Below are 135,678 nucleotides of genomic sequence, written 5' to 3'. Positions count from 1 at the left end.
ATCATGAAAAATCCACCTTGGAGATGGACCCAGATTAACACTACTACTTATTTTGAGTATTCAAAGTTATTTTGGAATTAGTTTTAAATTCCAATGGTGCTTACAAATACGTAGATATTTACTGTAGAATCTGATGTGCAAGAAAAATCTGTATCAGCTTGAAATCTTTTATACTGAATGAGAATAGCAATAAGTCTGATCTAGCGAGACATGGTCCTCCTCTACCGATGGCAGAGTCAAGGGCTTCTGGGAAGCTAGACGAAGTAGTAGACCGTGCAGTCCCATCCATGCCTTCGAGTTGGCATGCCTGGACATACATGGCACTCATCTGTTCAGCGCAAGCATACACAGCTCCTTTTCTTTCACTGTTACGGAGAATGCCTTGTCGTCTACAGACAACACAGGCAATATCAGATATTCAGAGCAGCACTGGGGAGTGGGGATCTTCAACCATATTGAGTGGGAACTACTGTGACTAATCTCGCCTCACCCGCTTGACTGCTGTGGTCCCGCTAGTGTGTGCCCGGCTGCCCACCAGTGCCGCAGTTCTCAGTAACCGGCAGTCCGCTGGCATTATGATTTCAGCACCGTTCAGGCATCCCAAAACAGTAGGAATCAGACCAGAAATCTTCAGGCAAAACACAGGCGCTGCTATGGAGACGCTGTCAAGTATGTTTCTGGCAAGCCAGAAATCTTCACTAGAGAGAGATTCAATTATTCAAACAAAAGAAAGGAGCATGTGTAACCTGTGAAGAAGAAAATGTAACATCTTATTTTGAAAAAAGAAAATGTGAAATCAACAGTCACAGGCTTCACTTTCACCCATCAATACTGCTAGGCAACTAGGAATCCAGGGCCGAGCAGCAGCACCCAGAAAACGGCAGAAACCGCTTACCAGTTACCTCCGGGCCCGCAGCACAGCACAGTGCACAGCGACGCCGGCCTTAGCAGGGAAGCAGAAGCACGGCGCGCGGTGTCCCGGTCCGGTGCACGCACGCCATGGCACAGCTCCGCACACAAAAAACGACGCGCCAGCGACTCCATCCCCCTGCGATTTCCGCCAACCCCAGTGCCCGATGCCCGGGGCCGCGGCTATATATTGCCCACCCCGTCCCCGCCTAGCTCCGCACCCACACACAAACAACTCGAACTCGATCGCAAGCGAGCGATCGAAGCGCCATTTCTCGAGAGCAAACCGCTGCTCGCTCGCCCGTTCCATCCCCATCGCGGCTCCTTCGATCCGATTCGGGCGCCTCAACCATGTGCAAGGTCGCGATCACGATCCCGTCGCTCGTCTGCCTGCGCCGCGCCGTGCGGCGGTGGCGGTCCCGCGCCGCCACCGCCTCCTCGCGCTCCGGCAAGGGGGCGGGCGCCGCCGCGGTGCCGGCGGGGCACGTGGCGGTGCGCGTGGAGGGCAGCGGCGACGGGTGCGGCGCGAGGCGGTTCGTGGTGCGGCTGGCGCACCTCAGCCACCCGGCGTTCCGGGACCTGCTGCGCCAGGCGGAGGAGGAGTACGGCTTCCCGGCCGCGCCCGGCCCCATCGCTCTCCCCTGCGACGAGGACCACTTCCTCGACGTCCTCCGCCGCGTGTCCTCGTCCTCCTCCTCCTGCTGCGGGCCGGCCCTGCGCCGCGGGCGCGGCGACTCGCGGCCGCTGCTGCAGGGGATGGCCGTGGAGAAGCTCGTGTGCTGATGATCGAGCGATCCGTCATCGCCCTGCCGGCTGAATCGAGACTAAGTACATAGGCTATTGGCCTGCTCCATCCGTCCATTGGTGAGAGATGGCCACCTGCTGATTCATTCGTCTGCCTGCGAGGCTGCAAGAGCGAGCACGCATGCAGCTCGCCGGCAGCGGCCGCCAGCGCAAGGGGAAAAAGCGAAAGCGGCTGGCGCGGCCGGGAAGGCCGTGCGCGCGCGCGCAAGGGAACAGGCGGCAAGCGCCGGGGAACATCCGAGGAAAGGTCGTCATCCCGTGCTCTGCGAACCTAAAGGCGGCGCCCCAACGGCGACGGCCGCGGGGACAACTGGGGAAGACGCGGACATTGTTAACAACAGCTGTATATGGATTTAGCTAGAATTGTACTAGAAATTTATGGATCCTGATAATTATGGGGGCATCTGTTCTCTGTAAGAACTCGGTGGATTCTACAACTCAGCTCTATGTGCCAGAATAAAGAAAGAACTTGTTCCCTGATACAACTGTTTTGTCGTGACCATGCTCATGCATGTGTTCGTGATGAATTACTGGTGTGGCACCTGTCATCGTCAATGGATCATGGATGTGATTAACCATTAAATTAAGTTACATTAGTTACAGTACTACTACTACTACGACGACGAATAAAATAGAGAAAGACTGAAGTCGTACAATGTTATTATAAAATATATATGATGTATAATATATATTTTTTATGCTAATCAATATATTTATATAGCTTGCCGTAACAACGCACGGGCATATTTGCTAGTTAGGCTAAAGATCATAAATATTTGAGAAAGTCATAATAACAAATAATATCATCTGAAAAGGCACTTGAGAAATCATGAAAATTACGGTGATAGCTTAGGATATAAAGGCTGCAGTAAAAGCTGCAAACTTTCAAATGAAATGGTGATGCACATGAATATTTCTCAGCATACGGGTGAGCTGGAGGAAGGAAAGATGGATTGGGTCCGTGACTAGGATGGCCGGCACAGTGGGACAGATGGTTTGTATAGTACAGAAGTGTTTTCAATGTGTATTTCATTTATACATACAAAAAAAATAAACAAGGTACTGGATTTAAAACTTTGGTCCAAAATGTCAAAGGATTGGTTAAGTGTCAATTCCTTCTATTATTCAAAAATATTTTTGAGACTTGTGGTTTAGACCTTGGGTGATTGGTTCCCGCGTTTAACTCTGCATTTGACAGTCATGTTAGTTCAGAAACTACTACCAGACCCCTGCTGTCCTGGACGGCTTCGCCTTGGCTAGCCTATCGAGCCTGAGATGACTATGCTTGTATCTAGCAGCACTAGGCCAGTAGCTCATGTGGCCGGCCGACAAATCTCCAGTGATGTCTCACAGATGTAGTATCAGCTATGAGCTATCGTGAAGCGGTGAAGCCACAACACACACACGACCTGCACGCCACTGCCATTCTAAAATCCACATGGTCCAGGTACTGCCCCAAAAACTCATAGCATCAGATGCACGCAGGTGAAACAGAACAAACGGCATGTGGGGGCAGGTTCTGAACCTCCAGCTCCAGGCCGTAGCAACAAAAAAAAAGAGAGGCAACACTTAGCCCGGCCGGCCTTCACGGCTTCAACGACGGCCAGGCGCACCTGCCGATTCGCCGCACGCGTGGAGACGATCTAGCCATCGCCACGTCGCGGTACAGCCAGGAGGAGCGAGATCGTCAGCGCGGCCAGGGCGATTCCGGCCACCTACACTGCACAGTCTCTGCAGCACTCTGTCCTCTGGGTTCCTAGTCCCGGCTAAATATTTCGCTGGACCGCCGCGGCCTGCAGCATCTCCGCTCGTGCACGACGCCGGCGACGACTTGCTGCCAGCCGGAGTAGCCGTGGGCCGTGGCGCGGCGAAGCTCGCATGGCGATCGATATGGCGCGAGTCCCGACGGCATGCAATTGAGGTCGTAGATGACAAGCTGGCTGTCAGGCTGCTGCGATAGCATTGTTTCCAATCCAACTTGGGAACTCCGGGAGAGTGGGCGATCATGCCTGCGCCCCCCGGAAACCGCGAGCGCTGAACGACCTGGCTCACGCTGGTTTCTTGCAATCTGCTGGCTCCGGGTCGATGGCGAAAGGCGGCAGTACATTACATGTATAGTTCGAGCTCTTTAACCACAGCATGTGTTGATGATGTTGATGGCGTGGCCCCAACGGTCTCAGTCTCTCAGATGTGACAGCCGCCGTAGGCTTCAACTCCAGCTACGAAGGATCACATGCACCTGAGCCGGCTAGTCGGCATCACCTGGCCTGGCGCTTTGAAGCAACAGCATATGCACGGAACCCATGATGCATGCCTGGATTCGCATTCTATCATGCGTTGCCACGAGACCCAACTTCATCGTGACGGAGATCGCCTGGATTTGGGAGCGCTCTTGGCGTTCGGTGCACTACAGGGGACAGGCGCGCAGGACTCATGGCCGGTTGGAGCAGAGATCGAAGGCCCCTCGGCTGGAGACGCACCACGTATGCTGACGGTGTTCCGGGATCCGGTGCACGCACGGCACGACTGCACACACCCAGAACTACGCACCCGATGCCATCCCTGCAATTTCCGCCAACTCCAGTGGCCGATGCCCAGCTCGAGCTCTATATATTGCCACCCCATCCCCGCCCAACTCCACAACCCAACCCGGTTGCATTGCAAGCAAGTCTCAAGGCCACAGGCCACAGCAAAGCAGCAAAACCACTGGTCGAACACGCGCACGCAGTCAAGCAACCATGTGCAGGGTCGCGATCACCATCCCGTCGCTCGTCTGCCTGCGCCGCGCCGTGCGGCGGTGGCGGTCCCGCACTGCCGCAGCGCGGGCCGCCTCCCCGCGCTCCGGAAAGAATGGAGACGCCACGGTGCCGGCGGGGCACGTGGCGGTGTGCGTCGGGGGCACCGGCAGCGGCGAAGGCTCGACGGGGCCGAGGCGGTTCGTGGTGCGGCTGGCGCACCTCACCCACCCGGCGTTCCTGGAGCTGCTCCAGCAAGCGGAGGAGGAGTACGGCTTCCCGGCCGCGTCCGGCCCCATCGCGCTCCCCTGCGACGAGGACCACTTCCTCGACGTCCTCCACCGCGTGTCCTCGGCCTCCTCGTGCTGCTGCGGCCCGGCCGTCACGCGGCGCGGGCGCGGCGACGCGCGGCCGCTGCTGCAGGGGATGGCCGTCGAGAAGCTCGTCTGGTGATGCACCGTCCAACGGCGAGCTGGCGATTCGTTTGAATCGTGCAAGACTGCGAGCACACGTGGAAACAAGCCGGCAGCGGCAGCTAGCGCGCGGGAGAAAGGCGAAAGCGACTCGCCCGGCTGGCGCTGCCGGGAAGACCGTGCTAGCGGTGGGGCATCGGAGTAGAGGGGGCGTCCTCTCCTCCCGTGCTCTGCGTAAAGGCGATGGCCGTGAGGGCAAATGGGGAAGGCACGGACATTGTAATTTGTAAACAACAGCAGTTCTTGTATGGATTGTTTAGGAGCAAGTAGATGAGTAGGAATTGGTTGAAGGGGGTAATTTTTTTGGTATTCTTCTCTCTGTGATAACTCTGTCGATTGGGAGTTAAAAAAAACACCGATCGATTGCGCAACTCTTTGCCGGGAATAAACAAAAAATTGTTTCTTTAAGAACCATGCTGGCATCGCTTGTTGTCGTGCATGTATTGCTGATACTGATGTGCCAAACCCGTCCTTAATGGATCATGTATGTGATTATTACCATAGAACTATCACCTCTAATTGTTTCCTCTAGCAGCTGCATCTGTCGCGATTTACATGCTCAATTACCACCGCATAGTTCCTTCTGCAGTGGCAGTGGCAAACATAATTGGCGATTAATATCAGATATACTATTGACATATTCAGAAAGAAAATTCCAGTTCATCAAGTATTGAGGTTTTCGAAACGAAGCACGAGAGACAAAGGTCGACCTTTTTGAGGTCTTGGAGTGTGCTCAGAAAGGGGAAGACGATTTCTACAGTAGACAAGTGTTTCCAATGCGTTTTTCGTCTATACAGGGGCAGAATACGAGGCCAGATCATCCTAGCTTGGAGACTGGTGTTTCCAATGTCCAGAGACCAGAATGTCAAAACGTTAGTTCATAATCATATACTAGAGCACAAGCCTGCTGTTCTGGGATCAAATTCTAAGCCTGACGTGGCTACAAGTATGATCAAGCTAAACCAATCCAACCTCGACCTGACATGACTGGGCAGCAGATCCTGACGTGCTCATATCTTGCAGCAGAGCATGTCCCAGACAAAATCTCGAGCAATGTCTGACAAATGTAGCGAAGCCATTGGACTAGTAAAATCCATATGGTTGCCATGCCAGGTTCTGTCTCCAACATTCACGCCATCAGACAGAACATACAGAGCATGTGCGCCAAGCTCTGAAGTTCTGAATCCTATCAAGGCAACACTTGGCGTTCCTGCTGGCATTCAAACTCAAACATGGACGTTCAAACGCACCGTATCTTTTCGCCGATTCGCCGCACGAGCGGGGCCGATCCGCCCGTCGCCACGTAGCGATGCAGCCAACCATGGAGCAGCGAGATCGTCAGCGGGGCCCGGCCAGGGGCGCGCTCCGGCGAGCGGATTCCGGCCAGTTACACTGCACTCCTTAAGGTCACGCATGGGTTCGTTATCGCGGCGGTTACCCTGTCCAGCCACTAAAAATTCCCCGCGGAATCCGCCGCTCGCCGCGGCATCTCCGCTCGTGCGAGGGGGCGTTCGCCCCGCGCGACCGGCGGCCGGGTGGTACGTGTCCGCGCGGCGGGGCGCCGAACATGCGAGCGCCCCCCGAATCTTTGTGAGGGAGGGGGAGGAGGGAGCGAGCGATGACGATGATGATGGCCCGTGGATTGAGCGGGCTGTTCCAACCGAATTCGCGTGCCCTTTTGGTTGCGGGATCACATCATCTGGCTGCCCCCGCTCGGCGAGTATTTTAGCATGGGGGTCTTATTTTTTTTAGGGGAAATATAATATGTCCTCGAGCTCACTCATGCACAATAAAGCCAGAAACATGGATGCGTGGCAGGATGCATGCATCTGTCCGGCCTTCTGGTGCTTCGTTGTACTAATTGTGACTGCCAAGTAGTACTCCACTAGCTAACTTGATTTGCTTGGAGTCTAACAACGCTCTTTTTTTTTAAAAAAAAAAGATACAATAAGAGGAGCCCTAAGCTTCTGCTCGCTTACTTGCTACTATTTTCAAAGGGAACTGTATCTGTTTCCATCCAACTAAGCTGAAGGAGAAATGTTTATGGCTAGGAGGCATGTTTTCTATGATGTAAATGGTTTGAAAATGGCTAGAGGTCAAGAGAATCTAGTGTAGAATATGGCCATGCAGACTCAGCAGCCACATGCTCCCCTCCCACACCACCACATGTGTTACCATTTGGGCGATCATTGCAAGCTCCAGGGCATCTACACCACTATAAAAAGAAAAAAAAAAGCAGCGATGACCTCTCAATTAAGTGTGTCCTTAGCATGGGCGGATGACACGTAGAGCATCTAGGAGAGGCACAGAACAAAGCTTGATTTGGTGCAATATGATTGGCAAATTAGCCCTCTTGTTTGGACATATAAATCTCCTCCCTGTGTTTCCTTCCCACCTTTTCTAGTGGAAGATCGGGAGAGAGAATATCTGTTGGGTGAAGCATTACGGGATGCGCAAAGACTAAAGGGATAAATATAGCATTAGGTTAGGTCTGGTTAATCATTTTGAGCAATCATTTATCGTCAACACAAGGTGCATGCTAGTTAAAGACATGACTCATTTTAAATGTGCACCTCTCGGTAAGTATCTATAAATTAAGATAAAGGAGACTAGTCAGGAGGAGTGTTAGCTTGTTTGTACCAAGAAAGAGTTGAATTTGGTGTCGCTTCAACTAATTCTTTTTCGGAGGGAATCGACCCCATTCTGAACCATTTACTATTTTTACTTGCCAACCTGAACAAGCGAGCATTGGCACAACATAACATACCATTCTTTCTAGATATATCTAATAAAATTACCTAAAAGTGTTTCTCATGGAAATTAAATATACTAGTTTCATTTTTTTATGTGACAAACATGATCTTTTTCTTTTCCAATAATGGCCGGTGTTTTTGGAGCTTTACCATACACATCATAAAACAAGGTCAATTTGTTGACAACAAGAGTGGAGTTTATGGAAATAGAATAAAATTGTAACTGCCAATAACCGGAAGAAGAATTAGCATTGAAACTAATATCATTATATTCAAACATTTTTTTTAACACAGGGGAAAGAAAGAACCTCGTGGTAGTTACCTTGGGAACAGGACAAAGAAGTTCATTAGCAACGAGACATATCCGGATGTTTGCACACGAGCAGGAGCTCGTACGTGTTAGCCGTTTGGATATTGTGGAGTAAGCAAGCAACAACCCCTAATGGGATACAGCACGAATGCATCTAGACAAAATGACACTCTGTCTGATCAGCTAAAGCAATAAGAACCCTAGCTCCTTTCAGATTAGACGTTTACAAATTCGAGTACTATAACGAAATCAGTGTACGGTGCACTTAATCTGACGAGTGTACTGGTGTTTCATATTTGTTTCCGTTCTATCAGCTTTTCCCAGCTTCGCTGGCAGAACAAAACAGAAACGATGCAAAAGGCCTCAGCGTCGGCTGCTTTCGTTGCACGCTCACCCGATTCTTTCTTTTTTGGAGCTGTCTGACAAGTCCTTAGATAATGTTAACATAAAAGGTTGGAAGCATGTACTGATGATGCCGTAAACCACGTACGCTAATCCATTCACTGAATTAAATTACACCATTTCGTTTGTTTTGGTCTGCAGAGGCAATCTTCGCCGAAGGCTCGGTTGCGATGGAAGAGAGAAAAATGTAGGAGCAGATAGAGCTCCTGCAGTGCTGAAGCTGACAATGCAAGTATCCCGATCCGTATGGAGGGGAGTACTGTCTGCCTTGTTGTACATACGTTTGAAATTTTGATTCTTTCTGTTTTGGCGTTCTGCGAGAGGTGTCATTTTCAGAGGAGAAACAAAGCTTAGAACATGCTGGCAAATAAAAATTTTCAGAACGGTATCCTAATGTTACGAGGATTCCCCGTTACTATGGCTCTGTCTGTTCCCCTGAAATTAAATTTTGAGACTGAAAGTAGACAAAAATTAGCAGATAAAGCTCCAGCAGAGCTCAAACTGATAAGTATGCATGGCAGCTGATCCTTATGCAGGTGGTACTGTCTGCTTTGTTGTACAAAAGTCTGAAAAAATTGATTCCTTATGTTTTGGCCTTCTACGATATGTTCCATGTTAGAGGCAAAACAAGCCTAGTGGTTAGCAATTAAACATTTCAGCATGGAACAGTGACTCCTCTACTTGTTTCCCTGAAAATTGAGAACCGGCGAGGGAGACCAAACAGCAGGGATGTTAATGGTGAAAGCTGAAGCTCTTATGATCCCCTAAACCGTGGTCCTTGGTCTGTTGGCCGTTCCGTGCCTGCGCACACGACCGTGCATGATTACTTGGTTGACGACACTTAGCACAGGCATTAAAAACAATCAAGAGAAGTTAGGGTGTGTGAGGCAGTTGGTTAGGGCGCAAAGGCGAAGGAGAGGATAGGAAAGTAAGCCGTCGTCATCATCGCCGTCGTTCTCGACGGCGGCAACAACCGGTGTAGACAGCGGCCGAGGGCTAAACAACTGGGAAAGAAGAGAGCCATTCAGTTGGTTCAGTTAGTTTCAGCTTTTGTTGATACTTCTTCAGAAAAAAAACTTGCTGTCCAGCCTGAAAAGGCAAATGCTGATGGCATTTTTTAGAGCCCCTTCTCAAACTTTCACCGACCCGGATGCATGGGCGACGATCATGTATGTAGGTTTGGGGCTTTGCGGTGGTTAGTTACTACTAATCCCACTTAGTTTTCTGACCTCTGAATTGATTATGCAGAGTCGCGGGAGCAATCTGTGGGTGCTAAACTGCTAAAGGACACTGTTCGTGTCCTTCCGGCTACGACTTCTGCCTTAGCTTGCCTCGGTGGTTACGCGCCCTAAACTCAGGCTTGGACTCTTACACCAACTAACCTGGCGTTCACATTACACCAACGATGCCTTCTGACTTGTGGGGTTATAAAATTCCCTGTAGGCGAAACTTAGCACTAATTCAGTGCTCCTGTTTAAGTGACATTTACCCCCAAAAGGGGAGAGAATCCTTATCTGCACTGCTAGCCAGCACACAGCTCAGAGAACTAAAAATCAATTCCGAATTCAACCATTTTTCTTTCATGGATCATGATGCTCTTATGCACCGACAAGTCTCTGTACTGAAGGCGGCAGGCATGCATAAATCACTTTAATTTTTCTGTTTGGCTATGTAAAGAATGTCAGCCGATCGAAGAGGTGCGGCGAAAATGTTATGGTTGCACGTTTGGAAATTGGGAACTGAGTGCCGCCGGAGGCAGCGCATAGCCATGTGGCTGAGAAGCGTGACACTGACGTGTTAGTAGAACTGAATTCAGTCCAGGCGCTGCTGCGCTACGTCTGAAGAACGGAAGTCCTTTATCTGAAGATTCTGAACTGTGAATCATGATTCTAGAGTGCAGATAGATAGAAATTCGAATACGATCTACTGGGCCTTTGTTTTTTTGGTCTTTCACGAATCACGATCTTCTCATGCACCGACAGGTACGTACGTCTCATGAAATTCAAATGAAGTAGTTCATCAATTTAAACACAGGGGCATCCACTAAAACGTTTATTGCAGCAGGCAGTAGATCCTTTATTTGCAGCAAGCATTTGATACAGTTGTACCAAACAATGTCAGCGCCGAGCCGTAGTCAAATATTGCTGCGCTCGCACGCTGGCAGCTCCTCAGCTGACTGCCGCCGGCGCCGGCACCGCCGCATAGGCATAGGCATGTGCCCGGCCGCATGCCCCGACGTCGACGTCTACGACGAGCTGCTCGCACGGACTCTGAGGAGAGGCGGCCGGAAACGACCGCTCCACTGTGCTCCGTCCCTCGATCGCCACCATTCTCTTCTCCAATCGGTGCGCTTCGGCTTGGTCGTCCACGCCAACTACTATTCGCTATTCTCCTCCTCCCTCTGCACTGAATCAGAGGAGATCGTGGCTGTCGCAGCAGCAGACGCGCCGCAACTTGCGAGGGCGCTAGCTGTCCGTGACACCGCACCGCCGGCGTGCGTCCCTTCGCTTTCGTTGGCCGACGACGCAGCGCACGCGCACGCGACGTACCGCAAGGACCGCAGCTAACGCGTAGAGAGCGTACCAACTTGTAGTAGCTAGAGAGCGAGTTGTTTATCCTTATTCCCGGAATCCGTGGCGAAAATGTACTGGTAGCACGGCGGTGCGGCGAGGCACCGCCGGCGTCGAGAGGCACGGGCGAGCGAGCTTGATCTTGATCGATCACGCGTCAAATCCATGGCGGCCGATCGACCGGGACAGGGGAGATGCTGCATCCTGATCGATGTCCACTCGTGCGCGCGCGCGCGCACGGCAACGTGCCAAGATGCAGTGTCAATGGACGGTACGTGGTTGCTGGTGGTATTCTCTGCCTTCTGGTGGGTCGACAGAGAGCATGGCGGCATTGGAGGCTTGGAGCAGAGAAAGGTGAAGCTAGCATTTTCCTCTGCTGGTGATGAAGAAGGCAATGATCCGTGCGTGAGATCGAGGGGCGTACGATCGTGTACGACGAGAAAGCAACCGTGAATTGGCTCGTAGTATGATGGAATATCAATCCGATCCCGATCAACGTCCGATCCACAAACCTGTTGTTTTCCTCTTTTGGTGCCACAAGGGGAGACGCTGGAGGTCGAGGGTTTGTTTGTAGCAACGTCCGGTCGTGATGGGAGCTGATGCCGACCTCGCAACCTTGACAAAAGGAGAACTCCAGCCAGCCGGTGACGAACAACCACGGTTCGTTCATCGTTCTTGGTCAGTACCAGATTCCTGATCTAGTTAGTACATAGTACTCCATATTAGCGTCGCGTCGACGACCTGTGTGATCTCCCGGTGGTAATGCGAGACGTGGACTTGGCAACCAGATCAAAATGCTCCTGTGCAAACCATCGTGGATGGAAGACACCTGGATATCCTACGGCACACAGAAACAGCTCAGCGCCTCTGCGTACTTCGTCCATCGTGGCTTGCATTCCGGCTCCTTACACTGTATGCACACATGCATGCACCGGTACACTGTAGCCAGATAGGCACAGTGCCTGAAAGCTGGACCGGTGCACAAACCGAGCGAGGAACGCGCACGCCACGGCGCCCACGTCGTGCACGCGCATGTGGTGGCACACCGCGACGCAATGTGGCGCACGGCAAGGTCGAGTGGGCCGCGCTTGCGCGGTGAACGTACCGCGGACAGTCTCACCGTGGCCCGGCCGAGATGCGGCGGAGATCTGCCGTATCGCTCGCCCCGCCGCCTGCGCATTAATTAATTTAGGGCCCGGCGCGGATAGAATACGGCAGCCGGAGCCGGAGGCGGGCGGCGGCACATGGGTGGTCCGGTGGAGGCCGCTCGCCTGTCGCGCGGGCCTTGCCGCCGTGCCTCCTGCCTGCCCAGAGAAGCACGAGCAGGCAGGGCCGCGCGGGCGGGCATATTCCTGTTCCAAACCGCCCGCGGCGCTTGGCCCGGAGCGCCAGCGGCGACGGCTCAACGGCGCCACGTACACGCCCCCCGTCCCGTCCCGTCCCGTCCCGTCGCCGCGGCGGCACGTGCGCGGCGCCGCGGCCGCGGGTCCTGCTCTGTGCTCTGCTCGCCCGCCCTGTCGCGCTCCACCGCACTTGGCCCCTGATTCGTATCGATGTTTTGTACGCACCCCCCCGCCGAGCGAATCCTGGAGTCCGCGGACGGTCGGCGCGGTTCTCGCGGCCGTTTGACCGGCGGTGCTCGCCCGGCTCCGCCATTGGTTGCCCCGGAGCTCTGGTCAGCGATCCGTCGTCCGGTCCACGCCGCGAGCTGTGCTCCGATTCTGCTCCGGTGCTCGCTAATTTCGCATCGTCCTCGTCGTTCAGAAGAGGAGCTTGTAGCGTCGTTCTGCGTGCCGAAGCGGCGAACAGGTCGCGTTTTGGATGGATTGTGTGGCGGCACGTGCAGCAGTAGCCGCTGCTTTTGCGACTCTGTTTTCCTTCGCTTAGGCTGAAGGAGAAGGGCTAGGGGAGGCAAATGGGGGACTGTAGTTGCTTCGTTTGGAAGCATCAGGCATGTGTGTGCAAGGACAGACAGTTAACTGGTATCATGGCATTGACAGCAGATGCATGAACCAGTAACAGTACTGCACTGTATCCCCTCCCGGCGGATCAACGGTCTGCCGCGACTTCGCCATTTTCAAAAGTTACGCGGTATTAGGAAAGATCGGCCGATTGGACCGAGTGTTCGGAGGGCAAGAACATGATGCCTCAATGTTGCAAGGACCCCTCAGTCCACCCCTCCACCTCCATCTCTGCCTTGGCAGAACGCTGCCTCAGACAAGGGTGCCATACCAACCATACGGCCAATTACCGGAACGAGATGCTTTGGTTTTGACCGAGACGGATGGAATGCTACCTTTCGGCAAAATTTACTCCATGAGATAGTACCTAACAGAGGCCAGGACTGACATGCAATAGCAGAGTCTGGAAGGGGCTGGGGTGTGAGACTGCCCAGCACCAGCAGCAGCAGGCGTGCGCGGAGATCGTCATGGTGACCCTTGAAAGCTACGGACTCCGGCAAGGATTCGCGCGGCGCGGGCGCGCAAAATCCGACGAGAAATCGCCCAAGATCAGACAGACCAAATTCGGGCACATGCGCAGCCGGGCGGACTGCCCGCCCTGCTGCGGACAGCGCCCGGTCACATGCACGAGCAGACCACTTCGATCGACCGCCACCTGATCGTGAGCGATCGATCTGAATTCTGATGGATCCAGCCGCAGGGACAGGGAGCCACCACGCCTGCCCTGGCCGCCTCATCTCATCTCATCACAGCTTGCCAGGCCAAGCCAAAGGATGCCATTGCCATCTCTCTTTCTCCCATCCCAGGCCTCCACACCGCCGATGACGCGACGTGACCATGTCATCATGCGATGCTAGTGCCACTGTTGCAAACAGCGACTCATGAAGTCATGATGCATGGAGCCATGGAGCAAGCGTGGTTTTTTTTCTCATCGCATCGCCGCCCCCCCCCCCCCCCCCCCCCCCCCGCCATCTCTCTTGGACAGGAAGAACAGCGAGTGTCGTCTGGTTTTGTGGTGGCCATTAGAGCGAGCTATGCAGCAGCACACGTTTTGCAAGGCGCCAAAACTGGTTGGACAGTGTGACGAGCCACGCTGTGGTATCCCTGTTTGAGAAAGATCACGAGCAGTGCGGTGTATCTGCACGATTTGTTTTTGCGTAGCGGGCGAGCAGCAGCATTTCAATCCCAGTGTCTGTCTAGTATTAGTGTATTGCGCATTTATTAGAAGATATGTAGTACAGTAGCCAGATAGATAGATTATTGGCCGCCGATCCCAAATGGCTCGTGACTAAAATTTTTGATAAAATAAACTGTGATGGCATTGTCGTAATTAATTTAGAAGAAATGAATTAGGATGGTATGCCATCGTAATTATTTAGTTGATCCATAAAATACTATTAGGTACCTGGCATGCCATCTTTAATTATTTAGTTGATCCATAAATCACCATTGGATATTCGCTTGCATCCCTACTCATAACATACACGCGGAAAAAAAGGAACTGTTGGTACATGGGTACCTTCTATTAGGGTGACCAGACCCTTGGCGTCTCGCTATCCGTAATCTCCCCCCTGCCTTCTGGGGGACGTGGCGTACGGTCCGGGCCTGACAGCTGGAGACCGTGGTCTCCGGACCCTCCCCGTGTTATTCCGGGACCGGGGCCCCCACGTCCCCAGGAAAGTTGGAGAGCTCTCGGGTAGCCCCCGCGGACCCGGTCTCCCCGGGGAGATCCGGGGCCGCCACATGTGATGGCCGGACCATCACAGGCCAGACCGCTCCGACCGGCCTCGGGGGCCCGGACCCCCTCCCCCCGGATAGGGGTCCGGCGCCGCCACGCGCCGTCCTGCGGTGGGAACGGGGCTGGCCCTGCCACGTGCCTGCGGCTGGAGGCCCTTCGCGGGTCTCCAGCCCACTTAACAGCATTTAAAGCGGTAGCTGGGCTGTGTGTGCCCAAGTCAAAAAGAACGGCCTGCCACTGACACACGGGGTAGGTAGGCTGACACCACGGTAAGCCCGCCTGTTTCGAAGACGGCGCGTCGTATCACCGTGCACAGTGCGCGGACTGTGTACAGTCCCGTCACGGCGCCGCGCGCGTGCGTGATGATGGCCTGCAACAGGTGAGCCGAGGCGTACACTGTTACAGTGCGTGCGGAGGTAACGGCGCGGCGGGTCAGCGTTGCTCCTTAGCCTGACAGGTTCTGGCCCAACAGTGGCAACACGGCTTCACTGTTGGGCAACACTGACAGCGGTCACTGTGCTTGCAAGGCGGCACACGACCATATCGAGGCTGTGGATACGCACGCTAACTTCCCAACCGAGGAGACTACAGTGAGGAGCTGGAGGTGAAGATCTCCGTATATCTCGTAGAACAGGCTCCTGTTGGCCGGGTCCACCTGTCAGGGCCCCGCACAGTGTAAGCATTCCCCCTGGACTATAAAAGGGAGAGTGCACCCGTTAGAATCCAGGCCAAGTTCCATCCAGGCTTACACAGTCAATACAACTTCCAAGTGGACGTACGGTGTTACGCTCCGGCGGCCCGAACCACTCTAAAATCCTCGCGTCCTTCCTGTGTTCATCCGCACATCGATCAAGCGCTCCTAAGTCTCCTCCAAACCCATCCTTAACTAGGATTAGGCGGGTGCATTCCGCCACCCGGCTGGAGATTTCCTCCGACAGGAACGCTTTGAGAAAAAAATTGGTGAGGATTTTGTGCACTCCATTTCTCGTTTCCACAAGGCTGCAGGCTAATGTATGCACCTGGCATTTGACGGTGGGATTAGAACAATATATAAGCATGTGCTCTTACCGTGAACTCACGAAGATATATGCCTAGAGCGCAGAGTTATACATGTAGGATCTGTCAGATCCGGGGCCACGGGGCTGTGTACATCAAGAAGTCCGTATTAGGCTAGGGGATAGTACGTGTCCTGTACCTAGTTTATGTTGTATTCTACCCGTATGCGGAGTAGGACTAGTCGATATAGAAGGAAACAACTCGAGTTGTACTTGAGTACGATTCCTAAGCTAGTATCAGGCTAGGATTCATGTAACCCTGTCCCCCCGGATATATAAGGGCGGGCAGGGACCCCCTCAAAACAGAAGATCATCAGATCAACATCAAGGCAATACAAACCATCATACAGGACGTAGGGCATTACGCATATTGTGGCCTGAACCTGTCTAAATCTTGTGTTGTCTGCACCTTCGAGTTCCTGATCTCGGCGCATCCTAACCCAAAACCTACCACCTTGGGTATACCCCTCGGTGGGCAGCCGGATAAAACCCGATAGCTGGCGCGCCAGGTAGGGGTGCGCATCAGAGATCCGCTGGAGAACTCGATGGCTCTTTTCAAGTTCCCCAGTCCCGTGCTCCCAGAGGGCACAACTTTTATTTTTGGCTCGTGGGTCTGCGTTGCCAACGGCGCAGGCGGTTTCCGTCGGCACATCGTCGACAACACCATCAAGCCAAAAGCACTCGCCTCAAGGCTCGATGACTTTGTCAATAATCTCGACGAGTTGCCGTTTTTTGATTCTGCCAGGGAAACCGAGGCAGAGTCTGTCACTACTACTCCTTTTTCTGCATTGGAAAAGGACTTGGACTCTTTGCTCCAGGCCGGGAGCTCCGACGCCACCGCATGTCGGGGGGCTGAGGATCACCTGGCCACTTGTGGGTTGATGATCACCACCACCTCCGAAGGACGAATCGTTCATTGGAGGGGGATGGATCTGTCCGATCTACTCGGACATGAAGACCGCTTGGTAGCCCATCTTGAGCCTTTGCCTTTTCAGGAGGGCAAAGCGTTGGCTACCATCATCGCGGACTCGACTGAACTAGTCGAAGCCCCCTCTGAAGAACTCGTGACCCGCCAAGTTCTGATGGCGGAGGAGGGGGATGATGATGCCCTCATCCCCATTGGCGCACTTGATGGGATATCAGAAGACGAAGACACCGCTGAAGCTGTGGACGAGAATGACGCCGAGCGCGACGCGCGACGTGCCAGGAACAGAGCTCGTGCGGTTCGTAGAAGGCGGGCCAACGAGCGCATACGTTCTGCACAGCGCGAACTCGACGCTAAATTCGCCGCGGCAGATAAACGAGGCTTCAGGACTCCTGTGGCCAACATCGCTCGGGTAACAGCACTAGTCGAGCGAAGTAACGACCCCAACGTTCGACGAGCGCTCCTCTACGCCCAACGGGCGTGGGTCCAGCTGGACCAGCAGGCTCCGGCATCACTCGTCAGGCACGAGCACGTCGGGGACAGCCGAAGCCAGGCCCCAAGTCGAACAACGGGTAATCGCCCGCGACCCCAACGCAGCAATAACAACGATGGTGTGGGTGGGAGTCAGGTCACCGGAGGGAGGCGGCAACTACCTCTAGCAAACAACCCGAGGCAACCCAACCCCCCACGCCAACAACCAGACCTTCGCCAGAAGATCAATGAGGGGCGTGACGCCCGGTCAGTCCTCGACTCGAGGCGACGGGAACGCGAGGTAGCCGAGCGGGACGATGCTGACTGCAGCGATCGTTTTCCTGCGTTCACTGCAAGATTCAACAGCTATAAGTACCCGGAGGGTTTCAAGCCGATTGGTATCACCAAGTATGATGGTAAGCAGGCCCCCCAACAATGGCTCCGCTGTTACTCCACTGCCATTGAGGTGGCTGGTGGCTCCAACACTACCAAAGTCATCTACATTCCGATGGCTTTGGAGCCTGCACCATTAACTTGGCTGGAAAGCCTCCCCAACGACTCCATCGACTCCTGGGAGAGCCTCAAGAAGGTTTTCATCGACAACTTCCAGGGGGCGATATCCTGAGCAGGAACCCGGCACGACCTCGCCCAGTGCAAGCAGGAGCGTAATGAACTCCTCCGATCCTACACCCACCATTTCTTCGATGTGCGGGCCACCATCGCCAACATCTCGGAGGAGGACATCATCGACTGCTTCTACAACGGCCTAACAGACCCAGGTATATATATCATGATTTTGGGCGTAACAGGCCGAAGACGGTTGCAGGACTACGCGACATGATGCACGACTGGTCTGAGCAAGAGGAAAAGATGCGCGAGAGGTTTCCAAGACGCACCGACCTTAACCAGAAGCGCAACAACGACAACCGGGCTGACAAAGGCCAGCGGGACTTTCCGGGTTCTTCCCGGAAACACAAGCCAGACGATCTTGTTGCGGCTGTGGATCGTCCTTCGCAGGGCAAGAAGTCGACTACGCAGGAGCAGTTTGAAAAACTTCTGCAGAAGAAATGCCCATGGTGTGTCAACTCCAAACACGCAGCGATCGACTGCTTTCAGCTCAAGCGCACCTTTGGCTATCCTGGAAACGGCAAGAAGAACAAGTTAACGGGCAAAGAGCTCGAAGACGAGGAACAGGAAGACAAATCTGAGACGCCCAAGTTCGAGGATGCCTCCAAGACCGTCAATGTCATCTTTGGCGGTGATGAAGATTTTTGCTCCAGGCAGGAACAGAAGTTGCTGCTACGGGAAATTCTATCCATTGAGCCGGCGGTACCACGACGACTCCGATGGTCGGAGGTCCCCATATCGTTTTCCCGTGCTGACCAGTGGACCAGCTTTTTTGAGCCTGGGAAGTTTCCACTGGTGCTGGATCCCGTGGTCGCAGAACTTAAGCTCACTCGGGTTCTTATCGATGGTGGGAGTGGACTTAATCTTATCTTCGCCAGTACACTGAAGAAGATGGGTCTGGACCTGACCAACAAGCTTACACTGAGCAAAGCTCCTTTTTACGGTATTGTCCCTGGCAATGCCGCGCACCCGCTTGGAACGGTCGTTCTCCTAGTCACTTTTGGGACGAGGGAGAATTACCGAACTGAGTTCATCAAGTTCGAGGTGGCCAACTTTGAATCTTCCTACCATGCTATACTGGGGAGGCTGGCGCTCGCTAAGTTCATGGCGGTGCCGCATTACGTCTATTTACTTCTCAAGATGCCAGGACGCAGTGGCGTGCTCATGCTCCGAGGCGACTTGAAGAAGTCCTATGATTGCAACCAAGAGGCCATCCAGTATGCATCGACTTCCCGCATGCCAGATGCTTCCGAAGAAGTACTCGCGGCCGCGCAGCAACTTTCTCAAGCCGAGCTGGAAATTCCGACGAAGAAGGCGAGCCAATCGGGCGTCAAGTCGACAGGCGATGTGGCTCTCAAGACGATCCAGCTCCAAGAAGGTGATTCATCCAAGACAGCCACTATCGGCGCAGGCTTGGGTGACAAATAGGAACTCGCGCTCATCAGTTTCCTGCGGGCTAACCGAGACATATTCGCATGGAAACCATCGGATATGTCAGGGGTGCCCAAGGAGCTGATCGAGCATAGTCTTAATGTATATCCTCAAGCTGTACTAAAGAAGCAACGACTTCGTCGTTTTGCCCCTGACAAACGGGAGGCTATCAAACGGGAAATAGCTAAACTCCTCGCGGCTGGATTCATTAAAGAGGTAATCCACCCAGAGTGGGTAGCTAACCCGGTTCTTGTATTAAAAAAGAATAAAGAATGGAGAATTTGTATCGATTATACCGATCTCAACAAGCATTGCCCAAAAGATCACTTTGGGCTCCTTCGCATCGATCAGGTAGTCGACTCAACCGCGGGTTGCGTACTGTTATGTTTCCTTGATTGTTACTCAGGGTACCACCAGATTGCTCTCAAGAAGGAAGACCAGATCAAGACCGCGTTCATCACCCTGTTTGGAACTTATGCATATAAAACCATGTCCTTCGGGTTGAAGAACGCAGGCGCTACCTATCAGCGTGCAATTCAGATGTGTTTCGCTGATCAGTTACACCGGAACATGGAGGCCTACGTGGACGACGTGGTCGTGAAGACCAGAAGTCCCGAGGGCCTGATCGCGGATCTGGAGGAAACTTTCGCCAGCCTAAGGAAGTACCGATGGAAGCTCAATCCGACCAAGTGCGTTTTCGGTGTTCCATCAGGCAAATTGCTCGGGTTCATAGTCAGTAACCGGGGCATTGAGGCCAACCCTGAAAAGATTACCGCCATCACCGACATGGAGGCACCTGCCACAATCAAAGATGTGCAGAAGCTTACAGGGTGCATGGCAGCTCTCAACAGATTCATCTCCCGGCTCGGGGAGAGAGGCCTACCTTTTTTCAGACTCTTAAAACGTCAAGACAAGTTTCACTGGACAGAGGAAGCCGAGCGGGCCCTGCAGGATCTCAAGCAACACCTACAGTCGCCCCCGATCCTCACAGCTCCATTGCCGGGTGAGACCCTTTTACTTTACATTGCGGCTACTACCCATGTTATTAGCAGTGCCATTGTCGTCGAACGATCCGAGGAGGGCCATGCTTTTGGCGTGCAGAGGCCCGTATACTTTGTCAGTGAGGTACTCTCGGAGTCTAAGGTGCGGTACCCGGCGGTCCAAAAGCTTCTCTATGGCATATTGATTACTTCAAGGAAATTACGTCACTACTTTGAAGAGTACCAGATCACCGTGGTCACAGACTACCCGCTGGCCGACATCCTCCACAACCAGGACGCCACGGGTCGTATTTCAAAATGGGCAGTAGAACTGGGGGCTTTGTCGATCGACTTCAAGCCACGCACTGCAATCAAGTCCCAAGCTCTAGTCGACTTCATGGCAGAGTGGAGGGAAAATCAAGTTCCAAGTCCAGTCAACAAGCCAGAGCATCGGACCATGTACTTCGATGGTTCTCTCAAGCTCGATGGCGGCGGCGCTGGAGTTTTATTCATTTCCCCAAGAGGCGAACAACGCAAGTACGTCCTCCAAATCCTCTGGGAGGTATCCAACAATGAAGCCGAGTATGAAGCCTTGCTTCACGGGCTTCGTTTGGCGGTATCATTAGGGATCAAGCGGCTACTTGTATACGGTGATTCACTTTTGGTCGTTCAGCAAGTCAACAAGGAGTGGGATTGCAACAAGGAGACCATGGAAGCCTATGTACAAGAGGTACGCAAGCTAGAAAGCAAATTCTCTGGCCTAGAAATTCTTCATGTGCTACGGGAGCACAACGTTGCTGCAGATGCCTTATCTAAGCTAGGGTCAACCCGAGCACAAGTCCCAGCAGGGGTATTCGTACAAGAGTTGAAGCAACCATCCATCAGCCCTTCACCACAGGTCTCTACCGGTACTGGCTCTGTACGGCCAGAACGGGAGGTCATGCTGGTTGGCGAGGACTGGAGAGGACCCTTTATCGACTTCATCCGAGATCTCGTATTACCGACAGGGGTAGATCCCAAGAGTGCTGCTGCCGCCCGCATCATGCGACGGAGCAAGAGGTTTGCCCTAGTTGAAGACAAACTTTATCGGCGCGGCGCAAGATCTGGTGTGCTCATGAAGTGCATCACAACAGAAGAAGGCCAGGATATTTTGCGAGAGATACACGAGGGAGTATGCGGTAACCATGCAGCGTCACGCACGCTAGTAGGCAAAGCGTTTCGAGCTGGCTTCTGGTGGCCCACCGCCGTGTCCGATGCCGAAGATCTGGTGCGAAGATGTCAGAACTGCCAGTTCTTTGGCAAGCAAACTCACGTCCCAGCCCACACCCTCATTACTATACCGCCTTCCTGGCCGTTCGCTTGCTGGAGCCTCGACATGATTGGGCCCTTCGCAACGGCGTCAGGAGGTTTTACTCATGTGTTGGTGGCTATCGACAAGTTCACAAAGTGGATCGAGTTCAAACCGATCGCCAAGCTTACTCCAGACAGTGTGGTCGACTTCATCTCCGATATCTTGCATCGGTTCGGCTTCCCCAACACTATTATCACCGACTTGGGTTCAAATTTCACGGCCAACCAATTCTGGGAATTCTGTGAAAATTCTTCCATCGAGGTCAAATATGTTTCGGTGGCACACCCAAGGGCAAATGGGCAAGTCGAACGGGCAAACGGCTTGATTATTGACGGCCTCAAGAAGAGACTCTACGACGCCAATAGCAAGAAGGGCGGGAAGTGGATTCACGAGTTGCCACATGTCATCTGGGGGCTCAGGACTCAACCTTCCAAGGCCACAGGGCAGACCCCGTTCTTTCTTGTCTACGGCTCCGAGGCAATTCTCCTAGCAGACATCATGTGAAAATCCCCACGGGTCAAGATGTATAAAGAAGGCGAGGCGGACGAAGCACGACAGCTGGAGCTGGACTCTGTTGAAGAGGCTCGCTGCTCTGCTCTCGTTCAGTCAGCCCGTTACCTACAGGGAATCCGGCGATATCATGATCGCAACATTAAGGAACGGTCGTTTAGCATAGGCGACCTCGTCCTTCGTCGCGTTCAGGATGAGTCGGGTTTGCACAAGCTTAACTCAAGATGGGAAGGACCGTTCATCGTCAAGAGGGTTACAAGACCAGGATCTTACCGACTACAACACCCTGATGGTCAGGATGTACCCAATTCATGGAATATCCAACACCTGCGACGGTTCTACCCCTAAGCAGACTCGTTTTCAATTCCTGTACGCACCAAGGGAACATTCTTCTTTTCTGGGTCAATCTGGCGGCTTTGTGCCACACGACCCGAAATGTAAATTTTTGAATACAATGCGGAGGCTTTGGCCACGTTCAAGTGTTATACAAATCGACTACTTGCTACAGGCACATGGGTCGACACGATAACAATCGTGTTTCTGTCAAACTAGTTAAGCCCGTCCGGTTCGGGTTCTATCTAACTTGTCTGACATGTCCACATGATGGGCCATATCGACTACTCCTGAAGTCGTCGCACTCAGGGTAGTTCTCGACTGTTTGCTATGAGGCATCCTAGTCGTCGCGCCACAAACCGCGCGCTCCGGGCATGTTGGGTCCACTCGGTTGGATCTTATCTAGCCTACCCGATGAGCTCACGAGCTATATCGATTACTTTCTGAGTCGCTGCACTCAGAGGTAGCATGTCCCCACTACAGAGCAGACGGGGCTCTTAGACTTCATATAAGGCTACAAGACAACAAAGGTGGTTTCTTATATTACAAAATTCATAAACACTAACGGTTCAATCCTGGACCATGTTTCCCACAATTTTTTCAGCTACCGGCCGGACCTCTAGCAAATATTCGCGGAAGTTTTTGTCAGTACAATCAGCAGCTGCACCCTCCGCGAGTACTTCTAGCCGAGCCTTTGGCCAGAAAGACTTCACAAGGCCCAGAGCATGACCCACGTATGATGTGGCCGCCTCGGTGACAAAGTTGAGGATCTTTTGCGGCGCCCTGCGAAGTCGATCCAGTAGTGGTGGCCCGTCTTCAGCGCCGTCCTCCCGAGGGTCCACCATCTCTACGAGTTCCTGGGCCGCTGTTTTCAAATCATCGAGTTCCTTCTGGAGCTTTTCTTTCTCCTCGCCCAAAGTCTTGATCTGCTGGAGACAGTCGACGAACTGCCTCTCCGTGTCGGCCATCACTTTCCGCAGACTCTCGACTTCATCTGCGCGGCGATACAGCATGTTCTTCAAATCAGTAAGCAATCCCTCTTTATAATTTAAGAGTTTTTTAAGTTCTGCGATGATAAGCAGGTTTCAGACCATGGAGTTATCGACTGCGGGTACAATTTCGAGAATCGAATCCAACGTACCTTGATGGGCTTTCCGCTGCTCCTTGAGTCGGCCTTGGAGCTCGGTGATGGTCTGCTCGAAGCCGGCCCGCTCCTGCGTCAGCTCGTCGATACGCTTGGTGAACTCCTCCAGCTTCACTGCCCGCTCATCAGCTTTTTGGCTCATATCCTGCACGTTCCCGGACGTCAGAGACAGACGAATTGAGCATATGGTTACCAGCAATTTAGACAAGATTTACCAGGGCAAACTTATCGATCGCAATGTTGATCATCTGACGCATGCGGCTCAGGTCGTCCCTTGGACGGTGCATCATCTGGAGTGTGTCGTCGTTCTCTCCTCCAGGAGTTGGCACCACGGTTGCTTCGTTAGAAGCACCCGCACCCTCCAAGACTGACGGCTGTGTGGTCTCTGCGAAGGACAAGTGTTCAACATAGCGACGATTACAGTAGAAGGCAGCTGGGTCATTTACCTGCAACTTCGGCGGGTACGGTAACGGCGGCCTCGACTTGCTCATCGCCAGTGATTTCGAGTTCCGTGTGCTGGAGCTCGGGCCGCGGTGAGTCAGGCAGGGCCACATCCGCCCTTTCTGCTGGCTCCGGCACGTTGGCTTGCTCTGACGATGGCTCGGGGGCTGGTGGAGCCAATTCGAGTTCTGGCGTCACCTCGGCTGTTGATCTGTTTAAGACAGTAGCACAACACCTTTACTGTAATTTCCATGCATAGCTAAAGGCAGGGTCCAGAGCGTCACTTACACTCGGGATCGGATCATTGTTGGTTTCCTCCACACCAGCTTCAAGGGTTTCTTTACCATGGTACTCGTGGCCGGAGGTGCAGATGTACAAGTCGAGGGGGCTGGCAGAGCTGGCGTGGCGATGACTGCGGCACCTACTGCTGGCGGTGGAGCTGTTTCAGTTGAGGGCGCGGGCTGCCCCGACACAGGGCCCGCCACGGCGATCGTTACATCATCTGCACGAGATGGTGACGGGTCCACCCTATCAGTTTCTGTGGGTCTAGCTTCTGGTGCGTCATTCCCGGTGGGGGGCACTTCGGCTACCCTCTGGCACTGGGGGCTGGGCAAAGAAGACGAAGGACTGCAAAACAGAGTTGTTATCAATATTCAGCAAAGCAACTCGATACCTTTATAGTTTGACGAGTACTTACCCGGCGAGGTCAGCGGTGCTGGCTTTGCGTTTCCGCATTTCCCGGCGCCGCTGGGGAATTTGAGGTGCGTTGTCAAATAATTCCACGGATGATCCGGAGGAGTCGTTTGCTTGCACCCTCTCCCCGGTTGCCTGGCTGCCCGCGGTCGACTCGCTGCCAGCAATTCTTTCTTTCTGTGCTTTGGCTGCAGCGCTGGGCAACATGTGATAAGGGCGAGGCAGATCGGGTTGCGGCGGGTAACTCCGATACAACGCCGTTGAATCCTATGTTAAGATAGTCAATCAGTCTTAACTCTTCATATCAAAGGAGAAGTCGAGAAGTCGAACACTCACCGATGGTGGTCGATTCTGGGCTGTAAATCCCGTTGGAACATAAGGGACGGCATCCACATCTAGTAGAATTCGCTTGACACGAACCAGCGCAGCATCGTCTCCAAGCTCTTCTGCGCACATACAGGATGGGTCTTCAGTACCCATGTACTCGAATCCAAAGGTATGGCGCTGTTGGATGGGTTGAATTCGGCGTTTGAAGAATGATAACATTACAGATGCCCCAGTTACCCCCATCTCTTTGTGTGCGGCAATCAACTCTAGCAGCTCTTTTACTTGGTCCATCTCGGCTTCACCGGGTTCCAATGTCCATTCGCTGCGCTGAACAGGGGGCTGCTTGACCGCACAGGGAGTTGGGGGGCGTGGTTCGCAATGTAGAACCATTGCTGTTTCCACCCGGGGACATTGGAAGGAAATTTTAAGAGATGTATTTTTCACTAGCGTGTTGCCTAAGCTGGATGCCAGCGCCCCCTATCACAGATGGATTTTTTGAGGTGGGCTGGGGCTTCACGCGGAAAAGATAGCGGAAAAGAGCCCAATGGGGCTCAATTCCGAGGAGGCTTCACAGAAGTGAATGAAAATGGAGATATGACAAATCGAGTTCGGGTTGAGGTGTTGCAGCTCAATCCCGTAGAAATAGAGAAGGCCACGGAAGAACGAACAAGTGGGGAAGGCCAATCCCCGTTCAGAAAAAGAGCAAAACGAAACAATTTCGTCGACGCTTTCCATGGGGAATGGGTCACGAAAAGGAAGGCGCCAATTGATGAGATTCCTCTCCTGAAGAAGACCCCCCAGCACCAAATTTGTGAGATTGTAGCGAGAACACTTGCTAATCGACCACTCGCCGGCTGCTGCTTGCGCTTCCTTCAAGTCCTTTTGGTCGGTTTTCTTCGGCGCCATTGCAAATCTGTTTAGCCACGAGTTGTTCGCACAACGCTCGGGGGCTACGGTGGTGGGCTCGAAGACTTTCGACTACCTAGGGCGGTGGAAGGGTGACGGCAGAACAAGCTCTAGTTGGGGCTTTGCTTTTTCTCTGGTGGCGGCGTCAGATCTGAGGGCACATGAAAAACCCTAACTGACTGCGGGGTTAAATAACCAGCGCTCAGGCAGTAGTTCACTGTGTGAAAGGTGAAGCGTCGCGCAATGGGATTAATTGGACACGGGTAGTTTTTGGTGGATTTTTTGGGCCCTTACTTGACTAACCATTTTTTCAGGGTTAATTGTCCCTAAAAAAGAGGTTCTTCGAGTTTCGAATTCAATTTCTGCCAATTACCTCCTCTTAGACTATATTTTATCAAAATGAGCATTTTTGCCACGACCTTTGGCTCCTTTTTTCCAAACAGATTTGGATTCAAGGCTCGGGGGCTGTGAGACACGTGGCATCGACTACTTATTTTTTCGAAAGTACTCGAAGGATAAGAAGAAAAGAAGACTCAAGACTAATTTGACCCTCAGCCTGATTCTTCGATTCAACCTAAGGCTCGGGGGCTACTCCATATGGAGTGCGATTAATCATCGCACCCCATGTAAAAAAAGGGGGAATTCGGGGCATGAGCACCTCATAGCTTCGATGCAGCCAAAGGAGTATTCGAAGAAGGATTTCAACACAGAGCTTCGAAAAGAAGTCGAAGACTACCTCAGAAGTACTCGAAGAGCCTGCAGTACTCAGCTACGAAGAGCTCGGGGGCTTGTCAGAGCCGGGGCCACGGGGCTGTGTACATCAAGGAGTCCGTATTAGGCTAGGGGATAGTACGTGTCCTGTACCTAGTTTATGTTGTATTCTACCCGCATGCGGAGTAGGACTAGTCGATATAGAAGGAAACAACTCGAGTTGTATTTGAGTACGATTGCTAAGCTAGTATCAGGCTAGGATTCATGTAACCCTGTCCCCCCGGATATATAAGGGCGGGCAGGGACCCCCTCAAAACAGAAGATCATCATATCAACATCAAGGCAATACAAACCATCATACAGGACGTAGGGCATTACGCATATTGCGGCCTGAACCTGTCTAAATCTTGTGTTGTCTGCACCTTCGAGTTCCTGATCTCGGCGCATCCTAACCCAAAACCTACCACCTTGGGTATACCCGTCGGTGAGCAGCCGGATAAAACCCGACAGGATCCACACAAACTTACTCCCCCATCTCAAATTATTAGTCGTTTTAACTTTTCTATATACATAAATTTTGCTATACACTTAGATATAATATATATATCTAGATGGATAGTAAAAAATATACATAAAAAAAGCCAAAACGACACGAAGGGATTATTTTTTGTTGCATGCGCAGTGTTATTCAGAAAAAGCTTCAAGTGGATAATGTGGTTAAAAGGACTTGTAGATTTGTTTATAAAAAAAGGGGACTTGTAGACTTTGCAGCGACATGAAAAACGATATGAAAAATCAAACAGAAAAAATTTGTCCAACTTACCAAAGAGGTGTGTTCCAAAAGTGGCGTTTGAATATACGTTTTGTGCTGACATCAACACCAACTTGGATGTACTTCTAGGTGATTTCTAGCAGTTCTTTTTCTCCTTTGTGAAGACCAAAGACTTAAAACGAGACTACTCCAAATAAATTGCCCAACTTAAAGAGAGAAAAAAGGCGCATTGAAATTCTAACAGAAGAATAGTGGGAACCCACTGGCATTTTTTTATTAGGATAAGAAACCATATATATATTTAGTAAAATACTAGAAGAATAACGTCCCATCGCCATCTGCATAATTTATTCCGGGCCAACTGGACGATCCGAAAGGCAAAGGCCTCCCCATTACGCGAAGGGGCCCCTCCCTCCCTATAAAGCCTCCCCCGCCCCACCCCGCTCCGAAAGCCAGCTCCATTTCTCACCACCACCAGCAGGCAGCAGCTCGCTCTCGCCGCGCCTCACCCACGCTCGCCATTGATTGATTGATCTCCACCCGCGTAGGAGCGAGCAGCAGCAACAACAACCGCACAGCTAGCCGAGCTCGACCCGGCTGGCGTCGATGGCGAAATGCAGCAGCAAGATCCGCTACATCGTGTGGCTCCGGCAGACGCTGCGGCGGTGGCGGTCCCGCGCCGCGGCGCGCGCAGCGGTGGCGGCGGCCGGGGGCGAGGCGGTGGTCCCGGCGGGCCACGTGGCGGTGTGCGTGGGCGGCGCGTCGCGGCGGTTCGTGGTGCGGGCGGCGCACCTGAACCACCCGGTGTTCCGGGAGCTGCTCCGGCAGGCGGAGGAGGAGTACGGCTTCCCGTCCGGCGCCTGCGCGGGCCCCATCGCGCTCCCCTGCGACGAGGGCCTCTTCGAGCACGTCCTCCGCCACCTCTCCTCCCCGTCCAAGGCCTCCCGGTTCGTCACCCTCGAGGACATCAAGAGCGGCGCGCTCTCCTGCTGCTGCGTCGCCGCCGCCGGCGACTCGCTCCCGCTCCTCCACGGCATCGCTGCCGACAAGGCCGTGTGGTGAACGCGCTCACGGAGGCTAGCCGCCGCCCGCGCCATTGCGCGTACGTGTGCGACCATTTCGTCTTCCTTTTTTCTTCTTTTCTTTTTTTGCCCTCGCTCCCTCCATTTCCATCCGAGTGGAGCTGAGGCGCGACGGGAACAAGCAAGCAAGCAAGATTGAGCGCGGCCGGCCGGAGGCGGTGAAGTGAGATGGCTGAGAAAGTCCTAGGATTTTTAGACGACTGCCAAGTCTAGTCATCCATTCATTCCCTTGTCCAATCCGGGAAATTTTTAGTGGCGAAGATTTATTCTTGTTCTTGTTCTTTTCTTTTTCGTCTCACTTAATAATCCTCCACTGTAAATACTTGTACTACTACGGTTCGGCCAGCATTGCAATTGAAAAAAAAAAACATTCATTGTCTTCTCAATCGCGCTGCAACCTGCTTGCAAGTGAAATGGAACCAACTTGTTTTCTTCTTGACTGCTTGGCCAATGGGCAATGGCTATTCTTGCCATGACCTGCCATGTGTTTTTCAGACGAATCTTCTCATATAGTATTTGTTTTCGAGTGGTCAGGGGAAAGGCTTTAGAAAAGGATTTGACACAGTATCCTCTCATCTTTTATGTTCTCTTTCTCGGAAAAGAATGGCTAACGGAAGCTCGCTAGAATATATGTTGAGGGCTGTCGCTAGGCTGGTCGCAATGATGATGGTATTACCGGCCACCACCAACCGAATAATCGGTTGATCCTCCTACTGATTGATACCAGACGGCACAAGCACTGCACAACTAAACCTTTCTCTTTGCGAATGATTCCTCAGCTAATCCGGCGGTCAACTTTTTCAACCTCAGGGAAAGGTTTACCTCGAGCACTTGAGCTAGAAGCAACGGGTAAATTTTTATGTTTACTGAGATCGGGATTAAAGTACCTTTCGCCCTGAGAGGCCACCAGGTTCTGCAGTTGCAGTGACTCACCACTCACCAAAGGGGGGACCAGGATCACAGGGACATGGATTGCTGCTTTTCTTAACACCACCTTTTTGTGGAATCTTTTTGTAGCGCATAACGGTATGGGACTCCATTTGCAACAGTTATAAACAGAAGAGAGCTGAGCGTGGCCATGGCGAGTGAAAAGATCCCCCTTTCTCCTACCCCTGAAAATTCAGATTGCATCAGGTTATCTTCATTTTTTCAGGCAAAAAGATGGATGAGGCGACCCTAGCCCAATTCGTGTGGCCCCTGCCAGCCCCATTATCCAGACGAACAAGTCGCCCGGCGAGACCTCACCTCACCAGCCATCATTACTTTAACGCAGGCGCCGGCTTCATCCACCCACCGTTTTACTTTTACGGCGTGGTAAAACTAAGCACCCGTTCCGGCGAGAGAGACGACCCGTGAACCTCCCGTCCTCTCTGGGTTGGTGCGTACTTTGTTTCACTGTGCCGCGGGCCCCGCCCGCCTGCGGCGCTGCTGCCCAATCTGCCGCGGCGGGGGCGCGTGCATGTGGTGGGGCCGGAGGGCTGGGCCGTGGTCCCCGGCTGCATGTGTGTTGATACCGGCCGCGGCCAGCAGCCCGGCCCGGGCGGTGGTGGGCCAGGCGCCCAATCACCGGGCGGCCGTAGTCCTTCCAGCTTTATCCGTAGTCCTCGCCTTTTCCACGGCCCGGCGATCGCACGCCGGCGGTCGGGGGCAGGGACGAGTTCAGTATCACGGCGACTGCGAACACACTCCAGCCACTAGCCCTGCCTGGTGCCTGCCCGCTGCCGTCCGATAAAAAATCGGCGGAATTTGTCGAGTCCAAGTTGAAGTTTTCTTTCGGGGAGCGCGACAGTTGGCGTGCCTGGACCGCGACGTGGGCCGTGGCCGCACACTTTTTCGACGCAGCGTTGCACGTCCCGTAACCTTTTTACCTCACCCTCACCGGTCACCGCAGCCCCCCGCAACTCCTGTGCTTGCATCGAGCGCTCCCAAACTCTGTCTCTGCTCACCCGCCGCCCACACACACGAGGAACGAAATGTGAAAACGGCCCACCAGGGTTGCAAGATTAGTCGGCCCAAGATACCGCCTTTGAGGCCCACCTCATGTACATCGTCGTTGGGGTCGTTAGAAGAGGTTGGTTGGATCTTGGCACACGTCCCTCCCAACCGGTCAGCCCTAGCCGCGCAACTCCGCCGGCGCCCGACGTCATCAGGAATTTCGCGGCTTGCTCCACCGCCGCCGCCCGCCGCTTCGCTTCTTCCTGCCGAGCATCCTGAGGCGCGCGGCTTGCTTGCTTGCTCCTCCGTCGATCGCAGGCAGCGTGGTCAAGGTCCCTTAAGGATGAGGAAGCTCGCGTTCCACGAGCAGAAGCTGCTCAGGAGGACCAAATTCTTGCACTGCAAGTGTGACAAGGGACACCGCGAGGCCCGCGTCACGCAGCGCTACCACATCGTCGAGAGGGACGACTACAAGAAGTAGTACCCGCTCGCTGTCCCCCTGACCTCCCCCTCGATTGCCAGTTAAAGCATGTCTGTCATTATGCTTTATCAGTGTCTGTTTTAGGAGTAGGATTACGAAAACCTGCTGATTGATCCTGTCGATGCATCTGATCATGAGCGATTACATGTTAAGTTTCGGATTTTGTGGTTGCAGATACAATGGGATATGCCTGATGGTGCAGAAGCAAGTGAACACCATCAAGCAGATGGACCCGAGGGACCCTTGCAGGATCGAGATGACAGACATGCTGCTCAATAAGCTGTACGTTAACGCTGATTTTGCTCCAAGCTTCTCTATGATTGCTTTTGTGAGTTTCGAGCTGGAGAGGCCCCTCAATTAAGTACATAATCCTTGCAAATTTTCTCCCAGTAGCTGAGATTGGATTGTTGATCTGTTGTGAAGTTATATATTATGTGATGGAATGACAGTGATATACTGCAGCTAGACTAGACTATTGTTTCTGTTGCTGTTTCGGGTGTATGGGAACTTTACCAAATTGAGTGCCTTTTCAGTCTGTTATGCTAATTCTTGATTATTTGCTCAGAATTTCCATAGTGTAAACTGTGGCAAAAATCGAGTTCTTTTTAAAATCTCTCTAAGCTAATTTCCCGAATTATATTTCAATGTAATTGCTTTGTCTGGCCATACGTTCATATATTTAGCTCAGCTTGTGGTTGGACTTCAAATCTTTTCTTTTAGTCTCTGTACTGGATTGGAATGCCATAGGCCATCACAGTCACGGCAGCTCCTGTTGGGAGCATAGCAATTGATTGTTCTTTGTTCCAGTACCACTATTACCGCTTCCAGGCATGGACATCATTAAACTTCTGATGCTGTGCTGTCGGTTTAGTACATCATCTTAGGAACAACTACCCTAAACCTGCTTCATTTTGACAAAATTATGTAACTTCTTGTTCAGTTATTATTGCCTGCTTTATGATTTTATTACTTGTAATTCATATACTCATGTGATTCTCTGGCAGACAGATATAATATGGGTGTAATTTCGAAAGGAGCTTGGTAAAGTGTGAGAAACTTTCAGCGAGCTCCTTCTGCAGGTCTCTCCCCGACCGGCCACCCTCCCTATATCACTTTCTCAATGACATATCACATTCCACTTACCTTATAATTTGTTGAATCACTGCAGACGAAGACTTGCAACGGTTATGACGAGGATCAACATGGCAGAACACCTCAAAGAGGCTGTGACGTACATCGAACAGGGCCATGTGCGTGTTGGCCCAGAGGTTGTCACCGATCCAGCCTTTCTTGAAACCAGGAACATGGAGGACTTCATCACCTGGGTGGATTCCTCAAAGATCAAGAAGAAAGTCATGGAGTACAATGATGCATTGGATGACTATGACGCGATGGCTTGAGAGCAGGAATTTCTGTGGTCACCAATCTAGGTTGATGTTTGATATTTTTGAGGCTGCGATCTCAGGCAGTTACTTGTTGCAGAGCTGCTAGCATGTGCATTTGGCTCTCTGCGCTGCGGATGCAGATATTTATCCCGTAGAATATTATGTAGTTGGTTAATGACAGAGAGGATGTGATCTTAAGGCGTGATATCCACACTATGCTGTTAGTCCGGTTTGGTGATTCCCTTCCTTTTTTCAAGTGCGTGCTCAATGCTCATCCTGTAATGCTGTGTTGTGTTTGCGTGCATTTTCACGTCTATGCTCAGTTGGGACTTGAATGGTATTTATCAGGCGCTTAGAATGTGAACGGGAGGAACTGTAACTAAAAAATCTAGCAAACATGGCTAACAAAAAACTGCAGATGCAGCAGAATTGGCAGATAAAATTCACCAAGGAAGTTGTGAACACACGTGCAGAAAACATATCGCATTTGCACAAGCAAGTTAATATGGGAGGTACAATATTTATGTTCTTCGCAACAAAATTACATTCAAGATACCATGAGGTTACATGTCAGTGGCTCAGAGCACAGCCAACGAGCATATGCCACATGATGCCAAAAAGAACTACTTGGTTTCAGTGTACAAAAAGCACACAGCAGACTTCCAATACAGCGAAAGTAGTTGCAAAAACAGGCCATGCATCATCTGATGAACTTGTGGAACTTGTTTGGCGCACCTCGCACTAGTCGTTGCAACTGGACATATGAGCTATTGATCTGTGAAGGAATCATAAAAGGACTACTACTTGCATTACCTAGGCTAAATCCTGTTAGAAGCTATAAATGTGAAGCTAAGCTTGGGATTCTAAGTCAATTTCTGATGGTTGGGAGACTCTACTGCCTTTTGATTCTTGCATCTCCACCTCAACAGTAATCACTTCTTTTGACTTGCCATTTTCCATTTCCATCCTCCTTAGCTTTTCTTTCTGTATGGCACATAGCTCGTACCTATAAAAAACAAAATGTGTATGTATTTGATGTTGTCAATAATGAATGGTAGCTGTTTTACAGGAAAAGAGAATATTGTACATTACATTTTTCAACCTAAACAGTAGTGCCCACTATATTTTCAGGTTAACTATTTAGTACAAAAACACTCCATGTGATCTCCTGAGAAGCAAAAGTGAGTCACCTTCCGACATTCCATGATAATAAGTACAATAAGAAAATCATAGCAATTGGTTATAGATATCAGGAAGAAGCATAATGCCTTGGAATATAACATTGCTGTTTATAGACAAGTCCCAATTTTTCAATCCTCTCTTTCAGTGGCGGAACCAGGAATTTTAAATAAGGGGGGCCGACCGGACACCTTAAACTATACATGAGAAAATGTATCAAGATGTATATATGTAGAGGTGGTAAAAGGCCTCAAATTCTAGCCTAAATAATCTAAAGGCTGAGCTCTTATCTTATACAATTTTAAGCTAAAAATATATAAGGACCAAGTTGGATTGCGAAGAAAGCATTAGGGCCACAATTCTTTACCACCCTTAATATACATGTCACCAATATTTTAGATAGGGAAAATGCTTCACATATGACCTATTTACACTTCATACAACTTCATAGCATACAAGCCATCTGCTAACGTATGCAAATTTGGCCCATAACGTCAATCTTATGGTTGGACTTGATTAGTATTTAGCTAGCTGCCTAGCTAGATGAGTATCGCATGCATCGTTCAGTATGTGTTGTTGGGTGTGTTAAGGATGATAGCTGAAGAATTTAAACACAAAGTATCGTTGCATTGATGACCTATGTGTTGAGCTTTAGAATATAGGTAGGGGATTAAAGATTTTCACTGGTGTTAGGGGGGGCCAAGGCCCCTGGTCGCCCCCCTGGTTCCGCTGTTGCTCTCTTTTAAATTTTTAGCTTGGCTACAAGCTTCATGTAGCTTCAACAGCTACATTCCTCTACATGTAGCTTCAATAGCATATTCTCCAGGGAACTTACAAATTGCATTTTTGAGCCTAAACAGGAGTGCCTACTTGTTTTCAGGTTATCTACGTAGTTGAAAAGGGATTTCATAGTGATCTTCCAAGCAGTATAAGTTTGTATAGTAAAAAGCAATCACCTGCCTCTCTTTTTTCTATTGAAAAATGCAATTTGTGGACAACTAGGAGTGAGCCTAAACATATGATAAGACTGAAAATCCATTTTGCTGAATGTTACATGGACCACAGAATACTGCATCCATACTATGTGTACAGTAGACAATTTCAATCACTCAATAAGATTACAGTAAACTCCATAGAAGATATAACTCAATTGATTTTACCAAAAAAAATCAAGTGAGATGCTATTTTCGAAGTCAGCTCGTGTTGCTAATTTTGTTCATTGATCAACAGTGGACTAATTGCATGAACCTAATTGAGCCGGCAAGGCCCCACAAAACTGGAGCATCACATAGACACATAGACATAGGAAGTCCGGTAAGATGAGAGCTTACGGTGAGATATAACTCTTGGAAAGCAGGAAGTATATCCTCCAGAACTGCTTATCCTTCATGTGACGAGGGCACAGATCGTACCGAATCTTGGCGAGTTCCTGCACGCGAAGCACATAGATGCAGCTCACAATTTTTCACGAATAATAAGAAGTAAGCAGGAAACGAGATCCGCGGGAAATCACCAACCTTGGCTTTGGATAGCACGAGCACGGCATGCCGCTCCTGCCAGCTTGTGAGGTCGCCGGCGGCCGCCTCCGCAGAGCCCCCTGCGATCAACACACACGGCTGTTACTAAAGGATCTAACGGGATCGAGTGGGGCCGTATAATCGGGAAGAGATGGGGGAATCGTTGGTTGCCTTGTAGCTGGATGGCGGCGGCCTTGAAGGCGTCGGGGGAGAGCGTCCGGAGGAAGTCCAGGAGCTGCGGGGTCACGCCAAGCTCCTCGTCCTCCGCGGCCGCGGGGGATGACTTGCTTGCCCCGGCGCCAGCCCCGCTGCCGCTCCCCCGGCGGCGAAACGACCATGAGAAAGCGGAGAAGGCCATGGCGCGGCCAGTTGACACGCTGATCCGACTCTCCCCGGTAGATAGCTAACCAGACCAGTCGGCAGTCGGTTTTCCTTTTCTTTCCCGGTTGGATATCTCGGCGGAGGAAACTGATCGCGTACGATTTCGAGGTCGAATTTACATGGCTTCGTATTATTGTTACTAGTATACATACTGGAGTACCGCCGGTACTATAGCACACGGTATACGAACTCTTTTTTTATACGTTACAACCTGTTAAAGTGATAATTACTTAAAATACGCAAAAAAGGGGTCTAAAATAGGCTAATGTGACAACCTGCTATTTGAATTTGAATACTCGGAAGTATTTTCCCACAAGTAACACATAGATGAAGAGCAAAATGAACTAAATTTGCACCTCTCATACGAATGGCCTATAGCGGAATAGTATGTATCAAAGAAGGCCTGAAGCTGTACCAGCCCCAAGGGTCTTTGAGATAATTCAAGAAATTGCCTCTTGACTGCATTTGCAGGTCCAGCAGTCCACCTTGTTATGGTTTAGATCTGCTACAAACCAATCATGATGGAAACGGCTTGCAATGACGTACAGGTTTGCTATAGATCAATCAGAAGAAACGAAAGTCTACATCACGAAACATGATGCATCAGATGAAATGGCATCGAGATCTACAGAAAAACTGAGGTATAATCTAAAGCTCATACAATGTAATTGGTTTCTCTTGCCATTGACCTTATCATACATGAAATAAACATCAAAATGTCCATTCAAGGTCAAGACAATTGGTTCAAACGCAACCGTGCTAAGATGCCACACGTTCCATCCCTTTTCTTGGCCATTTAGCTCCCGGCAGCAGTCGGAATGGCGGTTGGTTTTGAATCCTCAGCCTTCTCGTGCTCCTTGTTTAGCATCTGGAATGTAAAATAGAATAATTCCATAACCAGTGATCAGTATCAAAGACTATATCAATCTACAAGGAAGTGTAAGGGATGCATAGTCGCATAGAGGGACTGAGCAGCTAACAGGAGTGGTGGATGGAAACAACCAACCTTGTTGTTGATCAAGTTGTGGAGTGCAATGACACTCCTGATCAGAGAAGACAGGTATATCACCAACATCATGTCATTTGTTTTCACTGCACCAAAGAAATGGAACTTAAGGCTGCTGTTGTAAAAAAATCTCAGAAAATGAAAAGATCAGGTCAGTTACGGTAAATCAGAGGCAAGATGCATGATTACCTGCAAAGGCTTTGATCAGCTCATTTACGTTCAGATTTGGAAGCAAATTAAATACATCCTGCAAAAAATAATCCAAAGTGAATATATAGATCCATGGGAACAATCAGAAGCATTACTTTCGGATGGAATTAAAAATGTTTACTATACATACTCAAGGCATTAAAAATAAGCATATACATGCGTGGTAGGACTTGCGTAAAGCTTTCCCCAATGGAACATATTGAGAACAATTACTCTGATGGGACTGATGTACTAAAACATAAAGAATATGTGATCAATCAACAAAATATATACTAAAGCACCCTTTCCTCATGTGTTCAAATCCCATTTGCAGTACCACTAGGAACTAAGAGCGACGATATATTTTCATTGCATACACAAATGTTTCAACCTTAATCTAAAAATGGAAGATAATCTAAGCACAAGACAATTTTCTTTCAGTGTAGTTCAATGAGACTGAGAGTGAGAGACTAACCTGCAAATGATACAGAATCTCATGATTCAGTGGGAGCTTCCCTTCAATTACAAGGTCCAAATAGCTTCGGATCTCCCTGAGCCTTGCATCCAGTCCTTTCAAGGCTGCAAGCTTGCTAGTGACCTACATTGACAAGGGATAATTTAGGGTGTGCCTTAAACAAAGCAGCATGCAAATGGAAAAAAAAATCCAATCATGAAATATTACCTCTGTTGCAAGTGTGCTTATTGTCGTGTCCTTTACATCCCTTAGAAGGTGCTCAACTCCTGAAGATAGGACAAAGCATATAAGTTAAAAAAAAAACAACACCAAAGCGCAAACTCTAGCATCCATTCTTAGCATAGCTATTTTTGTTGTTCAAAGTGAAGTTAGATATTAGAGGACCCTAAATGATGATACTGACAATAACATCAGAATAATAAAAATATAAAATCCACATAACTATTTTTGAATGTGCTCAACTCCTGAAGGTAGCACAAAATAAGAGTCAACAAACCACCAGCACAAACTATAGCATTCTCATTCTTAGTATAACTACTTTTGTCACTCAAAGTGAAGGTATGACTATTCTGAATAGTAAAATCAACATTTATTTCTGCTGCTCGTGCAGTATCAGATGAAGAAATCCCTACCAATTTCCTCAACTTCATGAGCAGCAATTTCTGAAGGAACATGGACAAACACCTTCTGACTTTTCTGAGTAGCATTCTGTAATGAACAATCATGCAAATTATACAATGAGCAAGCAAGTGAAACCTTCCAGCTTCTCAGAGCAGAGACATACCTCTTTAACCTCTTCCACAGCGTAGTATGCTTTAGTGGGTATCCCCAACTCCTTGGGTTGCACATCGATAATCACCAGGACAGGATTAGGAACATAACTGCAAATTAGAAAGCGAGAATAAGAATTAACAGCTAGAGAAATGCCACAACTAATACATGATGAGCACCCAGACCAAGCTAACAGAATTAATTTTCTCAAGAGAAAATAAAATACTTTGATCAACATACCCACCATTCCAACAGGAAGACAAAGAAAATGCAATGTAGAGAGAGAAACACAGTTAAGTTTCAAGGTTTCAGTTTAATTTCTCTTTTGAAATCCCCAAATCATCAGAATGTATTTAACTATTTATGGCCCCAAAACTCATGATATAGTTTGACTCAACAAGATTATTCTTTTCGAGAAGTATGCCAAAAATGAATTAAGATGTTGAAACTATCACCGGTGGAAATACTATTACATCAATTGCTGTCTCGATGTTAATTTCTTTGCCAACAATCAAGGACGGTTAAAAATAGAATTTCAAAGCACAATCTATGAGAGCACGGATTAGCTATGTATTTTTGGGACTTAGTGCAAGTAAATGTTTTGAGCACACATCAAAACTTGAAAAATGTCTGCTCCCATGTGTCACTAATGGTACGTAAAACAGAGTCGGGTGGAAACTAGTAGTCTATATATAACAAAAATTTCAAACAATCATTCCAAGCTGACCAAAAAATTATGCACTTGTTTATAACTTAGGACAGTATCTTCAATGTGCCTACTTGAACTGTAACAGCTTAACGGTTTAAAAGACCATTAATAAGAGGACAAAACTTCAAAGAGCAGATTCACCATACCTGTTGAACAACGCATGGACATCCAAGTCGTTCTCCCTCAATTTTGGACCAGTGCTGTACCAGCCAACAACATGCTCCTTGGCTACACCATAAACAGCTCGTGCTCATCAGGACACCAGAATCAATCACATTGCACAGGCCCAACAAGCTTTGAGAAATCCGAAACAGCATACCGTTAATCCTCTTGAACATCGAGAACATCGACTCATGGTAATTGTGGTCAAGGAACCAGATCCTAGGATCCTTGTCATCCTCCTCGAACGGCACTGCAAAATCAAGTTGCGGATTCAGCGAGTTACCCCCGGAACAACCTCACAGATCCAATCAATCACGCAAAAGCACCACCGCGATCCACGCCAATGGATCTAATTACATCTACATCCACAGTCGATTTCGCAAAACCCTAAGCAGCACAGATGAAGCGCCGCAGCCCCCTCCGTCAACTGAAGCCTGAGCGGCGGAAACCCTAGAGGCGGACAGAAAAGAGGGAGACGGGGGTGGGTGGTTTACCGGCGTAGGAGTTGGTGACGTCGACGGAGCCGCGGGAGGAGGTGCCGAGGAGGACGCCGACGACGCGCTTGCGGGTGTCGCGGGCGACGCGGTTGTAGTGGTCGACGATGCTGAGCAGCACCAGGGGGTGAACCACCACCTTCTCCAGCGTCCGCCCCGACAGCTGCGCCGCCTTCACCACGTCCATCTCGCCGGAACCCTGGCGGCGACCACGGATCTGCGGCGGGCGGTGTCGCTCCTCGACGGAGTTGGAAGGTTGTGTGTGTCGTAGCTGCGGCTGCGGCGGCCGTCTGTGTGCTTGTGCTTTGCTTCCCCTGTTCCCCCTCCTTTTCTTTCTTGCGGAAGCGGAAGGTCGGGCTGGCTTTTGAATAATAACTTGGGGAGAGGGGTGGAAGCGTAAAAGGATTCTTCCCTATGCTGTGTCGCCCGTCCGATTGGAAATATACGGTAAAGATGGTTGACCCATTGACTCACTACCCAAAACATATATGGTTTGGTGTAAAATACCCATTGGGCCGGCCCAATAAAATTCCACGTTCCTCCGCGGCGGCGGCGCTTCGTTCGTCGCCGGTGACACGCCGCCCGTCCGCACAGGGGCACAGACGCAGAGGCGAAATGCGGAGGAGCGGGAGCTAAAGCGGTCATTCCTCGACTCTGTCACTGGTGAGCTCACTTCCTCCTCCATCTCCTACCCAGCTACGCACCCTTCAATCTTGCCCTCTCTCTCTCCGGCCATCGGTTCCATACTTAAGTCAGCTTCGGGCACCGCATGCTGCTGCTCTGGCGTCCCGGATCGAGTGCTGTGTGCTGTTCCTGCGTGTTTTGTTTTGGGGAGATGCGGAGATATTTGTCTCGAGTTCTCTCCCCAGATCGAGTGACTTCTCTCCCTGCAACGATCCCTCGCTTCGGGACAATTTATCTTACGTGGCGAACAGAATGTTGTTCATGGCCTTGTGGACTGTAGCAAAATCGTTCTTGCTGAATGCAAGTTCGCTTTGATATATTTTTTAAATAGGCATTTCAATCCTATAGGCTACGAGGTCAATCAGCGCTATCTTTCCTATTTTTGTGCTCAACCCTAGCCTCGTCACATTCATCTCAGGATTGCTAGTTGCTCAAATTGTTGTGTGCTTGTAATGATATCCTGGTTGGGAAAGTACTATGAAGTATTTGGACATTACTTTGTGTTCCGAGATTGTAGTGCGTGATTGTTTTAGTTGAAACTTACATGTTTTAGGAAGTGATCCTCTCACTTCCTTTATACATTGTTAGCTGCTTCGTTTGGTCATTTGGTGGTAGCTGTGAAGTATTCTGGTGGAACATTGTGTTTCCAGATTGGGATTGCTTGATTATACTTGTTGAGATTTACATGTCTTAGAAAGAAATGTTGGTCTTATTTGTGTTGTATATTGCTAGGGTTTCTTGTCACAGGTGGTGGTTTTAGATGATTAAGTTGCCCTTGTATTTGTGTTGGTTTACTTGGATATACTAATAGTATTTTCTTTTGCAATGTTTGGTGCTTAAGCCACAACTGCAATTAGAAAGCTGAGTAGCCTGTGAATTTGTCCATACTTATCTTTAGTCGCTACATAAATTTAACAATTATTGCAGTTGCAAGAAATGTTTGTTCTCCTGTATTTGACTTATGAATCATGTCTTAAAGTTACATTTGATCCATTGAGCTTAAGTAAACTAAAGCCAGAAATTTTTATTGATTCAATATCTGTTTAGTGCAGCATAAGGCAAAGGTGGCAATGGCCACATCAGCATACCCTCCTCCTCCTCCATTTTACCGACTTTACAAGGACTACGAGCAGGATCCCTCATCCACATCAGAACCTCCACCTCCACCGCAATTGATGAAAAACATGTAACCTTTGGTGCTGAGCACAAAGTATGTTGCTTATTGTATCTTTCATGATACTCTGTTACTGATTGTACTAAACTGACTGTGATTTGCCTCTTGATATTAAGATAAATGAGTTGCTGCCAAGCTTGGAGAGTCATAATGTCTGTCAGCTTTACCCAAACGGGCCCAATATTGGTGTGACTGGTTCTGGAGAAATAGATCTGTTTATCTGCATATGCATATTAATATCAAATGTTTGTGATTTTTGTTAATTGTTAGGTTAGACATGTTTATAAGCATAAGGTAGTTGAAATTTTTATATACCAAATAAGTTGTTCCTAATGTTTGAGGACTGAATAACTTATATCTTGGTTTAATGAGCTGCCTCTTTGCAAAACTGATTAAATTTTAGACTTCAAAACAGAGCTAAGGACCCTCAACAGAGAGCCTCAACTGCATATTTTGGAGCTGGCAGATATTTTAGTGGAGAGACCATCTCAGTATGCTCGCAGGGTCGATGATATTTCACTCACATTCAGGAATTTACACCATCTTCTCAATTCCCTACGGCCTCATCAGGTGTGAGCCTCAGTTTTTGTTCCGTGTGTGTATTTTTCTGCAATTCTCAAAATGAACTTACATTGTTTAATATCTATTAGGCAAGAGCCACATTGATTCACATGTTTGAGAGCCAAATTCAGCGCCGCAAGCAAGCAATCGAAGATATAAACAGTAAGTAACTATTCTTTCTATTCTTTCTTTAGTTCGGCTGATAAGTTGGAATTTTCACTTGACATGATTTATAGAAATTTTAAGGATAAACTCTGAGCTTTCGCTAATGCCTCTTTCCAAAGAAACATGCATCTGTATTGTTATTAGTTTGACTCTACTAGTTAATCCCCCACAATGCTCCAGTATGAACTGAAGCTGTCATATATGTTTTTCAATATTTCTATATTCTTGATTAGAGTGGGGAAAATGAATTGTGTCCAGACATGCTTCGTTGTTGTTCACAAATGTTGCAAAGTTCTTTGATGTTGTTTTATCTTTTCTTGCTGCATTACAAGTTTGGCATAGTAAAGAAAAAGCAGACTATAGTTATCCGTGGCAATATCAAAACGACCATTTAACTACTGTTTGCTGCACCAGTCTGAAAGATATAGTGTAATTAACTAGAGGACATGCTAATCTATAAAGTTGACTTTTAATACCCCGAATACACATTTTATACAGTAGCTTGCTTTATTTCCTTGAGTAAACCTTATCTTCTAGTTTCATTGTATATTGTGACTGCACAAATGCTAGTATTTTGACAACCCTGAGTATTTTCTTATTTCAGGAGGAGAGAGGAAGCGCAAAAGCTGCTGCAGGAATCACTGCTTGTCTTAGATGGAAGCCAGACTAATTAGGCTGGTGCCCATTTGACTGTTTGAAGACAGATTAGTGCTGTATGTGAGTTAGAGAGCGTATGTAGCAGTTTGCGTACCCAGAGACGGGAGTTGAGATATTTCTGCTTCTTTTGGTATTTGTTGTGGTCTTCTGGTATTTCCAGAATCTTTTACGTACTTTGATGGTCGATGCTAGCATACACCAGCTACTTGCTACTCCATGCTTAACTGTTTCGCCTATGTTCATGTTCTATGCTTTTTCGCAGGCGGATTGTGCGACTGGTGTCTCATGTCCAGTAAAATTGTACCGAATTATTGTCGACTATTTTCGTAACTAAGATTTCTCTATTGATCTTTGATAAGGGAATATATTTGTCTGAATAGTATTGAGGTATCTGGTGTGCCTGGAACAGCTCGTTCAACATTCTTCCACAAAAATCCTCGTCGTGTGCAACTGGGCCGGCTCGTTTTGGTTGGCCCAAGAAGCTTAAAAGTCAAAAAGGCCAAACCGTGTGTACAAGTGTACAACACAAGCCCCTCGCCGGACAGACCAGTGGGCAGAAGAGGAAAAATCCACCGCCGCATAGCTCGCGCTTCCACCCCCGAGCCCAGCACCTCCGCCTCCATGGACGCGTATCACCAGCAGCGCCGCTTCGCCGGCTCCGGCGACGCGCCTCCACCACCGCAGCAGCCACCTCACCCCTCCCACCCGAACGCCCACTGGTACCCGGCGGCCCCGCCACCGTACCCTTCCCACCCCAGCCACCCCTACCCTCCGCAACACCACCACCATTGGGGCTCGCCTCACGACCTCCAGCAACAGCACCAGCGTCATCCTCCGCCGCCGCAACAGCAGCTCTACGGGTATCAGCAGCCTCCCCCGCCGATTGCGATACAGCAGCAGCAGCAGCCTCCTCCTCCTCCTGGGAATCCCTGGCCTCCTCACCACGCCTCCGGCCAGCCCCCGCCAGCTAACTACCCTCCTCCGCCGCCGGGGCAGGTACGTTGGATTATCCAGTGCGCGTTTCAAATGGCTGGCGATGCATTGGCGTCCTTATTGGAGCAATGGGTAACACGGCTAGTAGCTGATATTGTACTAGGGTTTGTAGCCTAGGTGTAACGTGTTACGTTTGTGGAAATGGTGTTTTACACTTTTACTCCTATGGTAGCGAGCACAATGCATTGCCATGTTATTTGGATGAAAGGCATTTACACTTCTGTTCAATTCAACAATGCTGTAGCTTGGTGTAGTTTGAGCATTCTGTATGATGGTATGCAATGGCAGCCGGCCTGATTGTACTATCTGGTCTTTCAATTTTCCATGGTTTTGCATGGTGCTATTGATGTCAATCTCATCTCTCTTTTTTTTATTCGAGGGAGGTGGTCTTCAGTTGGCTCTAAGTTATAATAGAAGCAGCTGGCTGCATGATGCGCTGATGATTTTTATTTCATTTGCTTCTTTGTTCTCAAATTTCATGGAATGCAAAGTTTGTTTATGGGTGTTGCTTATTTTGTAGGCTTGGACCAATCATTCATGGGCTCAAAATCATGGATACCCAGGTTTGTCAATATAATCTGAGCCTCTGCTTCTTTTAAGATATAATTTCGCAAGTCATGTTGAATTTATTTTACAAGCAGGACTTCATTTTATTTATTGGTACTGAATTCCTGATACACAACCTTAGTAAAATATGGTTCGGTATTCCTGCTGAACATCTTAATTTTATGGGGCTTTTTTAAAAAAAGGTTGAATTATACACATATTTCAACCTCGTTCATGAAAACACAAGTTCTCAATAGGTACTGGATACTGCATAACACGTTTACTAAAGGAATCAATTACAAATATGTATCAATCTTGTCCATGTTGATGCTGGTGTTACAATTAGAGTTTAGTCTTGGTTCGAAATTTCTTTGCACCACTTGATGATTAGAGTGCTAGAATTATCTGACACGTATTAGTGACTGTGCATGTGGGGTTTCCTTTGATTTTATCAAGCCTATACACATTTACAGATTTGCTATCAATTGATAAACCCATTCTAAATGTGTAAGATAGTATAATAAACATTGCCCTGGAGGACTATTGGCTTGAGAACTATTTGTTGCTAAGTCGATGTCAAGTGATTAGTTTTACATATTCTTGACATCACTGTTGTTTTCGTAGATGTCTTTTTTTACTTATGATTATATGTGCTTTCCCTTTGACCACATATCCTTTACTTCTGAACTTTGGTGAGCTTTCTTACATAATCAATTCTTGGTAATTTATGGCATGATACTTTGTTTTTGCTTCAGCAAAAGCATGTTATTGTTAGTAATTGGAACAGTTATCCTTTCGGGTTTTTTTTCATTAAACCCATTTAGGCTGCTTTAATGAAACGAAATTAAATATACCATACGCTTGTCATATAGTCAAGTTTAGAGAGACTTCAGGAGCAGAAAAAAAAACTCTTTCACCAAGAAATGGATTGTTAGTTATGATGAAAACAAAAAACTGGTAGGTCAATGCAATGAGGAAGATTGGGCTACAAAGGCTAAAGCATGGGTTGCTGCTAAGTCTGTTACGGGAAACCACCAGATTAAACAGCATGCCATATCCACAAGTAGAACTGAAAGTCATCATAATGGTTACCATGATCAGTACTGGCAACCAGCTGGTCTGCCAACAGAAGTTACAGAACATTTGCACCCACCAGTTCCTCAATCAAGTAACGATCATATGCCATTTCCAATGACAGGTCAACACAGGGAAACAAACCATTTGCTAGGTACAGTATCTTATTGCCCTTGCTCTGTATGTGTTACATGTGGATGTGTAAGTTTCAGAATGGAGCTGAAGATTATATTGCAGATAGAGGTCCAATGGTGTCTCCAGCACAGACTTTTGGTTCATTTCCATCCACCTATGAGCAGGAGGTATCTTATAATTATTCTTCTGCTCCAGGTATGCATTGCTTGGGTATTTAATTTGTCTGTGCAGCGTGAATGATAATAGGCTGCTCCTTATTGGATATGTTACCAGATTCAATCGTGGAAAGACCGAAAAGTCTAAAGCATAATTTATATTAGAATAGGGTATGGTGCGGTTCACCTATCTCTGTGATACTTAGCCAGCAGTACCTGTTGGTGGTGCTTCATCATGTCCTTTTTGAAGCAGTGACTTGGATATATCTATTGTGTTTGCCTCTATCAAATGGAGGGGGAACCCATTTTAGTGGTTACATGTACTGAGATGCTGATGAATGTGCCATTTAGTGATTATGATTGCATATGAAGGATAATTGGTGCTATTTCATGTCAATTTTATGTATCGTTCCTATAGCTGAAAATAAGAAAATGGTCACCAGTGCAATGTATTTGACTAGTCTCATTTTGTTTACTAAGAGAAGCAGACGTTCTTCATTAGATGATCACTTCTACAATGTATTTGAGCATTCATCCTTTTCTGTTGTACAGAGCTGAATGCATTTTTTTTGTTTTATTTAAAGTCCAATGTGCATAATGAAACTAGAATATATTACAATGGAAATTCTTTCTTTGACTTTGCCATGTAATGACAGGTAATGGGAATAATATGCTTCAATATCCAAACTCTCAAGGACAGCCATTTCCAACTGCCTCTACTGTTCAAGGTGGATTCCTACAGGCTACCCCTAGTATGCCTGTAGTTCCCTCGGCGGAACAGCCTCCTTTTGGGCATGAACGACAGTCAGTTGATCCAAGTGACCAACCTTTGGAATTTAACAGCCTGAAAGCTCCTGATGTGGTAGTCCATACGAATGTCAATTCTACTATCCCAGCTGCTCCAACGCTGGCATCTAATTATGATGTAGTTACTACATCTACTCATTCATGGACGCCATCAACTACAGTAGGGTTTCTGCCTCGGGCTCCATTGCCACCACAAGCAGCACAGGTTTGTACACTTTGTATTATTCACCTATTTTGTTATAACCCCCTTACATGAGTGATAACTACTCTTTTAATCTCATTACAGATGGATCCTCATGCAGCACCACTCTTTGGAGCAGCCTCTAGTTCAAACTATGCCCCACCTGCAACATTTGGTGTTGGTAGTGTAACAGAAGTGTTCCCTACAGATCCAAACACTCCTTTCAGTGTTGCAGAAAAATCAAAGAAAGTATGTCTACTCTTTTCTCTGGCACGTGTTTTCATTTCCAATCTTTTTGCTTAACTTTGAATGGTTCTTGTATTCTGTACCAGCGTCCAGTACCTAACTGGCTTCGAGAGGAACTCTTAAAGAAAAAGTCAGCACCATCAAATGCTTCAGCACATCCAACAAACTTAAATTCCATGGAATCTCATGATGCAGAACAACCACTAGGAATACCTGACCAAAGTGACAGCAGAAGTAACGATTCAGCTAAATCCACTGAAGGCAATGAAGATGATGAGGTGCCATTTTCTATTTTAATTATCAGTCCCTAACTGTCATGCTGTTGCTGCTGCCTTTTTTTGTTTGCACACAAAATCCGCCAAATGGCATCCTTCCAGCTATCTATTTGAGGGCTTAGGAGGGATTAACATGTCCAAGTTAGTAAGCTAAATAGTGGTTTGGCCAACTCTGAATGAAGATATTGAAAATAAAACCTGATGTTAATAACATTGAGGTAGCTTGCTTGGTAATGGGAGCAGATTGGACTGTCGGACTAGATTTAAGTTAGAGGCTAGTGGCTTTAAAAACTACTAAGGGCATGTTTTCTTATCTAGTCTTATTGCATAATTTATTTTTCAATTTTCTATTTATTTTTGTATGTTATTACTTACTAGGTTATATGAAAAAACTCTCATTGTATGAAGACTTCTTTAGATCCTATAGAGACACTCTGCCCATATGCTTGTTTTTGAAAACCTATCATGTACAGCAGCACCAATGCAAAGGATAACTAACTGTGCTATTTTTAGGAAATAAATAGAGCATATAGTTGAACAGAATGCTGACCTTATTTTTTTGGCCTGACATTTTTCTAATTTGGAGTGTCAATATGACATTTTTCTTGTTTTCTGTGGGTTTCATCTCTAGCCTACCCCAACTTGCTTGGGACAAAAGGTTAAGTTGTTGTTGTTGTTGTTGTTGTACTCAAACCTAAATCATTTGCAGGATGAAATTGAAGCATCTCGGGTGGCAGCAATCAATCGGGAAATTAAGCGTGTTTTAACTGAAGTCCTTTTGAAGGTTTACTTAAACTTTCTACTGTCATATGATTGTATCTGTCCCAAAGATGCAAGGATACTTGTGTTTTCAGTTGTTTACCCTTTTTGGTACCACTTGCAGGTTACTGATGATCTTTTTGATGAGATTGCAACAAAAGTGTTGAACGAGGATGATTCATCAGCTGAATGTGAGTGAATTATAATGGTTGGTAATTAAATAGAAATCTTACATTACTGATTGCTTTGCCTCTGTGGTGCAGCCAATGAGCCCGCTGGTGTGGGCTCAAAGGAACCTGGTCCGGGAGAGGCAAGAACCAAGACCACAGCTAAAGTTCTTCTCCCTGCTAAGCCAACAAACATCAGCTCTAGTGACCATAAAGATAGTACTGGGTTAAGTTCCCCTAAAGGTGCTCTTCTCGGTCTGGCTAGTTATGATTCAGATGATGATGACGATGACAATGATAGCAAGGATAAGATTCCAATATCAGATTTATCAGCTAATGCTGGTGTTGCAGATACTGAAGAAGGTAAGCTCTAACCAAAATACTCACATTACATCATTCTCCAGAATTTATTTACTTAGATGCATGATAAAATTGTAGGTGATAAAAGCACTCTTGGTAAAGAACACATGAATCATGATGGAAAAAAATTGTCACGCGGAAGCACTTCATCAGGAGAAGATCTTAAATCTATTAACAAAAACTCTCAAAGGAGCACAAAGGTGGAACCTGAACGAGAGCATATTCATGATATACAGAATGGAGAGTTTCCTGTAGATGCCAAAACTTTTGTCAAGCCAAATAGTGCAGTTGATAAAATGGATGAGAAAGCAGACAGGTATGCGGCAGTAGATGTCCAAAACAGGAAAACCTCTTCTAACAATCACGCTGAAAAGTATGATGATTTGGAAAGCAGTCACAGGCATTTAGAAAAAAGCAGCAAAGACTTTGTTAAAGAGGTGAAGACTGATCATGCAAAAGAACATGAATCTTTTACTGCAAAAAAATATAATAGTGATGACAAGTACAGCATCCATGGAAATGTTGATAAAAAGAGTAGCTTTAAGGAGGGAAAAGGTTCTGATAGGACTTCAAAGCATGAATCGAACAGAAGGGACTCCAGAAGTAACTCTAAGCATGATGGTGCCAAGGCAGATCGAAAGGATTTTCCGAAGGATACGAGAGAGAGAGATAGGGATACTACTGATAGAAGAGGGGGCAAAGGAAAAGATGAAAAGGATGGCAGATCAAGGCAGATGACAAAAGGCTCAACAAGTCATAGCAGAAATTCACGGTCACGATCACCACAAGGGAGAAGTCGAAGTAGAAGGGAAAACTCTTCACATGTCCAAGGGAGTGTTTCAAGTGATGAGCCTTCTGATAGTATGAAAAAGAGGTATGGTGACTCTCAAGTCTCAAGTAGGGGTAACAATTTTTTTTCCCGCATATATTAGTAGCAGTCCTGTTATGCTGAATAGTTTATTACCCTTTTGTGCTGCAGAAAGCATCATTCCCGTAAAAACAGCATGTCTCCCTCACCTCCAAAATCTAGAAACAGGTATCCTATCTATGCCCCTTCTCTATATTGCTAGGAATTACGTTGGGATTGATGGAATTTTGAATTTGAATAGTTCCAGTATGTTTGCAGATAGATATGTTTGAAGGTTGACATCAGTTATGCTAGCCCGCTAGATCTTAAAGGATACATTGCCAGCTTTGTATGCTTTTGTCATGAATAATGAGAATCTTGCTAGAAGTTCTTTGTAGTAAAGGGTGGGATTCATGTTAATCTGACTGTTGTAGTGTTGTGAAACACTAAATGGGGATTTCTGCCATATGCTAATTTGAAATGCGTTGTTCTGCTTTATTGGGTATACGATGGCAGGTTGTTGAAAACTTGAAATAGAACTGTTCATTGTATACCCTGTGAAATCGATATGAGTGTGCAGGTATCTTCTCGTGAAGAAACATCAGGTTCATATATCTCTTATCCACTTACCCGTTTAGTATTATGTTTCATCTCTAGACGAATTTCGCGGTCTCCACATAGCAAGCATTCTCACCGCAGGCATTCACCTTATTCATCTGACAACAGGTAAGAGATTAAGTGGTTCTCACTTCATCATTGTATTGCTCCTGCTGATAGCTCAACGTGAAATTTCTGGTTGGAAATTAGTTTTGTTATCAACCATGCTCTAGCTGATTATGGAAAAAAGATTGATTGCAAATTAAAGCAAGTAGTGAGGACTAGGGAATTTTAGAATAAAGTCGAATATTAGGTATCTTGACAGCCCATGTTTGGTTAAAAACATTATTTTGATTTTACAAGAAACCTTGTATTTGAAATGTGTGACCTTGCATAGTTTTCACCAGAAATCTATCGCACCATCTTGAGATATCAAAGACATTTTCTGCACAATTTCTCGTTGGGTAAGCTCAAAATTGCATGTCATAAGTTTGTACTTTGTAGTCTGCAGGAAGTTTTCAGTTCAAGTATCATTGAACTCTGCTGCACTTATCTTGGACTCTTGGTTATTCTGGGGAACCTCTAATTCCTTTACATCTTCGATCCTCTTTTGTTGGCAACAGCCAATTCCTTTAAATCTGGAATCCTCTTTTTGTACTTGTACAGTAACTGTGTTTTTAGTATTTCCATAAAAACAGTGTCTAATCATCGCAGGATGAGGCGGTCCAGATCAAGAACTCCAGTCAAAAGGAGATAGAAGACAATGGGCAGGGCCAGATGCCTGGGCATCCCCGAGAGACAATAGAAGGCAATTGCATTACTGCTGTGGTGCTATCTAGTGCATTTTTTTAAAAGGTATCTAGTGTGTCTTTTGCTCCTACGACGGCATGGTAGAACAGCATTCCAACAGTGACAAACATGAAGGCAAGGAATGCGTGTAATTTGATGTTTATGAGATGCGCATTTTGCTGTATCGTGTTTGTAAGATGAGCTATATAGCCAGTGTAGGGTAGTATGATCAGTAGACTGTGCAGTGATCCCATCATTGACTTTACCGTGTATCAAAATTTAGGCCATGTACTGGTCAGCTGAGATACGTATTTACTTGCACATTTCTAACTTGAGCATTTCTCGTAATTTCGAGATGAGAGACGAGACATGCATTGGCATGTTCCCAGTTGTTTTGTTTATCTGAAACTGCTAGTGGAAACAAGTTCTTGGTTTTGTCGTTCGAACAACAGGAATCTTCTGTTGCAGTTTCTTCCCAGGAATTATTTTCATTCTTAGATATGGTATGAGCGATATTACCTTTGGGATATGTGCGTTTCAATTTGGGTAAGATACAACTATTCATGGAGTACCACGAGGAGTCGCCGAGAACAAAGGTATGAGCCACGCACAGCAACAGCAAGTCGGCAACACGTGAAGTCCCAACATCCAGGAACGATTAGTCGATGGACCAAAATCATATTTTGAAGCTCTGAAAAAGGTCATTTTTAAAACTGGTGCTGTACTTTATTTGAAACACAGTGAAGTTCTCGAACAAGTGACGGCGAGATGTAACGCAGGAGTTCAGCATCTTCAGAGGACATCACAACAAACGGAACCTAAACTTCAACATCGAACTGGCGCAGGCATCCAGAGGAGCACGGATGAACAGAGCTCTCCTACTATCTCGAGTGTTGGTTCCCCAGCTCTGTTGGGTATCGATCAGGGTTCGCAAGAGCAGCCCCGACCACTGCCAGCCGACGCGGCTCTGTAGCTCCGCTCCCACTGGTCCACCGGTGCTGCTGCAGCATGAGGGGTGTGGCGGGGGTGCTTCTCCCTTTTGTCACCCTTTATCTGCTTAAGGGCATGCTTGAGCGCCGGGAGGAGCGCTTCCATGCACTCCGCCACAGCATTTGGGTTGCCAGGCATGTTGATGATCTGAAAAGGATTACGAACAGTCATGATCAGTGACTAGGAGGTCCAAAACACAAGAAATTATCAGAATTTCTTTTGAGTTGTAGCACGCACAAGAGTCGATCCTCTAATTCCAGCCGTTGCCCGGGATAACATTGCGAATGGTGTAATCTGTACCAGGGAGAACAGTTCAGAGCAGTACAGATCAGAAGATAATATCCAGCAAAGTTCAAGTACTCTATATATATTCAGTGCATCTGCATGATTAACTGCCATGTCTGTAAGAATCTGCGACATTACGCTGTACTGGATAACTATTTCAATTTGTATGGATATTTTTATCAGTGATTCATTCAATGCGAAATATTCAGCTCCTGATCTAAAAATGTGAAACATTTGGGTGTATGTAAAATCTAGATAAACTAAATGCAACAGATGCATCATCACCTTCAAACTCTCTTGAAGCATAACAAATGTGAGACCTGGTGCTTCTTTCTCTATCACAGATTTTGTTGCTTCTGGTGTGACATCTCTAGGTGTGAAGCCAGTACCACCTGCATGATGAACATTATCACCCGGAAGTAGCGCACGTGAGTAGGAAACAAGGAATGTGCAACACTAGAATCTAAAAGATAAGATCATATTACCTAATGTCAGAATGAGGTTAACATGGTCGACATCACTCCATTGTACTAGAATGCCCTTGATCTTGTCCACTTCATCAGGAACAACGGCAGTAGCAACCACGGTTGCTCCACCCAGTTTCTCTGATGAAGAATTCACTACAGATACAGCTCTTGGGCCACTACAGGTGCCATGGTATAAGTTACTTTTAAGTTTAAAAAGAAAAGGTGTGGTTTGTACCATAAAGACCTAGAACAAAAGATATGCTACTCAACTGCTTTGATGTCTAGAACAAATAAAAAATGTGAAATATGGAGTCGTTACTGAACTGCATCACTATCTTATGTGAAGAAAAACCAGTAATAAGACTCTTCCATTTTGCACCATAAAGTGACCTCTTTGCAGCTCAAAGCAAATAGGTGTATCAGGGTGCATGAACTTAAAAATTGAGATTTCAATATACAATTTTGCTCTCTTAAATATTTTTAAAAACCAAATCACTTGCAATAGTATGGCTATGGCATTTCTACTGAGTATTATGAAGAAAAAGGTGTCCAACTTAGATAAGTACCTCCTATCAGGGCCAGCACCAGATGAAACAGTGTCACTTACTGTCAGAATTGCTACTTTAACTTCAGCATCTTGAGAAGCTGCAAACTGAGGTACATCCATGGAAATACTTTTTGAAGATGGAGCAAAATGAGATGGACGTGTATCTGAAGCAGCGGGTGGTTTATCTGAAGGATAACTAATTATGTCTGAAATAAGTATAGCTTGGATAGATGTTCCAGCTGCCAATATCTGCCCAGTCGATGGTACCTCCAGCAGAGCATTTGCGGACTTCATACTTAGGAGGCGGCTACTAGCCTGATGACCAGTGCTCTCAGCTATATAACTGCCACATGCCCATAACAAATACACGTTAACATTGCCTGGTGTCAAAAATACCAAATCCAGTGTTGTCAACCATCACAAGTTAAAATATAGCTCTTACCCAGGTCTACCAGATCCATCATCAAGCACCCATCTGATTACTGCTCGGTGAAACTCTGTGCGATGTGGGTCTTCTCTTAAAGGATGTGATAGGCGCACATGCACTCTGTGGACACAGACTTACAAGTAAATAAATACGCTAAATAGTGTAAGGTGAGAACAAAGTGACAGCAAACATAAGCATGAGGATTACTACCTTTGCAGATGAGGATTTGACCAACCTGAGAGGAGACGAATTGCAGGACTAACAAAAAGATTGAAGCAAACCATACAGCTCACTGGGTTTCCAGGCAAACCAAATGCCAGAACTGTTTTAGATGGCTTCGATGTGTCTTGTGTGATGATCTCAGCAAATGTTAATGGCTTTCCTGGTTTCATTCGGATCTGTATGTGATACAAGAAGCAGCTCCAATTGGTTATCCAACAAAAAACATGAAAAGAACTTAACTGTAAAATGAATCTAAAATTTGTATCTGTGACTGTTGATTTAGGTTGCCTAATAACTAGTTGGTAAAGAATAAATCTGGAAGAACCAAACAGTTTCAAAGGTACCTTCTCAAAGTGAATTTTACCCATCTTTGCTAGGCAGGGTTTGACAAGATCTCTGTCACCCATGGAAACACCACCAGAAGTAAGGATTATATCAGCATCAGAACGTAGTGCTGCATCCATGTGCTCTTTAAGACTTTCTTCAGTGTCTTGTGCAATACCCAGGTCAACCACTTTGCATTTCTGCTGAACGGCAGCAGCTAGAAGCATGGCGCGGTTGGAATCACGAATCTGCAATTTTAGTTCAAGAAGGGAGATCCTTCATTTCTGAGAAAATGGAACACAGAACGGTGAAGGATGCAAAAACCATGGAATAGGATAAATAACCTGACCACGACTGAGGGTGGCAGTTGCTGGCTGCACTAGTTCATCCCCTGTGGAAAATACAGCAATGGTTGGTCGAGGGTATACCTGCACATGCAAATTCGGAATGCCAGATTGCAACTGTTTCCCTTTACTCAAGTCAACCACGCTAACTGGAAATATTATTCACCTTGACAGTAGTCACACCCACTGTTGCAAGTAGCCCAATTTCTGCAGGACCAATGTGCTCACCAGACATAAGCACTATCGAATCCTTCTCTATGTCACATCCCTGCCAATTATTCGAATTACTAAATCAGCAGGTGCAAATTACTTCTAAGTAATGTGCATAGTGCATTCCATGGAAAATTTAACAGTGGCGAGTGCTCTGGATGTAGACAATGGTGATAAAGTACCTAAAACTAACAACATTGCAGTAAAAATGTTGCTTCCAACAAAGAAATCCTACAGCACAATAGGTAGAAGCACAGATGACAGAACAGAAAGTAGTAAGATAACCAAGTAGTGACCAAACTGAGCATATAACCAAGTAATGACTAAACTGAGCATATAACCAAGTAATCCCTCCGTTCCAAATTATAGGTCTTTGGCATTTCTAGATGCATAATTTTTGCTAAGCATCTAGATATATACTATATCTAATACATAGCTAAAACAATGCACCTAGAAATGCCAAAACGACATATAATTTGAAACGGAGGGAGCAGTGACCAAATTGAGCATACCACATTGCGGATGTCTTGCCCCTCAGCAGCCCGCACCAAAATCCTAACCCTCTTGGACCCATCTGCTCCGGCGGGGACCTGCTCGGTGTCCTCCACTTGCACGACGGCATCAGCACCATCGGGAATCGGCCCTGCGTCAACAACCACAATCATTCAGCCAGCCAGCCAGCACACAAGGCGGCGCGACACCGGGAGAGAACGCGGCGCGCAAGCCACCTTACCTCCGGTGGTGACGTAGGCGACCGTGCCCGGGGCAACGACCACGCCGAGGGCGTCGTTGCCGGCCCTCGACTCCGTAATCACCGGGTACTCCCCGGGCCCGTCGGAGGCCACGACGGCGTACCCGTCCTGCAGGAGGAGACACGGTCCTCATCGGCCCAAAGCCGCGGGAAGGAGTGAGGTAGAGAGGGGCGGGACGAAGGCGGCGAGGGCACAGACCTTGATGGAGGCGCGGAAGGGAGGGAGCGGGTCGGGCGCGCGGACGTCCTCGGCGAGGACGAGGCCGAGCGCCTCGTGCAGCGGCACGTCGCGCGGCGCGGCGCGGGCCGGCGCGGCGGCGGACAGCACCGCCGCCAGCGCCTCCTCCACCTGCAGCATCTCTCTCCTCTTTTCCCCCCTCTTCAATTTCCCTCGGCTCTTCTGGCTCCGGCGGCGGGCGAGGGCTATCTGTATCGGCTGATGCTCACTCAACCACTCGGCGAGCTTGCCCTGCTTTTTTTTAAAAAAAATAATTAAGGAGTTGCCACGCGTGGCGTGACGACTGCGATGCGGTGAAGCAGCCGCAGCCGCCAGCCGGAGCCGGGGGAGGAGGGCCAGACCGGCCTCCGACGTCAAAATCAGTGACGTGGCGGTGGCGCTATCGCCACTGTTTGGCCATTTCCTCGTCTCATGCGATGGCGAAGGTTCCCGGTGCTCCCGCAGCAGGCAGCACCCACCCATCGGCAGTTCGGCACGGACGCGCCGGCCGGCGCAAGCCGTGCCACGCGCGCTTGGGAACCTGAAAAGGTGCTTCGCGGTCTAGCCTTGGTTTGGTGCGTATGGATTCTCCTCTCTGTCGTGAGACGTGAATTGGTTAGTTTCAGTTTCACCGTTTGACATCGCCGTCTCTATCAGAGGTCGCAACGGCGGAGCGGTGGCGTCGCCTACTCGCCTTTGAGAAGCAAGGGGGACAAGAGGTGAAGGCCTCGCGGCGGGGCCTTCTGCCGCCGTGCGCCACTTCGTTCTTCACCGCCGGATCCCCGGGAACGCGGGCGAAAACGAAGAGGCACCGGCCGACCACGGGGCCATGGTCTCACGTCAGCACTACCACGCCTTGCGCCAGTACACATGACGAGCTTTAGCTGCCAGAAGCCCATAGCACACACAGATTGTTCCAAGATGAGCGATGCCGCGTGGCTAGAGCACCCAGTCCAGTTCAGAACTTCAGGTGGCTGAGCCAGCTGAGCCGAGACAATGGAGTAAGCAAGAAATACAAGTGCTAATCTGAATCTGCTCAGACTTAACAAGCTAGCCATCTATTACGACCGACACACCTTGTTCGGGAAAAGCTGATAACAGCGGGTTTCTGCAAACTACGCGACCCCAATGCCTCAACTCAACAAGTTCAGTCTTTTAAGTTGCAAGCATAAACTGACTGAAATACAAAGAATATAGGATCTCTTTTATCCAGGACATTAACAGGCCCAAGCATTGAGATAGTAAACAGCGTTACTACTGTTACCTCCTGCTCCTGGATGTTGATCAGCTCACTATCCTGACCACTTGTACTTGACTAGGCATGGGGCCATCAGTCTAGTCAGCAAAATTTCACTTCATAAAGTTTTAACGGGAAATGGAAACACTATAGGATGGACCCAGTAATATGAATCCAGCTCAAATGGCGCAAATGCAACACCTTCCTGCAAGAAAATGAATTTCAATCAGGCTGCAGCATATATAAGAAGACACGCACAAATACTTCCGTTGTCCATGAAAAACAGTAGCTCTATCCCTGTGATTGTCTGCAGGATATCCTCACAAGAAGTATTCCTCACTTGTTAGCAGAAATGGTAAGTATGTTGTTTGCACTTGCATTGTGTGTGCTGATGTTTAATCTTAAGAGCCCATATAGCAAACAAAAATAACTATGGCAATTCCCAATCCTGTTCATATACTGAACCTCCACAAGATTGAGTGATTGATCATATCACCATTGCTTGTCATGTGCCAGAATATTTGTACAAGCAAGCACTCACACTTAGATCAACAACATATTTGTCTATGCAATGAGCCTACCTAAATAACGGCTATTTACTGACAGCATATTAACCCAGCATATACTGAATAAGCACATCCTAAATTGCTAGAGATTGTGCCAAAAATTGCTAGTCTTCAGGACAGCAAAAGATAGGGGCATAGAGCTTGTATGTATGACCAAGAAACAAAAAGTAGCTTATATAAGCTTATCAGCAAATCCTAAATTTTGAAAATATTCAGTAAGATAGCCAGTCCGTAGCGGTAAAATATTCTGCAGATCCAGCTCAAATTAGATGTGGCGTATATTAGCTTGATGCAAACTGACAAAAACAGCACGCACTAAATGGAATGAAGATATTAGGAGCTGTGGATTATGCCCAAATCTTCATTTGCCAGCTTCCATTATATTGATTTTTTTATCGTCTTCAGGGTTACATTAGCAGTTTGCTCTCCTGGTTGATCTAACATCAAGCAACACCAATTCAGTAACTGCTAAGCTACCACTAGTACATCAAACAACAACTCTTATAAACATTGATAAAGAAAACAGCTACTAGCCTGCTACTACCAGATGGATCTAACAGGATTATTAGTTATCATAAAGTGAAAAAATGGAAGTCTAAAGAAAAGACTGGAAGACTTAAAAATCCTAAGATTTCACTATGGCGGCTATGGTGTGTGTTGAAAGCATGCACAAAAGGCCTTTATGGTTGCAGTCATGTTTGTTTCTATTTGAGTATCTGAAAAGGAGGACACTCTTATGGTTGAAGACTATTGACTTGAGACAGAACAGTCTTATACTTTGTAGTTTTTACTACTAGCAAATATGCCCGTGTGTTGCCACGATCGAAGTCCCCGTACAGGTTGCGGTAGATTTTTTCTTTTCCTGCGATGGGTTTTCTTCGACACGGATTTTGTTGTGTTTTCTCGATCTCGTTGTATTCGAGAACGTTTAGATTACAATATAGCGATGTTGTTCGATTCTCATTATATACGCTTTGGGTCCACTCGTCGGTGATTATGTTAGACCAAACCAAAATTTCTGGTGGAAATGTTGCATGCTTTAGAAATAGGTAAAGATTGAGAAATTGGATAGTGTACCACATTAGATGCGCCATACCACTTTAAACAAGACAAGACACTCATTCTGTTTAGATGCTGGTGGGACTGTAGAAACACAATTATCCAATGCCTGACAAAACTAACTAGAATCACAAGATTATGCATTTTGGAAAAAAAACACGGATTAGGCAAGGCTAGAGGCTAGAGCAGAGAGCTTTTTCCCCATATAGCGGACCAGATGCACATATATCCTCAACCAATTAAACACTTTTCTAACATGAAATCAGCAGATTGAACGAATGAAATATCAGTATCTTCAGTTCCGAATCGGGGAGTAATTGTATCACTGAATTGAGCATTCCTCCATTCAACCTCACGGTGGTGGGATCACTAAATCTTAACAGTGTGAGGAAGGTGCATGACACGGTTCAGTCAGTTCGTGGGGGAGTGGGCAGGGCAGCAGTACCTGTTCTACTCCTCGTCTTTCAGGACGCGCTCGCGGGAGGCCGACGTGGCGGCGGCCGCCGCCGCCGCCGCCGCTTCCTCTTCCTCCCGGAGGACCTTCTGCACGTCCTTGACCCGCATCCGGACGACGCCGCCGACCACAACTGCGTGCAAATCAGCAAATAATCAGCGGGCACTGGCATCGATTTGGACGATTGGATAGGCGGTAAAAGAAGAAGAAAGATATGGTATGAGAGAAATGAATACTTGCGGCGGTGGCCAGGGTCCAGATCCACAGGATCTTGAGGCCAGGGCTCTTCTGGCTCCACCTAGTCACCATTGGAGGAGCGGCGGCAGCTTGCAATCCGGTGAACGCGCCGAATTCGGGGAGTCTCTCTTGGAACAGGGCTTTTGGGGTTTGCCCTTGCTGGCCTGCTACTAGTTAACCATTTCTTTTTTGTTAAAAAAATGTCACGCAAAAGAAAATCAGAACTTGAAGGTTAAAACTCAGTTCTTTTTGTTTGGTTGAATTCTAAAAATCATATGTTTTTACAGATTCCCTTTGGCAATGGACCATACATGGTTTACAAGTTTTTTGTGTGTGTTATTACTTTCTTTTTCTTTGAATTTTTGTTAGTGAAATCTCTAGACATAGTTTTCTTCAAAAAAAAAATCTCTAAGCATCCATGGTGACTATAATAAGTTTGGTTCCTTATGATCTCATCACGTAATTTTATGGTATAACAAAAGATTTTTGTCTATAGAAATATCGACTAATTTTTTACTATAGCAAGCTAGCTACATAACAATTTTTTTACTATAGCAAGCTAGCTACCATAAAACTTCGAACTTCCATAGTCCGTATCATTTATTTTGGTGATTCGAGGAGTACCTTCTAAGGCAAAAATGTAACAGCGATAGTGGTCTTCAATCAAATTATTTAATTATAAATTATTATTCAATATTTCTCATAAGAAAATAAATTATAGGGTTAATTGGATCCATGCCATTACAATTATCCAAGTTTACTGATCTGCCATTGCAATTCGTCATATTGAAACCGTGCAGTTACAATTCTACAGCTTTTCAAAACACATTATTACTTACCCTTTGATGTGTTTCTGAAAAATTTTGGATCAAAATACCCCCGGGCATGGGTGGCAGTGAGCTTGACTTCTCTTCGCTTGCCGGTTGCCATGGAGAGCCAAACACCATGAAAAAAAAGAGGAAGGAGAGAGAGGGGATGAGAGGAGGAAGAAGAAGACCGGAGTCATTTTTTTAGAAATATATTGAAAGGATAAGTAGTAGTGTGTTTCAAAAAATTGTAGAATTGTAATGGTACAATTTCGATATAACGAATTGTAATAACAGATCAATGAACTCCAACAATTGTAATGATTATGTAAAAATATGAAGATAGAAAGGTAGTGCCAAACATTTTCATTGTTGAGATGGTAATTTAGTCATGGGTGTCAACGATTGATAAAACAAATTGCATCTATAAACTATTAACCATACTGACTAATCCACATAGAATTAAGTGCGATCTATCTCCGCGACAAGATCCTAACTCATGCGAACCAATCAACAGAAATATAGGTGAATATTGGACCTAAGTTACATATTTACTTGTGGATCGGTGGAAAGCAAGAGCACAGACAGCAAAGTGTGTAGTTTTGAAAAATAATATGGTAAACTGTTAGCAAATAGAATTAACTGGGAGAAAGTAAGATGCATGCGGGCATTTGGACCCTCTAACCTGCATGTGAGATTTACAATTTCTCTAGTAGCAAAGAAAACTTTGTTTTCAAAAAGACTAGCTAATAAACCTCTCTGATTTGGAGAGGTGAAGGAGATAAACTAGAAAGGTTGAGATATGAAAAATGAGTGAGGTTGAAAATAGGTTGCAATGTAAATATTCCAATGAATGATCCAATAAGACCCATACAATCACGAGTGGGCTGGCCTGACACTACTTTATGCAAGGTCCGAACCTGCGAGTGAATAGCGACTAGCTACAGGTGGGCCACCTATCATTTGCACTAATTTTCAACACGCTACCAAAATAATAATAGTTAATTGGATCTATACCATTGCAATTATCTGACTTCACTAATCTGCCATTACAATTTATCATATTGTAACTGTGCAACTATAATTTTTTAAAATTCGAAACACACCACTATTATTACTCGTTTGATGTGTTTTTCAAAATTTATGGACCAAAATACTTCTAACCTTATTCTTCCTCTCATCCACCTCTCTCCTTCCTCTCTTTCCATGGTCCTGCCACCCCCGCTCCACGCCTTGCGCCGCCGTGCTCCCGCTCCACGCCCACGCCGCCGCCTTGCTCCACGCCGGCGCACGCCGGTCCTGCTCCACGCCCACGCCGTCGTGTTGCGCGCGACCCGCGCTTGCGTGGCCGCGCCTCTCACACCGCTGCGTCCATGATGCATACATTCTGCCCGCGAGGCTGCGCTGCACTGCTGCCCGTGCGTCGCGCCACAGAGAGGGAGGGAGGTGGTGCCGCGGAAGGGAAGGTAGGGAAGGGAAGTAGTCCCCAGCGGTAAGGGAGGGAAGGTGGAGAGAAATCAGCAGCGGTAGATGAGAGAAGATGAGAAGGGATGGTGGCGAGCTGGCGTGGGAGAGGAGCAGGAGCGGTGGCGCGGGTCACGGGGAGAGAGGAAGAAGAGAGGAGATAAGAGGAGGAAGAATGTTGAGGGTATTTTGATCTATAAATTTTAAAAGATATATTAAAAAATATATTGAAGGGTAAAGGTAAGTAGTGGTATATTTCGAAGAGCTGTACAATTGGTAGATTAGTAAACTCAGATAATTATTAATAGTACCATCCAATTAAGCCAAATAAGACTGATATCAGCAGCCCCGCTATCGGACCTTGCAATTTGAAAAAAGCGGTCCGGCCCAGTCCTCAGCAGCGGTGGGATCCGTTTGGCAAAATAGGAGCCCGTTGAAGTGGTAGCAACGGCCCGCACCAGCCACCGACGCATACCACTTGAGCCACCGACAGGCTAGGGCTTCGCACGGGCAGTTACTGCGCGGCGGCTGCAGCGGCGGTGGCGGCGGCGGCGGCGGCGGTCTGGCGTCGCTACAGGAGGAGGGGTTCAACGGCACCCCGAAATCAGCTCGTCCCCGCGATGATGAGTCGGAGGACCGGGCCGGGCGGAAGGAGCCTGTCGGCGGCGAGGCGCCACCAGCTCCACTAGATCTACCGCGGCAACCTTCATCCTCAAGCTCGTCGACCTCACCTGCAGCTGCGAGGTACGAATCCGACTCAGTCTCACTCGGTGAGGGCGTCTCTCTCCTCAGGCGGTAGATGCTCTCGAGAAATCTCTCGAGCTCGGGAACGCAAGCCATGCCGGGCCGCAACCTACGTCCTCCGCTCCCCCTTCCTCCCGCCCGGCGCCGAGTTCTATCTCAGCAGCTAGGATTTTATTTGAGTTCATGTAAGGACCGGGTAGGAATGTTCCAAAACTCCACATATCCGTGGCTTACGATGTCAATGGTCTCACCTATGCACTCTGATTTGATTTCCCCTTGTTCTCGCCTAAGCTGGAATCGCACCGCCGCTCCCCTAGGTCGCGCCGGGCGCGCCGGGGGACCGCGCGTCCGTCGAGCCAAGAGCCGCGGCACCCCTGCACGCTGTGTCCCCCGCGCAGCAGTGACCGCTGCGAGAAGGGAGTAGGTTGGATGTTTAGGTTTAGGGTGTTGAGTTAGTTTGTTGTCTACATTGTCGATTGTATGTCGTACTTTATATGACAGCTAGTAGAATTTTGTTGTCTTGGTCATAGGTTATCTACTATACCGCTAGTAGCTTTTCATCTTGGTGTTGATGGAGCTTGGCGTTTGGATCAAGTTGGTATAAAGATCCCTGTAATGTTGATCTTTTGTCATAGTAATATGTGCACTGAACATTATCAAAATTATATGCAACACCATTTATAGTTTCACTTTTGTGCAAAACTCAAAATTTGGATGGATTTATAGGGTACAAAAGAATCGTAACTCTCTATTTTGTTATATATCAACACTGACAGTTCATTACAGCCCATGATGAGAAAAGAACATGGCTTTTAAGAAATATACCGGTCCCATGTTAGGACGCCGCGCCTGCAGTTTTTAGTAAATACTAATTGACTCTTCCCAACCAAAAGCTTATTCAGATTTTTCTCTGATACTATATTGCGCATCAAAGTACAACCCCACAAATCATACCCACAAATCACAGTTCAAATTATAGTACTCTCCACTACTCCTACACATGTACTTTTTCAATGGTCACCGTCTTTCGGTAGTTAGCGTAAGACAAGAGACACACTTGCCAATGCCCTTCTCTGCTAATTTATATTCATATTTATTTTATTAGTTCTTGTTTTCAGTAGGAAAAATACGATGATGAACAATAAATAAAAAAAATATAATTGTTGTAATTGGGTCACTACTCCTGCGTTCAGCTGTGTTCCTTGTGTAGCCCTGTCAAATTGGGTCAGTACTCCTGCGGAAATCATTATTAGGAACTAGTCTGTAAAGTACTGAATCAGTTGCATCAAAGCGACAATTGCGTCTAATTCGTATCCTAATTTGTATAATGCACTTGACCTTTACAATCACCTATACCTAATTTCGGCAAAGGTCAAAGCAATTAATTTTCTTCATCTGAACATGTTCCTGATTTGCACTCAGCATTTGCTAGTTTAGAACACTACTTACATAGACTGCGATATCTTTATTCATCTTACTTGTACTAATGTACGTTGTTGACATTCAATGTTACAGAAATCATTCAACCGGCTCAACTTCTCCAATGGATGCGCGTACCGACACCTTCTGTGGTGGTAACCAAACCCCCCAGTACCCACCATACACACCAGCCTTTGACCTCGATCCTATGCCGCCGCCACCGCATTCTTCCGACATGACAACTTTGCACCTGTCTCCCGTGCTCCCACAACTTGGGTCGCCTCAGCCTTGGCCCAACCAAACTGCGTCCCAACAGTTTGTGTTTCCTGAACCTAGCGCGCACATACATCCTGCCTTCAATGAGCCAATTCCCAGCCCACCTCGACGCTCTACCAAAAGGACAAAATCGAAAGCTTCTTCTTCAAGGGGTCCGTCGTACTCTACCGCAGAAGACAAAGCACTATGCTCCGCGTACCTAAATGTGAGCCGAGATCCTATCGTTGGCGCCTATCAGACTGCTGAAACCTACTGGGAGCGCATTGCCAAGTACTACAATGAGAACAACAAGTTCAGAGTCCCCCGCACACCCGACTCTTTGGCAACCCGATGGCATAACATTTCCAAGGACACAGCCCGTTTCTGCGGTAAAAAGGCGGAGGTTGATCGGCGAAGGGAGAGTGGGAAAACTGAAGAATACAGGGTACTAACTTTGTAACATACTTTTATCAGGGCACAACCATCCCGTAATCATACATGTGCACTTAATTTAAGTTGCTGACTTGCTTATGCAGATCGAAGATGCGCTTCAGCTATTCCTTGGACAGGTTGGCAAGCCTTTCCAGTTCATGCATTGCTGGACTGTTCTAAGGAACACTAGGAAATGGGAAGATTGGATTGCAACCAAAGGAGCAGATTCTGCAGAGGACAGAGAAGCACGGAATGCTGAAGAAGGTCAGAAATTCCATGCTGGAGCAGGGGAGCTTTGTAGGCCTATTGGTCGAGACAAAGCCAAAAAAACGAGACGTTCTGAAGGCAAGCAATCGTCCGAATCATCTGCCTGCATTGAATTGTTTCAACAAATGGCCAAGAACAAGGAACTGAAAAACCAGCAAGAAGCTATGTGGGCCAGCGAATACAAGCAGGTGCAAGAGCGTCAGCTTGCATTAAAGGAAGAATCTACGAGGCGGCAGCTTGCATTACAGGAAGAGCAAACTCGGATCCAGCGCGAGCAATTGGAGTACCAAAGGCTGGAACATGATAGCAAGATCATGATGATGGATCTTAGCTCCTTCTCTGATGTCGCCCGTGAGTACTTTTTAGGCATGCAGAGAGAGATCCTAGAGAAGCGCCGGCGAGGGGGGGACAACAATAATGCAAAGTAGACCTTATTCAAGCTGAACTATGTACTTGTTGCATGTACCTATATTTCAGTCTAGGAGCAGTGTATTCGTGGCTGTGATTGTTTGTTTGCTTGTTCTCCGAATGGACTGTAGTCGACAAAGATCATGTCTGTTTGATGCACTCTGTTGTCAGAGCAAACTTACTATCTACATACATGTTTATCTGAGTGTTGTATTGTCTGGATTCTGTATGTTCTATTGTCGACAAAGATCATGCAGGTCTGCTATTCTGTATGTTCTATTGTCAACTTTGAAATGGTGATTTGAACATACGATATATTTGAGTATTCAGTGCTTGCCTGGATAACATGAACATGGTGTATGGTGATGGCTCTGCCGAGCTCAGTAATTTCAGTCGTGTGGTAACTTTACTTTCAAGTTTTGCTTGAAGTTCTGTGCTGCTCCTATCCAATGTGAACTGTTTCATGCGCAAATAGTCATGTCCAGGGTTCAGGATCTTGGTAATTCTTACATTGTATCGAACTTGGGTGATTTCAAAGCAATTCTTCCATTATGCAAGCAACTAGTCACTCTTTTCGGATATGCAAGCAAGCCGGAACTCTTGCATTATCGAATCTTAAGCTAACATGGAAGGCCCCAACACACTCAATTTGGACCCTTAAATTACATAGCAACAACAATTTTCCTCAAACGAAGTAATTCGCGAAGTGGCAAATTAGTAAAAGAAGAAGGAAAACAAGCTGTACAAAGCATGGGGATGATACAATCTCCAGAGATAAAGACACTTCAGAGCTGACCCAGTCTATGAGATTGCAGCTTGGCCTCAACGAAGTGGCAGGTCCAGGAGTTAATGGATGGTGTGATGCCCTCAAATATCAATGCATTCCTTTGTTTCCAGATATTCCAGCATGCTATCATAAAGATCTCCATGAATATCCTTGAACGCAACATGGCGAAATGCTTCAACCTAGGTTAGTAGCATATTCTCGGAATGCTGAATTCATAAGCTAATTGACACAAGCTTGGGCACCTGGAAAATGGGAAAACATATTTGCTCATGGAACTAATTTATATCAGTGCAAAAATTGTAGTGCACGAAACAGTATCAAGCTGATTCTGTTAACTTTCTTTCCCTTTAGTTGTTAGCTAACTTCATGTATATAAGCAAATAACTTCTCCTTGAATTCTCAGACATTTTCACACATATGTAATAGAGATCTTCTCCCTAATAAATAACTTCTCCCTTAAGCCATAACTTCATGTATACATAACTTCACCAAAGTATTAAAGCCATAACCGCAAGTAACACATATATGTGTACAGCAATGTATTAATAGATACCATCAACTGTATAAAAAAAATATAGGCAGATTTACATAGTTAATTTTGGACAAAGGTTAAAAGCAAATGTCTCATGTGACTTAGCAGTTTCTACAAGCAAATGTCTCATGGCAAAACTTTAGAACCTTTATCCCTCCAAATTTCGTGGATAAAAAGAAATATACCTGAAACACCCTGCAGTAAGTGCAGGTCCAATCACTGAGACAATGAACGGAGATTAAACATAAAGAGTGAGCAAGTTAAAACAAAGACACTATAAAAATACCACAATTCTCAAGCAATGTATCTAAAGCATAAAACTTGAACCAACCAAGCAATGTATCTAAAGCATAAAACTTGAAGCAACCAAGCAATGATTCTAACAGAAACAAGCAATGAGCAATCCGTTGTCCTTACCCCAGGTGCTGCCACACTCGTTCCACACATGCTCCATCAGGTCTTCCTGCAGCCGGTGATGCATGCCTCGATCTTCGATTTTTCTGTGGTTTGCTATCAAAGTCTGTATGCTTGGCACGTTCCTCGGGAGAAGCACAGGTGCAGTGGCATCTTCGAAGTCGTCAGTGGTCGCCAGCGGAAGTCCTCGCTCATCCGCAACTGCCATGTTGTGCAGGATAATACAACAACTCGTGATGTTCTTTAAATCTGCTACCATGAACATTCTGGCAGGACATTTGACAATTGCAAATTTTGCTTGTAGCACACCGAATGCTCGCTCCACATCCTTCCTGTAAGCAGACTGCTTTAAAGTGAAGAGCTTCTGCTTCTCAGTAACTGGACTAGGAACTCCTTTGATTAGTGTCGCCCAATCCGGGTATATGCCATCTGCCAGGTAGTACCCCATGTCGTAATGGTGACCATTCACTGTGAAGTTAACAGCAGGGGCATTACAAGAGGCGAGGTCATCAAAAACAGGGGACCTATGGAGAACGTTGATATCGTTTAGTGACCCAGGGAGACCAAAGAAGGCGTGCCAAAACCATAGGTCGGGCCCGACCACAGCCTCCAGTATAATGGTTGGCTTCTGTGTGTGTCCTCGGTGCTCACCGTGCCAGGCAACAGGGCATTTCTCCCACACCCAATGCATACAGTCTAAGCTTCCAAGCATTCCTGGGAACCCTCTGTCCTCAGCAACCTGCAGCAAGGCCTGTATATCGGTCTCATTTGGGCTACGTAAGTAGCGTTGTTCGAAGAGGTCAACTACACCCTGGATGAAATGCTTGAAGCTTTCCATAATGACAGAGCCAGACATACGAAACTCTCGGTCCAGAGAATCAGGTGTGCAGGCGGTGGCAAGCATTTTGAAGCAAGCAGCAATCTTCTGGTAAGGATGGCATCCCATCTTCCCGGCAGCATTTTCCTTCTCCTTGAAGTAGTCATCGTACTCAGTAACAGCATCTGCTACACGGCAAAATAGCCTAGGTGACACACGAAACCTGGAAAAAGCTTGACGAAATGTCAACGCAGACTCTCGTCACAACATAGGCATGAGAAACAAATGAAAATTGGCTCATTTGTGCTCACCTCCTCCGGAAGAATGCGTCGGGGTAAACTTTATGGGGGTCAAAGTAGTCAAGACGCAGACGATGCCAACCCTCCCGGATGTTTCGCTTGACCACGATGCGTTTGACACTGTAACGGCTCCGCTTGGCCTGGCTATGAGCACCAGCAAGTAGGCCATTTGCATATGCTACGAGAACCTGCTGTTCGTCTTCTTCACTCGTCTCCCCATCCGGAGGTAGCCCTTGGTACACGCGCATCGCACGTCGGTAATGGTGACCCATTGCTCGGCTGCAAACTGTAATACATGGGACAAAGAATGTTTATTATAGTCCATGAACAATATGGAAAATGTACAAACACCAATAGAGTGGCTCACTAAACTAAATGCTAAACCCAACAAAGCAACTATACTTCTCAGTTCGCTTAAACCAGATACGGGACAGTAGCAGGGAAATTGAACTTGCTACTACACCGCAGCAGTAGCAATAAGCAACCCTACTTCTGTGCCGAACTAAGCAAACTACTTCCTCCTAAACCACTGCAGTAGCAATTGACATTTGAACTAATTCTATTGCGAAATTAGATACTCTGCTTCTGAGTGTGCATGTACCCGAGCAGTCGGCTGGGTGGGGAGGGGATGTTGACGGACACGAGGGGATGCCGTCGGCCGCCAGCCGCTGCCGGCCTGGCGGGCAAGGGACGGCGTCGACCGGCGGGGAAGCTGCTGCTGTCGGAGGAGCGGGGATCCGACGCCGTAGGCCGCAGGGGAGCAGCGGGTGGTCGCCGGTTCGCCGCCGGGGGGGAGGGGGAGGGGAGGGGGAGGGAGCCGTCCGACGCAGGGGCGGAGCGGGTGGTCGCCGGTTCGCCGTCGGGGGGAGGGGGAGGGGAGGGGGAGGGAGCCGTCCGACGCAGGGGCGGAGCCGCTGTCTGCCGGGCCGATAGGGGACGACGGCGGCCGCAGGGGAGGAGTCGGTGTCGCCCGGGCGGGGAGGGGACGCCGCCCGCGGCTCCGGACGAGGCGTAGTTGGCCGGGCGGAGAGGTGCTGGATGCGAGGAGGGGCTCTCGGGCGGAGGATGGCCTGGGCGGGAGGAGCTGCTCTCGGGTGGCACATCTGCTGGGAAGATTGCGGGAGGAGCGCGGGGGAGTCACGGAAATTTCAATCGGCGCGCGGGAAGTTTGCAAACGCATTTTCACACTCTGCTGAGATGGCCTTCGACGGGGCTGGCAAAACGCAAACGAGGGAGCGTCAGCGATTTTACACGGGCGGATAGCAACTCTGCTGATAGCAGCCTAATAACGCAGAATCGCGCGTATCTCCGGCATAGCAGTGTGTAAGAGCTTCTTTTCCACACGGTCTCTCTCTCGCAACATCTCGCACCCTCCTGACGACAATCCAAACTAATCGAACGGTCCAAAGCCGACCCGTTGTTCAGTTCCGCGGCGGCCCTCGCAGCCCACCAAACACACAAGCCAGGCCACGCGCCCCGCGCCGCGCCGCCGCCTCTTCCTGTGCCCTTCCTTCCTACCCCCGGCTTCAAATTTGCGTCGCGTCGATTTCACGCGCCGCTTCCCCCAAATCGACACCGCCCCCCCCCCCCCCCCCCCCGAACGCACAGGCACGCACAAATCCCATTCCCATCCGACCGCAAGACCTAGCAGCAGAAAGCGATGGCGCGGCCGAGGGGTAAGAAGCGCACGGCGGCCCAGGCGGCGGCCACTGACTCGAGCAAGCCGAAGGCTGCTGCTGGCGATTCGACCAAGCCGGAGGCGGCGGCGGCGGCGAAGGAGCCGGCCGCTCGGGGACGGGGGAAACGCGCCAAGGCGCCGCCCAAGCCCAAGGCCGAGACGGAGTACTTCCCGGAGAAGAGAAATTTGGTGAGTAGGCTTCACGATGACCTGCCTGGATGCGTGCTTCGGATCGTTAGGTTTTGGTATCCCCGAGTAGTGAGCGTCGATTGGTCCTGATCTGATTAGCTCGCGGGCTTCTGTGTATGTCGATTTTGTGGTGCTCTCGCAGCGAGATTTGCATCCTTTTGATAAAAAATGGAGGATGATGCTTCCGTCCGGCTGCAGCGATGGTTCGGATTGTCCCCATCTGAGTAGAAACTGGAATGCTCAACCTTAGTGTTAGAGAATTCGTGCATTCAACTGTGGTGTTAGCGAATTCGTGATTGATGATTTTTTTTTAAACTTGAGTGCCTTTATATTAGGTCAAGTTTTTCTTTGGTCCGGTGGTAGCAATTTTTATGTGATAGTCAAGGAGCATGCTTGATTAGCATTAAAGTTTAAGATGCCATTGGTGGATGATGAGTCAACAAACATGTTTATGGCAATCTGGCATGCTGATTCATTTTTTTCATTGTTGTGCCACAGGTGTTATGTTCTGTTTGCAATGAAAGGGGTCTCAGTTCTAAAAAATATTCTGTTTTTTTTACTTCTCTATGGCAGCAGTTCTTTCTATTTGAAAAGCAACTGTTTCAACCAGTTCTGGAAGCAATGTTGTGATTGGAATTGTGCATGAATGTCCTGTATGATTGTCTTGTTATTTTGATTTTTGCACGTTTTGACTAATGATTTGTCGCTTTGTTCAGGAGGATCTATGGTTATCCGCTTTTCCTATCGGGACTGAGGTTTGTTCCCATCCCTACCTTTTATTTTGTATTGTGTATGTTAGTGGTGCGCACTTGGACATAGCATACAGCTTAAACTGTGCACTTTGCCTTGCTTTTAAAAATTTATATAACTTGGCTTTGTCATCTGCAGTGGGAAAACATTGATAAGATAAAGGAGTTCAACTGGAACTTCGAAAATTTAGAGGTATGATGGTATAAATTAATCTTGTTAGATTTTTTCTTTTTTGAATGTTTACCTTCTCCACAGTGATATCTGATTGTTGTTGGTGAGCAGAAAACACTAGAAGAAGGGGGAGAACTATATGGGAAGACAGTTTACTTATTTGGAAGCACTGAGCGTAAGTGACTAAGTATGCCTGTTTGTCAGCTAGTTTCTAATGTTAATTTTGTACTGTTGATCCTTGATACATGTTTGTTAATCTAGGTAATACTTCAGTAATCAGAGTAATCAGTGTAATCTCCATATGATTCATTTCCTTACTAGTTTTATGAGCCTGTTGAATATTATTCCATACAAGTCTAATGGACTCCTGTTTGCATGCAGCACAACTACTGGATGTTAATGGTGAATCAAAGATAGTACTTATTCCTATTGTAGTTGCTGTAAGTTCTCAGTCACCCTCTTTGCCCACATTTATATTTTATACCACGGTTATATTTATTCTACTATCTTGAGGTTGAAAACAAAATATGTTATTAGAAAAAAATGGAGTGTGGAGAATGGTCTTACAGTTGTACATACCTCGAGCTGAACATTTATTTAGCTCATGAAAATGCAAGCTAAACAATTCTGTAATTTTGTTTATACCTTTTGTATTACCAAATCCTCATAATCTTTGGTATATATAATTGTTTCCTTTTTTATTAGAATTATCAATTGCACAACATAAACCTTTGTATGTCAGTTTTTAAATTTTTAAATTTTGCGAGAAGATTTTTGAAAATAAAGGTAAATGGAGTAAAAAGAGTAAGAAACCTTATTTATTTTATTGGTCGATGTTACCAAGGGGTTACTTTGAATAAAAAGAGTAGGCACACTTATTTCCTTCTATAGTTGTTGTTCTGCTATGACTTTTTTCCCTCAAATACTTCCTTCTTGGATTCCTGGTATCCTGATCAAAACTATTTGACTGGTGATGTTCTCTTGCTCTTTGTTGTTTGACTCTGATACAATTTGACGAATATTGCGTGTAATATTTGTGTGTTTGTGGTGGTGATCGAACAACTTGTTTAAGTTATTTTGCTATTTATTCGATGGATTATTTGTCTCACTTTGCACTTGCGATGTTTTATTTTGCAGGTAGACTGTCCGTTCCCTCCATCAGATAAAATTGGCATAAATTCTGTTCAAAGGGAAAATGAAGAAATAGTACCAATGAAGGCAATGAAGATGGCATGGGTGCCTTATGTTCCTCTTGAGGACCGGTACTGATTCATTATTTATGTTGAACAATGTTTGTTGCCCTTTGTTATTGCTGCTTATATCCTTACCTTTACCCACTTCATTGGAACTTATTTTGCACACATTGTTATTGCTTTGTCTACAGGCTTAGCAGGATCGACAGTTTGAAAACAAAAATATTCACCCTCGGTTGCACCCAGCGGAGGTTAGTTTTATGCTTCCAAAATGTCTTGCTTTAGGATATATATTATTTATTTCTGGCCTTATTTGTTTTGGGCATTTTCATTCGCATTCCAATTTTTCCAATTTTAAGCTCTGCTCTTCTTACCATTAGTTACAAGTTACAAAATCTCAGGTTTATATATTTTACAGGTCTGCGCTGAAGCATCTCAAAACCGAGAGAGTCAAAAAGTTTGACTACTGCATGCCGTGTAAGCTGAATTGGGTTTATTTTTTTGTAGACCTGCATTGTGCTCCTCCAGGAATATATGTTACCTCTTTTGCTTTAGGATCCTTTGAATACCTTTTACCCATAGAGGGGCTCCAATGCTGTAGCTATCCTTGGCATGTGTCACGCCAAGATCTTGTAAACCACACTATCCTATCCAAAACCGTGCAAAATGTTCTGGGGGGGCTCCAGCTACATATTAGTTGAATGTTTGTGATCCAACTCTACGTCTTGGAATGATGGCCCTTTTCGCTAATCAATTTTTTAATTCATTCAAGTGTGTAGTTGAAGTAACATGCCAGCGAACACATGTGACAGCTTTTTACCTAGAATTTTGCTGCTTCACTGGTATTTCATTTTACAAAATAATAAATAGCATATTTTAAATTTAGTAATACCACTTTTGAGTTATATCCTGATTGCTTCCTAGTAATTTGATGGACGCATCCTGTCTCAAGCAAATCTCATTTGATGGATGCATCCTGTCTCAAGCAAATCTCTCTTCTTTTAATTTGCTCTCTTTCTTTCGGGGAACATATTTCTTGTTTTCGTTTGTGCATTTTGGTATGTATTTGATTGTTCTTCAGGGCTGTTTCAATCTTGAAGATAAGCTTAGACTGCGAGCATGTAGTTTTCGAAAAGCAGTCGGTGGGCAGCGAGGTGGAGCCTAATACCTAATTACCGTCTAGCGAGGCAGCCACCTAGGCAGCAAGTAGATGCTATGTGCTAGGGTTACGCACTGCATGACAAGATTATTAAGCGAAATAACCCAACACTCACACTGAACCCCTATTCAGCACAACCCATGATCTCAAATACCTGCACCTATTCTAGCTATTTGAGTTGATAGATCGTTTGATTTAAGTATATGTAGCATTAGTTGTTTTGATGATGTTGTTTTGTTGAGGGTGACCTAATTAGCATATGAACCTCGTTTAATATCTTGCAGATTATATGCCACTGAATCCTCCTGAAGACGAAGATGACACGGTTGTCAATATCATATATCCTCTAGAACCCCCGGTAAGCTTCATTCAGTGCATTTTCTATCAATTACCTAAAAAATCAAGACACATATCTTATCTTGCTTGTTATGTTTTGTGGAGGGGTCTTAATTACTAAAGGAATAAATATAGGAAGAGTGGTGTCGGTATCTAAACAAATATGGATTTCTTTTATTGTGAGCCTGACTAGGCTTATACGAGAACGTGCAAATAGCGTGGTGGTAGGTCCTCCACTTGTGAGGCTACCGACCAGGGTTCGAACCCTGGGTCTTGCATGAAAAAGGCCCTCGCTGAGTTATACTATCTTCAGCATTCAGGGCCTTTTCTCAACCCTTCAGATTAAACAAAAAGCTGTTATTTTGTTAAGGCAATGCCTCGGGCGAGGTCTTTCGCTCAGGGATCGAGTTTCCTGACTAGGCTTATATTATTTCGGATGCTTTTCTATTGATTGAATCATCTAGTTAGTTACTATGCTAATTTCAGCACATAAGCTGCTGACAGAAGTTGATTCTTATCACACTGATCGTTAGGCCGCTTGTGCCGTCACATGACCAGTCTTGGTTTTTGTCTGCTGGTGATATGCTGACATTGCTATTTAACAATATGCCAATCTCACATGCTGCTGGGGACCCCTCGCATCGCCATTTTCCATTGCCGATCACGCGCATTGCTTGTGCTGTTGTGCCTTCTTGAATGTTGTCACCTGTTTTGCAAGAGGTTGGACCGTTGGATGCTTGACCTAAGTTGTTTATTGTCACAATTCAATGGTGCAAAACCCAAATGGAGGGGTGGGTTGCTAGAAGTTTCCTTCTATTGATGTGAAGTGACAATTAAATCTGCTCACCCTGCTTTCCACTTTGCAGTGATTGTATTTTAAACTTTGTAGTTACAGAAGTGTACATACTTCCTAATTAACTCTTGAGTTCTGATTTCAAATAGCTGTAAATTGCTGTCATACATTGATTTTTACTTTGTGCTGCCTATTGCAGATAGTTTGCGATTTTGATTGGGAAATGGATGATTATGAGGTTTGTATGGAATTTGTTTTGTTCTGTTTTGATACAGTACAGTGGCTACCTGTGAAAGGGCACCTGTGTTGAGTCATTGTGTTGCAATGCAGGATTTTGCTGATGAGAAAGTCAAAGATGAAGTGTTGCCGGAGGATGAGAAAGAAAAATTTAAGGTATACGTTTATTCTTGATCAATCATATGCTAAACTTAGCATTGTTTTACAAAGTAACTTCCCTTCATAATTTTGCTGCCACATTTCTTTAACAGGAATTTCTAAAGGAGAAGGTTAGAGAAAGGAAGAGAGAACTTAAACAGGTCCACAATCAACTGAAACATTTAATTATTTTCCCAAGAGATTAAGTTCTTCCAGTATTCAATGTAACACAAAACCTATGCAGGCTAAAGAAGCCAGGAAGAAAGCTATCGATGACATGGATCCTAAGACTAGAGAGGCATTTGAAAACATCAAATTTTACAAATTTTATCCTGTGAAAACCCCTGACACACCGGATGTTTCCAATGTGAAGGTATGAGGTGTTGTTGTTCGGTTCCTTAGTTAAAGCATCTGAACCTGTACTGAATTTGACTTTGCATCTATTTTCTTCTGCAGGCGAAGTACATTAACAGATATTACCGGAACGCACATTATCTGATGTAGTGGCATTCCTGATCTCACATGTTTGGTGAGCTTCGTCATTGATCGAGCTATCCAACTTTAGGAGCTGGTATTAGAAATTTTGTTAGCCGGGGGAGATCAGCTTGGTGACATCTTCCAATGTAGTCTTATGGCCTATCAGACATGTTGCTCCTGAATTCTGTTGTAATAGTCATAGTCACCCTCAGGCTCAGCGGATTATCCCCTTCCTTAGGCATCATCTTCTTTGTTGTGGTGTATAACATCTTTGAGGGTTAGATTATTGTGTATGAATCAGAGAGTCAAGGTAGTCGTTGTAAGAGTAAACAAGTGGCTCAGGAACGATCTGTTCCCTTTTCTTCATCTAGCAAAGTTTCGGCACATGATTCCTTGGTTAAATATCGTCGCAACAGAATTAGGTACTATATCCTGTCACTGTTTCGCTAACTCGGGGGCTTTCGCAGCCAAGAACCAGATACGCTACATGAAAAGTATGGAAAATGTGATCCATGGAAATCTTTATCGATACGCGTCACCTTGATTTGATGCGAGCTTTGGGATCGTCGAGTAAAAAGAAAAGAAGCTTTGGGATCGTAAAGCCAGAGACAATCGGTTTGGTGAAGCGACCTATACCGTCACGTTATTGTGAGGTTTCACGGTAGGAGGACTGATGTCTCTGATTAACCGCATCAGTATATTGGTTTCGGAACAGTTAATCAGAATTTGCCACCGCCAATTATAACCTGATGCACGAGAAGCTGATGCTGGCGGCGGTGGCGTCGCCAATACGCGGCGCGGAGGTGGAGCACATGCCAGCGTGCGCCCGCCCGCGTGGCATCCGCCCTCCCTCCACGTTTCGCTTCCTCCCCTCCCCCGAACACTACTAGTTCTAGCTTTCCTCCACCAAGCGGCTCCAGCAGCGGCCGCAGCACCAACTGGCGAACCCTGCTGCTTCCAGCATCCTCTACCGGTGATCGCCGGACGGTCTGAGTAGGAATCAACGAGAGCGCAGCCCAGAGCCCACCTCCTTCCGCTGGTAAGCATCACACCGGACCTCTCCCCTCGTAGCTCCTCTCCGCCGGCTTGCTCGGCTGCTCCCCTTGCCGCTGCTCTGGGCCGTTCGCCATGTGCTCGACGAAACGCCGCTCTGCGCTAGGATGCTCGCTTCTACTCGCTTGATTTTGGCGTACTGCTCTCGCCGTGGCATGGGTTTTGCTGTGGACCTAACCAGCAGAGCTAGATGGCAGATGCAGATTGCTTGGTCGTTCTACCGCGTTTTTTTACTTTCGGAATCACCATTTCTGTTCGATTCGCTCCTGTGGCAGCTGCTGATTTTCGACGGAGATGGAAGGTGTTCTGCAAGCGGGAGATGCCAAGGACTGGGTTTACAAAGGGGAGGGCGCTGCGAATCTCATCCTCAGCTACACGGGCTCATCACCTTCCATGGTATGCGCTGATTTGGTTCTTATTTTGTCCTCGCCTGCTGTGAAATTCGGGGATTTATGTGTGCTGCACGGATGCGGCTATTCCAGACCGGAATAACGGACCCGGTACCTGATCGAGCAAGTGATTGCACAGGGATCAGGGATGCTCGCTTGATCGCATGAAAAATAAGCATACATTGGGGTTTCAATGATTGTGCATTTTGTAACCATGCATGCGCTTTTCCTGAATATGATGTGTTTGGTGGAAATATTATCTCACTTTGATGATCTTATTTTCGTTTGTTTTTAGCATGGGAAGGTACTGCGGATCAAGAAGATTCTAAAAGACAAGTCTCTACCGGCACCAAGTTGTATGGTCTTCTCAAGTTATGAGCAACTCCTGTGGGGCCATATCCCAGAATTGCTTGACTCTGTCAAACAAGATTGCTTGGCTCAAGCCTATGCGGTGCATGTTATGAGCAAACATCTCGGTGCTAATCATGTTGATGGCGGGGTATGGTCCAGATTCGATCTATGTCCTGTTATTCTGTTTCTTTGGTTAGAAAACTTATCAACAATACTTGATACTTGGATATTCTTTTCACCATCACCCTACTGATCTGCTATATAAGAAATAGCATGGCATCGATGTGCAAACATTTGACTTTGGTCATTAACATGTTGTTGTTTCATCATTTGTTATTAAGTTTTTTAAAAATCAATCTTTCTTCGGATCTGCATAATTAAACAAAGAAATCATGTCATCTTTCCATGGTACAGGTTTCTGTAGGTGTCTCTAGGGATTTTCTGGAACTTGTTGAAAAGAATGTTCTTGACAGCCGTCCTGCTTGGAGAGTGAATGCAAGTTCAATTGATAACACTGCTGATGCTGCTCTTCTAATAGCAGATCATTCTTTATTTTCTGGTAAACGCTCCATTCCTCATTTTACCATAATTTGAATCTTGTGTATGTTAGAAAAGGAGATTGATTCAGTAATGTCTAGTCACTAGTGCTCTATTCATTCGTTCTGCATGGAACATTTGTGGCAAGACTGTTGCCTAACTTGTCATTCCTATTTCTGTTTGGCAGTTAGTCAGCTTCTTTGTGTATAATCATCATTAAGTTTGCAATTCTTAGGGGTTTAAATTTGCAACAACTACTTACCACAGAAAAATGGATGGCATCAAGATGGTAGAAACTGTCTTGTTTTGTCACTGATTCTTAACTGGCTTGTTTTGTCCATGATTCATAACTTCATCCTTGGTTCAACCACAAGAGCCTGATTGCTGTCCTAAAATGTCATCTGTCCGGGAAGCGGCAACCTGAATTGATAGTAGATGCCTCTTGGTTCTTTATTATCATAGTATTCTTATACCTCTATATTAGTTTGAATTTATGTTTGCTTATAGTAAGTCTTTCTTAATCTCAGGTAACCCTAGAGGCAGCAGTTGCATAGCTGTGGAGATAAAGGTACTTTGCGAGCTTCTGTTTTATTCTTATTCTTTATTGCGTGGTGTATGCTTACCATTTGGTACTTTTGGCATGCTTCACCTTTCAGGCCAAATGTGGGTTTCTGCCATCATCAGAATATATATCAAAAGAAAACTACATCAAGAAACAAGTAACAAGATATAAGATGCATCAGCACCTCAAATTTCATCAGGGTCAGGTATGTAAATTAAAATTATTAATAAAAGATATGACCCCACACTCTGTTGCTCATGAAAAAGAACATGCATTTTTTATACAATTATATGACAACTACTACATGTTTTCTTGTCATTTATGGCACTCTCGTAATACTGCATTATCTCTTTTGGTTTTGGAAATCAGGTTGATTCCCAACACATTCTTGCACACATTTCAGATATCGAGGACTAGTGAATACAATCCTCTTGATCTATTTTCTGGGTCAAAAGAAAGGATATGCATGGCCATCAAGTCATTTTTCTCAACTCCTCAGAACAACTTCAGAATTTTTGTCGATGGTTCTTTAGTTTTTGGTGGCATGGGAGGTGGTGCAGATAATGTTCTTCCTGCTGAAAAAGACAAGTGTCTTGAAGATCTCAGCAAGCTTAGTGGCCTAGAACTACCCGACTTCATTGAGCTCCTGTCGGAGGCGATTTTTAAATCTGGAGTACTAGGTAAACTGTTGGCCACCCAAAAGCTGGACGATCATGACATTGAAGGGGCAATTCATTTGTACTACAATATAATTTCGCAGCCTTGTTTGGTGTGCAAAAATATAACTGATGTAGAGCTATTGCGGAAGTACACTCTCTTGCATTCTCTTTCGTTGGACAAGAGCTTGAAGATTGTCAGGGACTTTCTTGTTTCTGCTACTTCAAAGGACTGTAGCCTGATGATCAGCTTTCGGCCAAGAGAGGGTGGAACTACAGATTCTGTGTATGATTCAGTATTTCTTGAATCAGTGAAGCAAACCTATGAGTACAAGGTATACTGCTGTGAAATCTATTTTTGTATTACCTTCATCTTCTAGTCGTCCAGGAGCATATAACTAACTATATAGTTCACAACTCAGTTTGCTTTGTGAAATCGTTTCTTTATTTAATGTTGCACATTCCATTCGCAGGCATATTTCGTCGATCTGGATGTGAAACCTCTGGATAAGATGGAACATTATTTTGCACTGGATCAGAAGATAGTCAATTTCTACACAAGAAATCAGGAGGTCATGCCATCTCCGAAGGTCACTAACACTAAAGACGCTGTTGGAAGCAGAGGTGGCCCTAATCACCCACTTGAAGGTGGACCTATACCTAGGAACACCCACTCACTCTGTAGTAGATAGCTTTATAATTTCTAATTACTTAGTGCCTTTTGGTCCTTTTTGGCTGCAGGGCCGACCTTCTAGCTCCCGGGTGGCAGAGCCAACCTACAGATGAAGCTTGCTTCCGGGTGGCGAGCCAACCTTCATATGAAGCTTGGACTGTCGTGATTCCGGGGGCAAAGCCAACCTTCGATAGATCACAATCCATGCACTAAGTAGTTAGAAACTATAGAAACAGATTGCGAGACCAACTCTTTTGAACAACACTTTATTACACGAACAACAATATTACATGAGAGTGTGAACATTTCTTAAGTGGCTATCCTAGCAATTATTCACACACTCACCTAGCACTGCAATCCCAACTCTCTCTTATGCTCGTGGCTTGTATGTGTTGTTGCCTCTTAGGTTACTAGGAGGGAGAGGGGGTTCTCATATATATAGACCATGGCGACACATATGGTGATGATATGTATCCCCTACTCTAGAACCTTCCTAACTATTTTCTACTTTACCATACAACAAAAGATATTTTAGAATATTCCTAAATATTTTTTCACTTGCCATATAAAACAAGTGACTCTAGAACTTTCTATAAATATTTATATCCATGATAATATCTTCACCTTTAAAATATCTTTTTTCTTGCATGGTCAAGAGTATTCTAGAAGATTGACTTGCTTTCTTTTAATAGACGCTTCGCCCATTCAGCTCCAACAATGAGGAGCCTCTTCCAATATATGTCTGGAGAAGGGCGCATCTCGGAGCGTCGATTGTTATTTGTTGCTGCTGTTGTTGTAACTTCATGAGTACAGTCCCAAGGTTGGGAGGCTCGTTCCTTAGGCCTGGAAAGGGTACACAAGGAGCTGTTGTTCGTCGTTGCTGTTGTAACTCTACTAGTGCATAGACCGTGGCTTGTCACCGCAAATCTGCAGAGATGTTCAATGTTAGTTGAGAAACTGAGATGATTGATGCTTTACCGTGGCAACCACTCACTGTAACATCCCAGTTGAAATGAGGGCTGAAGTTTCACTCGCAGGTTACCATCTTTCCTACTGTTATGTGTCTTAATTTGCTACTGCAGAAATGTTTGGTGAAACTTTCATCTTCTCACGCTCTGGTCTTGGACAAAGCAAACCTAACTTAGAATCGGTGGTGGTGGCTGGAAATCTGTATCTGGCTGTTGGCTTCATTAGAGCAAGTCCTGCCTGTCGAGCCTGTGATACTGTCTGTTTTCGTTGATGGCTACAGGCCTTAGGCTCCTAAGCCCTGTCGTCGTCTAGCCGTTGTTCTTGTAGCATGATTCTGATCTGCCAGATGAGCTAATGAAAAGGCATGAAATGTTTCTAGTATTTCTTGATTAGGCTGTGCGTGTTTCTTTTTATCCCATTCAATATTGCACGTGTTATTTCTCTGTTCAAGAGTGCATGCAGCCTTGATTCAGCCACGTCGTCCACCTTTTGCACAGGGTTAGTTAGATACAGTTGTTCAGCTTCTTGCTTGACATAGACAAAAGGAGGAGGATTTCCTGTTTAAACAGTTAGAAATTGCAGCTAGACCGATGGTATACTAGTATATATGTAGCCTGCACTTCGTTAGGATATCAGGATCATGCTTGTCACGGTGCAAAATCCTTGTCACCAACCGGCCGAAATTGTTGAAGAAACCAAGGGACAATAACAAAGTGTAGTACAGTAATAGTTTCAAACACTAGGGATTAGGAATCAGAATACGAGTAATATAGTGATAAAATATTTCATCAGTAACGAAAAAGTTTATTCAACAGCCTAAAAACCGTGCAAGTGTAACTACCCCCACCAGAACCCCGGCTGATAAACTCAGCTAGCGCACGTCTTCTGCAGCTGACTAGCACGGTCGCTGGTCATGACACTTGCTGGGTGGGAACGAACGAACCATTGCACGAGTGAGATGAGTTCTAGAACCTGAAGCGTAGTCGCCAGTCGCTCGCAAGCTAGAGACCGAGTTGGTGCTGACAATGTTAGCAGCCAACCAATGCGAGGACACGCCGATTGGACTTCTCCAGCCAGGGGTTGAGCTACCCAATTTGTCCCTCCAACCACCTGAAAACCAGCCGAAATATTTGTGGTAGCTCCAGGGAGCAAAAAGCACCTGCCGGCGCTCATCGTCCTGCGAGGCCAGACAAGGCATCAGTGGCAGAAGGGATCCTGCATCCATGTCGAAGGTGACGGTGCTCAAGGTGGACACCTCCTGCGCCAAATGCAAGCGCAAGGTCCTGCAGGCCGTCTCCGGCCTCAAAGGTACGAACCCGGCCGCACGCTTCAACTATGCATGCGACATGGATTCCGGCAATGGCAACCCATGATTCTTTGGTGATGGTCAGGTGTTGATAAGATCGAGGTCGACTCGGAGAAGGGCACGATGACGGTGACCGGCACGGTGGACCCGGTGGACGTGATCGTGCAGGCGAGGAAGGCCGGGAGGCGCGCGTCCGTCGTCACCATCGGCCCGCCGCCCAAGCCGGCCGAGGAGAAGAAACCCGAGCAGCAGAACAAGGGCGACGGGAAGAAGCCCGAGCAGCACAAGACCGACGAGAAGAAACTGGCGGGGGACGCGGAGAAGAAGGCGCCCGAGCAGCCGGCCACGGTGTTCGTCCACCACGTCCCCTCGTGGCCTCCGTGCCCCAGGTACCAGGAGAGAGTAGTCTACGAGCAGGACCCCCCGCCTTGCTCCATCATGTAACTAACCCATCCCATCTGACCACCATTGGTTCATTTGGACCGCATGCAGGAACCATGTAAGATCTTGCATAAATTTCACAATAAATGGTTCAATTCACTCAAAAACAGGGTACAAATAATGAAATAAACTATGGTGGCTTATTTTAATATCGAATTTATTAATGCATCTAGTAATATCAGAAATGATTTTGAAACATACAATGAATGATCAAATGGAATATTTTGCATACTGCATCTGTCTAGGCTCTGCTTGCTTGCTACGTCTTTAGGAGCTCAGGTCCGGCAGGGGAGTCAGCAGCCTGCTCGCCCTTGTACTGGTAGAAGTGCGCGCAGACGAGGAAGTCGACGAAGTTGGCCGCGGTGAGCACGGCCATGGCGTAGTAGAAGTAGTCGATCCTCCCGGTGTTGATGTCGTCGGTGACCCAGCCGGCGGACCCGCCGCGCCGCCTCGTCCGCGCGTTCACGATGCTGACCACGAGCGTGGCCAGGTAGCTGCTGATGCCCTGCGCGCAGTAGAAGGCGGCGTTGGCGAGGGTGCGCATCTGGTCCGGGAACTGCGTGACTGCGTGTTGTAGAACTCCGTCTGCCCCACCAGGCTGAACGCGCCCGACACGCTCATCACCGCGAGCTGCGGCGCCAGGAGGAACACGGACAGCGGGGACGCGCCGTCGCCGCCCGCCAGAGCGGACCGCCTCCCGGACCACAAGTCCCGCGCCCTGCCTCTGGAGCAAGGTGATGCCGCGCCCGCCCTTGGTGAGCCGCCGCGCGGCGCGGGCGATGAGAAGGTCGTAGAAGGGCACGAAGAGCGCCACGGCGGGGTAGAACACGGCGACGATCGACACCGGCGGGATGAAGTGCCTGCCCATGTGGAGGTCCATGGTCGACGCCTGGGGGAACGTGTAGTTGGTCAGCTCCGCCACCGCGGTGAACCACAGCGTGCCAGAGATCCACACGGGGATGATCTTCACAAGGCACTTGGCTTCCTCCACCTGCTGCACGCTGCACAGGTTCCACGGCATCGCCGGGGAGCCGTCTGGCCGTATCTCGTCGGCGTCGGTCACGATGGCCGCCTTGTTCAGGAAGCTGAGCTGCAACGTGAGGGGGAGCCTGAACACGCGGCGCCCGTTCCCGTTGCTCCCCACGGCGGGAGGGCCGCTGTACAGGAGCTCCTCCTGCCGCCGCGCGTCGTCGGGGTGCGGCAGCCGGAGCCTCCACTTGCGGCACGACGCGACGACCACCCGCGCGACGCTGGAGAAGATGCTGCCCTCGGGCGGCACGTAGACGTACACCGCGGCGCCGGCGAGGAAGACGGCGAAGGCGGCGGCCATGAGCACCGTGGGGATGGCGAAGCCGAGGCCCCAGCCCTCCTTGACCTGACGTACACCACGACGGTGACCGCCAGGAACGTGGCCGCCATGGCGATGGCGTAGTACCAGTTGTAGAAGCGCGCGAGCCCTCCGCCCCTCCCTTGTGGCGCTCGTCGCTCTCGTCGAACTGGTCCGCGCCGAAGGGCAGGCTGGTCGGGTTCGTGCCGGCCGCGGACACCACGAGCAGCCCCATGCCGACGTAGAGCACGGCGCGCTGCAGCGCCGACGGGGCGGCGCACGCGCCGGCCTGCCGGGCCAGCGGGCTGCACGGCGGCGGCTTGAGCCGGTGGACAGTTGCCGGCAGGGTGATCACCGCCATTCCCTGTCGTCATCAGCCATGCGTTAGCTAGATTCGATCGATCATCTTATACGCCAGATCGAGTCCAAAAGCAACGCCATTTGAGCCAAATGTTTTAAGTTTCAACAAGTTCCACTTTGTTGTGTAGGGATTGCTACGTTGTTCAATGTTCGATTGTAATGACGAAGGACTGAACATGGATTGTTAGACGAGTAGTGGTTTTGATCGCAACTTACGAGAACTCCGACGGCGGTTCCGAACAGCAGGGTCTTGAATCCTTGCCGTTGGATCACGTGCGTGCGACTCTAACCCCACGTGTTGGTGGTAAAGATGCAGTAACACCGATGACGAAGGCGACGGCTCGCCACCCTCTCGGCCTCCTCCTCCCGCCGCCGCCCGCAGCCTCTCCCACGGCGAGGCCGCTGGCCCCCTGCCGCCGCCGGCTGCCCGAGGCCATGGGTGGTGCTTCCGGCCGTCCACCCTCGCACATCTCTACGCACTGGCCGGCTGTTGCAGATCGGGCAAAAGGTTACAGTTGTTGTCTCCGAAGTCCGATGATCATGTGTCCAGCGGTGGATTGCTGGGATCAGTATTTGTAGTGGGCGTTCCTGGAGAAAATCAAGCAGGCGATTGCTGCCTTCGCCTCTTCAGATTTCACCCAGCTGCTTCCTGCGGGCTTCTCCCTGCACAAATATTGCAGCAGATCGGGCTTCTTTTCCAAAAAAAAAAAAGATCAAGCCCCATCGTCAAACGAGCAAGTGCCGTGCGGTGTGCATGCCATGCCAGTGAGTCAGTGACCATGCATCCTCACTCCTCAGTGAAAAAGGCGTAGAGATATACATTGTCACCGGCTTGAGACAAGAACCATGTCACATTTCAGTTCGATCCTTTATTAAAGAGGATGAAGAGATCACAAGTCCTCAGCGGGCCCCGCCGGATGAGGCGCTAGAGTTGATGACAGCTAATTGACAGTCGTTGCCCCCGCTTATCCCTGCAACATCCTCGTTGGCTTCCGCCAACTCCAAGGGCCCACCCCCTGTATAAAACCGGATCCATTCCGTTAGTTTCCCACGCCCAGAAAAAAAATATCGAAACAAGAGCGGAAATAGTTAGCAATAATTACAGAAAAGCACCTACACTGTCTCCCCCCTCTCTCTGTCCTCCGCCTTCGTCTTCCTGCTGCCCTCATCCTCCAATTCCCTCCCCACCCAAACCCTAGAGCAAGCTGAATGGCCCCCGCCGGGAGCTCGCGAGGGACTCCGCGCCGCCGCCGGTGACTGCTGATCCGCCCGCCCCCGCCGCGGCAGCCGGCGCCCGGGCCCGTGCCACGGAGGAGGCGACCAGATGGCGTCCAGGCAGCACAATGCGCAGTTCCACAAATCCAAGACGCTTGACAACAAATACGTGAGTGCCCTCGCGCCGCCCGCCTCCCGCCTCGGATCCGGGGGGAATTCGTGGTTCGCGCGGCCGGATTTTTTCGGGGGTGCGCTCCTAGCACTCACTGTGTTTTCTCGCGCGCGAGTGCAGATGCTTGGAGATGAGATAGGGAAGGGAGCGTACGGCCGAGTGTACAAGGGACTTGACCTGGAGAATGGCGACTTCGTGGCCATCAAGCAGGTCTCGCTGGAGAACATCCCGCAGGAGGATCTCAACATAATAATGGTGAGCTTCCATTATTTTGGCCTATATTGTCATGCATATCAAGTGCCGACCAGCAAATTTGTGGAATTGCATGAAATGTGGTTTTGCTGTGCTGTGTAACATACAACAGCAGCAGTAGCCTCAACCGCTATAAGATGCCACTAGAAATTTGAGCTATGCTGCTTGCTGTTTGGCAGCGCACTTTTTTTTTATCAGTAGCATGATACGAAATTGTACCCTAGGGGCTAGGGCTAAGTTCTGCTAGCTTACTCATGTGGATCCGTAAGCAAGCTTCCTTTAAGGTCTGTTCATACTTGCAATTATAGCGGAAGCCAAATACACGTTTACCTGTGCTTTAGGCATTGGCATGCTGATTGGTCATGTGGCAAGTTGGTTATATGTTTGTCGATTGCGATCATATATGGAGCTGTTGAGCTATTAATTGTCGCATGCGTGGGGAAGATATGGTACGTGTTTCCATATAGCATATATGACGTAATATCGTTTCGGATTTCTTTTCATAAGAAACATGACTCATGACATAAAGTAGCTCTATTCTAGGCTGTTACTAGCAGCGAGATATCTGACCCGAAAAGTGATATTTCAAAGGGCAATGCCCACAACTGTTGTTTGATGCAATTGACTTGGTTATTACGTCAATGCATGAGATAGGTGCCAAGTAATTTCCAAATTTACTACTACACACGATAAGTACGGCCGTTTTGTTTTGTCACATTATTTATGAGGAGAAGATCTTTTCTTCAGTTTCAGCACCATAACTAATTGACACTTCTCAGACCTTATATGCCTTTGCACGCACTAATGGCACATGATGGTTTGAATATTTGCAACTTTCCTGCAATGGATAGATCTATCACTTGGCTGCATAACTGCTTATGGGTGGATTCGCAGCAATTATTGACATGCTGTTTATCTAATCCATGTCTCTATAGGTGTTTGGTAAATATTTAATATCTAAAATAGCGTTTTACGTATTCGGGCTATTTTTGTGGAAGTGGACACTAATTCAGTTATATTTTCCTCCGTTTTGGCATTGATGCACGTATCATTCAGCGTTCGAAGTTGAGGTTTCGTTTTGAAATATATATGTATGAACTATTTACAGTTTGTGAAAAACCATAGAGATTTGAACCGGAAACTCCATTTTTCCTTTTGAGCATAAGTAATGCATCTGTAATTGTTTGTGGACTGACATACTGTTGCACAATAAGTTACATAAGTACTTCGTCATGAGTCTCAGGATGCACTGGGCGATTGCTGCTTTATTCTTTGCAGTTTACTGAGTTTCAGGAAGTTGTCATTTTTTGCATTCTTCTCGTATAAACCATCCCCCCGGGACTTTCTTATATAGCTGTCTCATTGTCAAAGTCCCCCCACCCCCCTCTTAAGAATACTACTGTTTTTTGCAATTGCTCTTGTACCTCTGTAGCATAGGGTTCTTACTAATTAATTGTTTTTGTTTTCTTTGTGTATGTTAACAATTCTGCACAATGATCTCCATGGTTTGCTGGTGGTGTGTATTCAGCAAGAAATTGACCTACTGAAAGTAAGTCTTTTTGTTTTTTTCATTGTTCAAATATTATTATATTTACTGTTAACACCACATTTTTGTTGTTCAATTAGCACAGATCTACTCCCTTTTGAATATCTTTTTTATCAGAATTTGTATCTCCTTTGTATGCTCTACTGATATGTAGGTAGAAGTCGCTGTAGCTGCTGTAAATACATAAAAGTCACACTAAATCCTTCCTTTTATCTAATTTAAACTGTTAGAAAATTTGAGGTTCTTTTATTTAGTTCTTTGATTCTTTGGTGCATCTTACCCAGTCTCTCCCTAGACATTTTTTAATATTCAATATAAAAGGCAATAAAATCTGGGAATAATGTGGTATGAAAGCTAAAATTCCTGTGTTTCTAGCAGTTCCTATTGTTTTAAAATTGGAAGCAGGACCATGATCATTTTATGTACTTTCACGTTTTACGAAACTCTAAATCTTTTGGTTCTTTATGCAGAATCTCAATCACAAAAACATTGTTAAGTATCTTGGATCACTGAAGACAAAGAGCCACCTCCATATTATTCTAGAGTAAGCAATTCTTGTTAAAAAATGTCTTGATACAAGGTAGAGGTGCATCTAGTGAATTCCAACTTGGAAGCTATAGACTTCTAATGCCATGGGGGTAATTGCAGATATGTGGAGAATGGCTCACTTGCCAATATTATCAAGCCAAACAAATTTGGACCTTTTCCCGAATCATTGGTGGCTGTCTACATTGCCCAGGTGCTTGATGTGATGACTGCAGCACTACTACTTTTCTTTTTCTTTCTTTTTATCTGATTTTAGTTTCTACATGGCCAGGTGTTGGAAGGTCTTGTTTACCTGCATGAACAAGGTGTCATACATAGAGATATCAAGGGTGCAAATATATTGACTACCAAAGAGGTTAATAGTTGCATAATAAGTTTATTTTCCAGGGTTTATTCTTTGTTCCACTCATTGAATATGGTAAAATACAAATATTGCAAAATCTCACAAGTTCAAATGTTGCTGGAAAAAAACCCATTAAGGTGCAAAGACACTGATCTAAGAAGGAAGTTTTTAATATCGTAGTTGGAAGCATTCAAATGCATAAAACCATGGAAAATTTAGTACACGAGTCATGCAATGAAAAAAAAGAAAGAAAAGGCACCCAAGTCTAGATACAGACTCAATGGCAGAGTGGTCTAGCATTGATTTTGGGAGCAGTTATTAATAGTCAATGTAGTTGTTCCTTCTGCCTCAATATAGCCTAAGCACAAAGTGTCAATCAACAATTTTATATAAGCTTGTACCAGTTTATCCTGCACTAGATACTGTTATAACTGTAATTAGAAATTTCCTATTACTTATTTTTGGAAATATAAAGCACTATGTACCAACATAACTTAAAGAGTGTTTTTATTCTCAGATATGTTATTCGCTCACTTCGAAATCAGCAGAATTACTATTTAAATTTTAAACTTGCATTTATAATCATAGCAGCGCTTTTCTTCTCTGTATCTTCATTTGTGTAACCTGCTTGTTTAGGGCCTTGTCAAACTTGCTGATTTTGGAGTTGCCACTAAATTGACTGAAGCTGATATCAACACTCATTCTGTGGTCGGCACTCCATACTGGATGGCCCCTGAGGTTTGATTGCTTAACTGTTTTTAGTTCTTGAATATGATGTTCCTGCTGAACTATTGTGCACTGTCACTAACATATTGAAGTAATTTCTTATCTTATTTGTGTGTGTTTTACTATAAAATGGCTTGAAGGTTCTCTGGCCCACTGTTCTGTGGACATAAAATTTGTAGAACAACAGAGATTAAGACGACCATTAATTTAGCATTTATTCATCAAGTTGAATGTCCATTTCTTTATATGGGGTCGTATTGATTGGGAATTAGTACGATGATCAATGATCATTAGGTCAGTGGAACTTATTTGTGCTGTGCTATTATGTTACATTGCTTCTGGAATTTCCACATGCATTTAGTTTTTTGGTGATGACGGCGGTTTTGCAAATCCAGCAGTGGTGCCATGATATTGTAGATTTTTAAAAGGATGTGTGTATGCTAGGTTCACTAAAAAGATCCACTCCAGGCTGAAGTGTTTTACTTACATATTCAGCTAGGACAACTAAACTAAGTAAAATTGCAAAATTGCATCATTGACTGCATATCATACTCCAATAGAGTTGCTAAGTTGCTAACAAGATTATAGCATAATATTTATTGCTATTGTGGCTTCTATGGTCTTTCAACACAGCGATAAAAAATGCATTTGTACAATGTTTGGGACTTTTTGAATTTCATTCATCATCATCTTACTAATACATGACTAAATTAGGTCATCGAAATGTCTGGTGTTTGTGCTGCTTCTGATATCTGGAGTGTTGGTTGCACTGTAATTGAGTTGCTCACATGTGCCCCGCCATATTACGATCTCCAGCCTATGCCTGCACTGTTCCGCATTGTTCAGGTAGGTTGCATACATCTGTTTTGTATCTCCTTACATGTTTGCAAGGGACTCTTTATTCAGCTATATGAGAATACTATTTATTTTGTGTAGGATGTGCATCCACCGATACCAGAGGGTCTGTCTCCTGAGATTACTGATTTTCTCCGGCAATGTTTCCAAAAGGTACACTGTTATTTTATATGTTATTTGAGAACTTGAGTAATATTCTTTAGTTACATGTCCTGACTTAACAAAACAATCGTAGGATGCAATGCAAAGGCCTGATGCGAAGACATTATTGATGCATCAATGGTTGCAAAATTCAAGACGAGCTTTGCCTGCTTCTCTTCGGCAACCTACTCCATTGAGGTATATACGGGCTAGAAACGTACGAACATTATGATGATTTCATAATTTGACCTTTTACACGCTTGCATTGCAGTATAGAGAAAACTTCTATAGACACATTTGTTTGAAGTATTGCTAGATTTAGGAAGATCTATATGATGTCCGTTTATTTATACAAGTCCTGCGCATAGTTGTCACAGCATTGCCTAATCTACGGCATGCCAAACGGCCAAGGTGTCACAGTCGGCTGTGGGAGTACGGCATGGAGCATCACCTAAACCGCCGCTTGAGCTTGTTTTGCTTCCTGCCAGCGCTCTCTGTGACCCTCTGAAGGCACCACAACACAATTTTACAAGCCTCACCTCCAGATTTCACTTGCTGCCCCTTGATTTTGGCTTCTCAAACACCTATGGACTTTAGCCCTTTCCCTGCCCATTCTAGTTGTTCTCATTCATGGACTTTTGCTTCATAATATATCACACAAATCTATGGTTTTTATATTGTCTAGATTGGTTGTCAACATATTATTTGATCCATCTTTTTATAGTGACCGTGAGAAGACATTTTAATTCTTCTTTTGGTACAATCAGGAACATTGATGGGGATGATGAAGGAAGTGTCCATAATAGCGCTGGTTTTTGCACACCAGGAGATTCTCAAACACCTATCACTTCTAATGTTGAGCAGGTAACACCAGGGGATTTCTAGCTCAGGGTGTGATCCTCCAAAATATTCTGTAGTAGACCAACTATATAAGGCTTGCAAATTATAAACTATTTTTGTTTATACTGCTCTAGGAAAATGGGAGAAAAGAGCAAATTCTGGAATCTGCTGCACAAAATAAAACTGACGAGCTTCATGATGGAAATTTAAAACCTACTGAGGGCAGTAGCTCAAACAATCTGGCAGTTATGAAAGATAACATAGTTCCTAATAAAGATCCGACATTAGTTTTACATGAGAAGCTACCAGTGGAAGCTTCATCTGGGGATGCTGATTTGAATGGCAAAGTGACGGCACATGAAGTGCAAGTTGGCCTGCCAAGTAAGATGGAGCCTGAAAGTAAAGAAAGTTCAAGTCTTGAGGATGGTGATGTGTTCTCCTTTCAGGCTGGAAGACAGAATATTGACTACCAAAAGGTGAGATCTTTCTGCATAGCATTTTAGGGAGTCACTATTATACATGTGTTTCTACTTTATGCACTCTACATGCAATTGCTTAGCCAACCATTTGTTGTACACGTGGAAGTGGGAAAAGTCAAAAAAGAAGTGCAAGAGTGAAAATACTTGAACTGTACTGTCTGGGTGAAAGAACAGGATGGGATTATGCATGATCCTGTCAAGTTGGTTTAGGTTACAATTGACCCTTTAATCAAATTCTATTGCAGTTAGGCTGCCATTTGTTTCATTATCAAGGTCTTGAACTGATTTTCTTATTATTGGAAGTTAAATGTATCCTGCCTTGACAGGTGGTTGAACCTTCAGTTGAAGGACCGAAAGAGCTGAGTAGATTTAGTGACAAACCTGGAGATGCCTCATTGGAAGATTTATTTCCACCAATCGACAAACAGGGCAATTATGGAGCTGAAGCTTCAACATCAACTACCGGCCATGAACTTCCATATAATGGTGTATCAAATGACCTTGCAAAGGTGCTCAACGCCAGGGTAGCGGAGAAGCAAAAGGGAAATGATAGCGAGTCCACAAATGGTGGGAAACTAATTGAAATTGCAGATCGACTACAAGATATTGATGCACAGGTACTGTACTAACACTAACATTATCCTATATATATACCTTCCTTTGGTAGTAAAATAGATGAAATTCCATTTACTCTAGCTCAGATTTTGATGGTATTATCAACAACATTTACAGGGTTTTGGTGACAATATTGCTGGAGAGAGTCTTTTCCCTTGGCAGGTGTGCTATTGCTTCCTTCTACTACCACAATGCATTCTGCAACTGCTGTCTATGTTTGTAAAAACCCATATCAATACTTTTCGCACATGTTTCTTAAAGCATCTTCTAGGCCATAAGGTGCCTCGAGGGTGCAAGGCGTTGCTGACGAGCTGGGGTAGCTAGATATGGTGACGAGCTGGATAGCCTAGGAAAGCCCAATCTCTCATGTTTTGTTTCCCTTTTCTCTTGAGATGCTAATACATGTATGACGCCCCCATTGTCTTACTGCCTTGACTTAGTGCCTAGGCAATATGAACGGGGTCGGTTGCCACGCCTTACCTTACCGCCTTAGAACCATGCTTCGACAATGCTCTTGGTCAACCTTTACGATCCCATAAATATACTTCCTCTGTTTCATTATATTTGTCCATAGTACACCATGTGCACAGACCAAGGAAGTACTAGCTTTAAGACTATTTAATGTCATAATACAACAATTTCTCTTCGATCGGTGCATTTAATTAGGGTAGGGAGTGAAATCACAATAACTACACCATTCATATCCTCAATGTACAAACATTATGGAATGTGTTCTCCTGAGACCATGGACAAATATGGTGAAACAGGGGGAGTATATCTTGTATACATGCCACCTGTACTGGTAGTATGTCATTTATTATGGATCTTGGTGATGGTTATCTGTTCTCTTGGAAACTTGCTGGTTGCTCTCAGTTGTTTAAGCCTGGAAATGTTGATGATTCTTGTCCAAGCATGTGCCCCTGTTGGTTGATTGCATGATCATTACTATTTAGGGCACTTTATTTTCTGTTTGAAATACACGGTACTTGCATTTGAAATGGCAGTATCTTGGATATCTTATTCACTAAAAAACTTTACTATTGCCCCTCCTAAATAAGAACAGCCGGCCAGCCTGCTCAGTGTAGTGGCACTTCAGTTTGATTTTTAGACTATTTCCTGCGAAGTACAGGTTGCTAACATACATTTCTAACTGCCAGCTTGAGCTTTGAAATACCCTTCTTTCCTCTATTTTTGTAGGAATACAGCAAAATAGTAGCACAACTGAAACCCGGGGAAAGTGAAGATGTGATATTGTCAGCGTGCCAAAAGCTTCTATTATACTTCAGTCACCGGCCTGGGCAAAAACAGATTTATGTGACACAGAATGGTTTCCTCCCGCTAATGGAACTCCTTGAACTTCCCAAAAACCGTGTATGAACTTTTACTTTGGTTTTACAAACTTTTTGATTGCTCTTTACACTGAAAAGTTGACTGTTTACCCGTTTGTAGATTTTAAGCTCTGTTCTGCAGCTCATTAACAACATTGTAAAAGATAATACAGGCTTCCTAGAAAATGCGTGCCTTGTTGGCCTCGTAAGACATTGTTCCCATGCAATTCATGACCTCCATACTCTGTTGACATTGTGGAGTGATAGTTGATATTTGAAAACTATCTGCAGATTCCAGTGGTGATGAATTTTGCGGAGCCAAATCGTCCAAAGGATGTTCGGGTGCAAGCATCCTTGTTTCTTCAGCAGCTTTGTCAGGCCAGGTTCTATTTTTTTACTCCAACATAGTTGATGGTTTCTTATTTTAATAAAAAAGTGGAGGGAATAAATGCTCTGGTTTACTAATTTTTAATTTCCATCTCCAGCACCTTGACATTGCAAATGTTCATTGCATGCCAAGGGATCCCTGTTTTGGTGAGCTTTTTAGAGCCTGATTATGCAAAATACAGGCAAGTCTGCTCATTGTTGACATAAATCTTCCCTTCTGATTTTTCTTGTGTATTCATTGTTTAAATGCTTGTATCTAACTAATGCTGGAATATTTTAAATTAGCAGGGATATGGTTCATCTTGCAATTGATGGCATATGGCAGGTGTTCAAACTACAGCATTCAACTCTGAGAAATGATTTCTGCCGTATAGCGGCAAAAAATGGGATACTTCTTAGGCTGGTGAATACTCTTCATAGCTTGAATGAAGCAACAAGATTTGCTTCCATCTCAGGGTCAGGCGCTTCGGTAACACAAAATGGCTCAACCCCCCGACGAAGATCTGGTCAATTAGACCCTTCATTTATTGAAAATTCCAAAGCAAGGCTGGATCATCACCACTCATCTGGTTCTCTGCAATCCCTACAAGCAGATGCAGATAAGCACCATATATTACTTGATTCCTCATCATCTCCTAGGTTTAGTGATAAAACTGGCTTTGGTAACTTAGAGAGGAATGAGAATGACTTGATTAGGCCACCGAGGCTTAGTGTTTCTGCAGGAAGAACATCTACAGATAGATCACCGAAGCACATAGAACTAGTTTCAAATGGTCATAATAATGGTCAAAATGACCAAGTACGGCCTCTATTGAGTTTGTTGGAGAAAGAACCACCTTCTCGACATGTATCTGGACAACTTGATTACGTTCACCACTTATCTGGATTGGGAAGGCATGAAACCATTTTACCATTATTACACGCGTCAACAGAGAGGAAAACAAATGGTGAACTTGACTTAATAATGGCGGAATTTGCTGGTACTTTATTCTGTGCCCTTTATTTCAGACTTCAGTTCTTAGCATATTGGTGTATCCACCCATCGTGCATTCTGCATTTCTGTCACTTAAGCAGTTTACTCTATGTTTGACTCCTCTTTTCTGATAGTTTACTGTTAATCAAATGCTAAACTTTTTGGTTTTGTTATACATGGACAAAAAAACCTAGACTAGAATAATACCATTCTGCATCTTCCTTTATTCATCATCCCATTGTATTCTGAACTTATCATTTCTTGGTTCTTTCCATTTATGTTAATACCACATTTGGATGTCAGGGTTCCAGAATCTCATCATTGAGATTTGTCATTTCTTTATTTTATATGCCTTGTCTATTTTGGTTTGCTTCTGGTTCCAATATACCTTCTTCCCCAAACAAGGAAATTCCCCTATCAACTGGAAAAAAAGAGACTCAGTATTACTATCCACCTCATGTTTGCACAATGGGGTACACAAGTTACCTTGAAAGCACCTAGCTCTAGTTACAGACAAGTAAAGAGGATAGACTAAAGGGACACAAAGAAAAAAAAACTCTCAGGCTATAGACCTATAGTACTTCTGTCCAAGACCAGAACAGAGAATAGTCACTGTATTAAAATATTTCAGAGGAATAGTCACTGACTTTTCACATGTCCTGTATTACATGTGTACCTCGCTTCAATTATTTACATACTGCTGTCTTTTGTAAATTTGGAGCAAAGGTACTTAGGACCTTGCTGTTGGATTATTTTGTTGCTCAGGTCCCTTTTTTTCCCCAATGTTTCAAGTGGCCCTTATGTTCTTTTAAGTGGTAAGAAGCCTGTGTTTATTGAGGAAGGATCAGCACCAAACCACCCTAGGGCCTGCGCACTCTTCATGTATGGTTCATGTGAATAGTGCTGCGTGCTACTCTCTGTGTGTATCCTGCATGTTCGAGCGAAAGAAAAGGATAAATTAGTTTTCAGTCCTTAGTTTTGCATATGTAAATCACCAGTATTTTTAGTACAGAAGGAATCATCCATATGTAGCATGGAAATGTTTGATACTATGGCCCAAGATCTCTTTATGTGCTAACAAATTGATTTTTGAACTTCATGCAGAGGTCTCTAGACATGGAAGGGAGAATGGCCATATTGATTCTAATGTAAAAGATTCAAACAGAGTTCAAAGTATGAAATATGCACCTTCAGCAGGTGTATCTAATGAAGGAGCATCTACTTCTGGAGCTGCATCGCAAACAGCATCTGGTGTGTTATCTGGATCAGGAGTGCTCAATTTAAGACCAGGAAGTACAACATCATCTGGTCCATTAGCTCAGATGTTCTCTTCCATGAGCGCAGATGTTGCACGTGAGTATCTTGAGAAAGTGGCTGATCTTCTTTTGGAGTTTGCACAAGCAGACACAGTGGTAAAATCTCTTATGGCCAGCCAAAGCCTTCTTGCACGGATTTTCCAGATGTTCAACAAGATAGAACCTCCTATTCTTCTTAAGGTAAAGCCTAAAGCATTTGATTGTTTGTGCTAGCTAATTGGTCATGTGACTGATTTCTTTTCCCTTTTTGTTTTATGGAACTGCTTGTTCTTATTGTGCAGATTCTTAGGTGCATTAATCATTTGTCTGGTGATCCCAATTGTCTTGAGACACTTCAACGCACAGATGCAATCAAGCATCTGATACCGATTCTTGAACTTCGTGATGGGCCTCTGGTATATCAAATACATAGTGAGGTGCGCACTTCTTTGTTTTATCCGAGCATGCTTACTAGTAGGGATGCAAGCTATATTTGTTTTGGGTCATTGCGTCGACCCAAAAATTTGATAAGATGAACTAGAATGGCATTGTGCCTAATTAATTTAGGAGGAGAAATGAACTAGGATGGCTTGCCATCGTAATTATTTAGTTGACCCATAAAACACCATTGGGTACCCACTTGCATCTCTCCTTACTAGGGGAAGAAAATTGTACCAGCTAGCATGTCCTTTTCGTTTTTGTGTGGTGAAACATTTTGAGTCAATATTATTGAAGTTGTTGTCCATGTTTCGATATTAGCTGGTTGGAGTCTTGGTCTACTGCTCTTAAGTCAGAGGGTGCTATGGCCTTGTGGTATTATGTGTAAATGAGCGAAGTACCAATTCTATCCTTAATTTGATGCCTTTTTTAACATAGCCAGTACGCAATTTATATAGCGTAATCGAAGTTGGAGCAAACCATCACCTGACTGTTTGGAAAAGGTTTTAGGCAACAGAACGGCATTGTTTGCAATGACAATGTGCTTGTAGCTGTGCACCTTTATGGGTGGTACAGTCTGAGTTGAAAAGTGGTTTTGTTCAATAACTATTATCAAACAACTAATTTCTCCGAACCATGTGGACAACTTGCCTTCTGTTTATTTATGTTTTCAGCACATAATAACTACCTCTACCCTCTGTCTTTAGGTCCTCAACGCTTTGTTCAACCTTTGCAAGATTAATAAAAGAAGACAAGAACAAGCAGCTGAAAATGGGATCATCCCTCACTTGATGAATTTTGTTATGTCGGACTCACCCCTAAGGCAGTATGCCCTGCCTTTGCTGTGTGATATGGCTCATGCTTCTCGCAACTCTAGAGAGCAGTTGAGGGCTCATGGAGGGCTAGATGTGTACTTAAATCTTTTGGAGGATGATGCATGGGCATGCACAGCATTGGATTCTATTGCTGTTTGTTTGGCTCATGATAATGATCACAGAAAAGTAGAACAAGCGCTGTTGAAGAAAGAGGCAATTCAGAAATTAGTGAAATTCTTCCAAGACTGCCCAGAACAATATTTTGTTCATATATTGGATGCTTTCTTGAAGATAATCACGTAAGAATATAAGGTGGCATTTCCTGATTGTCTTTGATTGTGCTACAGATTACTGATTAGTGCATTGTATGCAATGTCTTCTGCAGGAAATCTTCTCGGATAAACACTGCAATGGCCACCAATGGTTTGACAACATTGCTTATTGCAAGGCTTGACCATCGAGAAGCTATTGCTCGGTTGACTCTGCTGAAACTCATAAAGGTTTGACATCTAGTCATAGCTGGATCAAATGGTCCTGCATTTAGTAACTCTGTCAACGAAATGATTCTTGTAGTTATGTAGAATCTGAACTTTGTGGTGTATGGAACTTTTCCAGGTTGTCTATGAGCACCATCCTCGACCAAAGCAGCTCATAGTAGAGAATGACCTTCCCCAAAAGCTACAAAATCTCATTGAAGAACGCAGGGATGGGCAACGCGGCGGCCAACAAGTGTTGGTCAAACAAATGGCCACCTCATTGTTGAAAGCGCTGCACATCAACACTGTTTTGTGATTTTAGTGGGTCATGTATTTTCCTCTCAAGTTGTATATGTTTGCCCAAGAGGAAAAGGTGTCATTTTTCTTTTCTGTTTCTGTGGTGATTTCACCTGAGCACCAGACTCATAGTGTACCTGATCCCTCTTTTATCGGGAGAAAGGTTCAACGTTCCGGTGCAGGATAAGATGGTGGTTCTGCCCTTCGTGGTTGTTTATATTTAGCGTATGTTAGTGAAGAAATTGTAAATTAGACGTCTCCCAACTACAAAACAAAACCCATGTTGACCTGTTCAGCTGTATAATGTGTTGGTAAAATTTTTCCAAATCCTTCTTGTAAGTTTGGTGGCCATATCTATTGCCTCCTGCTTCTAGTCTTGTTCGGTTTTGTAGGGATCAGGATTGAAGGGGATTAACCAAACAAAACCTCAACTGGGTCATGCTTTTATCTTAGGATAATGCCACATTAAGAAACATGGCTAATATTATTGTGGACACCGTATTTAAATAGAGGCTCGTGCTCTGAGCAGGTACTCTACATTCCGTTGCAACAAAATGTAAGAACATGAGAGGTTCTTTTGATAGTACATTAGTGTTCTTAAGCGTATACAATCAAGTGTTCAAATTCCCTGCATACTGGAACGTTGTTTATTCAGCTTTATGAGTTCCACAAGGAAAGATTAAAACTGAAAACAAGTATCCCAAACAATTATGCTTTGTAGTAAACACACAAACTCCAAACTAAGCATCCCGAGCTGCATGAGACTTCCAGAGGTTGTTCCATTCCACCATGGCATCAGCTGCTTTGGTGAAGATCGCATTCTTTGGTCCTAGTTTCTCCCGGACAATGCTTGCTAGCTCCTTGACACAATCCTCAACAGTAATGGCAGTCCTTGATAGTTTCAGTGATTGGAAGAATGGAAGAACATCATCCATGATTTTAACCCCTTCCCATTCTTTCAAGCTCTCCAGAGCTTTACCTGCTTCAGCATCACTTCTCATCACATAAGGCAGTCCAGTCTTCACACCATACCCTAAGCTGTCGCACACTACTTTAGCACACAAGCCATTCCACACATCTTCAAGGGTGTCCCATCTGTGCTTTCCTTCGTTGCGTAGCCGCAGGCCTGGGAAAATAGCAGGCCCCAACGCCTCACGATTAAATGCAACATTTATCCCACTCACAGGCAGCATGGCACCAAGTGGAACTGTCATTACAGCATCCACATAGGTTGTGTTCCGCTGATTTCTCTTCACAACATGAGTCATTGGGTCGTAGTCGGCGTTATGCAGCCATAAACCACATGAGAGCATGCACTCAACCCCCTCGCGCAGGCTGAATGGGTAACCACGGACAAAATCAGCACCTTTCCGGTACGGATCATAGAGCGTGTTGAAGAAGAAAGGTGTGGCAGGTGTCTTCAAATTGGCCATGTGCTGTGCAACAGCATCAACAGTCGACCCAGCAGTGTCCTTCGCTGGGAGGCAATTGTCATCAATTGAAATCACATACTTCTTCCGTGAGACAAGATACCCAAAGTAACGGCATGAGTGACCAGAGAAGTTGATGGACGTGGCGCCAAGCACTCCATCAATATCTGACTTTGTGTAAACCTTGAGATCAAAGCCAGTAGGGATTTGAAGATCCTCTTTCATGTCTGGATCTTTGACAACAATGATGTGGAAACGAGAGAAAAATGGCCGCCATGCTTCAAAGAAGGTGGTCAGGTTGGGCTGGAGTGCTGCAATCACAATGTCAACCTCACTGTCTTGAATTACTGAAGACATCTTCTCAGGTAATCAAAATGATCTAAGCAACAACAGGTCTAGAACCTCTCGGAGCACCCTGCAAACAAGCAGATTGTTGTGTCAAAACAAAAGCTGCTGTGGCATGACAACCGAATCAGCAAGGGTAATATGATAACAAACACACTTGTGGGAAGCACTGGTACGAGTGGTTGCTTAATGTTTAGCAATTGAACGGCCAAGATGATTTCCTCACAGCCAGTTGCCAGAAACAACTTCAGAACTTTCTCGGTCAGCTTACCAGCACTCAGGGTTCTCTGCCATCAAAATGCAGGAACGATAAGCAAATGCATTCACAACTGTGCAAAAACTAACACAAGGGGACATCACTCCACCCTCTTCTGGGATATCTCAAATCCTTTAAAGAGAAATGATCTCACCTCCATCATAACTAGAAAATGATAATAATTCCAAAATTACAAGTGTCTAATTACAGAAACAAGATTACGACACTAGTGCTTTCCAAATTGTGAGTGTGGAGTGTCTCATCATGACTAACATTAAGGCATCCGCTACTCTTTCCCCACCACCACAGTCAATAATTTTCGACTCTTTCTGCATGACCCTAAATTCAATTTTTTAAAGGTAAGATTAACAAGGTGAATGCAGTATCCAACACGGGACAAAACAATCAGAATTGATCACACATCACCTCTTTGCCTACTTTTAGCAAAGGCGCCAGAGAGAACAGTTGATGTGAACCCTTGCCCCACAACTCAACAAGTTCTATCAACCTTGCAAACGGCATGGCATGCTACCAGAACGGATCAGGCAGCATAACCGCTAAACGAGCCTACAGACCATGCCCAATATGATCGAACCAAAACTAATTCTCAGCACGAGCAACTGATCCTAAAGGGGCGGAGGGCGGTGCGGGGTACCTACACGGAAGAGGTCGATGACGAGGTGGTCGGGGAGGTGGGAGAGGTCGGCGATGTGGGCGATGCGGAGGAGCGCCGAGTCGAGGGTGAGGGAGAGCAGCGAGGGCGGTCGCATCGGCCCAGATCTGGATCTCGCGCCCCCTTTTATAGCCCCCTCCGCGGGAAGCAAAGGCGCCTCCCCCTCGCGGCCGTGCCACGCCACGTTGCCCTCGGTCCTCGCCTCCCGCCCCGCTCCCCACGCCCGCTTCGTGTTGCGTTTGCCGGCAGGGCAAGCGCAAGCGCAAGCGCATGCGCAGAGCCGAAGCCAACGACGCACCAATCGGCGACTTTTCACGGTGGTTTTTCCCATTAACCCCTCGCTTTTCCGCGGTTTTTTGCCTGCGCCCCCTTGTCGCATTGCTTTGTCGCGGGGAAAAGCGAAAGCCGGAAGCGGCTAATCACTAATGACGAGGAGGATGGTGGGGTAGGCCGGACCGGGCCGGCGGGATCGTGCGCGCCACACATACTCGATGATGATCTGCGAACGGCCCACGTCAAGTGCTGTGTGGCAGGCCCGGCCCGCACCATACCTCAAGGCATAGCTCTCAGCCTCACACGGTCACACCGTCGTCCACTACTTCGCCAGCGCCCGTTCCGCGCGCCGCCGAACCCGCCGCCTCCTCCAGCCTCCGTCCACACCGGAGCTCGCCAGTCAGCCACACCGGCACCGCGGCTCCCGCGGGAACCTCTCCTTCGTGGTTGTCGCCGCCGTGCGCCCCACTCCCCGGTCCCTTCTGGTCGTGGATTGAGGGCGGGGCGGAGATCCGTCCGGACTTGGGTTGATCTCTTGTTGGTAAGGAACCCTAAGTTTGCTCGGGTGGATTCTTCTGGGAGCGAATTTGATCCTGCGATATGTTCCAAATGCTGTGACCGGTCGAATCTGAATATTCCCTTATCCTCTTAAGTTACCAGCGGATTTTCGGTTCTGCATAATTCAGCGCTTATCTAATCCATGCATCGTTTGCTTTAATTTGGTTTGATTAGGCTCTTCCTCGTACGCACGATCGATCCCAGTCGACACCATAGAAATTGGGAAGGTGCGGGTGCAGCTTCTTCTCGCAGAAGCCTAACCCCCATGTCCCTCGCTAGGCCCACCCGTGTGATCCCGCCGTGACGCGTCATCCATAGTAGAACGCCATGTTGTCAAGGTTAGCTCTTCAGCTCTTAGTATCCTATGGAGGTTGCATAACATTTCTATGCTTGTTAGTGTGTTGCCCTGGTGCAGTTTGTCCAATGCTGAAGCGTAGATTGCTTTCATGTTTACTCCCAGGTTTGCTCACATAGGGAAGAGCAGAAAACTTGCTCAAACCCTATTGGTTGCCTCAAAACCCAATGCTGGTAGTGGGCAAAGCATTGGTTCAAGCTTTGCATTTGGTTTGGGTTATTCCGGCAGGGCTTTTTTGCATGGGAGGGTTCATAATGGTCCAAGCACTTCATACATTCTTGGAAGGGCAAACGGGAGCTCACACTGGAGCACTGGTGTGAGAAAGTTCTCAGTTCTTTCGTCTTGTAGCCAGAATGCATTTCAGAGCCAACTTGCTTGGAAGCGACTCGTGGAAATGGGTTCTCGTGCACCAAAAGCATCTCCATTTCTGAGTAGGGTTGCTTGTGCCATTAGCTTGGCTGTGAGTAGATCTAATTTAGCTCCTTATCTCTTCGCTTTCATAGCGGGAGAGGTAATGCTAGCTCAGAAGACATCTGCAGATGGAGAGTACTACCCAATACGTGAGCGAGCTCAGGATGGCCGTATTTACGTCACCTCTTTAATATATTCGGCAGTGGAGATGGTTATTATAATCTTCAGATCAATATATTTGGCATTGCTGTTCACTCCGAGTATACTGATGGCACCATTTGCAGAGACTCTTGGCAGTAAGTATAGAAAAACATGGCTTCGACTTGTCCATCATACTTTGGAGCTGGCAGGTCCTGCATTTATCAAATGGGGCCAATGGGCTGCAACACGCCCTGATCTATTTGCAAGTGACCTATGCACTGAGTTGTCAAAGCTGCACACAAAAGCACCAGCTCACAGCTTTAAGTATACCAAGAAAACTGTTGAGAAAGCTTTTGGTCGGAAGCTATCTGACATTTTTGAGAATTTTGAAGAGAACCCTGTTGCATCTGGAAGTGTTGCTCAAGTGCATAGAGCTGTTTTACAATTCCGGTATCCCAGCCAGCAGACAAAGCGTGTAACAGTTGCAGTAAAAGTCAGACATCCTGGTGTAGGAGACTCGATACGGAGGGATTTCAGTATCATCAATGCAGTAGCGAAAATTTCTAGATATATCCCCACATTAAATTGGTTGCGTCTGGATGAGAGTGTGCAACAGTTTGCTGTCTTCATGATGTCTCAAGTTGACCTTGCAAGGGAAGCTGCTCATTTGAGCCGGTTTATCTACAACTTCCGAAGGTGGAAGGATGTATCTTTCCCAAGACCTCTTTATCCACTTGTTCATCCTGCTGTTTTGGTTGAAACCTACGAGCATGGGGAGAGTGTTTCACACTATGTTGATGACCTTGAGGGACATGATCGAGTTAAAAGTGCTCTGGCCCATATAGGCACTCATGCGCTCTTGAAAATGCTACTGGTAATGTATTTTTAGCCATCTTGCAGTATCCTGATTCAATATATATGGTTACCTAATTAGAACAACTGAAGAAATTAAAACTATGTGAAACATAGGTTATATTATGTGTTGCAAAGGGACTTATATTTTTTCTATGCATCAAAATGACACTCTTTGCTGCTTTGATCTGGAAAATAACTGCTACTATAAGAGATTATACTTGTTCTGGACTCCGAGTACGAGACCTACCAATAGAAATTTATCCCTAAACATATCTTCTGTAGCATAGTTATTCATAAGCACTAACTTTTAGAGCTGTATTTACAGCTAACGTTTTTTTATCACTTTGTGTCAAACAGGTTGATAATTTCGTCCATGCAGATATGCACCCTGGAAATATTTTGGTCCGTGTTGTACAACCAAAAAACTCAAATAACACCCTTATAAAGTCAAGGCCACATGTAGTCTTCCTTGATGTAGGAATGACCGCTGAACTTTCAAGTAATGACCGTGTGAATTTACTTGAGTTTTTCAAGGCTGTTGCTCGCCGTGATGGTCGTACAGCTGCAGAAAGTACTTTAAAGTTGTCAAAACAGCAGAATTGCCCAAATGCAAAAGCTTTTATTGAGGTAATATGTCGCTACCTTACAAGTCTTTTCATTGATGAAAAAAGCTTAGATTTTCTTATTGAGAGTATTATCTCGCTCCTTTTCCTTGATAAAGCAGGCTATGCTACTGTAATAGGTGGTCAATAGGATATACCTTCAATTTTGGCAAAATGTATTTGCAACGGTAAAGATGCCAGCAGAAACCAAGGATCATAACTTTTCTCTGAATTTTATATGTTGCTTGCACTTGGTTGTTGCCAATTTTTGGTGCTCCCTCTGCCTTGCTGCATTTTCTTTTTCTTCCAGAGCGCTGTTGTTTGTGGAGAATGAAGTGCGTAGTTGCATTTTGTCCACGCTCAACTCCTTGTTTAATGTTCTGAAAGAGGTTCAGTGGTTACAGTATTACCATTTAATGGTGAACTTTTGTTCCAATCTCATTAGCTATAGGATCATATATTTGGTGTCTCCTTGAGCTGTTTGTATGATGTGAATAGTCTCATTGCAAAAGCAGGATTATTATCAGAGGCCCTGGTGTTATAAAACCTGAGGCTGAGGAATATATAAAACAGAGTTGATTCATTGATTTTTTATGCTGTATGAACATGTGGTAATATTTGATGCAAGCACATTTGGTCTGGTTTGTGGCGTTATGCTACCATGGAAATTTTGTTCTCCCCTTAAAGTTTGCCAATAAATATCATATTTAGATGCCTACATTGATTGTAAAAAAAGTTTCACCTGCACTAGAATGCGTCACAACTCAATGATAGATTGTTGGATACTCTTTCCTTTTCTTTTTAGCAATTCTCATCAGCAACCGGTATCACTTTTCTTTTGCTAAATGACAATTGCTAATGGAAGTTTTGTGTTAATGTATTTGCATGGTTGCAATTGCTGAGAATTCTTAATTTATGCAACAGGAAGTTGAGCGATCATTCTCTTTTTGGGGCACTGCTGAGGGTGATGCTGTCCACCCAGCTGAGTGTATGCACCAGCTTCTTGAGCAAGTTCGACGTCACAAAGTGAACATCGATGGCAATGTTTGCACTGTCATGGTGACTACATTAGTACTTGAGGTAACTTGCGCACTTCTTTTTACTTCACAATTTTACTCTCAGAATACTTTTTGTTTTGTTTTGGAGAGCTTTAAGCCGCCATGTTTGTGTTGCCGTAACCTTTTGATTGTTTTGGGGATTTTGAATCCTAGACATCTTCCTGCTGTGTATTGTGTAATATCCAGCTAAGATGTTGCTTCATGTGTAAGTAGATAGGGTTCCACGATGTGCCTGTGTAATCTGCTTTACATTCCTGCCTATTTGTGTATTACAGCTTTGTTTCCTTAATCACAATAATACCTTGTATTGGCATTCCTTTTCCATTTGTGATAATTGAATTCTTTTCACCTTTTTACAGGGCTGGCAACGCAAGTTGGACCCAGATTACAATGTTATGAAGACATTACAGACTTTACTTTTTAAAGAAGACTGGGCAAAGTCTCTTCAATACACGATCCAAGGGCTCATGGCGCCTTAGGATCTACACTGCCATCCTCGCGAAAGTTTTGATCTGGTTTGTGTTCGGCTGGAGGATGCTCTGCTCTCACCATCACATTTTGTTTCTTTTCCATTTCATCTACTCTTAGATCATACAGTTCTGTACCCGTCCTGGCCTGTGCTGCTAAAGCAGCCTCGATAAGTAATAATTGCAGCATTGTTTTGAAGATACCAGAGTACTATGCTGTAGATTGCATTGCCCTGGATTGGGTCCTTTTTTGCTCCTCCCAAGTCCCAACACTTTTGTCAATAGCTCTTAGATGATGTAGCAAAAGGTGTTTTTATTCAGGTGATCTTTTTGTAACTGAGAGACTATCAGGGAACGATAGATTTCTTATGTACACACAGAGATACTGTTAATTGTTTGAAGAAACCTACGTCTCATCTGACAGTTTCCTGGATCAACGTCCATAACAATGCACCCTGGTTTTCTTTTGCCTGTACCAAGAGTTTCCAAGTTTGAAATGTGAATGTGTTATCTGGTAAGTATCTCGCGACTTCATCTCCAGGCAATTTGAAATCACCTGTTGCTCCTATTATGAAGGAACGAAGCCTGCCTTGATGCTGTCAGGGTTGTACTAACATGGAAGCGTGTGCGCATCGAGACTTTGCACATCACAATGATGCTTTTGCTTCGTGTGTGCCTTTTCCAAGTCTGAATATAGTTGCACATTCTAACCACTGCATGGTGACTGCACAAGGTTAGTGGGACATGAAGGTGACTGGGACAACAGCTCATGTCCCACTGACCTCCAGATTTTCTGAACCAGTGCCCGAGTCAACTAAGGGTGTGTTCGTTTCCTCCCTCTAAAGTTTAGGTCCATCACATCAAAGAGAATCTTACTATTTAGAAATATTAAATAAAATATGTTTATAAAACTTTTTGCACAGATGGGTGCTAATTCGCGAGACAAATTTAATGAGCCTAATTAATCTATAATTTGCTACAGTAATGCTACAGTAATCATCCGCTAATCATGGACTAATATATCTCATTAGATTCGTCTCGCGAATTAGCCCTGGGGTTCTGCAATTAGTTTTGTAATTAGACTTTATTTAATACTTCTAAATGACAAGATTCTCTTTGATGTGACACCTTTCAACTTTAGACCCTAAGAAACGAACACGGTAACCTTAACTAATGAGCAAAGATGCATGAGAGGAAAGTACATGATATTCCTCGGTTCAGGTCAGGGTTCCGGACCGTGATACACACCTGCCTGAACACCCTGCGACCATTCGAGCATCCTTCCATGCTCCTTCTCAGCCTGCCATGACCAGGTCTCCTTGGCGTGCGCATCACGGCGAGGCCAACAGCAGACCACACCATCGTGTGATCCCTACGAGCAAGTTCCAGGTAGCTTTCCGGTTCCCGTCCAAGGACTCGCTGGACGAGCCTGACCAGGCGTTCCATTCCATCATCATGGGATCCCTACGAGCGTCGGGATGATCCTGAATTTTCCTTCCCTCTCGCAAGGCCGTTCGGTGGCCGCCTGGCCGGGCAGCAAATCCAATCGGGGGAGGGATGGATGGCGAGTCAAAAGCGGAGGAGGACAAACCGGGCGGGAGGGGAGGGGGACAGAGATCGCGGCGCAGGTGGCATGTCGCCGTATGCACGAGCGCCAGCCGGGGGCCACGCAGCGATCGCCGCCCGCTCGTCTCGTCCGCGCGCGCGAGCACCCGCCCTCGTTATCCGTCGGTACTCGGTAGGTCGGTCGCCTCCCGCGGCTGCCCCACCACGTGCGGGCACGGCCCGCGTCGCCAGCTGCTCGCCCCGCCCACCCCCTCCGCCCCACGCCGGCCGCGCACCCGCACGAGCGCGCACGGCCGGCGTCACCAAATCCGTTGGAAAACGCAGCGCCCGGCGCGCCAACCGCGCTTGCTTCTCGCGATGGTTCTCCCTCTCCCGACGGTGCCGTCGCGGCAGCGCCCTGTGCAACCACAACGTCTCAACCACCACCCCGCCCGCCCGGCCGGCACCGGATGGTGCGCGCACGGTGCATGCACCACTGCGCATGCCGTCGCACAGTAACATGGGACTATGACCACCTACCTGCGTCGTCCAACTCCGGCCGGCCGGGCACAGTGCAGGGCAACCCATGGCACACGTCTCGGTGTTGCACGCGGTTTATCCCTTGCACACGGCGCTCCGGCGGCCATGCCATAGACGACGGGCCGCATGGGTAGGGTCGTAGTATACGTATACGGCGGCAGCCAACAACCAATTATTGTGCCGGCGCCGCGCGTGTACGCTTTTCGTGGCGCCGCGCCGGGACGGCCGGCCGGGCCCGGCGGTGCGCCGCCCGGCCGATACGGGAAAGTATTCGTACTAGCGCATGAGTACAGGAGGAGGGGTGTGGGGTGGTGGAATCATAGGCCGGAATGATGGCGCTAGCGGCGTGGTGCGCGGGCGCTCGCGGTCGAGCCGGCCGGGGGGTGGCGGTTGGTGCCGTGTCGCGCGGGAGGCGTGCCAGCCACATGCCGCGGCCCGCGGGGGGCGCGCAACTCCCCGGCCGCCCTGCCGCGCCGTTGGCCGCGTCGCTGTCCAGGAAAACGACCGCGTGCCGTGCGCTCGCGGACGCGCGCGCGCGTCTCGCTGGCCTCTGATCTTGCTCCGTCGTCGTCTATCCCGCGGGGCTCGGCGCGAGCGTGAAAGCGTCGTCCACCCCGGCAACAGAGCGCGCGATCGATCTACGGTAATAATGATTGGTCGCTGGATTGTTGGGATAGAAGCTGGAGAGTGAGGTTTGGAGTGTGGAACAGAGGAAATGCAGACAAAGCTGTGCATCTGGCGGCGACAATTGGGTGACTTCATCTCCAGCCGATCCTTCCATGGAGTGTGGATAATTTGACCTGATCAGCGTCGCGTCTCGTGCAGTAGTCATGCCGCCGGCGCCGCTGCTGCTGCCCAGCCTCTACGGCGACGTCGCTCGCCGCGCCGCCTGTTGTCGGTTGGCTGGGCCCTTCCAAACAGTAGTCGTCCTGTTGCAGGCTACAGTCTGCAGGTACGATGCCATCACGCCCATGCCGCGCCGCTTCTCGCCCTCTCGCTCTCACCGCCAGCCCCGACCCAGGAGCATGCGGCCGAAAGGCATGCGCGCCAGACGGATGAGCTCGCGCGCGCTGTCCCGGCGCGCCGGTTTGTTGGCAGCAACCCACCGCTCCCGGCCGGCACCCCCAGCCGCCGCCGCCCGCCGGCGCCGCCGTGATCAGTGTGTAGCATAGCCGTATCCTAATGCTTTCCGATCCAATCTCCATGTCTACCATCAGCTAGCAGTCTAGCATTCTATCTTGCCAAGATTCATGGAGGCAGAATTTTCATCTAAGACCAGCCGAATTGGCTACCGTACGTCCCCATCCAGCCTTTCCATGCTGAAATTTCTCGCACGATCAACCTCACCACTAGCTAGTAGCTAGAGCGGCTTGCGTTCGCGGCAGTTGCAGCGCTTCGTCACACATCAACGCGTGTCATGTACAAACAGTTGCAGGAGACGTGTGCCGAGAGGCATCACCGCCATGTCTATCATCAAAGCTCACGGATGGATGGACCGATCAATTCTTGCCATTATGCTTATGCCGACTTATTAGCAAGCATAATGACAAGCACTATTGACCTAATCAGAGACGGCTAGACATTCAGTTGTACAGTACAGTGTCCTCCAATGCAAAGCTAGTGGATGCAACAGTAGACACATAGCCGCTGCATCGATACCTCTTGGATCCGATCCCTGCAGCAGCTAGCGCACATCCATTCCTTAAAACACCCTGCTGCAAGACGACGGCCGGCCGGGCCGGGCTCGGCTCTTGGCTGGCTACAGCTCCGTGACCATGACACTCCTATCTGCGCTGCCACATCTCCCTCCAAATGCCTGCCTGCCTGCCTGCCTGCCGAATGAGTCCGGAGCACAAGTAGCAGCAGTTACCTGTTGGTCTGGTCCCCCCTGAATTCCTGATTGGCGACTGCAAGCTAGCTAGCACCTAATGAGCCGGCCGGCACACACAGGCTTAGCTAATAATAAAAAATGTAAACTAATAAAACATTGATATATTTATTATATATATGTTAAAAAGTGGCGTGTTGCATTGCTAGCTAGATTATCCATGATGCTAGCTGGTCGATCCTTCCATGAAAGGGTTGAAGTGTCTTGTAAGGCATGCTAGCTACGCACACGCGTGGCAGCATCACGGATTTAATACGCGCTGGCAAAGCTAGCTACTCATCAGGTGTAACCTCTCCATATGCTATCTAGCTAGGTTGCTTTGCTTTGCTTTGCTATGGATCAAGGTATATAAGCATCCAGCATAAACGTTTGATGATTACCCCCAATTAGCAAGCTAGCGATGCATGCAAGCGCATGTTACATACGAACATGAGAGTTTGATGATTGCACTTTCAAATGGACATTTTTTTTGAAAAAAAAACATCAACGTGTCTCATGGTATGACACTAGCTAGCTATAGCCGAAAAGGACTAAATAAAAGTAATGCCCTTCCCTCCTCCATGGCTTTTCCATGTTTCTCGTCGATTGATCAAAAGTCCACAGTCTACACTACTTTGCGTGGTGCAGGCATGTGGGTTAAGGGCCCTTTAGGGGACCAAATCAGTGAGAATATTATGATACGTGAACAAACAAGTCCTCTGTTTGTACTCCCCAGTCCCCACCCTTCACTATTCCGGCTTCTTGGAACCTTCTAATAACCTACTAATTCTACTGCTAACCGCTGCATGCATAAACAAGCAGGCAATCTGTTCATCGGTCTATCGTGCTTGGATAAGGCCGGGACACAACGACACACCCCCATGTCTGAACTTCTTGGATATCAAGTGAATTGACTAGTCATTGTTATTGTGCTGATTATTAATAGCTTATATATACGTCTTATACTTTGAAATAATTAGCTAGGTAGGTTCATGAACTTGTTGTTTCTGAATTTCATCTAGCTATAGCTAGTACCTGTCTCATGTGTCTAAGTTTCTAGCATGTGCATTATATATATATATATATATATATATATATATATATATATATTGCAATGAGATAGTGAAGTTAGCATGCTGTATGCATGTGCATAACCTTCCTCTTCTTACATGCAGCTAGCTGCTAGCCTAATTAAGTACTACACGGGTGTTTGGCATCGTCCGCAGCTAGCCACATTGCACTACACACGGAGATAAATTTTTTATTCTCAAAGAACAACAAAACTTTACAATGCAAGGATATGTGACACTGACATAATCCTAGACCCAAATAAAGATAGCTAGTGACATATTTCCTTATTTGACCATACATGTGTGCACGCTTCCATGTGAGAAAAGATAAAGGACACCAACTTTACACACGGATCCGCAAAGAATGTAAACCAGCAAGATAAGGTTATGAAACATAAGCAGTGCACTGCTAATGGCTTTAACTCTAATTATTCCATCCATTCTACTTTTTCGCCAGCAAGAAATTTTCTGCAGTCAGAAATATTTTGAGCAGGTAGAGTACATGGGGTTATCCAAGCTAGATACAGCCTAGCTAGCTAGCGGCTAGCAGGCTAACTGTTGATGTTGAAAAGGCTTGACCTGACAGATTTGTTCTTTACACACAGCTCTAAAGCCTTTTTCGAAACTTATTTGTAAGATACCTAGCAAATGTAAAACGATTTTTTTAAGGAAATTAAAGTATATAGACATTAAGCTCAGTTCATTATACATAGATGCTTCGCATTCATGTCACACAGCTGGGTTTTTTTTAATACTTTCATTCAATAGATTTCAGGATGCACTAATGTATTTTTCCCTTCCGTGTACGTAAGAAGACAAACTGAACATTAAGCATGAGAATGACACTAGAAGGTAAGGGGTATGCATCGAACAATTGCATTATTTGTCCATAGATCAATCTTATCAAAAAACTAGAGATAGATGTTCTTATCGTAGTTCTAAATTATCTGCCATATCCTATTGCTATTTAACTTTCCAACTTTTTAGCTAGAAAAATCTTGTGAACTAGGCACATTTTCTTATTTGGTTTAATTGTATTTGACACTTATAGTGCCCTTATGCACTGTCAGCACTTATTTGACACATTAGGCACAATTTTTTCATAAAAAAAAGGATACGATTCCTGCATGGCCATAGCAACACAAGTAGTGCACTTATGATTATCAGATTTTGTATTGTATATAAGACTTCTATTAGAAATGTGCAAAATATGCTTATGCCTACCTAGCTAGAACAATGTGTTTACAGACACAGGCCATATGAAGTTATAGCTGAATGTTGACATGCTCTACTTAAAAACCGATCAAATATAGCGCATGTTAATTTTGCCTTGTAACAACAATATCAGTATATATGTTGACGGTTGGGATAAATTAATGCATATATATAGTACGTATGTGTGCCCTTGTTCGACCTCGACATCTCCGCTTAATTTCGACACAAACAATACAACTGCAGTTGCATGCCCGACATCTCTCCAAGAACATGATCCATGCAGGCATGGCCCATATGAACGCCGGAGGCACGGCACGGATCATTAGCGGTTGGGCACTAGTTTATGTCATCTGTTAAGCACCATTATTATTGGTACCGGACAAATCGTGTGAGCATCACATAACCACTTCGGATTTATTAGCAAGACGAAGGACGCACTTGAACTTTTACTTTAGAAGGTGTGGCAGGAGAGCAGGACACAGCCCTCATGATTATTGGTGAAGCCTTTCCTTGTCATTTTGCTTTATGTTTTTGTTTCATTTATTTTATGAGACTACAGGTGGTATATCTAACGAGCAGTACTAGCAATATTTAAGCGAAAGAGTGCTCGAGGCAGCACGAGTAGTAAGTTTTACTGAAAAAGGCAACTTCCTGGTTGATATCAACTGAAAAAAAAAACATCACATATAGTAAGTTTTACTATTATGAATCCATCCATGCACAAAAGCTAGAGCTGGTAGCATCGTAGTACACTGCTTACATGCGCCCGTGACAGGGAAATGAGCATAGCTATGCATGATTTGTTTGTCCTTTTGACTTGGGAATACGTACGGTTGATGCGGTTTTGTAGTACTATCTAGATACTACATGCCACCGGATCAGATAGGTGTCATAGATAACACATGCAGTCCTGATCGATCTCCAAAATAAAGCTTCGGTAAATCGTCATTGATCCACTGGTCAGCTAGCTCCTTGCATTCCTTGCTCCGCCTGCAACTAACTGATCATCGATGCAGTGGAATGCAAAGGCTAGCCGCCATTGCTTATCCCCGTTGATGTGAACAAGTCAACAATAATCACGAGACAGAGGGGCAAGCGAGCGAGAGGCCACGATCGGCCGGCACCGGGTTGCCGGCCGGCCGGGACAGTGCACGCCACCGCTCGAACCCGTCCTTCCACACAATGCAACTTTTTTCCTCTCTCTGCCCCGTCGTCTAATCCGTGTTCATATGTGATGGATCGCTGATTAGCATGTCTTAACCGTCGCGAGATTGAGCTCTCGTGTGAGGCCGATGGCGCTGGTTTAGACGTTGGACCAAACCACCATTAGCCAAATAAACCAGCTAAGCTATAGCCCTCGCTCGGATCCTCCTAGTAGCCAATACTCTCTCTCTCTCTCTCTCTCTCTCTCTCTAGCTGGAGATATTGGAGACTGGCTGATGAGGTTGAGGGGTAGAGAGTATGGACGTCCACATGCTGATGTGTCTGAATAGACGATCGATCATATACTGCGCGCCTTTTTAGAATTTATCAGGGCCGGGATCGCTGTCAAAACGACTGGAACTAACAGATACCAAACGGATGGATCGCTCGCTGGCCGGCTCGCCGTCGCCAGCGAAAGGGGCGGCCGGGGTTTATGATGAGCGGCGCCGCGCCTGCGACGAGCGCCACCAGGATTATTATTGCTACTAGTATTTGCGCCGCTATTACGCACGTCGTGGCAGCAGAAATGTGGTGCAGCACTGGCTGCTCTTGTTGTTCGTCTAGACCGCTGGAGAAAGAAGAAAAGGGGGGAGAGAGAGAGACCGAGGGCCGGCCGCCGGCACGCAGCTGGTGTGGCGAGCTCCTTTTTTATTCGTTTCTCTCTCCTTACCCCCTGCTAGATAGAGCACGTACGTATCTCCCTCTCCCTCTCTCTCTCCTCTCGCCGGCCAATCCGTCCATCCATCCGTTCCATCCATAGGGGGGTGGGCCAGCACCCCATGTGCGCTCATGTGGTGGTTTGCAACGCCCGGCCCCACCACCCACCACTTCGCCCCCTCCCCCTCCCCCTCTCCCTCTCTCTCTAGTCTCTTTCTCTCTCCTCCCCAACCCACCACCAGCACCCCACCGGCCGGACCATCCATACGTACACCACCACCGCCATCGCCCTCCTCTCCCTCCCCCCCGGCCGAATTCGATTCTCCCTCTTCCTTCTCTCTCTCCATGACCCATGAGCCAGCCGTGACGTCTGCCTGGCTGTCAGGCCTAACGGAAACGGGGACGCCGACCCGGCGTGCGCGCATGTTACCCGACGCCCCGTATCCGCTGGCAAAAGTGCACGCGACGCCATGTGTTCCGCAAGCCGCCCGCTCGCTCATCATCTCCCTCCCGTCCCGTCCGATCGAGCAGCAAAGCGCGTGCCACCCATCCATCGCCCATGGCGTTACCGACCATCAAGAGAACCATACCTAGATACCTAATCCATCCACGGACTACTTTGCTCGCACGCGAATTGCTAGCTCTCCGTTTTTCCGTTTTCCGTTGGCCGTGCGATCGCGCGACAGCAACAGCAACGTGATCGTCATCGGAGAGCCGGGGGATTCAATTTGCGCGGCCATCATTATTGGGCAAAAAAGGCTCGAGCGTCTCCTAATCACGCCATTGATGCGCGGCACATGCGTGGACGATTACTACGAGCTAGATCAGGTGATACGATGATCGTGGCTGCAAGCAATAGCAATGGGGGCGGGTTGTAGCTGAATAATCCGCGTAGATAGAAATCGGGGAGGGAGGAGAATAGTAGTAGAAAACTACTGCTCTGTTCCAACAAAAAATGCAGTTCTGGGTATATATCGAGACGCCAATAAAACTAGATTACTGTAGAAATGATCGTCGGACCAGAGTACTTTTATGTCCTTGCCCATCTTCTCCAAAGGCGATTCCATTACCCTACGTGCAGGAGTGGAGCGGGGAGTTGTTGTTCGCGTGTTCTTATTCTCTCTCTTTCCTCACCCTCTCCCTCCCTCTACCTGTTTCATCATATCTTGCACCGGAAGGGAAAAAATAACCCCTTTCTCTCTCCTCCGCTTCCATGCCGCGGCCTTGTTTTGTCTCTCGTTGTCAACTAGGTATTATAGGACACAGGATCTTTCCGAGGACATTTGTGTCAGAGCCGTGTTCCTTCCTTCCTCCCTCTCTCTCTCTCTCTGCTGCCTTCCTTCCTTTCTCTCTCTAAAGACGACTAGTAATGAAGATCATGCACAGCACAAAAGGCAGGCAGGCCCCTCTCCTGATCCTCTGTGTCAGAGCCCAAATCTCCCTTTCTCTGTCCTCCCCACCCTATCTTCCCCGACCTTAACTCCCCTCCCCCCTCTCTCTCTCCCGCTGCTGCTCTCGCTCTCACCTTCCTCTCTCCTGCCTCCCACGATTCCCTCTCCAGCCTTTTAAGCGACGCGCCAGCTTCCACCGGAGTTCTCTCTCTCTCTCTCTTGATCCTCCAGCCTTCTCCGCTCCCTCTCCTGCTGCTCCGCGCCGTTTCATGGCACGGAAGAGAACGGCGCGCCCGCCACCGCCACCGCCGCCAAACCCTAACCCTAACCGCCGCGCCGTGGCCAGCACCGCCGCCGCCCCGGCCCCGGCCTCGGGCACGGCGTCACCGTCCAAGCGCATGCTGGCGTTCCACTTCCTGCGCGCGCTGGCCCGGATCCACAGCGCCACACCCGTGCCGCGCCGCACGCGCACCATCCGCCGCGCGGCCTACTCGTCCATGGCGCGCGCCGCCAACCCGCGCCGCGCGTGGACACAGGCGCTGCTCCGCCAGGTGCGCGTGCGCAGGGCCATGAGGTCGAGGCGCGCGGTCCTGCTGCGGAGGCGCGTCTCCGCCGCGCCACCTGCGCCTCCTCTCGGCGCCGCCAGGAGCATCGTCTCTGCCGCCGGAGAGACGGCAACGGAGGCGATGACTCTAGCCAGGGGCGGGCCGCCTCCGCGGCAGGCGGGGGAGCCGGCGAGGGCCGACGCGCTCCGGCGGCTGGTCCCCGGCGGCAGCGAGATGGAGTACTGCAGCCTCCTCGACGAGACCGCCGACTACCTGCGGTGCCTCCGCGCGCAGGTGCAGCTCATGCAGAACCTCGTCGACCTCTTCTCCGGCCAATGATCGAACCAGTAATTAATTAATACCGCATGGTTAATTAATTCTTGTTCTTGCACCGCCGATCATATGCTGCTGCCGCCGCTGTTTGTATCTAGATCATCGCATATCTCTTGTTCATGTCACATGAGATCGATATGCATGATTAAGATAGGAGATTGTTCAGAGGAGAGGGATTATTATTGTTGGTACATACTTTTAGTTGGTAAGGTTATTAGTAGGTGTATAGATTGGGAACGCATGGAGGATTGGAGGGAGATTGAGGTAATTAATTGTAACATATATATAGAGAGAGAGAAACTGATGAAGCATGGAGTCACATACATATAAGCTAGTGCAAAATATACTTGTTGTTGGGGGTCAGATGATTGATATGCGTATATGTTTGTGAGTTGTGGAACCATGTCATCTATTTTTTGTAGCTAGCTACACATGTAGGTAGCTGTTTCATACACACGCACTTTTCTGCCTGTCAATTTTCACTTTTATGTAGGTCTATCTGAATGAGGAGGAAGGTAATTTGCTCGTAGCATGTATGGCATGCATGAACCTAGCTTTACCATGGGTGCGTGGTTGCATGAATGCATGAAGCATGCATATTATTACCGACTCTTTTTTTTTCTAGAGCTAGATGGCTGATTGAGTTGGCTATATTAGCTCTTGTTTTCTCGGTAGTGTATAGCTGCTGCACATGTGTATGTATTTCTCTCTCTCTCTCTCTCCCTGACTCCCCCCCCGGGCCCCCTCCTTCTCTCTCTCTCCCTCCCATTACTGGGTCTGGAAGAGACAACTAGCTAGCTAGATGATGCTCTAGCTAGTTGTTGCCTTGTGTAATTGGAGTGCTAGGATGGTGCTTATGTTCAATTGGTTTGGTGGAGTGTTCCCTTTCTCCTCTCAAATTTGGGAAAGTGGGATCCACAGAGTCTATGAGGGATAGGGCTGCTGAACTTTGAGCTTGAGAAGACATATGACTTGTAGCCAAAGGAACCAAAAGACATTCTCTCTACAGGCAGTTAGCATCTTTCGATTAAAGGGCCTAGCGCCCTTTTGTTTTTTCCTTGGGAAATACATATTTTTTTTCCTCCTCACCTTCCATCAACTACGCCAACTAATTATCCCCCGTTCCTTTTTAGGTGCCACCGGCTCTAAAGAGTACTATATTCTGTGTACTCGATGCTATCAAGTTTTTCTCTTTGGTTTTTTTCTCGTGTGTTATTCTTGGTTGTTGTCTTTGACACATGCGTTTGTTGCTTTCTTTTTGAGGTAAGAATCTGAAAGGCTTAATACTGGCTTCTTCTCTTCATTTCAAGTGATCAAAAGAGAAGTAATCTGTCCAAATTATGCGCCATTGGGTAGTTTGAGCACATTCATGCAAATCTTACCAAAACTGTTCATAATTCAGGCTACCTAGGAGTATTTATTTATGGTTTCCTTATAGGTTTCCCCTTTTTTTAATTTATTTGCTTTCTGTTCTCTTTGCACATATGGTGTACCTATTTATTTTGTATGAACACATTATCCGTACTGTTTATCTGTTATGAAAAAATGATAGATTTATTTGTTTTTATCTTTTGGATTTTCTGGGGCGTTACCTATTTTGGTTTTGGTACAATTTTAGTTAACTGTGCTCACTGCTGTCAATCAAAATACATGCATGTTCATATATGTGAACAAAAGGTAAAAAAGCTCTTATATATAGACACAGTATGTCCTGTGTGCATTGCACTTAATTAGGAGTATTAATTAGGTAAGATGGCCATCCAATTTGAACAACTAAATTAGTACTAACAGCAAAATGGTACTTGATCAATCAACAGCTAGCTAATGTCATTTTGCAATCCACTAATTAATAATTGGCCCACAAGATTAGCTGTACTAATAATTTGCTAGCTACAATTTAATCATCTTCTATTTATTAAAATAAATATACATAACAACGATATGTTGCCCACTAATAATGGTGGTAGATCAAGATTGTGTACTAATTCCTTAATTCGGAGATTTCTATACCAATGACTCGTCCTTTTTTTCTGATCTGCTCTCAACCTGTGTGTGTATACATCTTACTAGTTCTTATCTTTTTATCTCTTTTACTACAAAGACAGCCAGTACTCAAATCGAACAGACATATAACTATTGAAGCATTTTAATCAGTTAATGAGCACACTGAATTTTCTTATTATTATAGAAATATGATAACATTGCAGTCAAAACAGAAAACATGCATTCAGTGAGATAAGTAAGAAGTTGGTGAAGAAAAATTGTGTGGTGTTCTCTTAACTATGACACTGGGTACATGATTATTAAGTAAATGAACATTCAATTTTGGACAAAAGCTGGAGACTAGGTAAATAAGATTAACTTTTGTTGACCCTTACAAAGAAAAAAGAATAAAAAATGAAACTAACTTGATTGTGTTGAATAAGAATGTCATATGGAGGGCTCCTGTTTTTTCATGTTAGGGAACTTGAAGAAGACGTCATTAATTGTTGCAAAATAAGTCTATATATATATATATATCATATGCCTATGCAACACAAAACATAAGAACTAAGGCAAAATATTCTTTTTGGTAAATGCTACCTAGAGAGGGGTTGGTGTGGCAATGCAATTAACCTTTCTTGGAATTAAGAGCAATAAGTATATTCCATGGTTTCCTTCTGTTTTCCCAAGTGATGAATTGTTTTTGTACTTAAGGAGCCATTTGTGTAATGTACAGTTAGTTATATAACCATTTTTAGTTTAGTTATATATACATTTGCCACCACACAAAACGCTGCATATTGAATGTAGAGGGCTTTCACATGTACAAGATCCACTTTTTATTTATATATGCACAGGGCTATATGTCATACCAATTAATAAACATTTCTAACATTTTCTATGGTTCCTGGTGTTCAACTATCATCGTATATAGTTGCCCACAATATTTTTATCGATGTTTTATTCTAATGAAAAATTGCTCATAAAAATGTCAGATTATATGGTAAAAAATACGAGTGTATTTATAAAGAGATAATGCCCGTTCACAAAAACTTTAAAATAATGTCCAGATAGGTGCCTACAAATAATGAATTCATTTGAATTTTTTTTTGTATGGCGACATCTGCCTGATGAAGATATTGCTGGCTGTTTTCTCGAGTTAAAAAATGACCACTACTGCACAGGATAAACTTTGCATCCTTAACTTTATTTTTATTTTGATTTCATTTTGAAGCACCTTTGAGATATAGCCAATTACCTGAGAGTCTTGCTGCATAGTAACCTGAAATCATAACTACCAATGGAGTAGTGGACTACTTAATTCCAAAATATAATATACCAAACAGATATAAATCGTTACAGCCAAAAGAAATTTAAATTGCTTCAAGACAAACTTCATTTCCATAAGCGGTTTGTCGTAGAATTCTGCCGAACGCATGTTACAGTTGTCACCAGCTAGACGGGCAAACTGGTTCCATCAATTGGAGATCGTCAACATCAAAAATTAATTTCGATTGCCTTCTTGTGATCTAATGAGCCTTCTCCCATGCATGTTCCAAATGAGGTCCAGAAATTTCAGAAGAGCAAATAAATATCTAAAAACTTCAAAGATTCTACGTATTATGGGCCTGTTTGGTAGGGCTTCGGCTTGTCAAAAAACGGCTCCAGCTCTGACTCATCCGGTGGAGCGGCTTCTCTGGTGGAACTGAAGCCATTTTGAAAAAGTTTGGCAAATAGCTTCTTCGTATTGTATAAAAGGATAAAATGTCCAAATTACCCTTATTTTTTCTATTTTTTCTATTTTTCTTCTTATTTTTTTCACATTCTCTCTCCTTCTTCCATTCCCCCTCGCTGCCCACGCCGCTGCCCACGCCGCTCCTGTGGCCTCACCTCGCGCTCCGCCCACCGGCCACGTGCTCCCCATCCTCCTTCCCGCCGCCCTCCTTCCCACAGCCGGCCGCACGCTCCGGTCACCTCCGCCCCGGCCGCGCGCTCCGGTCCCACCGCCGGCCACCTCCACCCCACCTCGGCACCGCGCTCCGTTCTGCGCCTCGGCCCGGCCGCGCGCTCCTCGCCCTCCTCTCGTTGCTGCGGGCACCTGGGTAGGGCTGGCAAAGTGTAAGATGGAGCCGGACGTAGCCACGTTTTCTGGCTCCGCCTCCCCCAAAGTGCTCCAGAAAGCATCTTTTCCGGGGCTCTGGGGTTGAAGCCGATGGTGAAGCACCCTGTTTGGCGGGACTCCGGCTGGAGCCGGTTTTGGAGCCGCTCCTGGAGAATGGGTCCTATAACTAGCTAGCAAGTTTGCTACCGCTTTACCTGCATCTAAAAGCATGCATGCATGTAATCTGTTAAAAGAACAGACCTTTAATAAGATGCCACTCTTGCAACTAAGTTAAACAAAAACTTCCAGTGGAATACGACCTGCAACGATATATCACAAGCCCTGGTTGGTGATTGCAGATGTTACTAGGTTCTCCATTTGTCCTTGAATTTGTGTCCGAAGATCAATGTTTGGCGTCAAGCAGTGAGGTGGGGAAATTTTTTTATAACCAAATCTAGCACAAGTTAACTAAAAAAAAACTTTCAGTGCTAATTAATATACCTTACAATTATATCATGGGACAGATATTAGTAACTAGTACTACTAGCTTCTCAGCTTTGTCCTCGAATATTTTGCTAAAGTACTGCCTAATAATTAGCTCGTCGTCAGAACCTGTCCTTCACCTTTTAGCAGTCTTTCTTTCTTTTGAGTGGTTTTTAATGTTTGATCTGACACTCTTCGCTTGCTATTCGGATCTGCATACGAAGGACGCGTACAGGTTCTTTATGGAACACACTAAAATTGTTCTATTAATTCTAACAGAAATGAATTTGTTTTAATTGGTGCAAACTCTGACATATTCGTATGAATTTCTGCATTTCCAATCGAGGATTTAAGTCTAAACCTGCTCTGAATTTATTACCTTTATTTGAATTTGTATTTGCTGTGAGTATTTGAGCATTACGACAGTATGGATAGAAGTTACAAGAAGGGGGAAAAACACGTCAGCAGTTAATAACTCGATCGGGACCAGACGTCGCGGCACGGCATATTAGCTAAATCACAGCAGATTAGCTAGTGGCAGGAGCATCCAGCTTGGAGATCGCTTAACCCACGAAAAAAAATAAAACAAAACGCAAAAATCATTACATGCTGGGCTCTCAGCGCGCGTCTCAAGCGACGGCCGGGAGCGTGAGCGTGCCGACGAAAGGGAAGTTGAGCTGCGGCAGCGTCACCAGCTGCCGCCGCCCGGCCGAGCCGGACCCAGCCCCGGCCGCCGCGCCCGCGGCCATCTCCATCAGCGCCTTCCTGATGGGCCGCAGCAGCTCGGCCGCCACGAGCCGCCAACGCACCAGCCGCGACACGGCCAGCCGGCAGCTCCTGCGCCGCCCCAGCCACACCGTGCCGCCGCTGTGCTGCCGCCGGCGCAGCAGCTTCTGCCGCCGCGCCCGCCGCTCCCTCCACCCGCCGCACCACCGCACCACCGAGGCCAGCCTAGCCATGACGATCTCCCTGCCTCTCGCTCCTGCGCTAGCTAGCTGGACACTGATATGTACTCTCTGAATGATGAGCGAAGACTGCGCTCAATTTTGCTTAGCTGTGCCACTCAAGTGAAGAGAGTGAGCTTATATATATAGTGAGTGAGATGGGTAGCATCTTGCAAGGCAATTAGCTAATTAGTAGGTGAGGTATTAGTAAGTTATTGTGGGCAGCCTGCTGTGATGATGATGGCGTGATGATTGCCATCACTGAAAGCACTCTACTAGCTAGGAAGAAAAGCCCTTCTTGCTTCTCATGACACTCGCAACATATAACACTAATCATTTGCATAGCAAGCTATACCTGTGCCCCCACAAGAAAAGAACATGAATTTTTTTTTGATCAGAAAAAAAGGATGTGATTATATGTATCGTCACACGCTACCCGGATACATACAGTGATAAGAACAAATTTATAGTACTAAGTGGTAGTACAAGTATAGAGACATTGTGATATTCTACAACATGGCCAACTCTTTAGGGGTGTGCCTAATTAAAGCAAGCATGCCAAAGACCTTAATTATCTTGTGAAACGTGGCCTAGCTAGCTAGCCGCTGATGCTTTAATTTGTGCTCGACAAATGGGCGCATGCTAGCTAGAGCCGCGTGAAGTGCTGTTGGTTCTTGGTGAGATGAAGGGATGCCTACACATTTTTGCATTGGGACCATCTTTGGAAGGGACCAAAGTAGAAGGGTTGCTACTTTGTTTACATGCCTAGTTGGTCCTTTCAGGTTCGTACCGTTAGTGGCACTATTGTTGATTATTTAGCTAATAATTTTATTTATAGTTAACTAATTAGCTATGGAGTGTGGTGGTGTAATGGAGGGCCTGGCTAGAAGCTCAAGTTGGATAAATTACAGTTATTTGTAATGATTGGGTCCATATGCAGGAGTTTCTTTTAATTTGGTACTAAATCTCATCAGCCTGATGATGATGTGTCATGAAAGCAAATAAAGCCTATGAAGTTGCTTGTATTAAATTGAGGAGGAAGCTAGGAGGGAGGATTTGAATTCTTCTTTGTGTGAGGTAGGCAAGATATGGATAGGCTAGTTAACTAGGAGCGTACGTACATGACGATGGCTGGCGATTTGTAGTCTTCGAAACGGGCGGGAGGGGTTGGATCAGATCATCGATCAGAACATGCTGATCTAGATCAGTAAAGTTTAAGCAAGAACCCTGCCGGGGTTCGCGTACTTGCCGAGCTCAAAAGCCGGGACACAGCAAGGCAAAGCAATCTCGCTCCAGGACGACGATATGCGTTGTTCACATCACCTTAGATTTTTGGTAAAGTTTTGTCCCTGCTGTTGTGGTCTGAAGACTGCTGATCGTACAGAAGAAGTGAGGCACTAAATTAAAGGAGTAACTGCAGTTGATTATTTAGCACATAACGCAGTACTTAACCAGGTGGTGCTGAAGATAGGCTTATGATGAGTAGCCTAATCGCTACTAGGGTTTGACGTTGGTAATGGTCCTAATGGGATAAACATCGAATGTCCGGCATGTGTCCACTTGTAAAGTGGCGTCGCCGCCCCAACATGATCGCAGCTGCTTAAAATACCCCAAGATAACACAGCAAGTAGCTTGCTTAGCCACCAATTACATCGACTAGTTACTAGTCTCCCAATGCGTTGTCCTAATCCTACGCGCCTAGTGCCTTCTGATTCCTGACTAGACAGACTACGTTGACGCAACGAGCAACCGGTCTGGCCCATCCATCTGTGAATTTCCAGCGTTTTTCCTGATTTTTTTTTCTCTCAGAGGACAAATCGGTCGTCACCACCACGGTGGGCCCAGCGACGTGGATCGGCCTCCTTCCAAAAATGCAAACCGTTGCCATTTGGCTTGTGGCGCTCGGATCGCTCGGCGGAAGCGTGCGGCGTTTGACCCTTCCGTGCTTGCCACGTTGCAGAGCGTGACGGAATAAGAAAGAGCGAAGAGACGGAATATTGGTCCACTGCTAGGTTTTTTTTTATTTTTTTATTTCTGTGGTGGGATAACAATAGAATAACATCTACAGTACATGAGAGGTGAGAAATTGTACAGAGAAAATAGACAAGGCTATAGAGTTCAAGTCAACGGTCAATGGTGACCTTTTCCTTCTAGCAAATCACATCGAGCCACGTGTTTACCTCGTGACCTGACTCTTGGTACATGGTAAGCAACGCTCGCAAACGAAGTCCAGAATTTTCAAGGGTGGCTGGACACGCCAAATCGATGGGAACAAATGATTGTCCGAACGAAAAATGGCAGAAAACGCAGCTCGTGACCGATCAACCATCACGCAGACGTATTTTCTAGTGGTTTGGCAAATGATATAGTTTAGGCTGCAGCAATCACTAGACCACAAGATTCCGCTTTTGCAGCCTTGTCTGCATTCTAGAATTTGTTTCCGCATCAAAGGCGCAAGAATTTCAGCTGCCGAAGGCGATCTTGGTGCTCTTTGCACGACTCCGATCCTCCCAGCCAGTGTGGTCAAGGCAGACTATATCATGCTAAGAATGCGCCCTGAAATAAAATGAAAAACAGTAAAGAAAGGGAAGAATAATCGAATAATAATGCATGACAGGTAGGCATAGGCTGGCCATCAACAAAGCACTAGCTAGGTTCCAGGAGTTCCAGCCGAGCATAGGAGCATAAAGGTTTTGATTCCATAAAAAGTCATAAAACGACGTCCTTTTTTCAAAGGAAAAAAAAGGGGCCACAACCACACAACGTCAAATGCTGTACTGTTTTAACAACACGGCGCTCCGATGTCTGAACCTCCAGGCTCCAACACTTGGTGATGGTTTGTCAAATCAGAGAATGTGATTTCCAAGTACAAACACCATGTTTTATCATGCTAGCCTTTTAACTTCTGCGAACCAAGGGCCCTTTATCGATTAAAGAATTAACAAATACAGTATGGCACAACAAACCATTTACAGCTAGGATATCTTAAAAGGTAGCTGGATCTCTTTCCAGGGCTACCTATATCAGTTCAGGTCATCACGAGCATAAAGTTACACATGATGCAAACAGATCGCCACCAAAAAAATGTTAAACAGCTGCGAAGGGGTTGGTGTGATCACATCTCGATGTCCTCTAGATCAGGCAGGGGAAAACGAAGTATAGCTGCTATCCCTGTCAACTGCGCTAACTCTGTTCAAACAAAAGACAAATGCAATTTAAATACAAGGCTGCAGCAGGCAATAAAAGAAAATAAACTTTACTTCTTGATTGGAAAATGGGATTGAAAAATTAATATGTATTGTTACATGTATTATTACTTTTAAAAGTGTATCCAACGATATAATACCTTGATGTTTAAATTTTCTTTGATTATATCGGGCATGGAACAGTTAAACCAAAATCATAAGATAAATGCATAGAACTCACGATCGCCGGAGACATGCATTGAAGAAAATATGTGCACTGTGCCACCGTATTTCTTGACGCCTTCAACCAAGTTCACATACTTTTTTCTGGTAGCAATGTCAGCGTTCCTGTGAAGCAAAAGGTTCATTTGTTGTTTCTCAACAGTCACCACGGGAAATTCTATTCTATGGACTATAGTTCCCCTGAGAAGCATGATAGAAGTATGGAACTGTGAAACTATGCCATAGGGAGTACTTCAAAATTAGAAGTTCAATTACTCTGAAGGACATAGGTTTGTAATGCATCAAGTTCTGTTTCAACTGGTATTAGATGTACATAGGAACGATATTAAGTGCAGCTGCTCCAGAAATATCAAGTTACCAAGCTCACAAAGCATACCTATCGAATATGAGACATCATTTGCTATGGCCACAATAACAATAAAGGAAATGTTAGAGTTGACAGAGGATCACATATAAAGTGCTTGTGTGGAAAAGACTAATTCGAAAACACAGTTAATATCATTAAATGAGTGAGTTCAGTGACAAGCTGTCACCGGGATATGATCCGTAATAAAAGAAAAGGTAGACTGGAATGACTGGATTCCTATCCCAGGTGTGTACTAATCATAGTTAGGTCTGATAATTGCTACTGTGATTAACCTAGGTATCAAATGCCAATCTATATCAGGAAACCAACAAAAAATATTTGTAGCAAGTTAGGCAATCAAGCTTATATAGACAATTAGTCTAGTACAATGTGCTGTATAGCTCCTTTTCACCAAGATTGATTTGTCTTCGCTTTTTATTATTGTAATTTTCTTTTTGTCTAATTGAAAATCACAACCACCCTCAGTTTATGATGAACGCAACTTACCGAAATAAAGTATCAGTTATTAAAAGAGTCTGAATTGCAAGACGGTCTTGTGCAATCTCAACATGCTTTGGTCCATAACAAGCACGAGCTGAATCCTGCAGTTAATCAGCAAACATATATGCTTCAATTAAACTCATTAGCAGCAATAATTCATAAGCATATTAAAATATTATTTAAACCACTTTGAAAACAAGGTACCAATTAACAAATATGAAGGGCTAACTCTAATCTGTGGCACCAGAACTGCAGCCTTAGGAAGGCAGGGTTAGAAAATCAGTTTCACTTTAAGACACATACATTAGTAAGCATGTTGAAGAAATCCTGCAAAGCTCGGACCTGCAAATTAAAAAGAAACACAAACATGAAACAGCTAACAGAATTTGATACTATCTGTTTAGACTGAGCGTAATATGCTTTAATAATCAAAGTAATTGTTTAAGAAAGCTCCATACATAAACTAGCATATTTAGTGACATGTCTGATTCTGAGCCATTACCTCCTGTGCTGCTTTTGTATCTTTTATCAGTGCCATGATGCCTGGGGTATCCAGAACTTCCTTCAAACTATGCCTAAAAACCAAATATACATAAAGTTAGGACACTGAAAGGGTACAGGACAATGAGATGCTCAAGCAAATAGGAAACACGATCACTTAAAGGTCAATAGGCAAATTCAGAATCAGCTAAGATGATTATTGTCCCAGAAGGATCATGCAGCTTATCACATGTAACAAACCACTTCTATGAAATAGTTATGCCTATCTGAGATCACAAAAAATAAGTTTCGAACACGTCATAAAGCTAAAAATGCTACGCTAGTTGCATGTCATTCAGAAGATCAGATAGCCAGCCTAAATTTGTTCATATTACACTGTTAAGAATCGATGCTAACACATTATCCCCACAGACAAAACTAACTATTCAGATACAAAAAGATGGAAGAACTCACTTGTAACCTGATGTTGCATGTGCCAGAACAAGGCGCTGTTTGTTCTCAATTATTACTCTTAAATCTCGCCGTGCAGCTTCAAGAAACATATAATCACGGAATTGGTCCTGATAAGATAAAGGACAAAAGAAAATAAAAATCACATAAGTTGCCTTTTTTGCCTTATAACATAGGAGAATTTTATTTTGTGCAAGTAACATTAACAGGCTAGCAAGAGAATGACAGATGGGCTCATATGATTGCATACTTACTGCAGAGTGAACGTGCACCTGATAACACACAGCTAAAACTTATGCCCCATATAAAGGAACTATTGCGCAGTAGATTGTTTCTCCTTTAGGTGAGGATTACCTTTGTAAAACCTGGGCTTGCAATTACAACACACTGGACTACTTCAAAATCAATGTGTTTCAGCAAAGCCTACAACCAAGTAATGTAATACATCAGTCAGATGTGTCTGTATGCATGTCACATTTGCTTCTGAATTTCATCTGCATAACTTACTTGCAAAACGTGCTCAAAGAACTTCTTGAGGGCCTACACAAGAACAGAAAGTGGAAATCAGTGGGAAACGAAAAACAATTTCGCCCTGTAGTTAATAGAATCAGTTATCATACCGACTCATAGCCAGCAATTGCAGGCCCGTGCTTCCGAGGAATAGATGTTTCAATACGTGCCCTGGTTGCTGTTATGCTGTTTACAAGAACTCAAGCCATTAAAACGACTTAAGAGGGAATGATAGGTGTATGATAAGACAGGACGACATCGATATGGCAACAGTGTTCTTCTTCAATTAAAACTAGAAAATATTATTTTGACTGTGTAACCACTTAAGGAGAGGGAACATAGAGATGAAAAAAATACTCAAGATCTTTCTAATTTTCTTATATCATGTTCAAGGAATTATTCCTCTGAAAGAGTCAACACTGAGTAAATGGTCACTTTCAAAACAGGAAATTCATATAAAAGGGGTGCAGCAATCAAGGATTCACAAAGTGATACACAAACACTCTTAGCATAAGAAAACCAGAGTTCAGAGGAGTTAATTGTTAAGATATAAACTCTTATGTAGATAGCAACATTATCACCTTACTCATAGAATAAAGCAAATCAATAGATATTATAGAAATCGATATTTGTTGCTTAGTGATGGCGCAATAATTCTACTCACCTTCTGCCAATGAGGAACAGGTGTGCAAGTCCTTCTTGCATGAGAATAACTGCTAGATCAGCACTTGCAGAAGGATCTACAATAGGTTTGGATAGACTCAATCAAAATGCTATTCTCCCACGAAGGAGCTACAATAGAGAGAGAGGAGATTTGGAGCAGCTTCTTATAGAAAATGGAATCAAAAAGTGGTTTATATCTTGGTAAAATTGGCAAGATGGTCACTGCTGAATCACACCAGGTATCGTTTGCGCACCATGTTAACACCGATTTATATTTTAAAAAGGATGATGAGGTGAATATTTGATTAAGCAGATAATCCATGTTTACAAACGATGGGACAAAATCACATACCACATGCTTGCTGGATAGTTTCAAGGGCTAACCAATCCCAAATTTCCTACAAAAGACGCAAAAACTTCATTGAAGAAACAGTCGCAACAAAGCAGAATGAAATGTGTCATCGCGACCATGCACCATAATAAGCATAGTGGAGACGACACTATTCTAATCTCAACAGACGAAAACAGAAAAGCCATAACTTCTTGATTTATTTCCCAAGTCCTAACTACAAAATTATTACAAAAACTATAAACAACAAAGACTGCAAAGAACATTAGGTTCATGGGCATCAATCAACAAGCTCAGAAGTAAGGGGACAAAAGGATAGCACTATCATGCCATCAAACTGCAAGTTTAAATCCGTTAGTAAAATAAGTGGAAAGCAGCCATTTCAGCTTTGGCCTAACTAGTCTTACAGGACCTCGTACCCCCGGCAGGTCGAGTTTTTTTTTTTAAGTCTTACAGGACTTGTAACTGATATGTAGGTTGTAAAGAATCAGTCAAACAGATTTTCAACATTAGCTGAAAAGTGGGACTATGCTATACTGTATGGTCAAAATGCACAATAATTAGATTTTTCACATATCTTCAGATAAACTTGCTCGATATTTAAACCATACCTTTCGTAGAACAAAAGGTCTCTTCAGCTCAAGCTCTAAAGTGTGGAACTGGCCAATCTTCATTCAGGAAGAAAGAGGTCAGCTTAACTAGGTTTAATACAGTAGCATTATTAATGCCAAGAATCACTAACCTTCACATGATCATTCTCGGTGATATTTTTTCCACGCACACGTAAGACAGATCCCTCCTTGTCATAGTCTACAGACTTCATTCCAAAACAAAGGACACACTCAATTATCAATTGATACAAATGGTTAAGGCTTGATAGCACAAGGAAAGAATATCAAACAAAGCAAAGAAGATCAAAGTAAACTCAAATCAATAGCAGGGACAAAAACAACAGATTTGTTTAACCAGATCATAAAAAGTATATGCTTATATTTGACAAAATTATCAGTTTAGATACCAATTTTCAGCCCTTTTCAAAAGTATCTCCTGAAATTAGAATCCATTTCAATCATGCTCGTTCTGTTACTTTCTTTCCAAATGCCACAAGTGACGTGGATAAAGTTGGCACTCTTGACAAACGAGGATGATGGCTCTCAATTCTGCATGTAAACACTAATTGACAGAAACTCCAGACGCAGACAGATAGATGATATATCACCTCTACTACAATTTCCAACTTAAGCTTCACCCGCTCGGCATCACGCCCTCCAGATGCTACCTCCCTCAGCACTTTCCTGGAAACCAGCAGAAGAACAACAATTTCTTATAACGAAATCCATAATTTCCATAAAATGAAGACTGTAAAAATGTTTTAAACATGCACACATGCAAGAGAGAGCAGTGGATGGAGACTTCAACTACTATTCCCGAGAATTTGTAGTTATGATCAAAGGCTTTAAAGCAATATAGCAGATCAGATGTTTTCCGTGACAAAAGTTTTTGTAATCATGAATGTGTACACTACATAATTATGAATGAGTAATAATCAGTGTGGAGCTGCAGCAAAGCACTTTGAATGAAAGGAGAATTGGTGAGCAATAGTCAAGCACATCCCAAATCCTAGTCAACAGCTAGAAATTATCCATCTATCTCATTTTCACGGAAATGAAACAAATATGCGAACCAGGCCTTCCAGTTTTACATCCAGTTTCAATCATAGCTCGAGAGCCATAGGAGTGCCAAATCAACAAACCCAGAAGCTTTACAAAACTTAGCATCTTTAATTGCAAAACAAATTGCTCAAGTAGTTAGGTTGTGGTTGTTTCTGCATCCACCAGAGGACTTACTGCGAGGAGTAGCTCAAGAACAAACGGCATAAGAACTGAAGCAATCTGCAAGCTAAAACAAAAGGGAACTCACCGAACAGTGACTGCTTGGAGATTGTCCCCGGTAGCAATGAGGTTGTACGCGTGCCACAAGTCGTCCTCCTCCTCCGGCACTAACTGCGCGCCACAATTGCGAGCCAATCAACATCCAACCCCACGGAATCCCAACCACCGGGTCAGCCCTAGCCCCAATACAAGGCGAACCCAACAAGCAACTGAACTGCTCGGATGGAGAGCGCCGAGAGCGAGAGATAGAGAAAGAGGCGGAAGGCAAGGGGGACCTTGACGGAGCCGGGGCCATTGCGGACGAGGTCGCGGTGGACGAGCCTCATCGCCTCGGACGCAGGAACGAGGTCTAGAGCGCGGGTTCGCGTCGACGGCGGCGGCGGCGAGGCGGCGAGCGATGGGAAAGTATCGAGTTCGAGTAACAGGATTTGTACCACCTCCCTACACATAAAGCTAATATTTTATCAATTGTACCGACGTGACGTGATAGAAGAGGCACGCAAAAAGATATTTTTACCGCTTCTTATCGCTTTTTATTAGGATATGCTTTTTTTTCTATGACGAGTGGGACCCAATCATTTCTTCCACCTCCGCCTTCTCCTCTCACCTGCCCAACCCCCGCTATCCCGCCGCTCCCCGTCTCCTTCCTCTCACCCGCCGCTCTGACACCAGCTCCACCTCACGGGACGCCTTGCCGCCGATGGCACCTACGAGCTCGAGCTCTCCCGCTTCGATCTCCTCACCCGCGAATGGACCACGCGCTGGCGCCGCCGGACCCGGCAGCCGCCTCGAGGTTCGCCTCTTCTGCTTGCGCGTCTCGCCGCACGACGGCGCGACCATCACGTGGAGGGCGAGCGTGCGCGCGACAAGGAGGAAGAGGAGGTCGAGAGCGGCGAGAAGCGCGCGCTGCGGGCACGGGAGAGAAAGAGGAAGGCGAGAAGAAAGAGGAGGCGCCGGCCGCTGGCCTCGGGACGAGCCACCACGGAAGGCTGGAGGTGGAGGAAGATAGGTAGGTCCCACCTGTCATAGAGGTAGAGGTAGAATGAGGGAGAGAGCATGGTACCATCGTTGTGAGTAAAATTGTAGGAGTATTTTGGTTATTTTACGTAGCTGATTCATGCTGATATGAGGAGGTATCTTTCTATATCAGCAGAATTGGCAAATTATTAGGCGTTAAAAATATAGAAATTAAAATAAAAATAGCAAATAAGCAGGTAGCATCCGTGAGGATGGGAAATAGTTAAATATCCGGTACCGTGATTCGATCGAGTGAGTTACTGCAGTAATTGGAAGGGAACTGGCTCACTAACGTGCGGGCCCGACGGATTCGATCGGACGGGTCAGAACTCGGGACACGTCACAGCCCATAAAGTAACATTGGTGTCCAATGGATGTGGCCCAAGCCTGGCCTGCGCACTGCTGCCCGTTTTGGGCCAGGCTAAATCCGACTCCGGCCTTAAGATGCCCAACGTGATTCATTTCGCCCTCTGTGAATTCCCCCGTGAAATTTTTCTCAAAAAAAAAGTGAAATTATTGCCAAGTAACATACATACATTTTAAAAAAATAGCATATATACATAGATACGTCACCAACAAACTAGAGGTTTTAATGTAACGAAAACAAACGCAGGATCATTAGCTAGTCTAAAAGGAACAGGAGAAGTGTAGTACTAGGTCATAGTTTGTTCTCTTTTTAACATCTTCCGTGGGAGATCGAGAAGCACTAGCTAGCCGAGCCTCTTCCTGACGACGCCTTCCACGGAGCCGACGAACGCGAAGGTGCCGACGACGAAGCACGCGGCGCTGAAGGATTGGAGCGCGACCCATCCGCGCGTCCACGGCGTGATCCCCCGCTGGACGCAGTACATCTCCACGGGGAGGTAGATGACGAGGGGCCAGAAGATGAGCGCGCCCAGCACGCCCAGCACCTCGTTGAAGTAGGGGAACAGCAGCGCCAGCCCCGTCGTGCTCGCCACGTACGCCGTCCGGAAGCACACCCGCTGCAGGTTCAGCTTGTAGCTCGCCGCCACGCCCGGCACCCTCACGGCGTAGAACCTGTTCACGAACGCGCTATCTGGGAACCTCGCCGCCAAGCACCGGTCGGCGAACGTGAAGATTTGTTGGCTAAACATCTGCAAATCAGTTGGAAATCATCATTAGCATGGTGTCGAGCTCTGAGCAGTAATTTTTTTCGGGGAATAATCAAATACAGTAACTCTTTGCTTGCAGTGGTTATTAGCTAGTTTACCTGGTAGCCACCTAGCAGGTGGAGCACGATGCAGGCGTTGGCGAAGTCTATGAGCCAGTAGGGCTCGTAGAAGCCGAAGCCGGTGAGCAGGTTGCCCGGCGCCGCGTTGCCGAAGGCGGCGTACCCGAAGCACCCCACGCCGAGGTAGAAGAAGGTGGTCACCAGGACCGCGATCACGTTGCCCTTCTGCATCGTCTTGCTCTCAGGGGGCGGCGATTTCAGCGTGTCCTGTGTGGATGTTTCGCTTTCAGTCAAGTGGGTAAAGGGCGGCTCTGCGAGCCCACTGAACGCTGATAAAGTTCAGGTTCTAGCTACCTGTATTTCCAGTAGGACTAAGGTGTACGGGTAAGCGAACGCGATGTCGCCGATTGCCTGAGCCACTCGCCAGACTTTCTGCGCCGGGGTGCTCATCGGAACGCCGGCGATGCTTCCTTTGATCGTCCCATTCTCTGATACAAGATTTGCGTCCAAGCATCAATGCTCATCACTTTCTCGAAAACCACCGACTGCCATCGGCTGAACTGGATCGTGCGTGTTACCTATGGTCTTGGCGAGTCCGAGGCCGAGCCCGATGGTGGCGTAGGTGAAGGACATGATCGCGGCGACGACGGAGAGCCACGCCATGTTGTGGAAGTTGGGTATGAAGGACAGCACCAGCTGCGCCGCTCCGAACAGCAGCATGTAGAAGTGCTCGCCGTGTGCGCCGCAGGGAGCGTCGTGCCCTTCGTTGTGGTAGCAGTTGGCCCTCTTGATCGCCCTGCCACCAGTGGCGCTTGTGCCTCTCGGTAACGGGAGCTAATTTGCCATGACTGACTACTACCAACTGATGAGAATCCATGCCAAGATCAGAATCACCTGAGACAAGTCGCAGTGGTGATGGTGTAGGCAATTGAAGTCCCGTACAGGTTCAGGTACTGGAGAAAGCCACAGAGCCAGGTGCGCTTCTCCCCTGTACGTTTTGCTCGTCAATTGCCACAGAAAAGATAACAAAGCTTCCAGTAACCAAAGACTAAGAATTTTCAATTTTTTGAAGGAAAGAACAAAGAAAAAGGGGAGATCGTTTGAAAAAAGTAGTACTCATGCAAAGATGGTCGTGAAAAAAGGTCACAGGATTTCATGATTTGAAAAGGGGCATCAACTACCTAGGTGCGTCCTGACGGCATCCATGTAGGTGTAGTTCCTCTGCCTTTTCTCCAGGTCAGGGGATCTGTAACAGTGGGACAGCAGCAAGGCCGAGATGTAGGTGACGAAGGCGAAGCAGACCATGGCGACGGGGCCGCCGACCCATCCCAGCTGCGCCACGCTCCACGAGAGCGCGAGCACGCCGCAGCCGATCACGGCGGTGATGATGTGCGCGAAGCACGTCCATAGGTTCCCTGACGAGCAAAAAGAAACCAGCAGAGAAAGGGAGCCATGGCCGCTGTCAGCGCGACTAATAGCACTACCACTAACGCGTGGCTGTAGGCAAGGCACGAGAAAAGCTTGTGAGTACCGGTGCGCGGGGCGTGGCCGTCGTCGTCGAGCTCGGGGGCGGCGGCGAGCTCCAGGGAGTGGGCGCCGTGGTGCGCCATTGATGACCAGCGGTGTTCAGAGCTGCAGTGTTTGACTCATGGGAGGACTGCTGAGGAAGGAGGATGAGCTACTGGGATAACTCGTCTCTGTCACCTAATTGGTGTGTGTGTGGTTTGGATAGACAGACAAAGACCTCGGGCAGACTTTTGTCTCGTCTCGTCGACAAGCCGAAGCCGGGATCGCGGCCTGGTTTAAGGCTATCTCCACCGGCGACCTCTAAAACGGCCTGTTCCCTATTTTAGCGGGTACTGTAGCATCTGGTAACGCTCCATCGGTACGCCCTATCCCATCCGGTAAAATGGAGCACCACCTCTCCGTCCCGCACAGGTGAAGCCTCCTCCATCCGGTCGTTGACGCCCGCATCTTCACCGGTTTCCGCGCGGGAGGGGCGGCGAGCGGCGGGGCGAAGGGGCGCGGGGGCGGCGGACGGGCGCGGACGGCGGCGGGCAGGCGGGCGGGCGTGGACGGCGGCGGGCGGGCGGAGGGCGGCGGACGGGCGCCGAGGGCGGCGGGAGCAGGGGCGCGGGGGCGCGGCGGGGCGGAGGGCGGCGGGAGCAGGGGCGAGGAGGGCGGAGGGAGCAGGGGCGGGGGCGGCGGGCGCGGAGGGCGGCGGGAGCAGGGGCGGAGCGGCGCGGCGGGGCGGCGCGGCGGGGCGGGGCGCGGCGGAGCGGGGCGGCGGAGCGGGGCGGGGCGGGGCGGGGCGGGGCGGAGCCGGGGCGCGGCGCGGCGGGGCGGAGCGGGGCGGGGCGGGGCGGAGCCGGAGGGCAGGGGCGGAGCGGGGCGGGGCGGGGCGGAGCCGGAGGGCGGGGCGGGGCGCGGCGCGGCGGGGCGGAGCGCGGCGGGGCGGGGCGGAGCCGGAGGGCGGGGCGGGGCGCGGCGGAGCGGGGCGGAGCGGGGCGGGGCGGAGCGGGGCGGGGCGGAGCGGGGCGGGGCGGGGCGGAGCCGGGGCGCGGCGGGGCGGGGCGGAGCCGGAGGGCGCGGCGGGGAGGAGCGGGGCGGGGCGGGGCGGAGCCGGAGGGCGGGGCGGGGCGCGGCGGGGCGGGGCGGAGCCGGAGGGCGGGGCGGGGCGCGGGGGCGCGGCGGGGCGGCGGGGCGGGGCGGAGGGCGGCGGGGCGGCGGGAGCAGGGGCGGCGGGCGGAGGGAGCAGGGGCGGCGGGCGGCGGGAGCAGGGGCGCGGGGGCGCGGGGGGGAGCTGGGGCGCGGGCGCGCGGCGGGGAGCAGGGACGGCGGGAGCAGCTGGGGAAACGGCAGTTGGAAGAAAAGATTAGAAAATTGAGATTGTGGGGTATAGAGGATGGAAATAGGGGATGTTGTTGGAGTTAAATTTGGTATAGAGGATGAAGTTGATATGGAGGATGGATATAGAGGATGAGATTTAGTGCGGAAACGGGGCGAGTCTTCGCGTCTTCTTCCAAGTCTCACTGACAAGTCCAAGCTGCTGCACAGCCTGTACAGCCATGACGGGAAGTACATCTACTCATGTGCAGATCAATTTACAGAAACCCTGTCATTTGCAGACCAAAAAAGAGCAGAGGCTAGCCGGGGCACATCCGCACATGCGCTGTCAGAATCGTCCCATTCTAGGAGAGCCAGTGGCTTTCACGAAACAAAGATTTTTTTCCCGGTCTTGAATCTGATTGATTGATTGTTTTCTAAGCTGTTTCGTGGATTAAGCGTGGTATTATGATGATCTCTTTCTCGGGTGACAAGTGAAGTGTCTGACATGACATCGAAGCCCATCGTTTCTTCCCCGTTTTGTGCTGCCGCCTACCGGAAAGGAGAGTCATACAAAGAAGATGGGCTCAGCAAATCGCCTTTCTGATGAGGATGACGGGGTTGGCATGGCACTCCTTAACTTTCAACACGGGTCGCGTGATCGCTCTCCCCCCAATCATAAATCCATGGACAGGGACAGGCTAACCCTGAATCATTGGCGGCCAATCTGCTTGTGGAGCCCCTCCACCGATGGCGATCCGTCAAGAACAAGTGGACCGGCACCAGTCGCTGGCAATGGCAAGCAGTGAGCAGCACAGCCAGGCCCAGCCAGACCCGCATCCTGACGGTACAGGAGATCGTGGATCCAGGGAATCTCAGGTCAAGCCAATATTCTGACCGAGAAGAAGATTTCAGGGTTACATATTAAAAGGCACCCGCATACGCGTTCAAACTTCAAAGGTGAAAGCAATTAGTCTGGCAGTTGTTATGTCTCGCCTAAACTGAACATGACCAGGTGTACAGTGTGCTACTAACTGAATCATTGTCTTCCGCAATCTTAATGAAGAACACGGTAAGAAAATCCTCGCATGTCTCCTGTATTTAGTGGAGCGTGCGTGGGTACTTGGGCCCCGTTTAGATCGCAAATCTTTATAACTTTTGGAACTTTTTGCTACTGTAGCGTTTTTGTTTGTATTTGACAAATTTTATCTAATCATGGACTAACTAGGCTTAAAAGATTCGTCTCGTGATGTACAATTAAACTGTGCAATTAGTTATTTTTTTACATACATTTACTGCTCCATGCATGTGTCCCAAAATTGATGTGATGGAGAGAGAGTGTAAAAAGTTGGAAGTTGAAAGGGATCTACACAGAGCCTTGGTCGTTGAGCATGGAATGGAACTTAAAAGGCGTACTGCAGAAAATTCCTCCAGTGCTAATTGCTAGAGTCGTCAGAACTCAGAAAAGTCTGCACCGTCCTGTTCAATACAGTACGGTGAGCAGCTCTCATGCATGGTTTGTTTCAGAAAAGAAAGCTTTGATCCTGTAAAAGCGAACCGCTCAATCCACGGATCATATTCTGTAACACCCTAAGTTAATTTCCTCAAATTTTAATTAATTTATTTGGGCTTGAATAAATTTTCCAGGGTTTTCTCTAATTTATCTCGTATTTAAAGTAAATTTATAACACAAGGAAATAAAATTTATCATAGGATTAAATTGTTTGTGCATTCATGCTGCAGCATTGTTTTATTTGTGTCAAGTTCATAGGTCTGAATTCAATTTGCATTTGAATTCAAATAGTTTTGTTTGAATTAGTGGAGTGTAGAAAAAGAAAAGGAAGAGAAAGGAGCCCAGCCAGCCGGCCCAATCCCCTCTCCCTCTCCCTCTCTTTCTTTCCCCAGCCCGAGGCCCAGCTCTCTCCTCTTTTCCCCCGCGCGGGCCGAGCCCCGGCCCAGTTTCCCCC

The 135,678-nt window shown here is 46.7% G+C and overlaps 17 protein-coding genes and 4 pseudogenes across 29 annotated transcripts; 13 read left to right on the top strand and 8 right to left on the bottom strand.

Annotated features, from left to right (window-relative positions):
• The first annotated feature begins 1,260 nt into the window (after positions 1-1,260).
• Positions 1,261-1,692, top strand: LOC112900903 (auxin-induced protein X10A-like). The gene has a single exon (XM_025969678.1). It carries the CDS (start codon positions 1,261-1,263, stop codon positions 1,690-1,692), a length of 432 nt encoding a protein of 143 aa, XP_025825463.1.
• A 2,759-nt stretch (positions 1,693-4,451) lies between these two features.
• On the top strand, positions 4,452-5,297 carry LOC112901586 (auxin-induced protein X10A-like). Its single transcript, XM_025970527.1, has one exon. The coding sequence runs from the start codon at positions 4,452-4,454 to the stop codon at positions 4,899-4,901; it is 450 nt and encodes a 149-aa protein (XP_025826312.1). The 3' UTR covers positions 4,902-5,297.
• A 22,369-nt stretch (positions 5,298-27,666) lies between these two features.
• Positions 27,667-28,776, top strand: LOC112900968 (auxin-induced protein 6B-like). The gene has a single exon (XM_025969762.1). The coding sequence runs from the start codon at positions 27,939-27,941 to the stop codon at positions 28,392-28,394; it is 456 nt and encodes a 151-aa protein (XP_025825547.1). The 5' UTR covers positions 27,667-27,938; the 3' UTR covers positions 28,395-28,776.
• Positions 28,777-30,478: 1,702 nt separating this feature from the next.
• LOC112898915 lies at positions 30,479-32,471 on the top strand (annotated as a pseudogene).
• Positions 32,472-32,683: 212 nt separating this feature from the next.
• LOC112899980 lies at positions 32,684-35,366 on the bottom strand. Its single transcript, XM_025968669.1, has 4 exons — positions 35,083-35,366; positions 34,912-34,991; positions 34,726-34,823; positions 32,684-33,221 (listed from the first exon to the last, which is right to left on the bottom strand). The coding sequence occupies exons 1-4, from the start codon at positions 35,267-35,269 to the stop codon at positions 33,065-33,067; spliced, it is 522 nt and encodes a 173-aa protein (XP_025824454.1). The 5' UTR covers positions 35,270-35,366; the 3' UTR covers positions 32,684-33,064.
• A 490-nt stretch (positions 35,367-35,856) lies between these two features.
• LOC112899979 (26S proteasome non-ATPase regulatory subunit 7 homolog A) lies at positions 35,857-39,434 on the bottom strand. Its single transcript, XM_025968668.1, has 10 exons — positions 39,099-39,434; positions 38,762-38,854; positions 38,589-38,670; positions 37,747-37,843; positions 37,595-37,670; positions 37,170-37,228; positions 36,963-37,085; positions 36,488-36,545; positions 36,299-36,384; positions 35,857-36,160 (listed from the first exon to the last, which is right to left on the bottom strand). The coding sequence occupies exons 1-10, from the start codon at positions 39,283-39,285 to the stop codon at positions 36,089-36,091; spliced, it is 933 nt and encodes a 310-aa protein (XP_025824453.1). The 5' UTR covers positions 39,286-39,434; the 3' UTR covers positions 35,857-36,088.
• Positions 39,435-40,846: 1,412 nt separating this feature from the next.
• On the top strand, positions 40,847-42,556 carry LOC112901025 (annotated as a pseudogene).
• Positions 42,557-42,879: 323 nt separating this feature from the next.
• On the top strand, positions 42,880-50,618 carry LOC112899292 (DNA N6-methyl adenine demethylase). 5 transcript variants are annotated; one of them, XM_025967704.1, is made up of 14 exons: positions 42,880-43,335; positions 43,853-43,895; positions 44,840-45,106; positions 45,190-45,282; positions 45,899-46,254; positions 46,336-46,479; positions 46,563-46,754; positions 47,461-47,535; positions 47,635-47,701; positions 47,774-48,040; positions 48,116-48,911; positions 49,017-49,073; positions 49,542-49,610; positions 50,196-50,618. In XM_025967704.1, the coding sequence occupies exons 1-14, from the start codon at positions 42,961-42,963 to the stop codon at positions 50,236-50,238; spliced, it is 2,844 nt and encodes a 947-aa protein (XP_025823489.1). In that variant the 5' UTR covers positions 42,880-42,960; the 3' UTR covers positions 50,239-50,618. The 5 variants fall into 5 exon arrangements, with proteins under 5 accessions (XP_025823489.1, XP_025823491.1, XP_025823487.1 ...); XM_025967706.1 differs by having other exon boundaries at positions 45,077-45,106; positions 47,461-47,701; XM_025967702.1 differs by having other exon boundaries at positions 47,461-47,701.
• Positions 50,619-50,951: 333 nt separating this feature from the next.
• LOC112899873 (molybdopterin biosynthesis protein CNX1) lies at positions 50,952-55,359 on the bottom strand. 2 transcript variants are annotated; one of them, XM_025968520.1, is made up of 13 exons: positions 55,037-55,359; positions 54,820-54,946; positions 54,599-54,729; positions 54,043-54,144; positions 53,877-53,960; positions 53,553-53,780; positions 53,222-53,384; positions 53,002-53,119; positions 52,579-52,902; positions 52,031-52,188; positions 51,831-51,937; positions 51,498-51,554; positions 50,952-51,407 (listed from the first exon to the last, which is right to left on the bottom strand). In XM_025968520.1, the coding sequence occupies exons 1-13, from the start codon at positions 55,193-55,195 to the stop codon at positions 51,192-51,194; spliced, it is 1,974 nt and encodes a 657-aa protein (XP_025824305.1). In that variant the 5' UTR covers positions 55,196-55,359; the 3' UTR covers positions 50,952-51,191. The 2 variants fall into 2 exon arrangements, with proteins under 2 accessions (XP_025824305.1, XP_025824304.1); XM_025968519.1 differs by having other exon boundaries at positions 53,002-53,106; positions 53,197-53,384; positions 55,037-55,356.
• Positions 55,360-56,050: 691 nt separating this feature from the next.
• Positions 56,051-58,781, top strand: LOC112900902 (annotated as a pseudogene).
• A 7,319-nt stretch (positions 58,782-66,100) lies between these two features.
• On the bottom strand, positions 66,101-67,499 carry LOC112900901. Its single transcript, XM_025969676.1, has 2 exons — positions 67,264-67,499; positions 66,101-67,175 (listed from the first exon to the last, which is right to left on the bottom strand). The coding sequence occupies exons 1-2, from the start codon at positions 67,497-67,499 to the stop codon at positions 66,101-66,103; spliced, it is 1,311 nt and encodes a 436-aa protein (XP_025825461.1).
• Positions 67,500-68,810: 1,311 nt separating this feature from the next.
• Positions 68,811-74,774, top strand: LOC112901484 (protein HEAT INTOLERANT 4-like). Its single transcript, XM_025970411.1, has 14 exons — positions 68,811-69,118; positions 69,835-69,873; positions 70,007-70,060; positions 70,151-70,214; positions 70,421-70,479; positions 71,177-71,301; positions 71,424-71,483; positions 71,651-71,709; positions 72,676-72,749; positions 73,720-73,758; positions 73,851-73,913; positions 74,009-74,056; positions 74,140-74,268; positions 74,352-74,774. The coding sequence occupies exons 1-14, from the start codon at positions 68,912-68,914 to the stop codon at positions 74,397-74,399; spliced, it is 1,068 nt and encodes a 355-aa protein (XP_025826196.1). The 5' UTR covers positions 68,811-68,911; the 3' UTR covers positions 74,400-74,774.
• Positions 74,775-75,135: 361 nt separating this feature from the next.
• LOC112901262 (inositol-pentakisphosphate 2-kinase IPK1-like) lies at positions 75,136-79,639 on the top strand. Of its 3 annotated transcripts, none has more exons than XM_025970134.1 (9): positions 75,136-75,411; positions 75,701-75,821; positions 76,110-76,313; positions 76,580-76,724; positions 77,230-77,270; positions 77,359-77,469; positions 77,668-78,255; positions 78,394-78,510; positions 78,662-79,639. In XM_025970134.1, the coding sequence occupies exons 2-9, from the start codon at positions 75,720-75,722 to the stop codon at positions 78,704-78,706; spliced, it is 1,353 nt and encodes a 450-aa protein (XP_025825919.1). In that variant the 5' UTR covers positions 75,136-75,411; positions 75,701-75,719; the 3' UTR covers positions 78,707-79,639. The 3 variants fall into 3 exon arrangements, with proteins under 3 accessions (XP_025825919.1, XP_025825918.1, XP_025825917.1); XM_025970133.1 differs by having other exon boundaries at positions 75,137-75,411; positions 78,394-78,544; XM_025970132.1 differs by having other exon boundaries at positions 75,138-75,411; positions 78,394-78,568.
• A 532-nt stretch (positions 79,640-80,171) lies between these two features.
• On the top strand, positions 80,172-81,413 carry LOC112901376 (heavy metal-associated isoprenylated plant protein 2-like). The gene is made up of 2 exons (XM_025970271.1): positions 80,172-80,870; positions 80,954-81,413. The coding sequence occupies exons 1-2, from the start codon at positions 80,786-80,788 to the stop codon at positions 81,310-81,312; spliced, it is 444 nt and encodes a 147-aa protein (XP_025826056.1). The 5' UTR covers positions 80,172-80,785; the 3' UTR covers positions 81,313-81,413.
• A 155-nt stretch (positions 81,414-81,568) lies between these two features.
• Positions 81,569-82,997, bottom strand: LOC112900900 (annotated as a pseudogene).
• Positions 82,998-84,060: 1,063 nt separating this feature from the next.
• Positions 84,061-97,074, top strand: LOC112899305 (MAP3K epsilon protein kinase 1-like). 4 transcript variants are annotated; one of them, XM_025967725.1, is made up of 24 exons: positions 84,061-84,380; positions 84,504-84,638; positions 86,164-86,184; positions 86,652-86,725; positions 86,830-86,920; positions 86,999-87,082; positions 87,707-87,808; positions 88,511-88,642; positions 88,733-88,804; positions 88,887-88,990; positions 89,560-89,656; positions 89,767-90,108; positions 90,438-90,728; positions 90,844-90,888; positions 91,924-92,097; positions 92,176-92,259; positions 92,346-92,437; positions 92,540-92,623; positions 92,730-93,421; positions 94,519-94,910; positions 95,012-95,146; positions 95,855-96,261; positions 96,348-96,462; positions 96,578-97,074. In XM_025967725.1, exons 1-24 carry the CDS (start codon positions 84,321-84,323, stop codon positions 96,752-96,754), a joined length of 4,002 nt encoding a protein of 1,333 aa, XP_025823510.1. In that variant the 5' UTR covers positions 84,061-84,320; the 3' UTR covers positions 96,755-97,074. The 4 variants fall into 4 exon arrangements, with proteins under 4 accessions (XP_025823510.1, XP_025823509.1, XP_025823507.1 ...); XM_025967724.1 differs by having other exon boundaries at positions 84,061-84,638; positions 94,519-94,665; positions 94,759-94,910; XM_025967722.1 differs by having other exon boundaries at positions 84,061-84,638.
• A 205-nt stretch (positions 97,075-97,279) lies between these two features.
• LOC112899308 (probable inactive UDP-arabinopyranose mutase 2) lies at positions 97,280-99,724 on the bottom strand. 3 transcript variants are annotated; one of them, XM_025967730.1, is made up of 3 exons: positions 99,426-99,717; positions 98,668-98,797; positions 97,280-98,512 (listed from the first exon to the last, which is right to left on the bottom strand). In XM_025967730.1, exons 1-3 carry the CDS (start codon positions 99,534-99,536, stop codon positions 97,476-97,478), a joined length of 1,278 nt encoding a protein of 425 aa, XP_025823515.1. In that variant the 5' UTR covers positions 99,537-99,717; the 3' UTR covers positions 97,280-97,475. The 3 variants fall into 3 exon arrangements, with proteins under 3 accessions (XP_025823515.1, XP_025823513.1, XP_025823514.1); XM_025967728.1 differs by having other exon boundaries at positions 97,280-98,580; positions 99,426-99,712; XM_025967729.1 differs by having other exon boundaries at positions 98,374-98,580; positions 99,426-99,724.
• A 289-nt stretch (positions 99,725-100,013) lies between these two features.
• LOC112899306 (probable serine/threonine-protein kinase abkC) lies at positions 100,014-104,596 on the top strand. The gene is made up of 6 exons (XM_025967726.1): positions 100,014-100,253; positions 100,445-100,608; positions 100,731-102,051; positions 102,390-102,659; positions 103,559-103,714; positions 104,052-104,596. The coding sequence occupies exons 2-6, from the start codon at positions 100,598-100,600 to the stop codon at positions 104,169-104,171; spliced, it is 1,878 nt and encodes a 625-aa protein (XP_025823511.1). The 5' UTR covers positions 100,014-100,253; positions 100,445-100,597; the 3' UTR covers positions 104,172-104,596.
• An 8,929-nt stretch (positions 104,597-113,525) lies between these two features.
• Positions 113,526-116,092, top strand: LOC112901079 (transcription factor IBH1-like). The gene has a single exon (XM_025969912.1). The coding sequence runs from the start codon at positions 113,917-113,919 to the stop codon at positions 114,529-114,531; it is 615 nt and encodes a 204-aa protein (XP_025825697.1). The 5' UTR covers positions 113,526-113,916; the 3' UTR covers positions 114,532-116,092.
• A 6,061-nt stretch (positions 116,093-122,153) lies between these two features.
• LOC112900303 (protein PELOTA 1) lies at positions 122,154-129,124 on the bottom strand. Its single transcript, XM_025969116.1, has 16 exons — positions 128,952-129,124; positions 128,705-128,787; positions 128,004-128,079; positions 127,527-127,601; positions 127,396-127,452; positions 126,788-126,833; positions 126,437-126,512; positions 125,883-125,958; positions 125,770-125,802; positions 125,617-125,685; positions 125,266-125,372; positions 124,814-124,886; positions 124,615-124,653; positions 124,318-124,412; positions 123,463-123,569; positions 122,154-123,225 (listed from the first exon to the last, which is right to left on the bottom strand). The coding sequence occupies exons 1-16, from the start codon at positions 129,000-129,002 to the stop codon at positions 123,152-123,154; spliced, it is 1,137 nt and encodes a 378-aa protein (XP_025824901.1). The 5' UTR covers positions 129,003-129,124; the 3' UTR covers positions 122,154-123,151.
• Positions 129,125-130,288: 1,164 nt separating this feature from the next.
• LOC112899892 (probable amino acid permease 7) lies at positions 130,289-132,604 on the bottom strand. The gene is made up of 7 exons (XM_025968544.1): positions 132,417-132,604; positions 132,067-132,300; positions 131,780-131,873; positions 131,464-131,681; positions 131,240-131,373; positions 130,925-131,152; positions 130,289-130,808 (listed from the first exon to the last, which is right to left on the bottom strand). The coding sequence occupies exons 1-7, from the start codon at positions 132,493-132,495 to the stop codon at positions 130,404-130,406; spliced, it is 1,392 nt and encodes a 463-aa protein (XP_025824329.1). The 5' UTR covers positions 132,496-132,604; the 3' UTR covers positions 130,289-130,403.
• Positions 132,605-135,678: the final 3,074 nt, after the last annotated feature.

Source organism: Panicum hallii, chromosome 7 (assembly GCF_002211085.1).
Source record: "Panicum hallii strain FIL2 chromosome 7, PHallii_v3.1, whole genome shotgun sequence".
NCBI lineage: Eukaryota > Viridiplantae > Streptophyta > Magnoliopsida > Poales > Poaceae > Panicum > Panicum hallii.
This window is presented reverse-complemented; position numbering and strand designations above follow the sequence as displayed.

Bases quoted from the DNA above. Each gene is read 5' to 3' on its own strand.
- LOC112901586 (XM_025970527.1), top strand. From the start codon at position 4,452: ATGTGCAGGGTCGCGATCACCATCCCGTCGCTCGTCTGCCTGCGCCGC.
- LOC112899306 (XM_025967726.1), top strand. The intron at 102,052-102,389 runs GTAATGTATTTT...TGTGTCAAACAG, and splicing joins CGCTCTTGAAAATGCTACTG to GTTGATAATTTCGTCCATGC. The intron at 103,715-104,051 runs GTAACTTGCGCA...ACCTTTTTACAG, and splicing joins TGACTACATTAGTACTTGAG to GGCTGGCAACGCAAGTTGGA.
- LOC112899292 (XM_025967702.1), top strand. From the start codon at position 42,961: ATGGACGCGTATCACCAGCAGCGCCGCTTCGCCGGCTCCGGCGACGCG. The intron at 48,041-48,115 runs GTAAGCTCTAAC...ATAAAATTGTAG, and splicing joins TGTTGCAGATACTGAAGAAG to GTGATAAAAGCACTCTTGGT. The intron at 49,611-50,195 runs GTAAGAGATTAA...TAATCATCGCAG, and splicing joins CCTTATTCATCTGACAACAG to GATGAGGCGGTCCAGATCAA.
- LOC112900303 (XM_025969116.1), bottom strand. From the start codon at position 129,002: ATGAGGCTCGTCCACCGCGACCTCGTCCGCAATGGCCCCGGCTCCGTC. The intron at 123,570-124,317 runs GTAAGTTGCGTT...TTTGCTTCACAG, and splicing joins ATAACTGATACTTTATTTCG to GAACGCTGACATTGCTACCA. The intron at 123,226-123,462 runs GTGAGTTCTATG...TTGTTTGAACAG, and splicing joins AATGCATGTCTCCGGCGATC to AGTTAGCGCAGTTGACAGGG.
- LOC112901484 (XM_025970411.1), top strand. From the start codon at position 68,912: ATGGCGCGGCCGAGGGGTAAGAAGCGCACGGCGGCCCAGGCGGCGGCC. The intron at 70,215-70,420 runs GTAAGTGACTAA...GTTTGCATGCAG, and splicing joins CTTATTTGGAAGCACTGAGC to CACAACTACTGGATGTTAAT. The intron at 71,302-71,423 runs GTACTGATTCAT...CTTTGTCTACAG, and splicing joins TATGTTCCTCTTGAGGACCG to GCTTAGCAGGATCGACAGTT.
- LOC112899873 (XM_025968519.1), bottom strand. From the start codon at position 55,195: ATGCTGCAGGTGGAGGAGGCGCTGGCGGCGGTGCTGTCCGCCGCCGCG. The intron at 52,189-52,578 runs GTACTTATCTAA...TGGCACCTGTAG, and splicing joins GGTGCTGGCCCTGATAGGAG to TGGCCCAAGAGCTGTATCTG. The intron at 51,938-52,030 runs GTAATATGATCT...TTCATCATGCAG, and splicing joins TAACCTCATTCTGACATTAG to GTGGTACTGGCTTCACACCT.
- LOC112899305 (XM_025967722.1), top strand. From the start codon at position 84,321: ATGGCGTCCAGGCAGCACAATGCGCAGTTCCACAAATCCAAGACGCTT. The intron at 88,643-88,732 runs GTAGGTTGCATA...TATTTTGTGTAG, and splicing joins CACTGTTCCGCATTGTTCAG to GATGTGCATCCACCGATACC. The intron at 93,422-94,518 runs GTACTTTATTCT...AACTTCATGCAG, and splicing joins AATAATGGCGGAATTTGCTG to AGGTCTCTAGACATGGAAGG.
- LOC112899979 (XM_025968668.1), bottom strand. From the start codon at position 39,285: ATGGACGTGGTGAAGGCGGCGCAGCTGTCGGGGCGGACGCTGGAGAAG. The intron at 37,671-37,746 runs GTATGTCTCTGC...TGTTCATTACAG, and splicing joins CTGTGGAAGAGGTTAAAGAG to AATGCTACTCAGAAAAGTCA. The intron at 36,546-36,962 runs GTTAGTCTCTCA...TATTTTTTGCAG, and splicing joins AGATTCTGTATCATTTGCAG to GATGTATTTAATTTGCTTCC.
- LOC112899980 (XM_025968669.1), bottom strand. From the start codon at position 35,269: ATGGCCTTCTCCGCTTTCTCATGGTCGTTTCGCCGCCGGGGGAGCGGC. The intron at 34,992-35,082 runs GCAACCAACGAT...TGTTGATCGCAG, and splicing joins CGCCGCCATCCAGCTACAAG to GGGGCTCTGCGGAGGCGGCC. The intron at 34,824-34,911 runs GTTGGTGATTTC...CTTCGCGTGCAG, and splicing joins TCGTGCTATCCAAAGCCAAG to GAACTCGCCAAGATTCGGTA.
- LOC112900903 (XM_025969678.1), top strand. From the start codon at position 1,261: ATGTGCAAGGTCGCGATCACGATCCCGTCGCTCGTCTGCCTGCGCCGC.
- LOC112900901 (XM_025969676.1), bottom strand. From the start codon at position 67,499: ATGCGCGTGTACCAAGGGCTACCTCCGGATGGGGAGACGAGTGAAGAA. The intron at 67,176-67,263 runs GTGAGCACAAAT...AGCTTTTTCCAG, and splicing joins GACGCATTCTTCCGGAGGAG to GTTTCGTGTGTCACCTAGGC.
- LOC112901079 (XM_025969912.1), top strand. From the start codon at position 113,917: ATGGCACGGAAGAGAACGGCGCGCCCGCCACCGCCACCGCCGCCAAAC.
- LOC112899308 (XM_025967730.1), bottom strand. From the start codon at position 99,536: ATGCGACCGCCCTCGCTGCTCTCCCTCACCCTCGACTCGGCGCTCCTC. The intron at 98,798-99,425 runs GTAGGTACCCCG...TTTTGATGGCAG, and splicing joins TCGTCATCGACCTCTTCCGT to AGAACCCTGAGTGCTGGTAA. The intron at 98,513-98,667 runs GTGTGTTTGTTA...AGATGTCTTCAG, and splicing joins CGTACCAGTGCTTCCCACAA to TAATTCAAGACAGTGAGGTT.
- LOC112900968 (XM_025969762.1), top strand. From the start codon at position 27,939: ATGGCGAAATGCAGCAGCAAGATCCGCTACATCGTGTGGCTCCGGCAG.
- LOC112901262 (XM_025970132.1), top strand. From the start codon at position 75,720: ATGGAAGGTGTTCTGCAAGCGGGAGATGCCAAGGACTGGGTTTACAAA. The intron at 76,314-76,579 runs GTATGGTCCAGA...TCCATGGTACAG, and splicing joins CTAATCATGTTGATGGCGGG to GTTTCTGTAGGTGTCTCTAG. The intron at 77,271-77,358 runs GTACTTTGCGAG...TTCACCTTTCAG, and splicing joins GCATAGCTGTGGAGATAAAG to GCCAAATGTGGGTTTCTGCC.
- LOC112901376 (XM_025970271.1), top strand. From the start codon at position 80,786: ATGTCGAAGGTGACGGTGCTCAAGGTGGACACCTCCTGCGCCAAATGC. The intron at 80,871-80,953 runs GTACGAACCCGG...GGTGATGGTCAG, and splicing joins GGCCGTCTCCGGCCTCAAAG to GTGTTGATAAGATCGAGGTC.
- LOC112899892 (XM_025968544.1), bottom strand. From the start codon at position 132,495: ATGGCGCACCACGGCGCCCACTCCCTGGAGCTCGCCGCCGCCCCCGAG. The intron at 131,682-131,779 runs GTGATTCTGATC...CACTGGTGGCAG, and splicing joins ACCACTGCGACTTGTCTCAG to GGCGATCAAGAGGGCCAACT. The intron at 130,809-130,924 runs GTAAACTAGCTA...ACTGATTTGCAG, and splicing joins ACCTGCTAGGTGGCTACCAG to ATGTTTAGCCAACAAATCTT.